At 40.4% G+C, this 143,488-nt stretch overlaps 8 protein-coding genes, 1 long non-coding RNA gene and 1 pseudogene across 12 annotated transcripts; 4 read left to right on the forward strand and 6 right to left on the reverse strand.

The window, feature by feature from the left end:
* Window positions 1–23,106: 23,106 nt before the first annotated feature.
* On the reverse strand, window positions 23,107–26,079 carry LOC145439282 (protein unc-93 homolog A-like). Its single transcript, XM_080316781.1, has one exon. The coding sequence runs from the start codon at window positions 25,854–25,856 to the stop codon at window positions 24,474–24,476; it is 1,383 nt and encodes a 460-aa protein (XP_080172907.1). The 5' UTR covers window positions 25,857–26,079; the 3' UTR covers window positions 23,107–24,473.
* A 3,307-nt stretch (window positions 26,080–29,386) lies between these two features.
* LOC145439808 (SPARC-like) lies at window positions 29,387–45,137 on the forward strand. The gene is made up of 9 exons (XM_080317450.1): window positions 29,387–29,540; window positions 29,616–29,681; window positions 29,845–29,944; window positions 33,646–33,760; window positions 33,831–33,964; window positions 38,258–38,391; window positions 43,910–44,064; window positions 44,238–44,386; window positions 45,000–45,137. The coding sequence occupies exons 1-9, from the start codon at window positions 29,487–29,489 to the stop codon at window positions 45,026–45,028; spliced, it is 936 nt and encodes a 311-aa protein (XP_080173576.1). The 5' UTR covers window positions 29,387–29,486; the 3' UTR covers window positions 45,029–45,137.
* Window positions 45,138–46,527: 1,390 nt separating this feature from the next.
* Window positions 46,528–54,036, reverse strand: LOC145439824 (uncharacterized). 2 transcript variants are annotated; one of them, XR_013915362.1, is made up of 5 exons: window positions 53,409–54,036; window positions 52,795–53,352; window positions 52,041–52,136; window positions 51,438–51,598; window positions 46,528–46,963 (listed from the first exon to the last, which is right to left on the reverse strand). It is a non-coding gene; the product is annotated as an uncharacterized LOC145439824 (long non-coding RNA). The 2 variants fall into 2 exon arrangements; XR_013915361.1 differs by having other exon boundaries at window positions 52,795–53,698.
* A 4,630-nt stretch (window positions 54,037–58,666) lies between these two features.
* LOC145439806 (uncharacterized) lies at window positions 58,667–62,816 on the reverse strand. Its single transcript, XM_080317447.1, has 11 exons — window positions 62,772–62,816; window positions 62,417–62,559; window positions 62,225–62,345; window positions 62,033–62,158; window positions 61,588–61,692; window positions 61,464–61,523; window positions 61,315–61,395; window positions 61,000–61,244; window positions 59,871–60,030; window positions 59,341–59,450; window positions 58,667–58,834 (listed from the first exon to the last, which is right to left on the reverse strand). Exons 2-11 carry the CDS (start codon window positions 62,501–62,503, stop codon window positions 58,757–58,759), a joined length of 1,173 nt encoding a protein of 390 aa, XP_080173573.1. The 5' UTR covers window positions 62,504–62,559; window positions 62,772–62,816; the 3' UTR covers window positions 58,667–58,756.
* Window positions 62,817–65,093: 2,277 nt separating this feature from the next.
* On the forward strand, window positions 65,094–68,068 carry LOC145439283 (puromycin-sensitive aminopeptidase pseudogene; annotated as a pseudogene). Its single transcript, XR_013915132.1, has 2 exons — window positions 65,094–65,201; window positions 65,329–68,068. The product of XR_013915132.1 is annotated as a puromycin-sensitive aminopeptidase pseudogene (transcript).
* A 3,591-nt stretch (window positions 68,069–71,659) lies between these two features.
* On the reverse strand, window positions 71,660–74,146 carry LOC145439284 (uncharacterized). Its single transcript, XM_080316782.1, has 4 exons — window positions 73,914–74,146; window positions 73,716–73,850; window positions 72,586–72,723; window positions 71,660–72,062 (listed from the first exon to the last, which is right to left on the reverse strand). The coding sequence occupies exons 1-4, from the start codon at window positions 74,053–74,055 to the stop codon at window positions 71,953–71,955; spliced, it is 525 nt and encodes a 174-aa protein (XP_080172908.1). The 5' UTR covers window positions 74,056–74,146; the 3' UTR covers window positions 71,660–71,952.
* Window positions 74,147–78,498: 4,352 nt separating this feature from the next.
* On the reverse strand, window positions 78,499–80,612 carry LOC145439286 (uncharacterized). The gene is made up of 2 exons (XM_080316785.1): window positions 79,003–80,612; window positions 78,499–78,686 (listed from the first exon to the last, which is right to left on the reverse strand). The coding sequence occupies exons 1-2, from the start codon at window positions 80,119–80,121 to the stop codon at window positions 78,636–78,638; spliced, it is 1,170 nt and encodes a 389-aa protein (XP_080172911.1). The 5' UTR covers window positions 80,122–80,612; the 3' UTR covers window positions 78,499–78,635.
* Window positions 80,613–81,330: 718 nt separating this feature from the next.
* On the forward strand, window positions 81,331–84,962 carry LOC145439287 (uncharacterized). Its single transcript, XM_080316786.1, has 2 exons — window positions 81,331–81,965; window positions 84,124–84,962. Exons 1-2 carry the CDS (start codon window positions 81,547–81,549, stop codon window positions 84,230–84,232), a joined length of 528 nt encoding a protein of 175 aa, XP_080172912.1. The 5' UTR covers window positions 81,331–81,546; the 3' UTR covers window positions 84,233–84,962.
* A 1,264-nt stretch (window positions 84,963–86,226) lies between these two features.
* On the forward strand, window positions 86,227–110,254 carry LOC145439285 (uncharacterized). Of its 2 annotated transcripts, none has more exons than XM_080316783.1 (17): window positions 86,227–86,458; window positions 92,025–92,111; window positions 93,079–93,180; window positions 93,706–93,785; window positions 94,094–94,195; window positions 95,185–95,246; window positions 97,352–97,538; window positions 97,609–97,635; window positions 97,930–98,048; window positions 98,450–98,675; window positions 100,221–100,334; window positions 100,832–100,957; window positions 103,757–103,888; window positions 104,396–104,530; window positions 105,570–105,670; window positions 109,462–109,558; window positions 110,073–110,254. In XM_080316783.1, the coding sequence occupies exons 1-17, from the start codon at window positions 86,329–86,331 to the stop codon at window positions 110,154–110,156; spliced, it is 1,911 nt and encodes a 636-aa protein (XP_080172909.1). In that variant the 5' UTR covers window positions 86,227–86,328; the 3' UTR covers window positions 110,157–110,254. The 2 variants fall into 2 exon arrangements, with proteins under 2 accessions (XP_080172909.1, XP_080172910.1); XM_080316784.1 differs by lacking the exon at window positions 86,227–86,458 and adding an exon at window positions 88,370–88,815.
* A 10,405-nt stretch (window positions 110,255–120,659) lies between these two features.
* LOC145439288 (retinol dehydrogenase 11-like) lies at window positions 120,660–128,225 on the reverse strand. The gene is made up of 6 exons (XM_080316787.1): window positions 127,964–128,225; window positions 126,584–126,716; window positions 124,956–125,065; window positions 124,421–124,598; window positions 123,425–123,644; window positions 120,660–122,063 (listed from the first exon to the last, which is right to left on the reverse strand). The coding sequence occupies exons 1-6, from the start codon at window positions 128,153–128,155 to the stop codon at window positions 121,811–121,813; spliced, it is 1,086 nt and encodes a 361-aa protein (XP_080172913.1). The 5' UTR covers window positions 128,156–128,225; the 3' UTR covers window positions 120,660–121,810.
* Between the last annotated feature and the right edge of the window lie 15,263 nt (window positions 128,226–143,488).

Genomic DNA, 143,488 nt, shown 5'->3' on the forward strand with positions numbered 1-143,488 from the left:
TCAGGAAACTTAGGGATATGGTGGTTACCGTCTGTCCTGCAATCGACAAGAATTTGCTACCACTGCTCGAGTCAGATATCATGAAGACCATAGCTGGAGCGTATATGAAGTACATAAAGCACAAGATAAAGGACATTCGGGGACTTCGAAGAAGGATTATAATTCTTGCGCGAGAGAAGGCTGCTAAACGTGGTGTAGGTGTCGAGACGTCCGCAGACATCTTGTCCGCGATCCCTTCGATCATGCCGATACTCATGACGGATTCGGACTTGATCATGCGCAGTGAGATGTACAGGATTGCATCCTACAATTCAAACTCCATGTACGTAGAGTTTGTCGAGAAGGATGCTAAGACTTTTCTCAAGCGATATGTTGAAGTTGAAGAAAGGGCAGGAGAGTTCTTCAGATTTTTAAACGCAACTGATCCTGAAGGACTTAGACTGTTGATGCATTCTGATTTTCCTCATCTTCAGTCGGCCGCAGTGGCTGAGCTTATATACAAGAAATCACAACGGGGCCACATTAGTTACTGGAAAGGAATGGATAGCAATGACATCCCTGATCCACTGAACTATACTACATTCCAACTTGCGTTTGGATTGGTTGAGAAGGAAGGTCACAAAGTTGTACCTGATAAAAGGTCCATTCGGACCGAGGAAAACAAAGTTTGTGAGTCGGGTGGAACATTGTTAAAATCGGAGAGGACAAATGACTATCGAAAGAAAATTACGTCAGGATTTGGAAGCATTTCAAGACGAACAGAAGAAACTGATACTCGAAAGGATGCTCCAGGGCCAAGTCAGAGTGCCTGGGAGAAAATAATACAGCAAGCAGAGCTATTACCGATTGTTAAATTGCCAGACCCCGGAGTAGACTTCCCATTTGCAACCACAATGCGTGAAGCTGTGATCATTCACAAGCTCTTTGGCTTACTTGGAACGTCAGTGAGAACTGCTCAACCTAGACTGCCCTCTTGTGAAGGGCGTGAGGCTGCGGTAATAAGAGAAATTGGAATTGAACCTCTACACACACAAGGAAGTATGTGGCTGTCGGCTGCCTTGTACTTGGCTGAAAGGATCATGGGGATTTATATAATAGAGGAGAAATCTGCGAAGTATTTAAACAAACTTAAAGCGCTAGTAGCAAAGTACGGTAAAGAGGAGCCCGAAGAAGAACCAAGCTTTGACTTTGCTAAACACTGGTCGCTGGTCTGCTCAGCCACTGCACTTCTAACACTGATATGCCACTACGAGAAATATGAGAAACACATGAACGACGCGATCGAAAAAATCAAGGATATGGTGGTCGCCGTTTACCCCGAAATCGACGAGAATCTGCTACCGCTGCTTAAACCGGAATCCATGAAGACGATAGGTGTAGCGTATCTGACCTACATACAGGGCAGTATAAAGGACATATGTGGACTTCGAAGAAGCATTATAATACTTGCACGAGAGGCTGGACAACGAACAGTCGTTGTAGAGACACCTGCAGATATCTTGGTGGCAATCCCGTCAGTGCTGGCGACGCTCATGACACGCTCAGATGTAATGCTCGGTGAGATGTACAAGATTGCCTTCGGAGCTTCGAAGTCAATGCTAATAGTGGAACTTTCGAGGGATGTGGACACTTTCCGCCAGCGATACGCTGAAGTTAAAGAACGAGCAGGAGAGTTGTTTCAATTTTTGAAAGCTGCGGATCCTAAAGAACTCGAACCGTTAAGGAAGCGCAACTTTCCCTGTCTTCGAACTGCAGCTCTGGCTGAGGCTAAATACTGGAAGTCACGAGGGACCCACAGAAGTGGTATTAAATACCCAATCCCGGATACATATGTGGTTCGCGAGCCCGACTGGCACGAATTGTACATATTCGATCATGCGTTTGAAAAAGCTGGATCGGAATGTGCCGCACCCATATTGCCTGAAAAACTCACTCGGATCGAGTTAGTGGAAGGTTGGAAGTCAGATGAAATATTACTCGAGACAAATGAGAGGATGAAGTTATTGAGTGAACTGAAAAAGATGATGAACGACTTTCCATTCCGGGGAATGGCGTCAGGATCGATGAGCACGACAACATGCCAAGATCATCGCCCTGAGAGGAAGAGAGGTTATCCGGACTTCTCCGATGACGAAGGGTAATCTTTCAGACGGACCCTCCAGTCCAGTGGTTCTCAACTGGGTGTCCGCGAAGCATTTCCAAGGGGGCAGCGAAGCCTCCAAATTTGCGAAATGGTTATTTACCTAATCTTTATTTTGTTTTAAATTAGAAAAATCACGGAGCGCCTCCGCTTCATAACTGCTAAAACTTCAGCACTCACATAAACAGAATGGCCGTCTGAGATTCCATTGTGTAAATTCATTTTAATTGATAAATTTTCAATAGCCTACCCATACTAACATATTGCTGTTTAGGTATGTTTTGTTGGGGTTACGGAAAAAAATGTTTACAGAGATCCATTTTCTCCTTTAGTATACATGATCGCTATTCCAGAATAACATCAAGATGAGCTGCTAGGTAGAAATGACTGCAGGCTGGACATTATATTGGTCCATGTACGTTGCGAGCAGAGTTGGAGTGATTGTAAGTTGTAATTAGGCTGAATGTAATAATTACATTTTTTCATGTAATTGTTATTGAAGCACTTTCATTTTGTGTAATTGTAATTTGATGAAAATTTTGCCCAATTACAATTTCAATTACTGTTTCCCATCAACATGTCAAAATTTATAAACGTTAAAATAAATGTTTTTCGCGTCGAGATTGATTTTGTGGGTGCGGGATATTAGGGTTTCGGGTGGGGGATATTTGGGCATCTACACATGTCACCTCCTTTCCATCGCTTGCTTTTATGTTATCTTCTGCTCGAAGAGGGCTCAAAACTATGAACTCTAATTATAGAGTTTTTTTTTTTAATTTATGCCGATTTAATGCTGCTAAGTGTATTGATTTTTGGGTACTCTTCCCCCAAGAAAAACTATGCATGATTTACGCATTCTATCATCGGCCATTATTGCGCCACGATGTGCCAAGACATGAAGCTTAGGCAAACATGGGACTCTGAGAAGTGTGCCAAAAATATCGGCAGCGGGTAAACCTTGGCCAGAAAGGACTGACCTAATGTTGACCGAAAACTTACCTTATGGAGGGGGCCAAGACCAACGTGTTTTGGGGGGCTGACGAAGTGTAGTTCCGACCCTGATGATGTATAACGTTAATCGCTTCGAAGAGATTAATAGTTTAGTAATTCGATGTTGCTCATCAGCTGCGTTGATCAGTTTTTCAGTGGCCCATTGTCGATTTCGGATTAGTTATGTCAGCAGTCATTCACTGAATATGATGATTACTAGGGCAAGTTTTTGATGCACTCAAATCACGAGAAATGCTTTTAATTCTAACATAAGTTGCAGTAAAAAGTTGCATTTATAATTTTTGTTGAATTATTAGGGTATGAGATACTCGAAAGGCTCCGTTGTCTAACCTAGTTCCTGCAGAGCGGTCAAATTTCACGGTCTGACGAAACCACCCAAAATTCCATTTTCTCCGGCACACAGCAACAAAATTAGGCAATGCGGGAATCATTTCCCTCCAATATTCCTAACAGCATAGCAACAACCCCTCTATCCCAACAACCCCCCCCTAAAAATTGGCTATGAAAAATGGAAAAAAGTTGCAAAAAGTTGCACTATAAAATCCCTCCAAACAGCTTAAAACACCATAGTACATTGATTTTGATTATCTACGAAGCTGTCGAAAGCTGTGAAAAAATTGAAAAAACTTGCCTCAATGATTACTTTATTAGCACTATTTCAATGTTCGGTGTTTTGCTTCTGTACAAATAGTCCTGGTCGTGAAATACCAGATTATTTCGCTGTGAAGCAGCTGGCATTATTTTCCATACAGTGAACAAATAAGGTACAAATTAAAACTTGAGAAGTCATTCATTAAGCTATGACATTATAACAACAGGTAGTACTCAAATCCAGAGTTTGACAATTGTTTGGGCTGAATGTAATAATTACATTTTTTCAGGTAATTGTAATTGTAATTTGATATTTTTAGCAAGGAGTAATTATAAAGTAATTGAAACATACAAGGAGGTAATTGTAATTGAGCTGAAATAATGTAATTGATCCAACTATGCATAGCCAAAGGTGTCGTCGGAAGCGTTACGCGAGTTATTATTGCATTCTCCGCCACCTATACTTGTGGAAATGGATTTTCACCACTCGCTCATATCAAATCGACGGCGCGGATTTTCAAGACACGATCTTGCCTTTCAAGAAATGCTGCTACAGAATTCGCTTTGAAATCATGAATACACAAATAGTATGATGTCATTTTAAAGAAAGGTCATTTTCTTGTTTTTTTTTTTTATCACAAGTCAATATTAGCACAAGACAGATGACGGTTGCATGATAATAGAGGTAAATTTGAACTAGGACTTGGGGATCCATGACGGTCCAAAGAGGGTCCGCGAAGACAAAAAAGGTTGAGAACCACTGCTCTAATGCTAACATGTCAAATAGAGCACGGCAGACGATTATACATGACCGCGATGCTGAATGAAGGTAATTTCGTTTCGATTGACCAATTGCCTACTGTAAATGTCGTTCAATAAAACGATGTTGCAAAGTGGTGATTCGGTCCTTAAGTTTTAGTATTGTAGACATTGTTTCCTCCAAATTTCACGAGTCCGCGCAAACACACCAATTCGCTGTGCGGTCCCTTGGACAACAGTGCGTGACACCAGACGTGCGTGTATCCATTCAAGCCACATGTTTTATTCATAGAATCAAATTTCAGTATTTACATTTCGTTTTATACCACGACACCAGATAATCACATTATGAGTGAAGAAGGGGAACTGATGGGGAACTGATGTGGTCTCAACTTGAAGTTACGCAATTAAAACCATTTTCTTCAAAAAGCCATCGTATTCGAACTGCAGCTAATAGCCTTTTTCAAAATATGCAGCATAACAGATGACGCACTATGGAGATCAACCTCGACATCACGGATATTGCACGTGTGCTATACGGTGCATATTTTGAAAATCCTTTCAGGCGCAGTTCGAATACGGTGGCATTCTGAAGAAAATGACTGCTGCCAAAAATGTATCACTTTGTTGAATGCTTTTATTACTTGACCTCCCATCAGGATTGTCGGTATAGTGGAAATATATTGGAATCGCTCAAACTTATCGGAAACAAATTTCTTTCGTGAGGAGCACACGATTACAACTTGATATTTCTATATGGCGCGAATCATTTTCATTTGCTGTTCGCATCTGTTGATGTTGTTGCGTTTCATATTCATGGTGTTTCGACCAGAGTTGGATCAATTTTAATTTGTAACTGAGCTGAATGTAATAATTATTATAATTGTAATTGTAATTGAAGCATTTTTATTTTATGTAATTGTAATTTGATAATTGTTTCCCGATTACAATTTCAATTACACTAGGCCTACAAGCACAACATAAAATAATTGGCGCTTCTTCGTTTTACGATCAACAACCAACTAGAATTCACCGTGACACCAATAACTGTTTCCCGTGAACATGTCAAAATTTATAAACGTTAAAATAAATTGTTTTCCGCGTTAGGGTTGTGGATGCGGAATATTAGGGTAGTAGGTGCGTTAGGGTATCCCAAGATTAGGGTTCGGGTATCCTAAGATTAGTGTTGCGAGTATCATATCCCTCACCCTAATCCTAATATCCGCCCCCTAACCCACCTTCAACCCTAATATCGCCTCACCCACAACCCTAATATCGCCTCACCCATAACCCTAATCGTGGGATACCCTACACCAGAGGTCTCAAACACGCGGCCCGCGGGCCGCATGCGGCCCGCCAGATCATTTTGTGCGGCCCGCGACGACATTTAGGATTTTCAATAATTTTACAATATGTATGTGCCACATATATCTTTTCAAGTTTTAAAGTGAAAATTCCCTCTTAAATTGCTCCGAAAGCCTGAAACTATTCATCAAACTTCACTATCCGCGCCCATGCAGAAGAAGATACACTATTTCGCCACATTCCCAATTCATGATGATAAACCCTGGCCCTTAGACGATAGTCGTTTACAGCACTATGCTTATAGACAATTCGTGACTGAAATTTGTGAGTAGACTTGGACGCGACCTTTATTAGAATTACTCGGACTAGGGCTGACTCGATGGCCAAATGAAAATGACCCGGTGGGACACGGAGTCATGGAAATAGTAATAGCTAGATCAGAAGGTCGCAGCGAGGTATTTCACTTACTAAGCAAGCAACCATTGGCAATCTATTAGTTACATCTTGGGTCGTTAAACCATGTTATTAAGGCCACTAAAATGTACTGAGTGCCGTAGCGGTACGCTCCAACGATACAACAACAATGGGTTGTTCGGCGTTCCGACATTTCTATAACTATGACACATTCATTAATATATTTATAATGTTATTTTTCCGCTCTAATATTCGAAGGTAATTGACCATGAGCTTAATAACCCACTTATCAGGAGTATACCCGAATCCTGGATCCTACACTGCTAAACCCCACATGCTGTGATATCAGATCAATCTCTATTTTCAATCTGTTTAATTCACAATATTCATTGTAGCTGCAAAATTGTAACGTGATAGCTTTTATGATAGCATTACATATTTTTCCGCTCACATGGCGCCTATATCTTATAATTAATATATATCAAGTACAACAACACGTCTATTCAAATAGTTATAAATGCGATGATTTTTTTCATGCCAGGTGTAAATCGATACAAGAGTAAATAAAATTTTTATGATGTGTGTTGAATGTCAGTCTGCTGTATCGGCACACTTTCAATAGGACAATTTCATCCCTTCAACTAAGGCCTACTTGGAAAGACATGGAATACCCTTATTGATGCTGCGGCCCGCGGCGTCGTAAAATCTGAAAAAATGGCCCGCGAGCACATTTGAGTTTGAGACCTCTGCCCTACACCAACCCTAATATCCTCCACTCCTAACTCTAATACACCTCAAACCCCAATATCCCCTCACTCACAACCCTAATTTTTCGGATACCCTAACCTTAACTGTAACCCTAACCCACCTCCAACCCAAATATCCCTAACTCTCAACCCTATCCCCCACCCACAACTCAAAACTTCCCACGCTGGCTACTTTACGCAAGGATTATTTGGTAGTAACAGCAACATCAGCTCCGTCAAAAAGAATATTTTCAATCGCGAGTAAGAAATTGACTGGGGCCAGAAAATTTTCGCACCCTGATGTTCATCAAATGCAATCCAACAGTTTTTGAGCAAGTGAAAATGTAAATGCGAACCAAAATTTTGAAGTTTGTAGTTATCATCAGGAGCTTCTTTCCTTTTGCATTTATTTTAATTTTACACACCTTATCGCAGTGACGTGCGGTCCAATGAGGCAGGTGAGGCAGTGCCTCACCTGTCGTCTGGGTGAGGAAGTGAAAATCGTGAAAACCCTCGATGAGTCGATGATTATTGATGTTTTACATCGATGTTCATAAATAACTAAATTTGAACATTTTTTCACCCAACATCATCAATTTGCATCATTATTATTCAAAAATACAGCGCGAAAGGAGAGGTGAGGCACAGGTGAGGCACGGGCGGGTCGTGCCTCACCTGCGGAAATGCAATTCATCATAAATAGCTCGGAATTTATAATAACTGGTATCAATCAAATGCTATCGTCACACTGATTCCGAAAATCCAAATATTAACAGTGTCAGTGCACCAGAACCCCCCCCCCCCCCCCAAAAAAAAAATCGGCAATGAAGGTGACATTCGGCTTTATTACAGACAATGCCCTCTCTGAGAAACAATGGCCAGGTGAGGCACAAGCGAATCGGACTCATGCACTATTCGCTAACAATTGGACAATCGAAGCGAAGTGAAGCACTCTATCGATTTCGGAATCCAACAGTCTTGTAGGAATTATATAGTAGCGACGGCCAATACGTAATGCGGAGCCGATACATTCCCCTACTTACGTAGCTGTTATGTATTTTCCATCCATAGCTACGTTAAATTGTGGTATGTGATAGCTACTTGCATAGGCTGCATTGTCATTGTTTGTGTCCTTTATGCTGGATTCAACTGCAATACCCATAACCCCTACTTGTGGTATTTGATACAGGCTTACTTACATAGCATGCGTTGACGTTGTTTGTGGTTAGTGGTGCCACTCCTAGTGTTTTTACACTAGATCTAGTGTATTTTGACTTGACCTAGTGGCAAATCTAGTGTTTTTTACTGAAAAAAATTGTAACTGAAGATGCTATTTTCATGTGCTTCGAATAATTTATACCGGTACTTGAAGAGAGTGATTATTATCCGTCTAAACTAGCCTATCTAGCACAATAGCGAATAGTCCTACATGTATTGTAGAATATGGAATTGCAACGGCTATCAGTGTGCAAAGAAAATGCTCTCTATACCCGCTGCCATTGTTACGTGCGTGTTTGTGTGTGTGTGTGTATGGGGGGGGGGCGTGCCTCACCAGCTATGAACCTCACCGCACGTCACTGCCTTATCGTTATCATCCTTATCGCTGACGCCTTACCAATGACATTTCATTTGCTTTACTTAGCTTTGTGTATTCGTTTGATTACATTTCATTGCCTCTCTTGCAGCCTATTCATTGTTAGTCGTTGCCAGTCGCTCACACTCTTGGTTATTAACAGTCACTCAAAAAATGTTCTGTGTTTGTATTTTTCAGTACTCATGACTAGGAATAGTGCGAAAACGTTGTAGTTTTTTTTTTAATTAAAGGGTATGCTACGTGTCATGGATGAAACATGAATAGCTCGTGATTGTTGCTAATTACGTCGCGACGGCTGTCAAAGTGTTTAACAGTAACAGTGTCTAGCCGTTTTGAAAAGCTTATTAAATCGGCTGTTCACCGTTGCTATTACAGCGTTAATACGCATGTAGTGTACACGACGAAACCCTTGTTACCCAACTCTCGAAAAGATGTACTTCCTGCCTTTGATGCAAGTAATGTTGTTTACCAATACAAGTGCCACTGTGATAGTAGGTATGTAGGACGTACATCTCAAAGATTGTTTGAGCGTATTAAGCAGCATATCCCAAAATTGATTCGGTGAAAAACTTGCGCAAATGATCGCACGGAGCTCGCACGTCAGTGCAAATTGGCTGCAAAAACAGACTGCTATGATGATTACCAAGCATATGCCTCGTCAATTGGTCAGCATCTGAGTGAAAACCTTGCCTGTGCACAGCACTATGATGACAATTTGTTCACTGTCATTGCGCGTGGTAGGTCTGTGTTTCATTTAAAAGTGTTGGAGTCTACTATTATTCAGTTGAGCAAACCTATTTTATGCAGGCAAAAAGATTTCCTCTATAACCTACAAATTTCTCATTAGAGCGTGTTGTTCCGTGCGTGTAATTATTTATTTACAAATTGTGCTGATACTATAGTACCGTATGTCCGTATACTTCGTAGTTTGTTATTGTTGCCATTCGTACAATGCGAATTTCATGGTTTGTGATTTTGATTGTTGCGTCATACTTTGCCTTTTTGGTTTTGCTTTTAAGTCTGTTTAAATCTCTTTAGTGTGCCGATAACTCTTGAAAAGAGGCACCCGAAAAGTCTTCGAGTTAATAAATATTATTCTACAATGGATATTGTATTGAAAGCTATATTCAAGTTCTGTACCACGAACCAGCTATTTAAGTAATTATAATTGTAATTTGATATTTTTAGCTTGGAGTAATTGTAATTGTAATTTAAGTGAAATAATGTAATTAATCCAACTCTAGTTTCGACTACATTGGTCAGTTTACACCAGGTCGACAATCTTAATTATCATTCCGTATTTACCGACTCGTAGCACTGCCACTTCTAGGCTTTTTAAGACACCACTTACGCGGACTAGATGGCGAGGAGGAGCCTAGATAGACCTCCAACACTTGAGTAGGAATTCTAAAGTCGACCTCGCTCGAACTCGAACCAGCAACCCATTCGTGATTCAGATGACTACATACGGGAAAGCGCGCATTCAATCACTAATTCCTCTCCATTATATTCACCACCATGGAGTTCGGGCATCAAATTGAAAATCTCGCATCGTGAAAATTGTTCGCGGAACATAACGCGTTTTGGGATGCGTTTCTCTATTCACGTTCGCAGATCCTTACAGCAATACACCATCATGCGCAGGATTAAAGTCCAATTCGTAGGCACGCACAATAACACACTGTTGAATTCAGAGTGTATACGACTATACGGCGTACGGTAGGGTTACCAAACGTCTTCCTTTAGGTGAGTTTGTACTCCTTTTTCGGGTTTTTTGAAAATGTCCTCCGAGGACGCCCAAATGTCCTCATTTTTGGCAATCCGTCCTCATTTATAGTTTTTACAGCTAAGATAATGGACAGATTCGAGTGAAAAAAGACATAAATGACTCTAAATAGCAAAGACGGACTTTCCAGCCGGAAATTCGTGGTTTGATCGAAGGTAACGACCTTTTTTTTTAGTCAACACCACTAAATTTCAGTAAAAAGTGTGTAAATCGGGAGTCGAACGAAAGTGATGACCTTTTTTTAGTCAACCCACCAAATTTTATAGCAAAACTAGCGAAATCAGCTGTTTTCAGTTAACTTGTCTGATTTGGTCAAAGTGTCCTCCTTTCCCAATTCCAAAATATGATAACCCTAGCGTACGTTATCTCTGTGCGCGCGCCTCCAAATCGACATGTGCAAGTGCAGCAAGGTCACGTTTATCCTCTGGCGTCGATTCGTCTAATTCAGTGTTTCTCAAACTTTTGCCCATCGCGTACCACTAATTTTTTTTTATTACTACACGGCGTACCGCTAACTTGTTTTTCACTACAGGTCACACCACCTGAATTACTTATTTTACTTGAATGTACCGGTATTTTATTGGTTATTCCTGCTAGTACTATACCGCAACCCCAACGGATAGCAATAAGGCACCATTTAATGAGATAATGTCATCTGTTTCCATGCAGAAGCTCGCCAATCTGAAGTACGACATTACTCGCAGCACTCTTCGCGTACCACCTAACAAGCTCTCGTGTACCACTGTGGTTCGCGTACCACGCTTTGAGAACGACTGACCTATTACTCATTACTTAATTTGATCACATAAGCACCAGTCATATTTTGTTAAATACATAGTTATCAATTGTTTTCGAACCACTCTATTGGCCATCAGCGTTATGCTGAAGACGAAATTGCTGGTATGACGAATAACCACGTCCCAGAATACAGTAATGCACGGCATATCTCGCATACGCAGGTTTAGCGCTTTATGTATGAACAATTTGAACATGCTTAGTTTTAAAACGCTGGCGCCAGCCAGGCAACTATTCTTAATTTTTTGAACGATTACCATAAAATTTTGTGAATTCAGTCAAATTTTATCAGCATATAGCATCTTATAAAATTGATCGGAGCCGGAGCTACTTTTCAAACAACCGGCTCCAGCTCCAGCTCCGGCTCCATCAGAATTTTATTTAGAGCTCTGGCTACAGCTCCAGCTCAGTTGAAAATACACGGCCCCGGGGCTTCGGCTCCTTGCTCCGGCTCGAAAGCCCTGGATACTAGTCATAGTGTTCACTGTTCACTATCGAGTTCAAGTCAGGCTCAACACACTGTTTTAAAACTCTTGGATTATATCAAAGACTTAACGGTGATAGGCGTCACTCTTTTTCATTTTCCAAATAAATAATAACAACACTGGTCAACAAAATGTTGGTTGACGTAAAACTGATTGAATTTATGCAATGTTATTTTAGTATCTAGGTATAAATACTTATATACATGACTGGAGTTTATTTATGTACAATTGTACATGATATCCGTGAAAGTCTATAACTATGATAAATACAATAACCCCGAACATAGTGCTGTTGATGTATGTTCAGTCTTCTGTACGTAAAAATACCAAATAGATTGAATTTCTAAACTTTATAGTACGACTGAGCCGATTTTCTATCTAACCATTACAGCGAAATTGGAGATTTTTGTCAAAATAGCCCCATGGGTTATTTCAAAAACAAGAGTCAATTCGAAAAAAAATCAAGGTCATATTCGGAATCAGTGCAGTTCAGAACCCCTATAACCACTCTTACTTTGTCTGCCTAAAAATATGAGTTGACCAGTGAAATTAATCAAGGCATCGTTTTCATAATATATTTATTATTTTCGCTCTCAAGATTTACAGGATGTGTCTGCAAGTTCAGTTTCTTTCTCCGCCATGCAGTCGATGTTGCATGCATTTTTAATGATCTCTGACTTTGACAGCATCTCACTATAGAATGTAAACGTGGAATGGCAACGACCGATTTTGCAGCTTCGTTCCACTTCGCTGAAGCTTTACTCAGACTTATTTTACGGCAGCTACTGTAGGATCTCTGGCAATCCAAAAGTTGTCTTCCAGAGCTCAGAATTTAATGAATCTGGTCTTGATCGAAAGCTACTGTCGCACTGATTCCGAAAATGTAAATGAAAATATGATCAGGCACTGAACCGCTTAGAATTCGCCCTCCAAGTCTGAATTCTCGGCATTGTCCGAACAATCGAAGAGCAGCACTGGGTCATCGTTATGGTCATTGTTTAGCGGTCATCCGATTGTTCTGAACAATGCAGATTTTAGATGTTGAGGGTGATTTTTCATCCAAGTACGGAGCCTGACCATATTTTGATTGATATTTTCGAAATCAGTGCGACAGTAGCTTTCGATCAAGACCGGATTCAGTAAATTCTGAGCTCTGGAAGACAACTTTTGGATTGCCAAAAATTCTACAGTAGCTGCCGTAAAATAAGTCTGAGTAAAGCTTCAGCGAAGCGTAACGAAGCTGCAAAATCGGTCGTTGCCATTCCACGTTTACATTCTATAATCTCACTCTCAGCTCCTGCAGAGATGTCAAAATTGGTACTCTCTAATTTTACGGATGGCTTTACAAGACCGTCGACATTTGCCTTTTTTGTCGGCACGGAGCAAGAAAATAACGCTATGCGGATATAATTTCCCGCCAAAGCCAAACAATAAAGCGATAATCCACCCCTTCCCTCCCCACAAACTGTTATGTTCTTGATCTTTGTTGAACAATAACTTAGACGACGAGGTTACAATATGATATCAGTATATTATACAGCAGAGTAACTTAAAGGCAGCGACGCGATCCAGAGTACAGGTAAACGAAAGACCAGTAGGCAACAGAACACAGGGTATAAATACAAAGCACGACACACGAAGAAATAATGATTGGCGGTAATTACTAATCCTATAGACAAATAGAAGACAAACGATACCAACGTAAAATGCACGAACATAACACAAACAAGTCAAATACCATATCCCAAACCCTCTTGGTCTGCAAACTTGATCGAAGGCATTAGCCTACAGCAAAACTCAGTGTTGGCGACTTAATAAAATCAATAGTCTGAAAAGGGTGAACCAGTGAAAATGTCTGCGGTCTCGCCTGGGCGTCCGTGAAATGGAAAATGACCTAAAATTTTAACGACAGTGAATTAATTGATTGATATATTTCGATATAGTGCCATATTTCCTCGCATTGTCTGGGGAAAAATGGCGGTTATGCATATAACCTGGGGTTACCATATTTTGAGATTCGAAAACGAAGACACTTTTTAAAAACTCTGAAAGCTGCAATACCGGAAAAGAAAATGGATAAATTTAAAAGTCTTCGATCAATAGTACTTGTGTTGCCTAAATAAATAAATAAAATGAAAAAGTCATCACTCTGACCTGCCTCCCGAATTACCAGCTCTTTTACGATACGTCTGTGGTGTTGACTAAAAAAAGGTCGTCACTTCGACTCGGCCTACGTTTTACCCGTTTTTTACGAAACTCTGACGCTGCGGCGAGGTCGAGATTTTGATGGCATTTTAATACTTTTTACAGAAAAAAAGGACAAATTCCTAAAAGAGAGGATATTTAGGCGTCCTCCGAGGACACTTTCAATTTATTTAAAAAGAGGACAAATCCTCTTAAAAGAGACCGCATGGCGAGCCCATTTCATAGACTTGGGCATTTGAGCAACGCTCTATTTTGTGTTCCTGGCACTTTGTAGGCCTATTTCATCAAGTTTAATATAACGTAGATAGATTTCTCTTAGGCTTCTAGGAAGACTTTCAGCCGACGACCAAAAGCCAAGGCATACTTCCACCTCTAATTTAGCTTGCAAGCCTACTGTTGCATTGCGTTGTTAAGCAAATCTGAGAGAACAGCACCACACTAAAAAATAGTTTTATTGCATGTTTACTAAATCACTCCTTTTCATTCTGTGAAATACTTGATAAAAGTTGTGCATGGTATCCCATGTCTCAGTATCTGTATTCTGTAACGACCTGTACAAAGATTATTATGTTCTTCATTCACAGTAAAACAGGTATTATAATGAAAAAGTGTCGCTTTCAACCGATGATGTTTTTTTAAGCCACGCTCCGAATAGTTGCAATGAAACGACGAGAAGAGGCAATATATATATATCTAGAGAATCAGTTCGCAGGAGAGAATAAATTTTATAACTGGGATAGTCAAACAATGGAGGGTTGATAGATTTCTAAAGAGAAAGCAACGTTTTCATTCACACAATGTTCCAACAAAAAAAGGCGATGATACTCAAATTTAGGGCGTATCATGAGTAAATGCGATACAGTGATCGAGACCCAACATGTGGAACGCAAAGGGGAGTCTATACAACCAATCTTGAATAGATGAGTGTTAAGACGGCAGTGACCTGATCGGAGACGAAATAATATGCGGTCATAATGACGGCTGTGCAAAGAATGGAAACGTACAATTAGTGAATGGCTGGTTGCTCTCATGAGTGTCACCGGCGTATCGCGAATAATCCGAATATAGATATGATACAGTGATTTAGTCGACACCATTTACTTATTGATGGCTCGAAATTGACACGTAAATTTTGCTTCGAGTCACGAGTCAATCCGCATTTTTGAAGCGTCGAGTCAAGTCAAGTCAAGTCATTTTTGCAAAGTGACTCGACTCGAGTCAAGTCAAGTCATACGAAAAAGTTGACTCGAGTCATCCCAACACTGCTACCACCTCGGGCAAATAGCGATTTTTCAGTAAATTCTCTAGCGATCAGACTTAGATGAATAATTTTCCCGATTATATGTCCCCTTTTTCGGATCCGTTAATATGGGGGGGGGGGCAGTCTCTAGTCGGTGCTCATCAAAATCTCAGAAGACCGGTTCGCGGCTGACTTCAGTAAACAAATATGTTGTGCTCCAAATCTTGTTAAAAATCTTTCATTATACTTAACAAAACATCGTTTGTGAGCGAGTATGTGGCCGTCAATCACGTGCACTGATTGCATTATTTTACGAATTAGGATTTATAACCGTAAGACGTGTTAGTTTAAAGCACAAGATAGCGTAATGGTTAAGCGTCCGGCTTGCTGATCGGTAGGTCGTGGGTTCGATTCCCGGCCGGGTCAGACCAAAGACCTGATTAGTAACACTGGTATCCATGGCTTCCCTGCTTGGTGTTCATGCATTATTGGGATAGCATGGAGGGGTGGTGCATGACTTAGAAAGCCATAAAAAAGGCTATATCTGCACTTCCTTGTCCGGCGGCATATGCACATCATGCACGCATGGTATGCATATGCGCAGATCGTGTGTATCTGTATCATGAGTCGGTGTATATGCCGCAAAAACATCAAGGACAAAAATAAACTACGTCCTTTCCTTTCCTTTAACAGGCCTGGCAACAAACAAGATTTGTACTTGAATGTGGAAACAGTGACTTGTAACTTTCATTGCCACGGTATACTTGCTATAGTGTTTTTCTTTTGAGCCTGGATTACTCATACGACGTACGTCGATTACGTAATACGGTGCAGATAAATCAGACTTCAGAGTTAACACATTTCCGGATCAGTTTTACACAGCCTATTGTTTTTCTCCACGCATGAACACGAATAAATAAATTTTACAGTCTAAATTCCAAGGAAATTTACCAGGGTCGCTCAGACCCTCGTCGCGGGACGCATTTGACCCGCGGGTCGCACAATGCCCAGTTCTGCCTTATATCGTGGTTTCTTAACCAGAGTTCCGTGGAGCCCTTGGGGGTACGAAGCACCAAATCAGGGTGTACGAGATCCATTGTAGAATTATTTTGTAAACCAACAAAAATCGGATAACTTCTGGGCAGATTAACTCAAATCAAAAATTTCCTGTACGATTTCATGTCAATGATGGTCTTTTTGATTTTAATATAGGCACGATCAGAAGTTGTGTTGAAAATAGAAAGGCGGTACGAGAAATTTTATTGAAATCACGAGGGTTACGAGTGCTATAAACGTCACGAAAGACTGCCTTATATCGATAGTGTAGCAATCATGGTGTGTTAAACTTATCTTAAATCTTCTGTAATGCTAATCTCAAATCTTATTTTATAACCATTCTACGTCTTTATCTTCAAGACATTGTCTTGCCGCGGTATTTCTAGAACGTCCTTTCGGGTTACAGGAAACATTGGTATCGTGGTAAAAACAACATTGGTTTTCACCGCACGATAACAGCGGTAGACTGCTGAAGTTAGCTGTTTCTCAAATCGATAAGAAACCGCGCCGATCTAAGGTAGATTGATGTATAATAGATACACATCACATCCGTATTTTCACGAGAAACTTCTTCGGAAGTTACTTTTGGTTTATTATCATTCCGATTCTTATTATTTATTGGCCGCTTGATAACATACTCTGGGTATCCATTGTTAATGAAAATTTTACGTATGTACCCAAGTTCATAATTCAATTTGTCCTCAGAGCAAATCGTCAACGCCCGGTGGACCAAGGTGCCGACTAAATTGATTTTACGACTTTTTGGGCTAACAGAGTTCCATCGGAAGGTATGACATGAGAATGTGGGCTTTCTATAAACCAAGGTTAGAAATTGAGCATCCCATTTTTTCACAAGAACGTCAAGAAATGCCAGGTGGTTGTTAATTTCCTTTTCCGACGTGAATTGCAATGCTGGATGCAATTTGTTTAAATTATTCAGGAAACTATCACATTCAGTATCATTATTGAAAATTAACCGCTCTTATACCATCGCTATGTCGATGACACGTTCGTGATTTTCAATAATGAATCTGAATGTGATAGTTTCCTGAATAATAATCGCGTGTCACGCGGCAGTGTTGAATTGAGTGAGGTGCGTTTTATTGTTACGTCAAAAATACACAGTAATTACACTAAATTTGCGGGAAAGAACGCAGCAAACTAATTCTTCCAGTGATGGCTTGCCGGAAAGCTGAGATCTGCTATTCGACAGTTGCCACAGCGAGAGTATCACTGAGTACCGACGCCGCCTAGCGGAATGATAGTAAAAACAAAAAAGTTGTTGTGCGTTCTCTTCTAATTGGTAACGGACGAGAAGCGAGACATCCTAACCCAGGCCTGGGCAAAGTGCGGCCCGCGGGCCAAATGTGGCCCGCGAAGCTATTTTGTGCGGCCCGCGAAAGGTTGCTTGAAATTGAAAATATAAAACTTAATTTTCAATGTTGCTGCGTGAACTAAAACCATACAACCATGGTATGTATAAACTGAACCGGAAATTCATTTACTATCAAGCCTGTTCAAGTGTTCATTGACATGCTGCGATTACGCGGTCTATACGTATACCTCACATGCCTAATGCAGATTCAAAGTAAAGTCAATGTAGCAAATTATGCCGTTACAATTGAAGTTACATGAAGTCACCGAACCTTCTTTGTTGCCATTTTCACATTACGTATTGCGCGGTCTGCGTTTCAAAAATTGTTAATTGCATTTCCACATTCATAAAACAAGCCAATTAGTGCCCGTGATTTCTATGGGCATATCACCACCCATAAAGGATGTAAAAAAAAAGAACGCCGAAATCTGAAATGCAAAGATGGTTCGGAGGACTAAATATGTGTTTACTACCCGTCTTTTTAGTAGTTAGTGCCGAGCACGTCGCCGTGTTTGAGGAGTATAAATTAAGTCGGTTCTATGACAAAAACACGAAGACTCGATCAAGGGACGGCGAATTTCGAAATAACTGCAAGCTTGTCTCAACGACAAGGCCATATCCGCAATCTTCGCACTTCTCTGAAACCAGGACCCCAGGACCGTAACTGCTGCACCTCAAACCCTCCAATGGGGGGAGGGGGAGAGGGGGGCGAACTCGAAGGGAACAAAAAATTATTTCGTGAATGTATTAAATTATAGTGTGTTTTTTTAAATTTATGCCACTTCTTTCAAATTTTTATCTAGCTCTAGTTGAGAAACTGGGTACTTGGGCCGGAAGAGGTTAAAAATAATAGCAATATATATGCAATTACCAATATTAATGAACGATAGAATCATGAATCATGGGAAAATTCCGCGCTTCGCGCTATTAGGGCATAAAACGTTGCCAATTAGTCAATACAATAATTCTTGATCAGAAGTAGTGGTAAAAACGCGCATCCCGATGGGGACTGGTCTGGGGGCGAATACCCTTACAGTTTGGTTTATAACTCTATGGGGGGCCGAAGACCAACGTTTGGGGGTTGAGGACGGGCTGTTTCGGAGATCCCTAATACATTCTAATGTATTGATAGAAAAACGTGGATATGGATTTAAAGAGAGTTCAAAATTGATCATGTTTAACATGTTTACAAATATGACCTCAAATAAATATTGCTTTTGGCAATTAACCGTCACTTTCTCATTCCCCAATATCCACACATACACTGAACACCATTTAGTGTAATTAACTGCTTTCAATTTAGAATACAGATAACATTTCTGACTCGGCCCGCCGACATATTTTCTGCTTCTCATTTGGCCCGCGGAGAAAAATAATTGCCCACCCCTGTCCTAACCGGACCAGTTGTTGCTCCATCCTAGGGGATAGGTAAGGTGTTAGGTTCGGATCCCATTCGGTACTCTTTTTCAGCTCTAACCTTTTCATTTTTTTTTCATTTTCTAGGCCGCCACAAGGACGCCAAACGTCTTCAGCCACAACTAAACAGAGAGTTATGCAACGTGATACCAAAAAATACCATTTTTAACCCACGGAAACCTAGAGAAAACTTGGTTTCGAAATATTTTTATACCCAAAATTCCATAATATCGCCAATATCTCGGCTTAGCCCAAATTACAACTAATAGCCTACGTGCGTTTCATGTAACTTTAGGATACAACGTGATACATGAAACGAATCATGTAATCCACGGGAACTTGGTTTCAGAAATGTTACACCCAACATGGCCAATATCTCTTGAGGATATACCAATTTTTGAGTATTGCATAATTGGTACAATTGGCGTTTTTATTATTGCCATCCATCAGACAATAAGATGTCAAGTGCGGTGTCTCAATGTGGTATCCACCTCGGTACGATGCTCTATTACTGTGTTATATCTTGATCCTTCTTTTTTTAATTCATTTACTTCTACATTAATTAGCAATGTCTTTATCCCATCTCTATCACACGCCCTTCTGGGAATGAGGAAATGAAGCGCCATCATAGGCCGTATTATTTTTGGCATTTTTTAGATTCTATTTTTGGCAGTTTTGGCATCGCCATGAATTCGTATATACTCGAATTAACCATGTAAAACTCTTAGTTTGGTCTTTCTTACGAAACGGAAGTCACAGAACATGCAGTATCCACACCATGGCTTTGGAGCCGGAAACGGAGCAAGGAGCCGGAGCTCTGCATAAAGTTCAAGAGAAGCCGGAGCCGGCGCTGGAGCCGGTTCTATGGAGAGTAGCACCGGCTATACGATGTATTTCATGGGGTGCTATACTTTTACTGATGGCTGAATTCACATAATATTACGATAATCGTTCAAAAAATAAAGAATTGTTGCCTCGTTGGCACAACCTTTTCTAACTAACCAGTGACCCAGTTTATCCATGGGCGCCAAACCAGGATAGGCTGGATTTGCCGCGCTTACTCCGTAATTAATTTAATATAGGTATACCCTCAAATTCGTAATCAGCACAACACCGATGGCCAATTGTGTGGTTCGAAAAATAATGAAAAACATGCATGTCACAAAACGGGATGATCAATATACCTAATTAGTAATGAGACGAATATATAGGCGACGCCATAGGATATAACCATGACCTTGCCGCACATGTTGATTTAGAGACGCGCATGCCGCACGCCGAGAAACATTGTGTCCTTTCTGGATTGGACGAGCAAATGCACGTTCTTCGTTGATAGTTTTTCATTCATTCATTGCATTCAAGCGCACGATCGTTTACTCCAGTATCGATTTGCGAACGTGAATAGGGAAATACATCGAATCAGCTCAGATCGCTCTTATAGTCCGCATAGCCTACAATTGCCGCGATGCGAGCTAGTCAATATGGTGTCCGAACTCCCATGGTGTTGAATATAAGAGGGCAATAAGTGATTGGATTCGCGCTTTCCAATTTCTGATCATCAATTTTGTGTATTCGTTCTTGTCTGCTTGATACACTCGTATTCTTGAATTGTTGGGGAATGACACTTGCGAGCTTGCAATATATTTAGTGGGGCCATTTTTATGTGACCTTCAAAATCATTAACATGACTTTATTATTTGTAAATCATGACTTTATATGACTTTATATGAAAATCTTGTATTTTTACTTGCGAAAAACGTCACTCACGAAACTAAAGAGTGAAACATACGCAACATAACAGTAATACACGTCCATTTTTATTTTAAACCATGATTGTAGTACGCTGATTTGGGTTGACAATTCTGCAGTTTTGCATGAAGCGCTGGTGAAACGTCATGTCTTTGTAGCTCCATAATTTGTTTCAGATCGTTTTTGTCCAATCGCTTCTCAATGTAATTTTTGAGCTCAAGTGGATCTTTTCCGAAATCGTACAACTTTCCATTTGAGTATTTAGTTTGAAATATTATTGTAGTGGAGGCATATTTCTGTTAACAGACTAGTCAACTTTGGATCGTTGATGTGTGACCTCATAAAATATAGGTCTTACAGTTTGCCTTCGTTCAATCAAAAATTGCCTTACTTTCTTAGTGCTTAATTGCGTAACCGCTTAAATTTGAACTTTTTATTTAAAGTATACAGCGATATGACTTTATAACTCAAAAATATGACTATATAACTTAAAAAGCTGATTTATGACCTCACTAGGAAAATATAACTTTTTATGACTTCATAACTTTCTTAATATACCTCGTACGGATGCGCTTTTTGCGTTAATATTGATTTCACGACCGACTGATGCATAGAAAAAAATATGACTTTAATGACTTTTAAATGGCCCTAATAATTGGTCACTGACTTGTACAGTGCACGACGTTGAATTAAGTTCTAAAATATTGATGCACCACCAGATTGTCAGTGGCACTAATTTTGAGTTTATTCGATTCGTTTGAAGGGGAACCTTCTATACTCCACTGATGTAAAAGTGGATTTCTGCTGATAAGGTCGCGACATGCGCTCATTTCTGCAACTACAGTAAAACAAATCGCACCATTTCAAGATTAAATTGGATTTTATGGCTTGATATTAACGAGCGCAGTACCGGTATGAAAACATCACGTCAATGTTTAATGCTGTATCATGTGTTCAGTACTGTGCATGCAATGGCATGGAGTAAATTGCATTCTCGTACGGATATGACGTCGTCGACAGACGACACGAAGTAATTATCACGTCACAGGTCTTTGCATACCGCCTCAAAAGGATGGTTCCTTGCGACAGCTACAACCGAACCATAGTGGCCGGAGCCGGAGCTGGAGCCGGAGCAGTGGTATCAATGAGCTCCGGAGCTTGGACCCGAAGCTAATTCATCATAGAAGAGATCTCCGGAGCCAGAGCTTGAGCAGTTTGAAATTTACGACTGCTCCAAGGCCCTGATCCACACAGTGCCATCAAACAGCAAAATTTAAATCCGAATTGAAAACGATGTGAGAGACGAAATTCATCCGATACAAAATTAAGTGCTTCTGCAATATCTATTTTTAGTAGTCGATTCACTATGCGTGCAATATTACCGCCATAGGTCACAACACTTATGATAACAATTTAAAAGGGTTTCTTACACGTTTGGATCACAGCCTTCACTACCCAGCCAATGGTTACAAATCATGAGGGACTTTAATAATCAATATAATATGAAAAATTGTCCACCCGGCAATGAAAAACTAGGAAATGACCCAATGTATATATGTGTGTGTGGTACGTATAGATCTGGAGGCAATTTGCGCTATGTCTGTTCATTGATAAAGCTATGTCCCTATCGGAAAACGTGGCACAACCTATCATAGTTATAAAACAATGAACATTGAACAATGCAGACAGTTTTCAATTGCAAGATAAAGGGGAATGGAATTTGGTATACGCACATTGAGCTAAATGCTGCATGGGACGCGCGTGGCGGCTGCATGATGTAACAAAATGCATGAGCATTAACAACAGGAAAATGCCTAGTAATCGCGCTAAATTTTAAAATTAGGGCCCGCCATCACAGATTTCGAAATATGCTAATTACTGCTTTGGCGTGCAGAGATCATCTACTTCCTGATCGCCATATAACATCTACTTCCTAATCGCTGGATATCATCTATATTTCCTAATCGCTGGATTGATCAATCCACAGATTGGTCGTAAATCTATTTTTATTCACTGGAATTTTGGCCTTTTCATTCACGTTTCATGGGCCCCGTGGATAGTAGTCTGCGGACCCCGAAGGATTCACGGACTCCAATTTAGGAATTCTGCTCTACACCCTTGTTTTTATCGTTTCATACAAACTCCTGCCAATTCTTGTTGGCATTTTTATTAAAATCTTTCATAAAAATCTATATTTTCAAAAAGCCTTATTTTTGGCATTTTAAAATTTTTAGTTTTGGCATTTGGTTCCCGAAATGACAAAAATAACACGGCCTGGTCATCACTCTCCCTTCAGGCATGCTTAGGACACGATATTTGGCCAATACGAAGTGACGAAATTTGCCACCGTAAACACTATTATTCATTAAATTAAATTGTTCTCAACCTTTTTGTCACCTCGTATCACCTCGACGTTTCCAACAAATTAACAAAAAACTGAACTTTTTTCGAAATGTATATACAATTGTTATCATAGGCAAAAATTTCGAAACATATTAGGCTCACGACTAATCAGCCCATGATTAATACTAACAAGAAAGAATTATTGATGATTGCAACTATTACTTCTCTGCGAGATGATCTGGGCAGGGTCCATTTAGTCGAATGATTCATAAAGTACTTAATAGCTATGCGTTCCACGAAGACATTTCTCGCAATAGAAAAAAAAAGGTTAACGATTTGTGAAATCTGTAATAATACAACAACGTTAAAGTCAAGTCCAGAATGTTCGCTGTTCTTTCCGCGAAATATGTTTGAATTTCGGAATATGTGTGAATTTTACACCACAAAGTCGCCCATCTTCACGAGTATTTTTTGAAGCAAGCAAATACACTTCTAAGGCAGGGTGGGGCACAATGTACAAACACATTTTTAGTCATAATTTTATTTCGAATTCAGAAATACCAATGAACTTTAGGACAACGATTGATGAACAAAAAACGCAGATTTCAAAGGAAGAATGACTTGAAAATACAAAGAAATAACCGAAGCACTGCCAGTTGAAAAACGTAACCTACTGGCGGTGGGGAAAATGGGACAGTATTAAAAACATAACACGGCATCAGCTCACATCACATTCACACAAGCTTGGAATCGCAAAATTAAACCCTTATAGAGATCGTTGCCGCGGCTCGCCGCGTTTCGTGATTATAATGGGCGGTAAAATAACATTACCGTCTTCCATTTATTGCGTGATACTTAAAGGGATGTTTTAAGTGAGTGATGGTAACGATCTTGCTTCTGCTGACTCTTCTGCTCAATTTTTATATATTTGTAACATCCTTTGGATATCAGTGGACCATTGTACCCCAGTCAAATTGTTTCATTGTGCCCACCCACTTCTTGAAGACAAGAAAAAAACTTTAAAATCGCAATCCTGCGCCTAAATTATAATTATGTACGATCAATAACTGCTTTGCTCTGCGTTCTAATTTCAAGCAGAACAAACGAGATATACCCACCTAAAACACGATTGAACGGTAGCGATGTAAATTTACGCAGGTTAGCAAAATTAAGAAACTTGCCATTGTCTCACAAAAACAGCGACGCCGGCGAAATCAAATGATTTTACGGCTGATATGACACTGCTAAATCACCCAACGGATGCATATTCTTGCTGTCGCGTTTTAAGAATATTCACGATGTACCATTGTGCCCCTGTATCCGATATGCCACACCTTCTCTACTTGAAATAGCTTTAGTTTGCTTTTAAAATCGCTACTTTTACTCGCATTCCAGTAGATTTTTGCGTTCCTCTTCTACTTCTACTTGGGTAACTCTATGACTACTGTAACCGCATCTGGTTTTTACTGCCAATAACGGAAGTGTGCAATTGTGGCAAATGTCGTCGATAGCAATGAAAGCGGCGCTAAAAAATAAATTTTCACATAAACGCATGTAGCACTGGCCATTGCGTATATAATCATATTGCCGAACGCGGCACACCCGGTTTGAACGATGTAAGAGGAATCCATGTCATCAAAATAAACGCTTGCTGTAACGTAAGACACTATTCGACGTGCAGCATGAGTCACTCCCATGATTCCAGCCAGCAGATAAGGTACGTACAGAGAAGTGACATCAGGTTCCCAAACGTATGCGACGATGTAGGTTGTAATCTCGAACCCAAGACCCATAAAATACAACATCGGCATAGACACGGAAGACGTGAGTCTGGAAAATGCGAAATTCACGATGAACGAAACCACGTACGTTATGAAAAGGCACACGCCAATATGGTCAACTCCAAGGCTGCAGGATATGTAGGCTCTCGTGAACTCGGACCATAAAAATGCACTGAACGCCCCGTATTGGATTTGAACCGGGATCGTGAGCATTCGTAGCTTTGAACGCATATGCAATAGTAATTTTGACAATGAGCCCCGCAATAGCGACTTTACATCCTGTTTTTTCTTCTCACTACTCCACAATGATTCATTTTCTGGTGCACGCGTACCGGGGCTGTCGCTAGGTATAGCAAAACAATGCACAATGATTCCGAAAGTCTGAAGACTTGCAAAAAAACACAAAAATACCACCAACGAGTCACGGGTAGGGATGAGTTGCTGGAACTTTTCCGAATTCTGTTGGAAGGCATACTCCATCGGGCAATCATTACTTCCACAGTCCGAGATTTCAAAGTCGCCACTACCCGCCCGCATCGATGAATTGCTATTATTCGATCGAACACCGACATCGTGAAGCATAATTCCGGGTACAATGCTCGTAACGGCCTGTCCACACGCCAAAACAGTCAGAAACACTGAAGTCGACTGTTTTCTGATAGTGCCATCAAATTCACCGTTATAAAATGCGTTGACGATCGCACACGAAGCTGGCATTATGATACTTTCCGCGACCCCCATCAAACCGGATGCGATTGTCATAGTCCAAATGTTCTGGTAGAGCAGCGCCAAGGTGTAAATGACGGACGGGACTTCTCCGATGATCAGACATTTCTTACGTCCAATCCACGCTACTAGTGGAACGTAAAGCAACAAGGACACGGTGCACAGCATGCAGTATACGAACACATTGGACGATCCGAGCGATTTTTTTATGCCGATGCTCGTTTGTAAACTTACTAGACTGTACTCTGGCGCTAGGACTAGACTAAAAGCAATCGATGTGATGTACAATCGCCACTTCGTTGCGGATATCTTCTCGCAAAATGAGCTTATACTGAGCATGGTGTCGTCGAAACCAACTTCGAGATTACTTTACGGTGAATTGATCGCAGCTTCGTATTTCCGAGAAGCTGGATGTGAAGGATATCCGGATTAGTGTTACACTGTATCTTCCCGAATCCTATTCCATGATTGATGCGAAATCAATGAAACTTTGATTTCCATTTGTACCTTTATGGCTTTGCGAACATTAAAGTGGGCCTATTTCTGCTTCAACTAAAATTAAAAGCGATAAACGAGAAAGACAGTGTGGAATTGACAACGAAATAAGAGTATGTTTGTCGACAAAGCAACGTCGTTTAGTCGTATTAATCTCACATGACCATCGTATTAATAAAACCTTTTAAAATTGCTTCTGAATCAACTTTCTTCAAGTGTGCGTCGAGCATTTTATAAGTTTTCGAGTGCGCCACGAGCCGAAAAAGTTTTGTAATCACAGTCCGGCGCAGGGGTGGGCAAATATATTTATCCGCGGGCCAAATGAGAAGCATAACGATACAATATGTTGGCGGGCCAAAAATTTTAACTGTATTCTGTGGCCGTGTTAATGTTATTTCTGCATTGAAAGCAGTGAATTACATTGTTAAAAATGCTGCTCAGTGGTTGTGTTGATATTAGATACTGAGACAGTGACGGTTAATTAACATAAAGTAATATTTATTTTCCGTCATAAGTCGAAACAATGTTAAAGATTATACATTTGAAATTCTCTTTAAACCGCTATGGTCCTATCCACATTTATTTGGCATACTGGGAAGTCTTGGTCGCTGCCTACTGAGCTGTGCGCACTGTGCAGCTTAGTGACATAAGATTGTGAGGGAAGATTGCTGTTCGTCCGCGATTCGCCCTCCCTTGGCCGAGTGTCTGTCTTCGTGTTTTTGTCATAAGACCGACTAACATATTATACTCCTTAAACACGGCGACCTGGTCGGCACAAACTAAAAGTACGGGTTCACCCCTGACTCCAGTAAACAAGTATATAATGCGCCAACCCTTCTTTGCATTTCAGCTTTCGGCTTTTTTTTTACATGTCCGTTTTAATGGGTGACGACGACGCATAGTAATCACGAGCACTGATTGACTTGTTTTACAAATTACGGATTTGGAAACGCATCACTAGAACCTACGTAGGCTAGTAATCTATAGTATCATCATCAGTTATGGCTTTTATGGTGGGCGAGGTGAGCGGTCGCCCGGGACCCCCTGGTCGAAGGGAACCCCTCTTTAGTCAATCATCAAATCTCTGCATTTGTTAGAAAAGTCCCATATCCCGATAATCATCAAGTCTCTGACACATGCAGTAGAGGATACTTATAGTTTTGTAGTGTGTAGTCTCCTTGCAACCATGCAATAATAGGTCTGACCCAATCCAGCGCCTGGCTCAAACCTTGACGTGATGTGCTGGATCATTAGTAATGGGCCATTCCTAATGTCAGCCGATAGCTTTCCGGATAAGTGTGGGTCTATTCGGCCTGCAGCAGTTGTATCGCTATTCTATTATTTCACGATACACGCTCCATACATCTTCAACGTGGAGTCATGAGCTATATAGTTAACTGGTTCACTTATTTTATAATTTGACAACGTATGATAAAAGACGGCTCAGGAGCTAGAGCAATTCAACATTCCGGGCTTCTTCAAAGCCGAGTTATAGTGCCATATAGCCTACACATCACGTAACCCCGCCTCATATGGCATACCAATATTAAGTTGGTAACAGCAGGTGCAAAAGGGGGTCTGGGGGCCGGAGCCCCCCAGAAGCTGCTATTACATACTTATAGCCCCCGGAAGTCTCACCCAGCCTCCCCAATCGTAGGGCCATCACGATGGCTTTAATATTCGGGCAAATGAATTATGCTCGTAGCATATTAGCGCAGCAATGGCGCGGTGAAACAATACATGACAGTAGTGATCGTGCGTCGCGCTCGCGATTGATCTAAACTCCATCGTTTTAAATGCCGCAGAATATTTTTATTATTTTCTCGGTAATGTCCATTCTCGGTAATAGCATTCTCGGTAGTGTCCATTTCGATAATGGCATTCTCGGTCGTTTTGTTCTTGGTCACATCAACTTTAATTTGAGACCAGCAGTGCCTATTCGGATAATGGTTGTTCAACAGGAAGAAGTGGCTTGATCGCGCGAATTCATACCCAATTTCACGTCCTCCATACTGGTTATGATCTCGACTTGTGGTCTTCTCGATTAGGTGAAATTGTGAAACAGATGCTACATACAGATGGGGTGTGCGACCTTTTTGACAGGCGGGAGAAGCACAACAACGCACTGTAACTACGGGTTACATAGATGGCTTCCAGTATGTGCAAGATTAACCATATCTTTGGGAATGTGGTGACGGAGATGCTTCCAACTGCTGATAATATTAATTCGTTATATTGATAACCGGAAGAAAATCGTAACAAACTTATAAATGTATGTGTGCTTCGCCATCTACGGAGCATATTGTATTTACTTGAGCGCTGACTTCCTATATCTCAGTCCAATTTCACGTGCATTTAACCAAAATTTTCAAAAAAGAGGACATTTAGGCGTCGTACGAGGACACTTTCGAAAAAGTCAAAACAGAAGACAAATGCTATGGTAACCCTATTAAATGGCCACTAGCTGGTAGCAAATGATCACCAAGCGTGTTGTAGCAAATTACAATGGCCTTGCTTGTCTATCAATTCATAACACCGTTTAGAGTTCGGACTCGACAGAAGATCTCTGAATGCTGTTGAGTGATAGAGTGTTGTATGTAGAATATGAATCGTCTATCGCGAAGCGCACTGTGTCAGGTTCAATGACATTTTCACGCTGCAGCGGAGATTATACATTACAAACGACAGGCAACTTTATTTAACTTACACCGTGGGGCTAGGCCTACGACCTTTTCGCTGGTCTATTGTATGAACGTCGAATGGATTCGTCGTTGATTCACAAGTCTATTGTTGTTCACAATTCTACGGGTAGTTGCTAGATGAAATAGAAGCAGGAAATCGGTAAATCATTTTTGTTGAAATAAAGCGTCCTGATTTAGCACAACTATAAAGATGCACAGGTAGACAGACAGTCGGTTTTGTGGTTTCTATTAATATCAGAGCAGGAACATTGACATGTCCAGTAACCGCATGTCTTTGTTCAATCTAATCTTCCCTTAGATTGAACTGCCTTACGGTTACGCTGCGGCGATAATTTTGTTCATTGGTCGTTGGGTGTTTCAAACGAGTTGCCCGCGTCCAGTTTGATATGTTGAAATATGATATATTTGCCCTCAAACATCGTCGGCTAAACAAAAGCATAATAAACTTGGCGCGCAAGCCTTCAGCAAATATCAATCTATCGTCGACAACCTCGCCTATCTGACTCGAGAATCATATAACAATTCTGCCGCCAGAGGTGGTGGATTATACTCCTACGACCGGGGTCGTGTAGGTATATGTTCATTGCACAACTGTCTGTAACCATATCTGCCGCGTTGAATGTTTTTTTGTGTCGACTAAAGCAATGAATCTTCAATAATTTTCCACAACGCTGTATTTCAATAGCTGTGTTTAGAAGTTAACCAGTGAACTTTGTACGGACTTGGGTGCATACATGCACTTCTGACTGTCTGGATTGTCGGAGCAGACGCAATGAAATTGTGGATTGCTGTCATTCTGGTGATCATATTCGTACAAGCAGATGCTGTAAGTGTAGAACCGTACTTTACAGATGCGCTACGTGTCGCCGCAGCCTCCTTATTTTCATAATTTCCTTCCCAGAGAAAGCGTCAGCGAGCGGCACATGACGACGTGAGAGAACGACACGTCTCATCTCATCCTAATCAGGTATAGGCAGAGGCACGATTCGATTATCTTGAAAGAATATATTAAAGATAATGTTTGAAATGTGTAACGAATTTGTATTTCTGATCCCATTATCAATTCTCACAGTCGTATCCATCTGAAAATAGACGATGATTGCCACATATCTCATTTCAAAATCGTATAGGTCCGAGTCGGCGCTAATTTCGAAGAAACCATGGTCGCCGAAAGACCACGCGGCAGAAAAACTTCTCCCGCTCGTGACGGAGCAACACCTGTTCCCCGCAGTAAGTACACGCACTCATAGCTATAAAATTGACGCGATATTCCCCGTTTTTACTGTGTGTATACGCCTGTTGGATGTATCTCGTGATAGCGAGATATTTTTCAATCAGCAACATCAAGCCACCGACATGCGTTGTTTGCATTTCGGGCCGCGTCGTCTCGGGTCTATTGTATCGTGATGGATAAATATAGACATTAGACATAGACACATTACTTACGCTCGATGACCTCGGATTATTGCACGTGTGTCTGAAGTTCTGCCGCATAGATATCTTGATATCGGGATGAATATTTTTCGTGACAGTGAACGCCAACGTGCTATTTTTATTGTCGGACGTTGGGAAGGGATACGGTAATCCCTGCACGTGCCGCAACGACATTCTTGTCCCCCAGGAACTGTAATTCTGTCACTGGATCATCGTAAACCCTAAGGCACTGCAATAAAAATCGGCTTTTGTCGTATTCGTGAAATTTAATCACCGTTCTCCTGACTGAGATGTATCAGTAGAAACCAGAACAACTCCGGTATAAACAGATGCTAGGATAAACTACACAAACCACGTCTAATATGGATAAACGATCGATGCTGCCAGACTCTCAATCTTCAAAAGAGTCGATGTCGTCTACATAATCCATTGCCACATATCGTATGTATATCTACAAGGCGAACAGCTTCTATTGAAAAGATTACGATCATGGTGGTCTGAATCCAGACAGCCTTATCCGTTGCTGGATTGATGTAATATTACTCGGTGCAGTGTACTGTACATTTACATCATTTTGAAATAGTTGTGGAGGCGTATTTTAGTAGTTGGTTTTTCGGTTAATAAGATAGCGGCAAAATTGGGAAGTGAGGCTAAATGGGAATAGTGTGAACTTCCTCGGACCTTTTTGTACCGAAGTGCAAATTAAATAATTACAAAACATCACTAGGCTTTGATATACCGTTGTGGATTGAAAATGTCTAAAAAATAATCGTCCTCGAAGCAACAATTAACGGCGAGACACGATTCGATCATGTGCTTGATTACAATCCCTGTCCGATGTGAAGCATCATCATTAGTGGGTTAGTTCTCGATCGATGCGCAAGTGTCTAATTTTATCTATTGCGTTCGATTCAAGAATTCTCACCCGCTGTCATCGTGCGTATGGCGACACTACGGTATATGATATGTTGGTTATAAGGGTTGCCTTGATTGCATCACAGACATGTTTTCGCAGTATGAATGTTTTGCATATGGAGTTTACTGAAGCCCAGACGGTGTGTGATAAGCCGATTTAAGTGAAGTATAAATATAATTACATGCTCCACGTGGCTATAATCTGCTTGGCATACCGTCCCAATCAAACGTAATGCCAGAGGTCTCAAACACGTGGCCCGCGGGCCGCATGCGGCCCGCAAGAGTATTTTGTGCGGCCCGCGACGGCATTTTGGAATTTCAAGTATTCGACAATATATTCCAGTGCCACATATCTTTTTAGGTATAAGAACTTGAAGTTCACCCTAAAACTGCTTTGAAAACATTGAAATCTCAACAAACTACATTATCACATCACTTTTAAAAGCTACCATGCGGTAGAAGATCAGCTATTACATCATATTTCTAGTTTATGATGATAAAACATGATCCGTTTATGATTCGTGACTGGAAATTGTGAATTGATTTTGTGCGATCTTTCGTAAAATTACTCGATTTTGGATTGACTGGGTGAATAAATAAAAATTACTCGAGATGAGTCGAATCAAGCGTTAAAATCGAAGACGGACTTGCGACTTGGAACGGTGACTTGGCAATTCTACGGATGCAACAATCTATGAAACTGTCATGGGGAATAGTAATCTGTCAAAAGGTCGTAGATTGCGTTGCGTAGGGTGTATATAGCTATCTAATCAGGACAGTATGGCAACCATCGGCATTATGTTACCCCCGCGACGCATAGTTGGTTACATGCTGGGTGTTGTCCGATCTCTTTATCCTTGTTATTATTGGTGGCGAGTAAGGTAGTAGTACGCTCCACAGCTGTAACACCAATGAATTCATCGGCGATTGGACATTTCTATTCCATGAGTTCTTAACCAGGGTCCGCAGACCCCTTCGGGGTACGGAGCACCACGTCATGGGGTACGAGATGCATTGTGGAATTAGGCCTATATGCTGTGGAATATTTTCTTGACCAATTTATACAACTGGAAAATTGTCTTCGCGCTGGGCGCGACTTTACGTTTATGGGCTTTCTAATGAAATTGTCTTGAAAATGTCCAGGTGCTACGATAAATGATATTGGAAGCACGAGGGGTACGATCGCCAAGGTTAAGAAACATTGCTATTACTATGGCTCAATAATGATTATATTCAAGTTGTTATTGATATGTTCCAATAATAATCGAAGGCAAAATATGACGCTGATTTAATTTGACTTCGGCAAAGACAAAGTAACAATAGCCTACTTATCACGACTATATCATAACCCGGATTAGGCTACACCGCTCAAATGCTCTGCTATCAGATCAATCTTCATTATAGATTTTAGAATATTCTACATATAATTGTGGCACGTCAAAGGTCCACTAGCTGCAATATTATAACCCGACAGTTTGACGATGTCATGATCATGATTCGTCATCTCGCATGATGTCTATAACTCAATATTTGAACAAATAATGCCCGGCATAAAAACAATTTTATTCAAATATTTGAAAATATGATTTTTTCCGTGTCAAGGGTGAATAACACAACAGTAAATTAAATTTTCATGAAGTTTGTGGAATGCCTGTCTTCAAGCTCCCGTCAAACAAGGCATACTTGGAAATTCTGCGTTGAATATCCCTATTATTGGTGGTGCGGCCCGCGGCATCATCAAAACTAAGAAATTGGCCCGCGAGCACATTTGAGTTTGAGACCTCTGCGTAATGCGTTGGCCTCCCTTACTGCAGAACGGTGGATCTCAACCTTTTGCGCTTGCTGTCCTGTAAGGTTTAAAATAAATTTTGCGGACTGGAGAACTTTCAAAATCCACCCAAAATGTAATTAAGATTAAATTACACAACTTAAAACAAGGAATTAGAACTTTAATTTAATGATAAGTTTCCGGCTGTCCTTTTCTTGCTACACCTTTTATGCGTCACTCTATCGAAGTTTCTATAAAGTAAAGTTCTGCTCAAATCACCGACTCGATTTTGACTGGTGGATTCTCTTGAAGGAAACATGACTGATGCGCTGTTTACTAGATTCTATTTTTCTGGTGTCGCTATAAATTGTACTGTCGAAAGTTTTGTTGTTTAAAAGAGAAGTATTCTTTGTTTTAACTTGTTACTGGACTTGAACACTTTCGTAGAACACTGGCAGTTACAGTACTGTGTGCGTCGAAAGTACAACATGAACTCTACATCACTTCAGAAAGCGTTTAACATTAAATTTCAAATTTCTAAATCAGTCCCAAATTTGGAATTTTGTTTCCCTATAAACAACCTCTTGAACTTTTCAATTGAGACTAAAATTGAAATACATTTAGCAAACGGGCCAAAAGGTTGACTCTGACATTTGATTGATAAGCACGGGTGTATATGCTTCGGTGCTGTGTATGATTGTAGTTCATGGATACGTGAAATATAATGTCTTTCTTCACTCGTAGTGATCCCAATGACGGGCGCGTATTTTTCGTACATCTGTAGATAGCCTTGAAGCATGTTTTCGTTCCGTAGATCCGTGCGATAAAGTCCGCTGCAAAGCCGGGTCAGAATGTTCGCTGGACGCGAACAACTTGCCTAACTGCGTCTGCATCCGCGAATGTCCGGACGGATTGTCCGTTGATGACGCGTAAGTAACAAGCATGCACTGCAGGAGTGGGTAATATCATTATTTGTTACGCGGTGCCGTTCTTCCGTAGGGTTTGTGGCAGCGATAACCGCACGTACGCCAGCGAGTGCGATTTGAAAAGGACAAAGTGCTTGGGAAAGGCGAAGAAAAGCCAAAGGAGGAAAATGAAATCGCTCAAGATACGCTATCTCGGCCCGTGTAAAAGTGAGAGTGGGCAATTACAGCTGGAGTCGATTTTACGTTTTGAGAGGACTCGAGTAGGCTTTGCCTACTTTCACTACATAATTGTTTACGTTTTAGACTACTTCCACTTTTACTTGGACAATTTTTACGCAAAACCACTTAATTTTCACACTTTGGATTTTGAAAAGTAGAAAGTGGTTTGGAGACTGTGTCGCATCACGTTTACGAGTGAAATTGTGTACAAAACGCGTGAAATAATTTCTTTCATGTCAGTGACGTCATATTTAGTGATACGGTCTGTTGAGTGTTGATCTACTAAGTCATTTTGAAATCTCTACTAGTTGCTGACGATTCCCCCTGGCGAGTGTCAGTCCAGCATTTCTTTTTTCAATAAGCTCATGTGTCATGATAATTAAATATATATATATATATATTAGAAGATTGCAAGTATTTGTAGTGTCGTTCGACATTTCGTTTTAGTCGCACCTTCAGTTCGGAAGTAACCACCTGCGACTTACCCCTAAAAGTATGCGTCCCCTTGACAACTTCTTGCAACTACTTGCTTGGGTGCTTTTCGAACCTTTGAAATTTTACTTTCACTTGACCTTTGTACATGTCTTGGAATTCGCTATTTCTACTTGTAAGTGAGTGGAAGTTTTTTGGGCATCAATTCTACTTCTACTGGAGTAGCATCGTGGAATACTTTGACCACCTCTGGTTAATTTATCGATATCGTAGATAATTTCCCCTGATATCGAAATCTACCCGCTAATAAAGGTGGTCAAAGTAGTCAAGAAAGCTACTCAAGTAGAAGTAGAAGTAGCGACGAAAAAATCTACTCAAGTACGAGTAGAAGTACTTCTTCCATAAGCACCCTAAAACTACTTGAAGTAGAAGTAGAATTGACTGACTTTAAAAGTACTCAAGTAAGTAAGTAGTTGTGAAAACGATCCTAATTCGTTCACATGGATTGTAAAAAGGCGCAAATTGAGCTATGCGAAAGGTGACGAGCTTGATTCATATTGATGTATACCAGCAGGTATCCAATTTTCGATAGCATAAGCATTCGTCCACATCATGGGAAGAAAATGATAGGATTGATATGGAAATGCGATACTTATCCTCTGTTTTCTCGAACAGCACGATTTAGAAAATAACATGGTATGGCGCCATCCCCCATATTATAAGGTCCGTAGTTTAGTCGAAGAGCAATACGGAGAATTTGTATAGGATACGGTGTAAAAATTTGCACGATTAGTAAACGTTAATAAAAAATATGGTGTACCGTAAAAATGAGATATTGTGTAGCTTTATTTCCGGAAATTAAAGGCATCACTACACTTTCTTTTATACTTCCACGTGTATGTTATCCAGACAAAGGGACTGAAATTAATTAGAACTCAAAGTATATGGTACTGGGAATTGAAAATGAAAAATGAAACATAAATACTACTTCTAAAAGCGGAACACGTTTTTCTTGCCTTTAGTCCAGAAAGTGTCAAAGGTGGTGTGCTAAAACAGCTCTAAAATTAACAAATATGTCAGAGTCCACTTTGCCAGGTTAGGACGCGCCATGGACATGCTAGATTACGATATGACAAGTAAATGCTAGATTGCAAAACATCATTTTCAAACGTTTTGATGATCCATATATACTGTGATGAATTATTTCATATGGCGAAGGGGGACAATGTGGTGTGAACGCAGGGATATCTAGATATCTAGTTCTAGATATCCCTGTGGGAACGGAACCACGCCAACCCGCTACCTAAATTATATTCATCGATGCTTCCGTGAAATCATACTGGTAACTCCGTATCCACTGCGCGCGAAGCGCGACTAAAATTCTGGGCTTTTCTCAATTTTTATGAAAATTAAATGTTGATACTCCGCGAAAACAGCCCCAAAATTCCTCAGGCTATCTTCCTGATTGAAAGATTGAACTCCTTCTACTTGACAAACTGAAAATAGCGAAAATTAAGTAAGTAGATCACACAATATTACGAAGTAGAAGTAGAAGTATCGAAAATCAGATCTACTTGAGTAAGTACCAGAAGTAGAGGATAACTACTTGAGTACTTCGAAAAAGTAGAAGTACTTCGTTACTGACCACCTCTGAAGTGAATATAACCAGAGGTCGAATCGTGCAGTGATCCATTTGGCTCGGATTATACTGTTCGTTCCTTGAGGGGTCACGCGGCACGATTTAATCCCGGAATATTTATAAAAGTAGAGGCCGAACCCGGCCCGTACCCTGTAACGAGCCTATAACGTTCAGGTTCAAAGTAGGCCATGAACTGTATATTGCGATACCATGCAGAATATAGTAGGGGCCAAACTTCTTAATACATTTAAAATTTCATGTTTATTTTCTTCAAGTTATTAGGCATTGGAGATGGGCCCAGATTCTTGAATTGTGCAATTGAGATATAGAATTGTTATGAATTTGGCGAACCGGCCAGAAAGTTAATGGCACGGACCGGTGATTACTGCAGTATTCGCTTTCTACGATTGTAACGTCAAAAGTGTTCGTAAAGTGTCACCGCGTTCAAAATATATTTTGCTCGCCTCCGCCAGTTTTTGCGCCCGAAGGCTCCGAGAGATCTTATGCGACAACCAATAGCAAGCGGTTGGGATTATGACGTCACGTATTTCGCCCAATTCCACGGCGTTTGGCTATGGATAACTAACCTACGGAGGTTAGTTATCTTTAGTTTGACCGTTGTCCAGATGTCACCACGCCGCAATGCGTTCTCTCGTAATGTTTCACTCTCCGCACTATCGCGTTTACGTATGATTAGATAACCGTAGGTTCAAAGGCGTACAATTGACCGATGAGATCAACCGCCCCGCGTTGTCCTACGAGTTAACAGAAACTAAGCAAACAGAGATTTCACGATAACTCACTGACGCTGCGTACGCAAAGGCCACTTTCCAAGGCTGTCGCATATAAGGCTATCGCATTTAAGGCAAAGTTCAGCCGTCTAATCACTGGAATGCCATCCCGTGCGATGAGATTTTTACTAATATTGAAAACCGCTCATATAGCAGAACCACTGGAAGCATAGCGAATACCGAACGCTACATTCGCTTCAGCGATGCAACGAGTGTCGACTATACCGTTCGTTGATTTAGGATTATTTCACAATTCAAAACACAACAAGATTGCGGTAGAATGAAAAGATAGGAATGTATTTAAACGACTCAGAGTAGTCTTTTAAATCAGACACCTACCTTTCCGTGGATCGTGTAAATAAGAGGCATATGCACTGAATGCATGTAACAGAAGATGCAATTGCTCTTACGATGCATTTCCGGTATGTTTAACGGCGCGATAATACGATAATAATCGGCGTAAACTTTAACCCGTATGAACTCTTGTTTCGGTGTAACAGTAATTGGAAGCTTATTCTTCTCACGGTGGTTTTATTGCTCATTTTCTATAATTAGTGGGATCTGTTTGCTGTACTCTTATACTCAGTCACCTTATTTAACTTTATGCATTGTCTGGCCAAGTAAACAAGAATTGCCGTATAGGTGGAAACTAACATCGCAACAGCGATCTAAACATAGGCCTCCTAAATCGATGATATTGGTTATGACAGGCATGTAGTGTAATCAGAATATTGGCTGCCATTGGCGGGCGAACAATCCCACGGGTGTAACCCAAACAAATATATTTCACAATAACTTGGCGGCCCAAATATGTCAAGGATCATTCTCAACACGACAGCCTCATGACGACGTGATACATTTGAGTGAGGTGTTAGGTGGGGTACCTATATTATGGACAGTGGCGTATAGCCAGGAATCGAAATCCCCAAATGGCATCCAGATTTTCGACCTGAGCAGTATTTTGGAACTATTGCCAAGACGCCGAAATGACAAAACGTATTGGTGTATAATCGAGGGCATTTTCATCAATCGAGTGATGTGAGAGCGTCATTTATGGACAAAAGTCCCTCATACGATACATGTGAAACATTTTGGGCATCACGAACGCACAGCACAGCGCTGGGAACGTTTCGTTGTAATCCTATGTCTTTTGCTAATAAGAACTAACCAAAAACGAAGTCGTTCAGAGTGTTAGTTACATATAAATTCAGTTATATGCCAGCATGTCAATTGGTCGTGACTTCGCGATGCTGAATGTTATTAAAATCTCACACGCCAGCGTACGGATCACTTGACATACATGTGAGATGGTACTTGAGACTTAATTGACGACCGCGTGATATGACTAATTCTTAGCGACCTGAACATTTTTCAGCGTTTTACGGCGTCGCGATATGACCAATTTTAATGTTATTTCAGCGTTCACACCCTGTCGCAAGAAGGAGCTTCGGGAATATCCTAATCGTATGCGGGTCTGGTTGAAAAACATCTTTTTGCAAATGTACGACACGCCGCTGTCTGAAGGTGGTCTTACGGATAAGCAGCGGCATTACGTAAGTACACGCTCATGTGAAGCCGCAGGTATTCCGACATTGTACTGATCAGAGAAGCCATTGGCAATTAGACTATAATTTGGCGACGTGGCCTATCCATCATGCATTAGTCCTAATTTGCCGCTATCCTTGAAAGATGACGTAGAACCGTGGTTAACGTAATCAGTTCCGACGGCTCTTTCCGAGCAATGTTATCGACAAAAATGCGAGACAACAATATTATCTACTACTGATTGATACAAATTGAGAATACACCTGTTCCGGCTCGTTGGTATTTCATTTGAGATGCAATACAGGCATATCTTTAGCGCGTCGTATGCGTGAGCAACGAGCATAGTCGTACACCGTAAATTACATAAAAGTTTGTGTATTTACTAGATTCCAAACATATACCGGAGGGTGCGAATAAAGTGATCGACACTTTCTGGTACAAATTGTGCCTTCACACACATACCAACGGGTGAAAACGAATCAAATACACGATTTCATGTTGAAATATATCCCAGGGATGTATAGGGTTTGACCTGAAACTTCATTGCGTGGTACCATCCACACACTGATGCTAGATTTTGACTGATGTCGAACGTTGCAATAATCAGAAGCTGCATCTCGATGAACTGTGATTGGTGAATGCATGCAGCTCTGTGATAAATTTCTGACATAGCTTATGGTCAGGTACGTTTGAGCTAAGTTCAAATTGGGGTAATAAAAGGGATTAGACACCAAAATCGCTAAAATATCCATGTGCGACGTACTGCCACTACAAATGATAATGTTTACAAAATATTCAACTGGCAATTCTTTCGCGCTCGGAGCGATTTACCTCCAGCTCATAATTATTACTCTTTGTACAATATGCATAATCCGAGTTCCATATTTCAGAAGTGTCTCAACCGCCATAACATCTTTCATGCCACCAAACAATGCGTTGGGATTGCAAACATCCTGGTTGCTCGTTTAAAAAAATTGATATCACGATAACGGCGATGCGAAATGTTTCGCTATCATCAAGGGGGGCGTGTCGAAAATAGTTTAAGAACCACTGATATACGCGATCACTAGGCAGTTTGTGACGTCATAGATTGTCAAAACTTTTTATTATGAGCTTTGAATCTTTCGTTTCTTGCGGTTACTCTTAGGTTGATCATGTACCGTGTAAATGCCTAACTGGTAGCAATTTCCTAACCAACCCGTGACAAAAACGTGTTGACAGTTGATGTTGCATTGAATTGTTCTTGTCGCATTATAAGTCCCTGGATGATTACAGTTGTCATTCCATTATTAACATCATATATCATTGTACTTTGCACTACCATATAATAGAAAGGATTATTAGTAGAAACCTCTAATGCGCTTAATGTGTTGCGGAGAATGAGAGGTTATATGCGTGGGTCACTAAGTATTTCTGGTATTATATGAGATGATGCATACTTGAAATTGAGCAAAGTAAAGAAATTTATACTACGACCGGAGAATTTGAAGGTCTTCGATATGCCATTAAGACATTATTTACTTATATCCAATTTTTCGTCTACCCCGTGGTAAAATGTAGAAGAATCAACTGCAGTGTGCAACTGCTTGTTTCAAATCTCTCAACACTTACTAACGTTATTAATATCAAGATGAAACCACCGCCTATAGACCCCTAAAGTAACCAATGTCAGGTTGAATCGACAGACAAGTGTTTGCCTTCGTAATGGGGATGTATTTACGGCCTCGTCTAATCCGCAACTATGTCAATGTGGCGAAAGGGCGGATTGCTTTTAAACCACTTTTCCGATACAATAGTTTCGCGGTATGAATAGAATTCCCACTGCCACAAAGACTTTTAACGTTCCGAAATTGCTATCTCTTTCTATGTGAAAATACTCCCCCGAATTTTGCTACACGAATTGATTTACAGACCGCGATTGACGTTACACGACTGAATTGTATTGACTTGTATTTGAGGTATTCTTGTATGCCAACCATGGAAATCCATACCTTTGTATGTACTTGAATTCGGGCACGTAACCAGGAAGCCATAGAAAATATTGCAGCGGGGAAATAAAATTATTTATTGTATCATAGTATCGTCACTTCCATTGTATAATCGCATGTTTACTCGTATAGCTAGGGGCCTCTTGCCCCCTTTGATCTTGACTTTCATGCATTGTGACGTCATTTCATGGTTACGAACGCTAATAATTTTCACTCTGGATGAAGCTCTGTGTACTTTATTGCCACCCTGCTAATGGAGAAGTCTAGCTGTGTCTAGCCATTTAACTGTCAGTATGTGTTAGTTGCACGGTCTTATCTGTGCGAATTTGTTACATACCACAAAATACACTAAAATCATCCATGAGTGTGCGTTCTACGGTAATTTGCAGTAGTGGTTCTCAATTACCTTCCGTCAACTGTCTGGTCCGCCAGATATATTTGAATTTTACTCACAATTGTAAAAAGGCAAGGGATAGAAGGCTTTTACATTAATTAGAGAAGTAAAAGCACTAATTTTAAATTCATTTAGACATTGAAAAAGTACACTTCAGAACGAATACTGACGCGATAACAAGTTCATGTTCTATACTTTCAACTTATCGTGCGTCACAATACTTCAAGTACTGTACCAACATTTTCAAAATTTGCCTACAACTCGTTAAATACCGGTAGTATATGAAAACTTAGAAGACACTTTGAAATCAAATTTGACGAAATTCGACAGTACAATTTAGCGATATTTGACAGTATGATAGACTCTAGCAAATAGCCAAGCCGCATTTATTTCAAAAGTATCCCACCAGCCAAATGAGTTGGTGGTTTTCACAGCACATCGCCTGGCAGAGATTTAGATAGAAACAAGCATAACAAAGTGTAATATCCAAAAGAGAGCACCTCATTTTTCATTGCATCAAAGTTCCAATTCTTTGTTTTGGGTTGCGTACTATTGTCGTAATTTCCTTCTCAGTTGATTTTTGCAAGTTCACCGGCTCGCAAAATTTGTTTTGAAATTCTGCCGATGCGTAAGCGGAAAATGTTGAGAGCCACTGATTTTCGGACACTTTATTGTATTATGTTGTTAAATTGGATTCGGAATCTAGATTGAAGTTTTACTTTCAGCTATAGTCAACGTGAAATTGATATTGATCGCTCATTTCAACCTTTGTGTTGGCCGGCTGTTTTCCCGTTGCTCGATACCGCGCGCGCACCAGCCCCCATTCATCCTAATATGCTTGAATAGGCGACATCATCCCCGTCTATTGTGCGCAAAAGGTCTTCCTCGTCTGTACCTGTATACCGCAACACCAAAGATGGCGATGCGGTAATTGTCGTGGTGATCTTGAAGCGATGTACTGTTGACGGGGCGCGCGTTGGCGAATTAGTACAGCTTCTCTTCCTTGTCAAAGACGTCTGGCTTCGAGTGTTTCCAGACAAAACCGCACAGTAGTGCGTGCTATTTTACCGCGAGAGCTTATGGTCGCACATCGGTGATGATATTTTTGTGATTGGATGGGTTTTCTACGAATATATCATACGAACATCACTGATAATGTCATCTTTGTGATTCTGCTATCATAAACACGGAATAGTTGAGCGATATGTAACGTCATGTGCTGGAATTCTGTTCATCATTACCGCGAACACAAATGCAGGGAGGTATTTAGATGTCACCATACCACCGTACCTAAACTATTGTTGAAGAATAACCAATTCATATCGGCTATTCTCAGTGACTTTATAAATGTTTGAGTAATTGCGTCTATGGTGGTCAACCTTTTCGGCCAGAGGGCAACATGCGATATACGAACCATTGCGCGGGCCGCTTGAATGTTGGTGACCTTTTTAGTCGTCCGATGGGAGTGAACCGGATTAGGTAACGGTGAAAACAAGACTTCTCTTACTACGCATCAAAATCGATAACTATTATTTCATGAAAACTCCTAGCTGCGCGAAGGGGAAAAATTTTCAAAGTTAGTGAATAAATCCGGTCAACAATATTGTTACTTGCATATATTGCGGGTCGCGTCTGTTAACCGCTACAGGCTCATTTGGCAAGAACAGGATTATTCTGAGCTTGGACATATCAATATCGAAGGTTTCGGCGAACATACGTCTATCATTTTTGCCAAGGTTTTATCGCCGACGAACTTTTCTGCCAGTGCAAACGCGATGTCGCATGTTGGACGACAGGTTCTCTCTTAACAGCGAATATATTTAGGCCCGATTCTGTATTCTGGGCGTATTTGGGTTACCCATACGAAAAGCAAGAAATCGAGTGAAAATACATCGCGCGAAGTGCTGAGGAAAATTTCAAGCCAAATAGATCTGCCTCGATATATTCTACTTTATGCTCATGCTCATATACGAAGATCTACGAAAATTGTGGCGTATGCGTCGTAACTGATATCTCAGTCATCAACATCCTAAATTTCACGATCAGGCTAATCATAGTTTTGGTTTGTCTTTGAAAGTTCATAATAAATTACTTGTGGATTTATTTTTTATAATATCACTAATTTCGTGAATTACCTCACGGACCACTCAAAACCTTCTCGCGGGCCACGGGTTGGCCACCCTAGTCTACCCCCTCCAAGTTTTCATCTTGTACACCGCGACGTCATATCTCCACACCACTAGGGATATGCACAATGATTCGACTATACTCGAATCCGAATCGAGTATTTACTGTAATGACTCAAGTCGAGTAGAGAGATACGATTTGGAATTCCGAGTACTGATATTAAACGCCCCCTTTCCACAATAGTTCTTACCAACGAGAATCCTAGTTTCGATAGATTTTTCCCAACGTGATCCTTTGAAACCGTGATTGGTCGCATCAAAGCGTCCAGAACACGTTGCAAAGCTACGCTCGTTCGTCAAAATATCAGACAGAGCATTGATGTATACCGCACTCAAAGCATTGTGCGAAAAATACCATGGAATTGAGTCGAAAAAGTCGAAAACATACAAAATTTTCTTCATGATCTGTAGAACTCACAGTATTTTTTTAGTGGTCGCATAAAGGTAGATATTTTAACTTTCCACGTGCCCATACTGGTATTATGTCATACTGAGTGATATTAGGATATTCAACTTGATGCCGAATCGAAATATTCGACCACTCCATTTTGCCCAGCTCTAATTACTACGTCATTCCATGAAATGTTGATAACATTCCATGCCTCATTTTCATCCTGGCTACATCTATGAGCAATGAGCATATATCGTGAATTTTTATGTATACCTTGCTCTGCTTCTATCAGACACAATTCGTGTCCGTTAGCAAACAATTTGTTTTACCGTGATCAATTACTAACACCGGTACTAACGTTTCCCATGTGTATTATGCATATATGCGCACTTGTGCATCTGTTAATCAAAGATTGAATACACGAATCTCCGCTTAAGTACACAATGTACTCTCTACGTGGTGCAAACACATAACGTCATTTGGTGATCACTGATCATCAATATTTTTCGCAAGTCTGTCATTCCAAAGTGTGCGAATCACCGAATAACGCGCGCGCCTTTCTCGCAGGGCCGGAAAGTGTACAGCGAACGCGAACGCCTTCAAGAGTTCGAACAGGGCGCCGACCATGAGCTGATGGAAAAAGAGTTTCGGAAGTTCTATCACATTTATAAATACCCTGTCCACTGGAAATTTGCTGATCTTGACAGAAGACCGAAAGACAAGTAAGTCGTGATGAGACTAACCTGCTCCATCAACTCTTGGTTTGACTGGCTGCGGCGTTGCCAGCTTAGCTTGCCAGTAGTCAGACGCTCCGACCGTGCCGGCGTATAATTATACACGGCGAAGGCGGCATCCATCATGCTTAACGGAGTTCGCTTACATTGTCTTTTTCAAGGAAATTGAGTAAGAAAGAGCTGGGACCTTTGCGAGCGCCGTTGATACCAATGGAGCATTGCACTAAGGTCTTTTTCAAGAGAGCGGACAAGAATAGGGACGGGAAGATATCTTTGGAAGAATGGGGAACTGCGCTAGGATTAGAAGCAGGTATGTAAGCCTACTTGCTGATAAATCGCACACCCTATAACTAATATTTCACATTGATACAAACGAAAAATACTACATGTATAATGGATGCCAAAACATGTCCATATGAAATAGGCTGAAGGTTTGCGAGTGGCACAAAATCTGAAAGACTTCTAACTTTAATCGCCTCCCTGGCAACCAGTCATTTCTAAAAGCATGCGCAGTTGCACACTATTAAATAACGAATTGATGAGATATAAATTTCTGCGCAACGCGCGTACATACCCAGAAGATAGCTGTCGGAACGATGGCATGTTCGTTCAAGGTTTATGGCCTAATAATGTAAAATATTTGCAAACATGCATATAAAAAGATACTGCTTAGAATTTGGAGACACGTTGTATAGCGTAAATCATATAAACGAGTATACATGAACTGCATTATGTGGACGTAGATTCACTAGAATCGAATGCGCTTTGGCCATGGTTGTAAATTCGCCTTCCTTCAGAGTACAGCAGTATCTATATTTAAATGGCACTTGATCTATTCCAGCTTACAGTCTGATAACAATCTGTGATAGCGGTTGCTTCGTCAAATTTCAGCCTCGTTATATCCTTTCTTTTTTCACTCCCAGGTGACATCGATGCGAGCCTGTTGGTGTAACTTCAGGTGCTGAAGCACTTTTCACTCAGCATACTTACTTATATATTTCCGAATGTGATGAACTGTACAAATGTATTACCTTTGCAAAATATACGAATTTTACATACAACTGATGGCAAACTTGTCTTAATTTATTCGGTGGGCGTGACTTCGAGACCACAGAAATATATTTATAGTGGAATATGACCACTAATGGAAAAATTTAACTGAGGTTTCAATGCGATGGTTTTCCGAGGAAAATGACCGCATCGAAAATGTGTTTCACGCCTTCAACGTTCGTTTGAGACTTCCACCATATTAAGAGCGAATACTCCCTTTAATTTTGCTCGTCAGCGTCATCTACCGAGAAAATGTTCCACCTGCTTCTATCACGATTGGAAAGACGCAACTTACTTTCTATTGTGTAGCAGAATCGAATAACTAGATAATTTTAGTTTCCTAAGAATGGAAAGTGAATCGACTCGCATGACTTCGCATGACTCGACCAAGTCATATGACTCGGGACTCGTGCTGTCAAGACAGGCATTTCCTAGTAACTTCGAGGAATAGCAATGTTGGGATCAAGTCACTACCTTCGAGTCACGAGTCATCTCGAGTCATTGCATATTTTGACTCGAGTCAAGTCAAGTCACTCATTTCTTGGAGGTGACTCAAGTCAAGTCGAGTTGAGTCACGAGTCAAGTCGCAATTCAAGTCAAATTGAATTTTCGAAGTATGAGTGATGATTCAAAGTCATTACATTTTGCTAGTTGTGTGAAAGACAGATTAATTAATCCTTTATCCTAATCAAATAACGAATGTCTAGTTGAATATAGGCCTACATGCAAAAATACGGTGTATCCCTCACGCACACGAAGAACGGCTAATAAAACACGTGAGTAACTGTACAGCTACATACTACAGTCAGTTCTTATCAGCCAAAATATAGGACCTAATACGAAGCTTCGAGAAGTTGAAAACAAATTGATATGGTCTAATGGCCTATACTACCCATCTACACATCAGTGAGAATATAAACGCACACAATATATTAGTTCGATTTAAATCATACAAGAGGATTGGTAAATGTGAGCACTGGGTAGATTAATTTTCTACTTTGCGGTCAATTTATTTGTGATCTAACAATGGAGGAACCTCGTAATGTACAATCAGTGCATGACTGGTTGTTCTCACAACCCAGCAAACACCCGATGTCCAGTTGACTTCCTGCGGAAAAGACGCAGGACGCCCAGTGTTACTTCCCTGGAGTGGATTTGTCGACTACTAGAAGCGTCCTAAACACTTCCTGAGTTGGTCTACTATGGACGTGAAGCGACTCCATATGGACTCATTGGATCTGCTGTGAACGTGACGTGACTCCCTATGGATGCGTCAGACCTACTGTGGACGCGACGTGACTCCCTATGGATATGTCATTTACCACCTGTTCTATTCCTCAGGATTACCATATCAGGACTACCCTCCTAACCTGGTGCAATTACATGGAATTCAACATCATATAAACTAACGAACTGTTTATATTGGGTTACTGTAAAACGACAATTGCAAAATACAAGTACAACATTAACTAATGAACTATTACTGGTAAACAAAGTTAAGGCTTACGTGAAAAATCGATCAGGAAATCACTACGAATAAATGTGTCAGTGGGATTTTGCATATAACAGCAAGTTCTAAGTCAATTTTATATTACCATTACAAACATTTCAATTGAAGTGCATCATGAAATTAGAAATAAACGTGTCACATGACTTTGAAAAAGTACAACTGCTAATACAACTAAAACAGGGAAAAGCATGGAGCAATCATAAGTAAAATTTACATTGCATATTATAAAACGATGCATCATTTGCACCGCATCATGTTAAGAGCGCGAGTGCGTATTCGCAATAAACTTGGTTGCAACAACAGTTTTCTTCTTGGTCTTTGTTTTGCCTGAAACATATACAACAATGTCAGCAAATCATTTGTAGAGTCACTCTGCTGACATAGCACATGAAATTTGCGTCAGAGCTGCTTCAATTTCTATTCCCTCATGCATTAATTGTGATCCGCTACTTCTACTTGTGCTGAGTGATAATTTATGACGATACTACAATGTCTACTCGAGTACGGCAGCTTCTGACGTTGTGATACAGAGTATGAAACCCGTCAATCAAATTATATTGTGGAAACACCTCAAGTACATACTTCAGTACTTTCCAGAACTTCTACTTTACCTAAAATAGTTTTGATAAGCCATGTATATTAGGGTGGAGTGAAAAATGGAAAATTTTGAATTTCAAAACGGACACTTGATATGTGGTGCCAAATTAAAAAAAAAATAATTTCTGTAATAATTTTGGACTCGTGCACCCTCTAGTGGTCGTGCAATTGCACCGAACGAGCCAAAAATAGCTAATTTCGCTATATATTGATGACCGCTTCCGCTAGAAAGCTGATTTTGGGCTTAAAAGATGCGGAAGCAACAAGTTTCTATCTCACTTCCACAGAACTTCGTCTTCAAAATAAACAGAAAAAAAGTTACGAGCAAATTTTTGATTTTTAGACCATTTTTCGGAAAAATTACGCACTGAAGCAGGCTACGAGGCCAAAAGCGTGTAGTGATTGATCTTATGACTGACAACTCTCTATTAAAAGCACATAAATTGCAAATCCATATTGAAAACACAAAAACATCAATTCTATATTGAAAAAAGATATATTTCGAATATTGTTTCACTACCAGAGTATTATTATGCACAAACTTTAAAATCTTGTTTCGTAATAAAGGATTTCATCTGTTTTTGAGACTTCAGTTTTTCTCTGATTAAGTCATCTCTACAGTTAAATCCCGACACATGGGCAGATGATTTGGTCACCACTTTAACGTCTCTTTCCACTGCCTGGTTGTGCCAGGGATGTTCGAGGAGATGACCTTAGATTTTCCATCTCGAGATATGGCGAGTTTTTGATTGCTCGTGGCTGTTCCATATCTTTTAGATTCAAGTTGACAATTTAGTGGTATGATTTGACCTTGATGTTTATAATTGGGATTTTAAACAATCTGATTCTAGTGTCAACGTTGTTTTTAGGTTTTGTTTCATTAACATATCCTCCTTCAAAGTCGCTAATTGGAATCTGGTATTCTGTTTGATCTGCTCATAGTTGTAATCTTGCAAGTCTTCCGAGGCCTTCATCATCATCACCGAGCATTCCCAAAAAACATTATCCGGAAGTGCAAAATATGCTTTTCGTTGTAGCAAAGGTAGTGCAAGGTTGCGAATTCGTGTATCAGAAAGCTTTGTAATATGGTTAACTATGTTGCACAAGCTTTAGCACCATAAACAATTGTGACTTTTTATTTCAGACCATGATGGAAAATAAAACTCCATGCAGAATAAAAAGGCACAATTATGGGTGATTCAGTCCCACATAGAACATGCCGAACATTGAGTTGCTATGTGCGACAGAGTCATCCATCAAGCAATCTGAACCATCTTGCTCAATTCTGCATTGAGGTTTATTGTCCGTCATAGTTTGAAATAAAAAGGCACGATTCCATTGTTGATGGTGCTAAAAACTTCTGCAACAAAGTTTCTCATGTTACAAAAGCTTTCTAATACACAATTCGTAACCTTGCACTATCTTTGCTACAACAAAAGGCATGTTTTGCACATCTGGGAATGCTCGGTGATGATGATGAAGGCCTCAGAAGACTTGCAAGACTACAACTATGAGCAGATCAAACAGAATATCAGATTCCAATTGACGACTTAGAAGGAGGATATGTTAATGAACCGAAACCTAAAAACAACGTTGATACTAGAATCAGATAGTTAAAAATCCCAATTATAAACATCAAGGCCAAATCATACCACTTAATTGTCAACTTGCATCTAAAAGATGCGGAACAGCCACCAGCAATCAAAAACTTTTCATATCTCGAGCCGGAAAATCCAAGGTCATCACCATTAAGGATCAATCATCCTTGGCACAACCAGGCAGTGGAAAGAGACGTTAAAGTGGTGACCGAAGCATATGCCGATTGCCCATGTGTCGGGATTTGAACGTAGAGATGGCCTCATCACACAGAAACTGAAATCTCGAAAGCAGATGAAATCCTTTATTACGAAACAAGATTTTAAAGTTTGTGCATAATAATACTCTGGTAGTGAAACCATATTCGAAATATTTTTTTTTCAATATAGAATTGATGTTTTTGTGTTTTCAATATGGATTTGCAATTTATGTGCTTAAATATAGAGTTATCAGTCATAAGATCAATCACTACACGCTTTTGGCCTCGTAGCCTGCTTCAGTGCGTAATTTTACCGAAAAATGGTCTAAAAATCAAAAATTTGCTCGTAACTTTTTTCTGTTTATTTTGAAGACGAAGTTCTGTGGAAGTAAGATAGAAACTTGTTGCTTCCGCATCTTTTAAGCCCAAAACCAGCTTTCTAGCATAAGCGGTAATCAATATATAGCAAAATTTGCTATTTTTGGCTCGTTCGTTGCAATTGCACGACCACTAGAGGGTGCACGAGCCCAAAATTATTATAGAAATTATTTTTTTTAAATTTGGCACCACATATCAAGTGTCCGTTTTGAAATTCAAAATTTTCCATTTTTCACTCCACCCTAATGTATATCGCTGCTTGAGTGCTTGAACCCGAGTAGAGATACATTGCGTTACTCTTACTTGTACTAGACTACTGACGCTACAAATATTTCTAATTGAGTGCTGAACATGATTGCTTTCCTTATCGCTGTTTAAAAGCATACAACTACGACATTCCTCAAGTCTCCATATTTTGACCATGTCGACACTTGGAAGTAGTTTGATGTCTTGTAAATCGCTATTTATACTATTTAGTACGGTACTAACGATGAATACTTTGACCACCTTTATTTGGAACTTATCACCTACTACAACTAGGGCTTGCCACGGATCTGAATAGAGTAACGATAAGTCGAAACAGATGATCTTTTAGGGTTCATAAATTGTACTCAACAAGATTTAGAATTCCGATTCTATGTACCACTGCGAGGCCTAAAAACATCGATTGGTCATATCGCAGAACACGGCACATGTAGGACGTAGCTACGTACGATCGTGTGAATGACAAATGCATTGTCTCAAAGTACAATAAAATAGGAATTATCTTAAATCTAAAAAACATTCTTCGATATGATGTAGAGCCGGTATTCATTTTCTTCGAATTCGCATACGAGATAGATATTTCAACTTTTCCTTGTTCATAATGTTGTCACATCATATAGAGCAGAGGCTTCAAATTCAAATGTGGTCGCAGGTCAATTTTCGGATTTTTGACGACGCAGCAAGATAGGGATATTCAATGTATAATTTCCATGTAGGCCTTATTTGACGGGAGCTTGCAGACAGGCATTCCATAAACATCTCGAGAATATAATTTACTATTGTATTATTCACGTTTGACACGAAAAAAATCACAGTTTTGAATATTTCAATAAAATTATTTTTGTGCTAGGCATAATTTGTTAAAATAATGAGTTATAGAGATGATGCAATAGGATGCATCATGACATCATCAAACTCTGGGTTATACTATTTCAGTTGGTGGACCTTTGACGTGTCACAGTTGTATTTTAAAATCTACTGAAATTTGATCTGGTATCAGAGCATTTGAGCGGTGTAGCCTAATCCGGGTTTTGATATAGTCGTGAAAAGTAGGCTGTTGCTACTGTCATTACCAAAGTCAAATTAATTCAGAATTAGATGTTGGCTTCGATTATTATTGGAACATATCAACAACTTTAGCCATAGTAATAGCATTGTTTCTTAGCCTTAGCGATCGCACACTTCATGCTACTCATAAGATTTCTAGCAGCCCAAAATTTATTTTCAACACAATTTCTGATGGTACCTATATTAAAATCAGATAGTCAATTCACATAAAATTGCGCATAGCACGAGAACCACAGCATATAGGTCTAATTCCACGATGCATATCGTACCACAAAAGGGTCTACGGGCCCTGTTCAAGAACCCCTGGGATAGAATAGAGCACAAAATCTTCTTTTAGAACTTTTTACTTCATTTTGAAGTGAATTTTACAAGCCTGGTAAATGGCTAATTGTACAGTAGAAATACAAGGCGTTGCAACTATTTAAACTCCGGTGCAAACAATATGTACTTTGACCACCAACTATGATTAAACGCTAAGAATGCCTACGCAACACCTCGACCAAATCTACTTTTTCAAACTTATTATTTGTATACTTTCCAGAAGTGCATTATCTACTTCCATTTCGAGTAGATCTAACGCAACTTTAAAGTTGTTACCTCTAGGTGTGTATAAATCCATAACATTACATCTACGTCAGTTCAAAAGATGATTACTTTCACAGCCTCTGGTTTCCATGAAGTGTATTCAATGTTTTATACCTTTTGACTTTTTCCTGAGGATGACGCAGCACCGATTTTACAGCAACGCTTGTTCCATGTGGCAGTAGTTCTTCCGAACGTTTTTGGTTCCAGTCATCAAGACATACTTTGTACAGTGTTCTTGACGTTGTTGAACACTATCAATTGAAGACATTGCCGATCTAAATAATCAAAGATATTATAATGTTTGTAGTGAAGCCATTTGTCAAGAAGCCAAGCCAGGAATCTAGAATATCCTGTAAAAAAAAGACAATGAAGTTAAAGCTGGACCATTCGCACATTCTACTCACTACAATGACTAATCAGTAGGGCTGAGCACATTGGTATGGTTACTCAAATCTCGAACGAGTATCAATTCTTATGATTCGAGCCAAGTATGTGACTATTTTCAAGACAGCCTACTGAAATTACACGCTCTGTACCACTATAACAATGCAGTTTATAATAAAATTATAGTTCCACCCAGCACGTTTTAGCAGCCCGATTGCGAACCACCGTCAATTGTATATTTCCGCATCATCGATGGCACTTTTTTCAGGGTAATAAATTGCTAATTAATGAAATATCATAAATCATCATATATAGTTCGTAACTTCAACTTACATAATTTAACATCTTGATCCATGAACAATGCACCACTGCGGCGCCTTCCTCTGAAGTTTAGAACTACATAACATTGCCTGTTCAATATCTAGTCTCCTGGTAGAAATGAAGTAACTTTGTATACACAATCACAGATATGTCCCATCCATATATAGTAAGAATCCATTGATAATAAGGTTGTGTTTTCTTATCGACGGCAAGATGACCATGAGCAATCAGCCTTCCTTGGGGCCCATCCATAGCCTACTTTTTTGATACTGCTGCAATGTAGGCAATGTTTCCGTGTATATATACTAATATCGAAAGTTATAATCAAGCAATAAAAGTATGCACGGAGGCCGTGCCAACATTGCCAACAACCCAACTGCACCAGGCCATGAACATGTTAAGTTTATAGAGTTTATAACTGGTTTAGTGTTTGAGTATCCTTTGATTAGAGCGAGGTTAAAGATGGGCTAACAAACTATTATAATGTTGTTCCTAAAATACCCTAAATATAAACCAATATTGCCAAAAATTCTTACATGTTTACTGAAAGCCTCAATTATTTTATTAAGTCTATTATAGATGGTTATATACTGCTGTGGACACAAAAATACGAAAATGGATGTTAATGTGATGCTACAATCTTCATGCATCCACAAATTCAGCAATCTCACATTCCATAAAGGAACATTCCACATTTCTGTAAGCCTATACATAACATTTCAAAATTCAGTATATACCGATATGTTATAAAATACCGGTACATTACTTTATGCGGCATCTGGTTTGCTGATTGGGTCCTGCAGTCCTAGGAAATCCTTGTAAAACTTTTCACAGGATGCACATGAAATGGCAAGTTATTGCTTGTGAGACATTATGGAACAGAGTGCAATAAATCAGACTTCTATGATCAATACATTATCATATAGTATCAAATGTAGCCTACTACAAGAATTATCGGCTTGCATGAGTTACCGATTAGCAGCGGGTCGATCAATTCCGTCTGCAGGTGATATTACAGCCGTGTCACTATAATCATATAATCGAATTCATTATATCGCATCAGCAGTTCATGATGATCGAGACTATTGCTGTTTATTAAATATAGCACTCAAATACCAAGCTCCCTGCCCTTCCGGTACTCATGATAGAGACATCTCACAGTCCACGCTGTTAACGTTTCCAATTATGAACTAAACCATTACTGTGATAATTCGTCCCTCCGCCATTGCTACATACGGTGATCAAATTGAATTACACGCGCGGCGCATGCGCGATGCTCGCCAAATAGAAGAAGGCAGGCTTCTGGTTTTATGGTTGGATGAATCTGAAGCAACAGGCGTGTTCGACTCCATTATCGAAATAGCCGAGAGGATTGCTTACTGCGTTGTTCCGTGATTGGAATAGTCATCACAATCCCATCATGACGATTATCAAGTTCTGATATCGGAATATTTCACATGCATTACGAGTATTTGCCCCTGATGTGGGCATTTTCGACCCAGTAATGTCACAATAAAATAAGCCACTGTGTCTCTGTATCGCACATTATATCGAGCCTCTTTAGCACTGTGCGACCGCAATGATCGACAGCCGGGCTTGTGAAGTTCCACGCGATGAGAAAGTCACACCATATCAACATTCACGGCTTCACTCCACTAGATTTCACATGTATCATGACTGTATTCAACACAACTTATTCAGCATTGACTGCAGAATAATGCACATTTGAGTTCATAGAAACGATTTCCCAGTAAGGACATCCAAATCAACTCCTGTGTTGGTGGCATCCAGGCATCACACTATTATGACATCCACTGGAATGGTCATTGGTGACTGGCATAGGAGCACTCTTAAAGTTACTTCCTCTGGGGGTCTCTTGGAGTTACATAATTGGACGTCAATTTGTGACCTACTGAGCAAGTCCTCAGTCACTAAAAGTGGGACGTGGGACGACTGGGCACAATTGTGGACGTACCCGTAAGTCCGTGGGAGATCGGGTGTTTGCTGGGAAGTGACACCGAACAATCCGAACATACACAAGATACCGTGATTTATTCGACACCGCTTATACTTAATGACTTGAAATTGACTCGTAAATTTTGCACCGAGTCACGAGTCAATGCACATTTTTGAAGCTTCGAGTCAAGTCAAGTCAAGTAATTTTTCCAAAGTGACTCGAGTCAAGTCAAGTCATACGAAAAAGTTGACTCGCGGGAACAGCGGGAAAATAGTGTAACCGCAGAAATTTTAGTCCTAATCTGGGTACACGACGTAGCACTGTCAGCTGTCTTCGCTCCAATTGAAACTTGAACACGCGTCTTCTTGGGTGAAGTACGGTTTTTAATGATCCAAATTCCCAGCGATTAACAACTGACCAAATAATTTATAACAATCCAAATTCTTAATACCAACAAATAATACGAATTAAATAACATCAAAGTCAAATAGAGCCCTAACTACAATAATACGACCCTAAACTAAACGATTCAAGCCAAACATAATATGCGACCAATATCATGCAGTACGCCACGTGAAGTGGTAGATTCGTGGCGCCAATACCATCATTCATGCGTCATAAAGAATCATTGGTCCATAGCGAAGGTGGTATTCTGCGCCAACAAATAGTACATTGCGAATGCGAGGCATTCGATATCACGTGAGCAGAGTTGTAGAAATTTGGGTTGAACATGACCTGAACTGGAAAATGAACAACGAACGTAACGACTAGGACTCGGACTTGAATCTCAACGTTATGACTCTGACTTGAACCAGTGTTGGGGTGACTCGAGAAAACTTTTTCGTATGACTTGACTTGACTCGGTCCCTCAAAATGTGGATTGACTCGCGACTCGAAGCAAAATTTACGAGTCAATTACAAGTCATCAAGTACACAGTGTCGATTAAATCATCGAATCCTAAGTACGTTAGGATTGTTCGCGATGCGCCGGTGTCACCATTGAGAGCAACCAGCAGCCATTCTCTGATTGTACTTATCACCGGACCTCCATTGTTACATCACAAATAAATTGACCGCGAACGAAATGATCGCATCTTACGTTATAGTAGTTGTAGCAGGTTAATCTAATCCTTCTTAGACGGCTCGCTGCTTACATTGCGTAGAGCTCCCTTTACCAACCCGCTTGTATAGTTTGAATTGAACGAATATAGTTTAATATTCTCGTGGATGTGTAGATGGGTAGTGTATTGTTCCACATCAATTTGTATCGACTTCTTGAGGCTTTGTATTCGATCCTCGATCTTGTTTGGCTGATAATACCAGTCAGTAGCATGCAGCTATACAGTTAGGCAGGTATTTTATTAGCAGTTCTAGGCTGCGTGAGTGATACATAACGCCTTTTTGCTTGTATATTCAACTTTATATTAGTTGTTTGTTCTAGATAAATGACCAATTAAATTTAATCACTTTGAATCATCATTAATAGGCTACTTCGAAAATCCAATTTGACTTGAATTGTGACTTGAATCGTGACTCGGACTTGACCCCAACACTGACTTGAACCACTGCTTCCCGACATGGACACGGACTTGACTGGGTGGTGAATTAAAAACGACTCGAATTGACTCGAATCAAAACCATAAAAGTGAGATTGACTTATTGTGACTCCCGGAACCTTGTGACATTGGCTACAACCCTGATATGGAGGGGTTCTGCACTCATGATATGTAGATCGTTTGTATGTGAAGGTATTACGAATCGATGATCGGCGCGGGCTATTGATCATGTCATTGTCAAAGTCAAATTAAATCAGCGTTGTCCCCTTTTCAGATTTTTCCAATATGGTAACCCTAATATATTCCTCACGGCAGTTCAATAGCGTTTGTTGCATCCATTGCTTTACGAACCCACGACATTCCAAGTCATAAAGTCATTCTCAGATTTTAACGTTTGAATCGACTCCACTGGAGTCAACTTGATTTTGTCACCCAGTCAGCCCGAATAGGCCAGAGGCGGGCAACTTCTCCAGTCGGCGGGCCGGATATAGGAAAATTAAGTACTTGGCGGGCCTGATTGCTGAATCGATACAAATTTACCAAGATCTCAATTTATTAGGGTTTACTAGGTGACAAGATAGCGTCGTTGTTCAACTATGTGGCCTAATTAATAACGATATTGAATTCATGCGGCCCGCGTCCTCCACGAGATTGGAAAAGTGACCCGTGAGTAGGGTTGCCATACGTCCGGAATTTCCCGGACATGTCCGGAATTTCACTGAAAAATCTGCGTCCGGGAGGAATTTCTAAAATATGCCTAAATGTCCGGAATTTTGAAGGCTCGAAGCAGGCTCAAAAGTTTTTCGTAAATCAACATAAACAATATTATTTTCAAGCAGATTTATGCTATTCAAAATTGTTCTTCGCGTCGCACCCGAGTTAATGCAACGTATAACGATATTAGTATGGGCACCAGGCACCACCCTCGCCAAACGATGCTATCAAAATAAATATAAATACCCATCATTTACTGAAAGAAGTGCGATCGCAGTCGCAATTATAAGCTAACGGTATATTCCTAGAGTTGGTTAAGGCCGATTCGATGCTTCAGTCACAGACGGTGGTTCCAAATCTTGGGGTCGGTCGCCTTTATTTGGGATCGCGATGATGTTGGACGTAATCAGCTTGCTAGGCCGTGAGTAAGTTTCGGCAAGCTGAATTATTTTAGTTATCAGCTTATCAAGTTTTTAGCTTTGCCACCTAACATTTTCAAGTCGGAAATGAGGTAGCGACCATAAAAGGTTGGAAATCACCGGATGTGCATATGCTGGTGTATTTAATAGTAGCCTAATATATGGAAGAATCAATATTATTGACAGAATTCATACATAAAATTTAACAGCCAAATGCATATAGTAAGTGCCCAACAACTTATATCGACTACCCTATATGGTGGCCCCAAGATCAGTGTTTTTTTGGGCGGAAGGGGGCAGAAAAAATGATATTTTGGACCTGATTAAAACACATAAATAGATAACCACACCACATGGCAGGCCAGACACGGCCCGCCAGATGATTTCATCCGGCCCGTGGAGTAATCTATTGCAGACCCAAGCAAGTAGCAATCTGCTGAGCTCACATTACAGATGGCCCAATTCATGACCTATATGTTCCACTCCATTCCTGCATAGTGTACACAGTCGATGGGCAATGCTTTGCTAGTGTGACGTCATATTGACTGTCAATGGGTTACACCTCATTTTAAAATCCGCTAGTGGGCGCTAAAGAGTGTCCGGAATTTACTTCAGAGAAATATGGTAACCCTACCCGTGACCCGTTTTGAGTTGGCGACCCCTGGTATAAGCGGTGTCTAACGAAAGCCTAGAAGTGTGCCGTGGTACAAGTCGGCGGTTACGGATTCAAAAATAAGATATCAGCCTGGTGTAAATGGTCATTGTAGTCAACAAACACCATTATTACCACAAACACGACATTAGGGTTGAAAACATTGTAAATGCCGATAATGGGAGTCTTCTCGCTACGACGAACTTATCCCGTAAGCTCCACTCTCGCACGCTGCGGATACACGTATATAATAACATACAGTCACTAAAATTTGACACAGTTAGCAAGTAGCGGGGAATCTCGGCAGACTGGGGCTGCAGGCCACATTTATCATGTAAGACGGAAAACTTTCCGCGGCCGGCCCATGGAGTAGGCCTAATTCTACGAAAGATCGCGCACCAGTCAAAGTCACACTTTTCAGTCACGAATCATCAACGGATCATCAATCATTATGGATTGGTAACGTGACGTAATAGCAGATCTTCCATCGCATATGGTAGGCCTAATGTTACGATATTACGGTTTGATGAGTAGTTTGAGGTTTTTGGAGCAGTTTCGGAGTGAATTTTAAGCTCCCTAATATAAAAAAGATATGTGACAGTTAACTATTGTCGAATATCTTGAAAATCGAAAATGCGTGCACGGGCCGCGTGTTTGATATCTCTGGCCTAGGCCAAGGCGGGTGTCTGATCACAAAGACTACTCTACGTCGACAAGCACCTTCCTGTCTTTTAATTGTATCGCAGTTTTTTTGGTGATATGATGAATACAATAATAATCTGATAGCGATACTGATAATCACTGTAATTGCGCAAGTCTTTGGTGATTCCTAAATTTTCACTTCGCTCACAAAAACAAAAGCCTGCAACAGATGTATTTATATAGAAATCTGATGCACAAAATGAGCTGCACTTTACGACGGTTGAGTTAACCCTGGGCTTCGTGAGAACCCCGGTTCAGAACCACTGGTTTAAAACGAATATCTGTGGCTTAATGGCTTACGCTCGGTGAGGGCACCTGATTCGACAGTTTATTTGCGAGAGAGAGTCCCAGCAAACAATTACAGACCAGAGATGAAGAAAAGCTGTTCTGATTTGGTAAATATGAGAGCTCGGCGAGTTGGTGATAAGGGCGATTTTGTGTCGACTCAATTCAACAGCTTTTCCACGTACTTTAATACTGGAAATTCAACGCAGATGCCACCGCTTTCAAACGGTGCGAGGGGTGTAGATCCTACGTTTAAAAGATCCTGATATAATAACCTGCCTTCTTCCACTAGGCATACCTGATCAGTGATCACGGCTGCGTACACACACATACCGAACATTATCTACTACATATTAACCACCTTTGCTGCAATTTAATTCAAAACGAATTGGCAAGTAAATAATGCCGAAACAACAGTGTTAAAGTAAAAATGAACGAAGTTATCAAGAATGAAGAGTAAGTAATTGGATGGTTTCATCTTCTGATGATGATAAGCTCTCTGTCTTCTCCTTTTCAACACCCTGCAGAAATAAAATTAAAATGACGATTATTAGCTAAGACATTTGTACTGTGAAACAGGCATAGGTGGTCAGCAACGAATGAGTCCTAATTTTCTGGAGTATCATGTAGGCGAAGCCTACTTACTAAAATGGTTAATTTTAGACTACTTCTACTGCTACTTCACAGTTTTCAGTTTTCTATGGGAATCTGTAGGACTAGAAACTGACTGACTTTTCACATCTTGAGAAATCGCCACTTCTACTTGATTATCAAGATTAACAATGACTACTTTGACGATCTTTGAAAACAGCCACTAATCCAAAAGGAATTTTTGAGTAAGATTTCTTCACATTCTGACAAAAGTGATCAATTCAACAACGCAAATGAATCAGTTATTTGACCGACAACTGATTGAGAGAAGATATTGATTGGGCATCTGAGTACCATTCATTGCTTTATCACTGAAATATAAGTGTTTATAATAGCAGTCGATTGATGATGTAAAGAGCATAAATTGAAATCTAACCTTCCATCGAGATCCCCCTTTCTGACTGGGAAAATGCCGCAGTGCTTCAGTAACTACACGAATGTAATCTTTCTCAGTAAAATTCCTGCCATGGATCCTTTTGCAAGCTCCTAAAAGGTGTTATCATTATCATTGTGTTTGGCGATCATTCAACTTCGTGAAATATTTTTGATAAATTCAAAAACAACAATCACATTCAAATTCAGTTAAAATCACCAGTACATCTAGCACAGTGTTTACGAGCCGTTTTTACTCATCAGGTTTCTCAGTGGCGTGTTTTAGACTGCATGATTCGCCCTCCATTCTATGGTAAAGACATAGCATGGAACAAGTTATTGCAAATGCTGCATATTTTTTCAGACTGCACCATTTAAAAGATTATCATGTTTGCACCGGCTAAAGCCGGATTTCCTCTTCACATAGTGGGGAATTCCGCCGGTTGGAAACCACTGATCTAGACTTATTATGGAGGTGTATAAGACGATTGTCGAATATTGACAGGTTCTTAGATTATCATAAATGCTCCTCACTATATATGATCTTGTACAAAGCCAAGTGGCTGAAAGCCTCCTTCCCAGTTTTCCCAATGCGGCTGTAACAACTCCAAACTCCTGCGGTAGCGACCTTTTTCATGATGAATCTAACGGTCTGCCCTATATTGTTGCCTCCAACTGAGCTGAATCCAAAAATCTGAAATCAAAATATGAAAACAGATTTAGTTAACTATCCTATACCATATAATCCTGGTAAGATCTTCACAATCTCCTTTAGTTAGGAAAAAGATATATACAAGTACTGCGTAAAATCCACATACATATGTCAATGAAAAATAATTAATGAATCACGATACGTCAGTAGTGCCAGTAGTTTACAGCCAATTGCCCATATTGGTTGTAATAAAACTTCCAATCGATTATACTCACCTGAACAAAAGAGGTCGTAACTGGATAATTATAGTTGTCTAATTAAAGCAAAATGCTTGCAATCTAATTCTAATCAAATTAGTCAAGTATTTCATCCCTCTATTTCTAATTATAATCTGATCTGTGAAATGTCTGCATCCTCTAATTCTAATTTGAATCTAATCTCTGGTCATCCTGATAATGCCACAGGATAATTATACGGTCTAGAACAGAATAAGCTTGGTGTACCGACATTTTTTATTCAAATGGTCATGACAATTAACTCTGATTTAATATGAACTGAACTCAATGTAATTTCAAAGTTTTCGCAAATTCAGTAATGTTAATTATAATCTGATTAGGAACTGATACCATATAATTCCAACATAATTTAGAAAAATACTGTAGCTGCGAATCTAATCGTAGTCTGATTTGGTATAAACTATAGGTATAATTCTAATTCCAATCTAATTCTGAAAAACAGAAAGTTTTAGGGTTGTTCAACTCTGGTGTGGATGCATGCTGACATCTGTTTGTTGACTTATTAATTCTTTTATCATTTTAAAAACACCGCAAGTTCAGTTGCCAGACCCCATGTTTATCCAAGCATGTTGTGAGAACTACACAAAAAAAAAATTTGTATGGGCAACTGATACTCAGTGAACAAAACTACACAATCATATTGGTACTCCAAGCAATACGATCAAGTACTTACACCTCCATAATATATTTAAAAAAATGAATAAACTCAACATACCGCATCACTTGCAAATTCTTTTTGTTCTTGTAGTTTCTTATCAAATGCTTTCAAATCCTCCTTAGTAGTCATGGTTACTGGGATAATATCTTCCATGATCAAGTCTGATTGCTTCTTGTCGTTTCTCCTGCTTTTCATATTCTGACTTATTTCCATTATGATAGGCTCCAGTTTTGACAAAGTGTCTTGGATTTGTCCAATGGCATCGCGAACATCAAATTCCAAGTTTCCTTCAACAATAGTACCTGCATACGCAGCAAAAATAATATCTTAATCAAGCTAGGGTATTTGATATCAAGCAGGGTTAGTACGTACCAATTGCACCGCATGAACAGCTACCACGCGAGAAGCTGACTTCATTTCTATCGAACATCGAGCTACTTGCACCTTCATCATCTTGATAGATTTTTGAAAGCCTCAGACTACATGGCATACTACAAATAGCTCTAGAATTCTTTACATACCAACTAATGGACCTGGATTGTTGGCAACATCATTTCTTGAAACATACACGCTTTGGTGATCTGTCGAAAAATTCATCTAGTGCATTCATTACAAAACATTCTGTGTTAAGCAATAAGCACCCACCAAGTTCGTCAACACCAGTGGTGCCAATCTCACTATCAGATTCTGTTGCATTCTTTTTGGTAGCTGGAGCAGCCGAAGAAGAGAGATCTTCTGAGACTTCATCGTCTGTTGCAAGATTGTTTTTGGTGATATATTGAGAAAATACAATGCTAACATTCACTTGACTTGGTTACCACTAATGAATTCTTCAAATTGTGAATAAATTCTGGAATAGGAAGTATTATTCTAGTGTTGGCTTTGTGTCGATTATATTTTAGCAAATATGGATATCACACAATAAGTGTACCTTGACCCATACAGCGATTACGAGGTTAAAATATTCACTTGTGATCTTGATAAAATGCAAACAGAACGCAAGAAAAATTAAGTATAGCTGAATACTATCCACAAATGGGAACAAGCTGTAGGCCTAATCATGGAATGGATATAACGAGGGAAAATTCACCCGAAGATTCGTGGAGCCTTTTCCGAGGTTGTCTTTTTCTTGAATTCTCAGTTTCCGGACTCGTGGAATCCAAATTAATTGTGTATTCAGATTTCGGAAGCCATTGTAATGCAACATTCCAATCATCTAAATTAAATAAGATTGGTAATCATAATCAAGATAAATCTTGACATTACATTCGAAAGTTCAAACCTGTTTCAGGTCCTAAAATCTTGATCGCATGCAAAGGCCAGTTACTGTTCAATTTTGGAGATAGACGTTTCTTGGCTTTCTCAGTTGCATTCGTTTTGGGGAAATAACAGTACAGCTTTTTCTAGAATTACAAGACATTTATTCAATGGTTCACGTGATGTTCGCTCAGGTAATCATTCAAACCCGACATACATCTATCATCACTTTCCAGCCAGTGTAGATTATCGCAGACGACGTGCTACCACTGAATTCAGCAATGGCATAGGCTGCACCAGTCATTGTAACTGTACTAAGATATTACAATATCACGTAGGTTGATAGACTTTGTAACAATGCTAGAAACAAGCATGAAGTCAATAGACTGCAAATACAAATAAATTGCTATCGGGGATATCTAAATATCTTTGCATGATTGCTATGAAGGGGCCAACTGCGGCCTGGGGGGCCAGTGGCCACCGCTTCTTCAAGAAATCAGTCACATCAATGAGGTAAATATCAGTGAAGTGAACCATACATTTTGCAATATCATTCCAATACAATTACATACAGTCATAAATTAACTACACACCAAGTACAACCCAAGACTGACTATTCACTACCCCTTTTCCGATATCAGCGTTCAGCAGTTCAGCACGCTATCAGCAGTTCAGCACGCTACACTTTTCGCATGACTGGTCTGTCTAGCCGAAGATTCCGGAGTCATTATGTTTCCGGAGTCCGGTGGTTGGACCACTGAGCTATCAGCACATCAACGTTCATCAGCTTTCCATGGTTTGTCTTATTCACTTAAAATGAATATGGGACGCTTGCGCGTGTGAATCGCTCGAGGAAGAGTGATATGAAATTCAATTCCCGATTCGCAATCCGAATTAGTCTGATCATTGATATATATCATTGGTCTGATCGACCTCTAAATCAAAGTACTCCGATGTCATAAAATACTTCAACGTACTGTAATGATGAATATAGTTCACGGATGGTTCGAAACAGACAGACAGACAGTCAGACAAAAGCTCATTTCCAAATGCAATAAGGTATTGAGAGAGAGAGAGAGAGAGAGAGAGAGAGTGATATGACTGCTGGTCACCTCATACATTATACAGACAGTCATATATGGGCCTATACGCAATACCCATTGTATATCTATATTTAATGATTTGGCACATATAAAACAGCCTTTATAAAATATATGCCCTAAAAATCAGAACCTAATAGGGATGATCCCTTATCTATAATGTACATGATATTCACTAGTTTATTTTCGAAATAAAACTAGGACCAATGCTCAGTGTACAGACATACAAGACAACGAATATATCTATAATTAAGGGCGTACATGAAAAAAAAACGGTTCGATAGACCAAGACGAGTTTTCACTGTTTACAGCCGTCTGCAATAATACCAAAGCATAGTGACGCTATCTAATGGATCCAGCGAACTTATCAAATGTGAACGGATATCACCGAAACGGAATTAATCCTGATTAAATGTCACTCAATACAATCGTTTGTAGTTTTTACGTATTTTAGACACACCCTTGAAAGATTAAAATCGGAACCTGATCGGCACGATCCCGGATGGTTCTTTTATGGTTGTGTGTTTGCTGGGGAGAGAGTCGGGGAGTTATTATTTCCATTCAGACGATAGAAATAATCGTTACGACTTAGGAGGTAAACTAGGTCTGACACACCCACTTCAAATAAGTACAGTATCTCCACATTATCTGCCTGAAACGAATGTTAGACAAAACAACAACAATATTATTCTTTAATCTGTTCCGATGAGTAACAGCATTATCAGAAGATTCCAAATATGCTTCCTACATAGTACATACCTAATTTGGCTGCTAGTGACTTTATCAGACCGTCGGTATCGTTCGTTAGATTCCTAGCTTGCGTTTTCCTATTTGATATTATCTCCGTTCGTGGCGTCAATCACGTCGCTCACAGAATGCCGCTGTGTCAGTCGCTACTTCAGACGCACCAACACATGATTTGCGCGGATGAGTGACCAACAGACCAAAACCGCAGTGCCCGAGCCCCAAGCTGGTGATTCAAGCTATAAAAGCATATGTTGAATTGGGGAGGCTCAGTGGGTGAAGACTGAAGATGCAGTTAGATCGCATTCATTTCATGCCTAGTAGCTTCGTAGTTGATATGCTGTGATGATGGGAACTTCTAGTGTTCCGCGTGGAATACTCAGAACGAAAGAGTTGAAGTGGTATCGGTCCGCGGTCCATAGCATATATATAGCCTATATAATATAGGGCACACCGGCACAGTATAAGAGTGATAGGGAATCGTAATAAATAGGGTTATAAGGTGAAAATACAGGGACTCAGCGGGGCAGCATATTGAATACTGTCAATTCGTCCTAAATGCTACATAATCCAGAGTGCATGGAATTGGTGGCAACGTCACGCAGAACTTTCTGTTTAATTACTTGATTATTCTATGCAGAAAAGGTCTCATCACGCAGCCGTATGGTACGTTTGCCTGTTTGGTATCGGTGTCCTGTGCTCACTACGTTTTATTTTTTTATATTGAATTACTTCAACTTGAAGAATCGTCGCTGCTCACCTGATATATCAGGCAAAACGTACCGAGATTCCAGTAGGGTACGTTTGAACCGGACTAAACGTAGCTTCCTTTTTCTTTCCGACCTTTATACTTTCATATCATGTCACTCATTGACAGAAGACAAAGTCGATGGGATAATGTGCTGTATATATATAATAGTGTATATCTAAACAGTCTGCCCAGTGTGCTTGTACCAGATTGTTTCCTGTATATAGTATGAACGTGGTGGTCAGTGCACCAGCATTATGTTGGCACCCTGGAGCTGAACTGTTACCATGTATCTAGTGTCATGTCATCCTATAGGTGTGGGTGGAATCTCTGTACATTTTCTGCAATTTATTGCAGGGAAACAGCAATGATTCTTTGAGTTACAAAGTAAAGTGCTTACAGGGAATTGGGTGAGCATGGTACACCGATTCCTTACGGGCATGTCATACTATAATTTGCTATCCGCATCGACCGCATGAGATCTGAGAAAAAGTTATTGACTCCATTGTCTCCATGATTATTTTATTGGTTTCGCAGCCATTTGATATAGAACGGTCCGTCGATTGACCTATAAAATGGGCGTAGCTCAAGAATTCACAAGGTTGCCAAGCACGGTCGTGCCCAAGAACTACAACATCTGGCTGAAACCATGCATGGAAACCTTCACGTTTCGCGGAAAAGTCGATGTCACCGTAAATATTCGAGACGCCGTAAACAGAATCGAACTGAATTGCGCTGAAATCGAGATTTCTTCGGCAACCTTCTGCCAGAAAGACTTCACAATATTCGAAGCCACTAGTATTGATTACGACGAGAGTAATGAAAGAGCTATTTTTAATTTTGAAGAATCAATAGTTGCCGGCGAAGGCGTGCTTAGCATCCTTTTCACCGGAAATCTCAATGACAAAATGAGAGGATTCTATCGAAACCGATATGTAGTCGATGGAGAGACTCGATTTGGCGCTGCTACGCAATTCGAAGCAACTGACGCACGCAGATGTTTTCCTTGCTGGGACGAGCCGGCTTTGAAAGCTACCTTCGACGTGACTTTGGTTGTACCCAAAGACATGGTCGCTTTGAGCAACACAAATGTAGTGTTCGAAGGCGAATACTTTGAAGATAGCCAATTTAAGTTGGTAAAATATAACACCACGCCTTTAATGTCCACTTATTTGATTGGTATTGCGGTCGGTGAATTTGACTTTGTCGCGTCCTCCACCAATAAGTCGCTACCAGTTCGTATTTACACCCCGAAAGGTAAAAGCAATCAAGGAAAGTTTGCTTTAAATGTGGCTGTTAAAGCGATTGAATATTATGAAGAATATTTTGACATTGCATATCCTTTACCCAAAATAGACCTGATTGCTTTAGCCAATTTTTCTATCGGAGCAATGGAAAATTGGGGCATTGTCACTTTCCGGGAAACAGCCCTTCTAATCGATGACAACAATTCCTCGTTGCGTGCGCAGTTGTACGTCGCCTTGGTGGTGTGTCACGAACTGTCTCATATGTGGTTCGGCAATCTCGTCACTATGGAATGGTGGACTCATTTGTGGTTGAAGGAAGGTTTCGCGAACTTCATGGAACACTTGGCCACCGATCACATTCACCCGCAGCTTGACGTATGGACGAATTTTGTTTGTAGCGATCACAAACGAGCCAAAGACTTGGACGCTCTCGAAAATAGCCACCCTATCGAAGTGCCTGTCCGTAACCCTAATGAAATCAGTGAAATATTCGACGCGATATCGTATTGCAAAGGTGCCACCATTATTCGGATGTTACACAATTGGATCGGCGATGAAAACTTTCGTAAAGGCACTCAGATATATTTGAAAAAACACAGTTACGCCAACGCGTGCACCGAAGATTTATGGGATGCATTGGGTGAAGCCACAGGTATGCCTGTGAGGGAAGTCATGAGAACGTGGACAGAGCAAATGGGATATCCCGTCATCAAAGTTTGTATGGCATCCAAATCTTCAGAAAGTGTCACGTTGCGGATGTCTCAGCAGAAGTTTTCCAGCTCGCGGGGCGGCAAAAAGGACCAGAGTTGGTCAGTTCCGCTGAATTTGTCTTACATCAAGTCTGGCGATGAATCAGAAGAGAGACACTTGTTGCAAACCGATCAAATGGAGGTTGTGTTAAAAGGCACGTCCGATGACTGCTGTATCAAACTTAATCATGACCTGTTTGGATTTTACCGTGTTCAGTACGACGAGGGCATGCTGGACGCTTTGTTGAAAGGAGTAAAGACTGGGGAATTGTCGAGCCATAACAGACTCGGAATACAAAACGATTTATTCGCTTTGTCGTGTTTTGGCGTGTCTAGCACTACAGACTTTTTGTCTTCCCTTCGATCCTACCGCAATGAAAAAGCGTACTCGGTTTGGAACGATTTAGATAGCAATGTCGCATCTTTGTCGTTTTTGCTGTGGGACAAGCCCGACATATTTTTGAAATACAAGCGTTACATTTTACACGTTTACGAAGAGGCTGTCAAGAGATTGGGGTGTCGCGAATTACCGGGCGAAAGTCTATCGGATTCATTATCAAGAAGCGTTCTCGTACGCCGTGCCGGTACATTTGGGTCGCAATCTGCCATTTCCGAAGCCCGCGCTCAGTTCGAAGACCACCTGTCCGGAGAAAAAGTGCTGACTGCTAATTTACGTATGGCAGTTTATTCGACGGTGCTGACGCATGCGCGTGATGGAGATTTAGAGAAAATGCTGCAGCTCCACGACAAAGCAGACATGCACGAAGAGAGAGTTCGTATTCAGCGTTGCTTGGGTTGTGTGACTGATGCGGCGCAAATGAAGCAAGTCCTCGATTTTGCGATGTCAGATAAGGTTCGGTCCAACGACAAGGTTTCGTTGATCGGATCGGTGGCTAGCGGCAGCTGTCTCGGGCGGGACACGGCGTGGGACTTTGTCAAGTCGAACTGGGCCACACTCAGCAACATGTACAACGGTTCCTCTTTCATGGCCAGACTGGTGAAATTTACGACGGAACATTTTAGCACAGAGGAAAGGGCTGCGGAAGTGCGCGAGTTTTTTGCGACGCATTCGGCTGACGCCGCGGAACGTACGCTGCGTCAATCTCTGGAGAGTATCGAGATGAAAATTGACTGGTGGAGCAGGGACGAGGATGCTTTGCGGGGTTGGTTTGCTAATCTCGAGCTGGAGGTTTAGCGATTGACGCTGCAGGGAAAATAAGGATTCTTTTGCTATCGTAACTGTATACTTTTTCGGTCGTATTAAACTGGAGGTCGAACCCACATAGGTTTGGTTATTTTTCTGTGTAGTAGTTGCGTTAGTCTAATTCCAATGGAAATACGGTAATGCAGGAAATGAAGGTGCTTCTGGTAGATGTCGGCTAGGGTTGCCTGACGTGAACGTGCGACACAATGAAAAAAGGCAGTTTAGCATGCGACGTATAATCTACAAATAAGTGCGACTGTTACCAAACTCTTCATGTAACCCAGTGGTTCTCAAAGTGGGCACCAGCACCCTCCACCCCTGGGCGATCGAGAGCGCGACGGGCGCTGGTCATGAAATTGACGATTGGGGGCAATCGGCTATGAAATTGAAATTGAACGGAGGAGTGGGAGGCACTGACAGCAAATGGGGGTCATGTAGGTTTAGAAGGCAACTGCTACGTAGTGTTGAAACGATTGATGAACAAAGCAGCTAAATACACACTAAAAATGCAAAATCGGTTCAGTCAGGGCAATTCAGGGCCGTCCGTCTATCTAATCAGCTGTACCAGAAAAGTCCATTGTTACTTGACAACGTTGATCCTGCCCGTGTCTGTCAATCAATTTATCAGTCGACTCAGCCAGACTGTTTAGAGTCAAGTGTACCTGTTTGATGCTGGTGTGATCAGACTAGATGACCCTCACGGTCTTATCGATCACTCCTATCTAATACCGAATACTGTGCATGCATATTTTCTGTACCACCACCACTGCCGAGTGTTATGTATTTTGGTTTGATGAAAAATAAAGACTCTCTCTCTCTCTCTCTCTCAATCCCTAGATAGCGTGGTTCGTTGTGTGCTCTGAGAACTATGAAGTATTTGAGCAGTTATTGCTCACTGCGAGGTGTGATGGCTTTTTAAGATTGACTGTCTTGCGTGATTTTTATCTCTTGTTTCAAACGATCGTGGATTTTCCACAGTGCTGCGACCGTGTCCTCCGACACGGCGTTCTTACCTCGAGAAACGATATCGCTTCTACTTGATTGACGAGCATATTCTCCAATATTTATTGGTAGAATATATCCGTTCTCAGTAATGATGAAACCTGACCAAGGTGAAAATGGCACAGTTTGCAGCTCGCATACCCGATTTTGATGGAGAAGCATAAATCAATCATCTCCGAAAATCGCACAAGAATATGATTTGGAAAAATTATCTAGGTTATGCGAACTGCTTGTCATCAGGAAATGACCTACATAATAATGCACGTTTGAGCCATCTCACGTACATTAGAGTTGGCTAGTCAGACATGCTAGCGACCGTTTCTGAGTCGACCGTTAGTCAACCCTTGGCATTGACCATCATGTGCATTGTAGCCTACGCCGGAGGTGTCATACATAGGGCCCGCAAGACGATTTCAACCGGCCCTCGAAGTCGAAGCAATTTTAAGGATATTGAAAATTACTTGTTTTATACAGCATATTGCGTACAAATTTGAAATTTTTAGTAAGAACACTGGGAATAAATGACCCCTCAGAACAGAAAATGTCGAGCAGGCCTATGTCCAGTTCATATGCCACTTAATATTTATAACCACCCGTCAGAAAAAGTTGCTGTGATTTTACTCTAGCCACCATTATAGAAACAAGTCGCTGAGATTGACACCCAATTTTGAGAAGGCAACATGTGCATGCAGTTTACAGTTTTATGGACATTGGACACACTAAAACGTATCAGTTCTGACTCAAGTATTCATAAGGTCTAGGACAGTGGTTCCCAACCTTTTTCGGCTCAGCGCCCCCTTTTCAAGCTAAACACCGATCATCGCCCACGAATTTTGTGAACCGAAAAATAGGCATCCAAAATGTAATCACCGGTGGGTTGACCTTTTTCTTAGTCAACCTTTCGGCTCGATGACGACTTTTACACTTTTGCAACTAAATTTTCATGGGTTGACTAAAAAAAGGTCATTTGTCCGACTTGAACTCCAATAGAGCCGTTTCAACGCGTCATCGCCCCCCTAGACTGCGATATCGCCCACGTTGGGAACCACTGGTCTAGGGCATGCAGTCTTTCTTCATCATCTATTCGTCCAAAGCAGCTAAGCTGCACTACAAATATTTTTAATTGTGTCAAGTGGGGAGCAGCGTTCGGGTATATTTACATTAATTTTACACTTGAAAAACCAGTCGATATATTTACTCTGTCACAGTATCATGATTTAATTCCAAAAATCACATCAAATTGGGACTGCATCGTGAAGATGCATATTACGATATTTTTACTTCATGCAACTGAGTTGTAATTTGCAAATAATGTCTAATTTTATCTATATCGTCGTTACTAATAACTAGGGCCATTTTTATATGACCTTAAAAATCAATATTATGACTTTATTTTTTTGGAAAATATGACTTTATATGACTCTATGTGAAAATCGTGTATTTTTACATGCGAACAACTTCACTCAGGGAATTAAAGAGTAAAACATATGCAACATAACAGTAATACACATCCATTTTTATTTTAAACCACTGTAGTAGGTTTTAGTTTCATGTAGTGTGGAATGTTAGAGTCTTCAAAGTTACGATTTGGACGTAAATTGACTTTAGTAGGGAAAATGAGCGCTCCACAGACGTTGATGTTGGTTGATACTTCTGCAGTTTTGCATAAAGCGCTGGTGAAATGTCTTGTCTTTGTAGCTCCATAATTTGTTTCACATCGTTTTTGTGCAATCGCTTCCTAATGTAATTTCTGAGCTCAAGCGGATCTTCTCCGAAATCAAGGGCCTTTATATCAAAATGGTCCTCTTTGATGGTGTAAGTAGCCTACAACTTTGCATTTTGAGTATTAAGTTGGAAATATTGTTACAGTGGAGGCATATGTTTCTATTACCTGACTAATCAACTTTGGATCGTTGACTGGATTTTTGACGCTCTTTACAATAACTCCTTCACCTTCCTATGCATTGAGTATTTCCTTAACTTGTGGAGGTCTTTTGGCATCGTATTGAGCCACATTCAACCAGCTCCGCCAGCGAGTAGCTGACTTGCTTTCTTAGTGTCTAATTGCTGCACCGCTTAAATTGGCATTTTTTATGAAAAGTATACAACGATATGACTTTATAACTCGAAAATATGACTATATAACTTCAAAAGCTGATTTATGACCTGACCAGGAAAATAGACCTTAACTTTCTTAATATACCTAATAGGGGTGCGGTTTTTGCGTTAAAATTGATTTCACGACTTACTGATGCATAGAAAAAAAATGCGACTTTAATGACATTAAATGGCCCTACTATAATAACAGCGATTGATGGTACATAAAAATCCCATTTTAGTTATTAGTAGTAATTCAGAGATACCTTTGAAAGCAATCGTTTTCATAATAACGAAGTCGGAGTCATTTTCACAAACTCCGACTCGAGTCAGTATTTTATCCACGAATCCAACTTCAGTCACCATAGTGCTCCAGTATAGTCGCTCCACGGCATGCTAAAATGAGGCCCAAACTCCGACTACTCCATTAGGCGAAAATTAGCCAAACTCCGACTTCACCGACTCCGACTCCACAGCCCTGGTAAAATCATACTTGTATTTGTACCTCGCTCACATAGGCTATCTGTCGCTTGTCTTCGCCAGAGATGACTTTAATTTGATGAGCGCTGTTTCACCATAGGCACTTATATTTATTTACGAAAGATAAAAGCGATAAAGAGAGATTAAAAAGTAAATACTAAAAAGGCTCCATTAGCTTCGAACAAAAGTCACATATGCACATTTCGCACACCGGTTCCCGTCCTTAAGCCGTCATCTTCGTCAGTATCAGGCATGACAAGGGTGGATCGTCTGAATGTCTCGTCTCTGGATACTAACTGTAGCCTACGTAGGCTACGCTAGTAAGCGCATCGTTTAGAAAGAGGATAAATGTAAAATTTCACGCGCGGAATGATGTGAAAAATTAGAGAAGTTCTTCGCATGCTCCGGTTTGTATTTCGGATGTTCCTTCGTGACAGGATTCTGTCGATGACGAGATGGCGTCTACGTGTTCTTCTGGTCGTTTAGTAGTATCTGTATAAACATTCACGAATATTTAATTACCCTCATTACGCAGCGATAATTGCACTGGGACGTGATTATTATGGTCACATACTTGAGATGTAATGTAAAACGAATTAAAATAGGCTTCAGGTTTATCGGGTTCTGATGAGAGTTCGCATACTAATCATAATTCGAAAATTGATATATCTTATAGAATGCATAGCCTATATTGATAATTTCTTGGTTATCGCATATAGGTCAGTGGTTCCCAACGTCTGCGAAAATACCTAAGGGGGCGATTGGGTTGCGATAAGGGGGAGGGCGAATATGTTAGAGAGTCTAGTGAAATATATTAAATTACCACGGCCAAAAATGCACGTGAAGACGGTTCTGTAGGTATAGGGGGCGAAAAGTCGTGTCGAGCTCTGCCACCAGTGTAGGTATTAGCTGGTGATAATCGACTATATAAGCCTAATATAGGTTTGATACTGTTAATGAATTCCGTAAGTCGCCTATCATGCTGTAAGTAAAATGCGTCATGCCCAATACGTACTTTTCTTTTGCGATCGGCGTCTCGCCGGTTTTGTTGCCTTCAGGATATCTTCTAAATTCGACGGAGGCGTCATCGACAATGGCGAATACCGAAAGCTTAAAAGCTCACTTCTGTCATACATGATTTTCTTGGACCCTCCTGTAGGTAGAAAAAGTTCAACATAATAGACTTTTGTCGGTCGTTTCAAAATAACAGACGGGAATATGATGCGGCTACAGCAAATTACTAATATCATAGCTAGAGTGATACAGTTCTGACTCGTGAATTATTTGTATTTAGCTTATGAATACGACAGCAACTACAATATGGATTTTATTGTCAGATTGTTTTTGTTATTTGATAATGATAAATTATTGTATTTTAACATGACATACCAATTGACAAGTTTGTGTTCGACCGTCATCCCAACGCGATTTTCATAGAGTAAGGGTTTTTATAATGCGGTGACGTCGAAGAATCATCAACTGGCAGAACAGGTAAACTGAGTCCGATTATATTATAATCTGGTCTACAATAGGATTACCGCATTTTGGAAATCGGAAAATGTTCAATTCTTCCCGATTTTGTGGTTGGTTGACTAAAAAAGGGTCATTTTTCCGAACATTAACACTTTTGTTGAATTCCCCGTTGGTTAGAGGCCGTATGGTATAACCCTAGGCTTACCATACGTCCCCTTTTAAGAGGATTTGTCCTCTTTTTTGACTTTTTTGAAAGTGTCCTCGGAGGACGCCCTTTTGTCCTCTTTTTTGAGATTTTGTCCTCTTTTTTGAAAATTTAGGTCAGATTTAGAGCAAATTGCGAGTGATATGCCGCAAATTAGCACAGAAGTGAAGCTCCGGCGGGTATTTCAGAGTGAAAAACGGTGAATTTAGCTCTGAGCGAAAAGACGACCTTTTTTTTTAGTCAACCGATCACAAAGTGGGAAAAATTTACCGGTTTTTGAGAATTCTTCTACGGTTTTGCATGTCTGAAATTTCTGAAAAAGTGTCCTCTTTTTAGATTTCCCAAATATGGTAAGCCTATATAACCCTAGTCTACAATCTACAACAGATCACATTATTCGCTATTTGAATCGTAACCATCGGGGCGGAGGCAAATTGTCGCGTAGAAATACACAGGGAATTCGTTACCTGGGCTGCTACTCAAAGTCTTGGAGATCGGTTCTTTTTTACAAGCTCTGCTTGGAACTTTAATCGGAGCAGACGCGGTGCGGCAAAGAGCCAGTTTCCGCATTGACACTCGGTGTTTCTGTACCACGCACCAATCTGGAAGCATAGCGCTATGTTTTGCATTGAAAAATGAGAAATCTCGAGAATCAAAATGCTTACCATTTCCAATGTTGTCTCGCACGTTATTGATGACCTTGCCATCAAAGATCTCTTGGTCAGATGAGACGTACCCCTCTTCATCAGATGTAACACGGTGTTCTACAGAGTGCACCCCGTGCAGTATGGTCTTGTCTCCTTTCATTTTACGGTAACGGATATAACTCCTTTCAGTTAAGTTGTAATATGTTACACTTATGCCAATCCACTGGATACAATGTTGGCAAATTGTGCGACTTATATGTTGCGATCTTGATGAATAAAAAAAAGGATGTGTTTTTGTTGTCTGTCATGCTTTGTATTAGGATGCGGGTAGCGCATGACTTTTATCAGTTCTAGGGTACTTCTCCTGTCAGCACAATAGTGACATCAGCCAACACGCTAGAACACAACAGTGCGCGATATATGTGAATACAACATCTGTGCAGTTGTTGTTATGGTCTCCTAAGGAGCTTAAAGGGGGCGTGTTGGGGGTGGTGTGTACTGCAAATGATATGTTGAATTTGTAAGGTTTGATTCAGTGCCACAAAGCACAAAAAATTAGTCACCACTACATTGCAATTGCGATTAGTGTATTGGCCTATGGCGATAGCAAGAATCGTTGTTATTTCTCTGATATCACACACTAATAAAAGTTTAGATACTTTCCATCCCTATTTGGTTATCTATATAGTCACATTGCAGCTGTCTGAAATTTGTGAACCTTTACTTACTTTCGTTAGTCATTTGGTAGAAAATCCCGTTTCGAATGTTTGAAAATGAAAAAAAGGTCAGAAAGTAGTTTGATTCTGCTTCGCATTAATTCGTAATATTCACTCGTTTCCTACAATTTATACATCATTTTCCACACTAGGCTGATCTTTCGAGATAGGTGCGCAATAGTTGTGATACCGATTTGTCAAAACATTGTGATACCTCTGGGATATTTTGTTGATGATAGGGGACCGAACCAGTAGAGGGTGAGACCCAGACCAAGAGCTTATCAGGGGAGGGTGGGGCTAAAATGACAGGGACGTATAAGTTATATTTTATTGAACTCTCTTGAATATATATCGAAGGTTTACATCTTTGTCAGATGATCTCTGTGCTTGTGCGTAACGTACCACGCGTTACGTGTTCATTAGAGGTATGCCTGAGAAGGTGACGTGTCATTACTGATGTTGACTATTTGTTTTAACTGCAATGACGCTATATCCAAGGGGAGAAGGTTACATCACATGTCTGAAAGTACTAGCACGAGTAGAGTGGATGGGTTAATAGTTGTCACTGTCGCGGCATTTGTAATGCTTCGAAATCCGTAAGGTTACGTCAGCAACTGCTATCCAAACATAAAGAAAAGACACATGATCCGATATGGTAATCCATTGGTCGATTGCGTTTTCACATTGAGGCGTAGAATGGCATATATTCATTGTGACTGGGGGTCAGCGACCAGAATAGATTCAAATACGGGATTTGTTAGTTTGGAATCACACCCGATTAATAAACCAAAGCTAAATAGTCCAAAGGTCAACTTTACTTTTTAATTTCCAACTCAGATCATGGCGTCATATGTTCAATACTGAATAAGGATATAAAAGAATAAAAAGAATAAAATGCTTGCAAATAAGTGTGTGGTATAGTGTTAGCCGACTTGTACTACTATATAGCCACATATTAATGCGTCTTGTGACGAAATAGCAATTTTCATCGTCAGGGCACAAGATGGCGCAATGAGTCAAGTCGCCATTGGTTCTTACTTCTTATCCTTGACTCCAGCCCTCCTCGTGGGAGCCTCGTAGTGCGGAGCACGCACCGGAGCCTGATTGTCGGATCTCGGCCCGGTCGGATTTTTTTCAATTTTGGCCGGACCGGATCGGAGCCGGATCAGTACTTGTTCTGATGTTCTGATCAGTACTTTTTGATACGGCCAGAATATTTATGGATAAGCATGACTTTTATAACTAAATAACTATATACCAACCAACCACACGCAAGTAACCGCCAGGCCAGTGCGAAAATAAACGAGCCATATTTATAAATTCACGAAACCACCGTACCTAGTAGGGCCGGATTTCCGGCCGGACTTTTTCACTTGGCCGGCGCCGGATCGGACCGGTCTCCCGAATGACCCGCTCGAACGTGGAACGTCCGTATTATCTACTTCACGTCATTTATGCCGATTTTAAGTTGACGATGTCCATTATCCTAGCTGTAAAAGTTGTAAAGGAGGACGAAGTGCCAAAAAGGATGACATTTTAGGCGTCATCGGAGGGCATTTTTAATTTTCAACAGCACATAAACAACTGTGGCACGTGACTATGTTGTTTACGTTACGCAGTAATCAGTTTTGGTTACTGCTTTACGCCATAGTTGCATAAACGATATACATGGCTATAGCTATAGCTATTTAGCCTATATCATTGGTTGTGTGGTTGCCGAACGCAAAAATAATTTCGGTGAACAGTAACTTGGGAATATTGCATGTGCCGCCAAACAAAACATACTACGTGAACATTGAGAGGCATTCGTACGGTGATCAGTATTGGAAAACTCGACTCTAAGATGAATGCTCGATTTGGGATATAATAAGTCGGGTATCCAAGTTTTCCCATTATTACCCAGCATGCATAGCCTACAATTTATTGCCATCACCATGAATTGCTACATACAGTTCATTCCAATATCACATTTGCAATCTGTTGAAATAATATTGTCCAATATGTTGTAACGCTCTTGCCACCGCAGTCCGCCGATCGCTTCATGATATTGCGATCGTATAGTTGCTCCAGAGTAGCACATAAGAAAGGGTCATATCGAGGTCACGACAGTTAAGGTCAACCCTCTTTGATCTACTTCATTATCTTTGCGATGTTTGCGTGGGATGGTCCAGCTGGGAGAAGCTGCATTCCTTGATAATGAATATCTCATATGTATTCGAATGTGGATTGCAACGCTCTCAACCTCACATGCTGGAGACGGTGTATCTGTAAGCAATCTAAGCATTGTTCGTTAGAATACTTGTAAGATTCCAAGATTGATGTGTGAAAATGTGAAGTAAAAGTATTGATATGGCGCAACTTATTGGTAATTCATTTTGTAACCTTCGCGAGTAGTTTATCCTGTGGCAATTTTGATATGCGACCATCATTCGTGGCAGTTTTACGATTATAAAGCGTGGGTCACTGGACCGGTATTTGTCAAACTTAATTTTGCAATGATACACCCTTTATACCGGTATCCTCAAAACTAGAACACCCGTCCTCGCACATGGCGAAGGAAAGTGTTAACATTTTTGGGACGTTTCATAGCTTTACTAAGAAATCTTATCGCATAGTTTGATATGTTTAGATCGTTTTTCACAGGGAACATTATGCTTAATTGAGCTGTTCATTTGTAAAATTACTGCACGACCCATATTATAGAATAGAATTGATCCTCTCCAAAGTTACTTCAAGCCAGTGTTGGGATCAAGTCACTACCTTCGAGTCACGAGTCATCTCGAGTCATTGCACATTTTGACTCGAGTCAAGTCAAGTCAATCGATTTTCAAAGGTGACTCGAGTCAAGTCAATTCACTCGTTTTTTGGAGGTGACTCGAGTCAAGTCGAGTCAAGTCAAGTCAAGTCACGAGTCAAGTCACAATTCAAGTCAAATTGAATTTTCGAAGTATGATAGATGATGCGAAGTCATTACATTTTACTAGTGATGATGCAAAGTCAATACAGTTTACTAACTGGATGAAGGACAGAATAATTGGCCATTTAGCTTGAATCAAATAATGAAATAAAAATGAATATACATGCAAAAAGGTGATGTATCGCTCACGCACACGAAGAACTGCTAATAAAATACGTGAGTAACTGTATAGCTACATGCTACAGTATGTTATTATCGGCCAACACAGAGGATCGAATACGAAGCCTCGGGAAGTTGAAAAAATTGATATGGTACAATTCACTACCCATCAACACATCCGTGAGAATATAAACGCATAACCTATATATACCTTCGGTTTATTAAATCATACAAGAGTGTTGGTGAATGTGAGCACTGAGCAGTGCGCAATGTAAGCACTGAGTCGTCTAAGAAACGAAGATACGTTTATATTTGATGAATCTATTGCTACTACGACAACGTCAGCTGTGATCGTTTCGTTTGCGGTCACTTTATTTGTGATGTAACAATGGAGGATCACTGAAACCTACAATCAATGAATGGCTGGTTTCTTTCACAAGTGACATCGGCGTATCGCAAACAACCCGAACATACATAAGATAGGGTGATTTAATCGACACCTTATACTTAATGACTTGAAATTGACTCGTAAATTTCGCTCCGAGTCACGAGTCAATCCACATTTCTGAAGCGCCGAGTCAAGTCAAGTCAAGTCATTTTTGCAAAGTGACTCGAGTCAAGTCAAGTCATACGAAAAAGTTGACTCGAGTCTGACTCGAGTCAAGTCATGACTCGAGTCATCCCAACACTGCTTCAAGCACAAATTATGTCTTCTAAATTCCACGATTTCTTAGCGATGAGAGATCGTGTTGCGTTTCGCCTTCAACCTGCAGCCCTTGACACATTTTCTGTTCGATTAAACACCACCCAATACTTGTCATCATGTTTTTTTTAATAACTTACTACAAATCAAGCATGATCAAATGTGTCGTGTAACAAAAAATGCCGATATAACTCAAAGACTTCTACATGAGATTTCCAAAAACGGTCAGTCTTCTGTTGAGATCATCACGTGATGCGTTGATGATACTTCGGGTAGAAAGGCTTCGTCTTTCTCGTCTGAGCAAAAGAAAAATGGAATGAGAGTTGCGGTATAATCTCTGGATTTCGACGCGTTCCACAGCGACCATCAATATTTCTGAGATGCCACCGTGGCGCGACCTCGCGTACAGTTCGGTCTCGTAATTAATAAAGTTCTGGGCTTCGCCATAGCTCTCTCGTAACTATTTATCTCCGAAAAACAAACCGGTGTTTCACTAGAGCGTGAAATCCGGACAACAGGGCGGTCGGAATGTCGAGAAAGGAGCAAATTTTCCTCACGCTTTCTCTCCCGAGCATCTGCGGATTTGGGCATCTGGGCGAGCGTTTTACTTACATTCTTATATTCTGGCTCGTATTCCCGCGAGCAGTGCCGAGTGAGCAACAAGTTTTCCTCTCGTCTGCGGTCCCATAACTCTCCTTTCGGAGGCGGAGAAGCGCTGGTGCTGGCATAATTTGGCTGATAATCCCTGGTCCACGATGGACGGTGCTCGTTAGAGTCTCGCCTCATGTGAAGCGGTTCCTTTTGTCTCATGCCTTGATGATTTTGCGGTACATATCTCTTGTCTGTTTTCGGATCTAGGTTACGAACTGTGGTAGGCGGGTATGACGGGTTCTGGTTGGAGTAAAATTGCTGTTTAGGTGCTGGATAGTGACTGTGTGCGATCGCTTTCCTCTGTGGATGGTTGTGGTATTGACGCGTATCCATGCGAATGGTTTCGTTATCGCTACGGTACTTCGGGTGCTGTTGATGATGCTGTCCATTGTGTCCATTGTACATATCGGGTCGGTTAGATACACTTCCGCCGTTGTATTTCTCCGGTCGTTTGGTGAAGAACTGTCGGTTTGGGTGTGGCGCCGGGGGAGGAAGGCTGTCACCGGCATAAGAAGGTGCGTAACTCTGTCGATGGTGGCTGGTAGGAGATGCTACTGGCGTTGGGTTATAGTGTTCGCTCGGTCTTGATTCTTCTGGTGGCTTTTTGGATACATTACCATTGAGATCTTTTGTAAGTGCTTTTAACTGATTTTCCAGGTACCGACAGCATATTGATATCGCCGCGTTCACTTGCAGTACTTTCGCTGCACTCAACACACTCTGGATATTCCCCGGGTCTAACCGAAGTCTCGAGGTGTACATAAAATCCAACAGAACGCTAAATCCGTCAACTCCCACTTGTTTCAGGTACATACCGTCGTTTTCATTCGATAATAACGAATGGAAATATGGGCTATTGGCTGCGAGCACACATTTATGTGCCGTAAATCGCTGGTGGTCTACCAACAATGAAACGTCACAATACTCCCCGTTTTGCCGTTGCTTGTTCAACACATCCAGCACGCTTTCGCTGTGGGATGGTATTCGAAAACTTTTTGGTTTCAGACAAGAGATGTCCGTCGTTTTAGAACTGATACTGCTTGAGTTTTCGTCCATCTTGGAACTCGTCGACTCGGCCATGGCTCACTACTGTTAACTGCTGCCCACTCAGATGAAATATGCGTAGCGAAATTAAGACCTACATCAGACGCTATAGAACTATTATTTATCGATCATATTTCAAGTGTACGTTTGTGATGCTTTTCATGCTGTTCTCTATTGTCATTATTTGTTGTTAATGAAGAGGTACTCGAAATGTTACAATTATACCAAAATGAAATACTGTCAACATACCCGTCGTCATTGGCTACATCACTTCAAAGCTTCCCTCCAAGTGTGAGGTTCTTATTCACTACACGCTTTATTACCGATGGAGAGTTCAGAGTTTGACCATCGGATATCTATTTTGCAATACACCAGACAGTCGAAAAACGCGTTCGTCTAAAGCAGTGGTTTCCAACCTTTTTCGACCCATCGCCCCCTTTTCAAGGTCAACACCGATCATCGCCCCCCAAATTTTGTGTACCGAAAATTGGGCATACAAATTGCAATCACCGGCGGATTGAACAAAAAAAAAAAAGGTCAAATTTTCGGCTCGAAGTCTGATTTGACACACTTTTGTAACTAAATTTCCGTGGGTACGCACCAAATCTTGCTGCTGCAGAAAACAGTCTGGATCATTGATCCCCCTGATCCTAGCATTCTTTTCCTGTGGCCTGCTCCAACCTGGAGCAGGGGTCATTCATCATTTTGAAGTCAGTAACCGTTGTTGCCACCAGATATGACAATGCATACGCAAACACAGTATGCAAATGCTTGAAATATGCTTGTAATGGGACGCGAATAAAGTTTGGGATACACCGTACTAACACGAAATCGTCGTTTCCACTTGGACTGACACCTGGACCTGGACTAACGCAATCACTTTAGTCCCGCAGTCACATGAATTAATGAATTGTATGAAGAATTGTGACCGTTGCTATTACAAAACGACACCCGCTTGGTTAATTGCATTTCGATGCACACCTCAATCTTGTATTAGCTGGTACCATCCGCAGCGAATACTGGGTGTTGGTGGTATTGCGGTTTGTTGGTTTGTGGTAGGCCTATTCATGGTGTTTTTCGACATGGTCATTTACACCAGGCCAATATTCTTAATATTTATTCCGTAACTGCCGACTTATAGCACAGTAATTGCGCGCGAGCGTTTATTGAGAACTAGCTGAGTGAGGATGCGCCATCGATTGCTTCCAATCGTGCATCCCTTTACTTTACAGTTTACACTAACGGTGTTACGGGCCCCACCTAGAACATTTGAGTGAAAACTGAGACCATATTCAGTGTGTCTAATAATCTACAAAGAGAGTCAAACAAGTCGCGAAATGACGCGCTTGAATTTCACGGACAGCATGTAGAGATCGATAGTTGAAGTGCTTGCGCAAAGATTTGGTGGTAACGCTCATATTCAAGTGTTCACGTAGATGCTCAACTGTATACGAGGTCAGGATGAATACGAATAACGCCAGAAAGGCTGCGCTACATGCTATCAGCAGAGGTGGTCGTGCCGCTTATCAGAGAAATAGGAATCCACAGCCTCGATTTTCGGTAGCGAAATTTCTACGTGATCTCACAGGATGGATTGCCAACGGTGTGGGAGGCACCATTCAAGCGTCCCTTGAACCCTATCAATATAAAATCCTTTCGACCGTACTTGTGGCCTGTTTGATACTGGTTTGCGTTAAAATTGTGTACGAAGTTTATCATTGGAAGTATGCACCAGAGCAATATGCTGCCCGCCGCCCCGCGGAACACCACTCTTCTTTAGTTGACGACACAGATCATTGCTCCTGCACGGCTTGTTTACGAAGATTGCATCGACAGATTCTGGAGAATGAATACGGATCGCAAGCGAAACCAGAGAAAATGTAAGCTTGCTTAAGCGCTTAGCGTATCGCTAAATATTACCCATTTTGCATCAATAACCGTTGATAATAAACACGGGATACGAAGTCTACACTGCAATTTATTCATTTTAGAAATAGGAAAAATCTCCGTTACGGATATGGTTTTGGTATTGAAAGTGACGCGACATCAGTCTAATCAGGTGTTATTGCCCTTATTAAAAGGTATCCACACTTCCCATTTGCTTATAGATATGCTACTGTAAACTGACACACGTTGCATCACGTGTATTCCTCTTTTTCCGAGAAGACTGAAACACTTTTCGGTTATAGGAATAAATTCTGCCATAGTGTAGGCGTAAATCACATGGAGTGGAGGGGAAGCGAGTGGCGCAGTTGGTTAAACAAAAACACTGTAGTCACGACATCGATGGTTGATGGTTCGAGTCTCGGCTCTGCCATGTTTCTATGTGTCGGAGGTTTATCTGGGCTCCTCGTCGCCGAACAGCCCAGACAAAGAGAGAGCCGAACTCGTGAAAGGAGGCAGCAAATGAGCCGAAAAAAAAGACTGAAGTTCATGAAGACATGCGTTTATGAAATTTACTGTGTGGACGCAAATAACCACGAGTTGCAAGCGCCAATTATATGAGTTAATAATAAGAACAACAACAACATGGCATTGCATTGAGGTAAAAGTCTAAATGACTTCAAGTTGCTAAAATGGAAATTCAACTGAAATAGTGAAACGTAAATAATCTGCGTTATGTACAATAACTATATAACCTATATGCTTTCGGCATATCTTGTTCTATCAATTTATGATAAGGTTGTTTTTTACAGTCATCTCCAATAATGGTATCCTTGATTTAGATCAGAGGTCTCAAACTCAAATGCACTGACGCCGCGGGCCACAGCATTTATAGGGGTATTCTATGTCTTTCCAAGTAGGCCTTATTTGGCGGGGATGAATTATCCTATTGAAAGTGAGCCGATCCAGCACTGCACTGTAAACACACATCGTCAAAATATGATTCACTCTTGTATCAATTTAGGCCTGGCACGAAAAGAATCATCACATTGATAACTATTTGAATAGAATTGTTGTTGTACTTGATATATATTAACTATAAGATATAGACACCATATGGGCGGACAAATGTATGATGCCATCATAAAGGCTATCGGGTTATAATTCTCAGCTACTATGAATATTTTGAATCCAACAGATTGATAATCGAGACTGATCTGATATCAAAACATTTGCAAGTTGAGCATTGTAATTCCAACCCAGGATTCGGGTATACTTCTGATAAGTCGGCTATTATAGCCAAATGTCTTCAAATATAGGAGCAAAAAAATATAAATATAATATAAAGATATTAATGAATGTGTCCTAGCGATTGAAATGTCGGAACGCCGAACGGCCCATTGCTGTTACATCGTTGGATCGTACCACTACGGTACTCCGTACCTTTAGGTGGCCTTAATAACATGATTAACAGATTGCCAATGGTTGCCATAACTACTTGCGTAGTTAGCGAGATACCAAGCTGCGACCTTCTGATCTATTACTATTCCCCTGATACGCGATTAGTTTGTTGCGTCCATGGTTCTAACAAATTTACGGCATTCCGAGTCACTCCAAGTCCACTCGAGTCATTTTCATTTTGCCATCGAGTTAGCCCGAGTCTGAGTAATTCTAAGAAAGGTCGCGTCCAAGTCCAACTGACAAATTTCAGTACCGAATCGTCTAAGGGTCACGTTTTGTCATCATGAATTGGAAATGTCGCGAAATAGTGAATCTTCAGCTGTATGATAGCGTTTGCAATTGATGTGATAGTGAAGTTTGATGAATAGTTTAAAGCTTTCGGAGCAATTCAAGAGGGAATTTTCACTTTATAACCTGAAAAGATATATGTGACACTCATATATTGTCAAATTGATAAAAACCTAAAATGTCGTCGCGGGCCGCCCAAAATGCTCTGGCGGGCCGCGTGTTTGAGACCTCTGATTTAGATGGTAATAATAGCAACCATGCAGTGTCTCTTCCGCGGCATCATATTTAATTCAGTTCAATTCAATCCGGATGATCACTTATTTGGAACATGACGCTATAAATAGACCTCAGTACCGAAATCGATTACAAAACACTACTAAGACATTTGTTTGCTTTTTAATTCAGCTTGACCAAGGACTTGAAGAGGCCGGACTTATTTCTTCAAAATGGCTCTGGCGGTGAACGCAACAAAGATGAAGAAAAGAAATGCTCTCGAACGAAAAAGACAGAATAACTTGCTATGACTATATATTTACTTCGAACGTTGAAATTCATGTACGCTACTATGTCGTAACATATATTCAAGCTATACAATGCAAACAAAATTGGATAAACGACACTTTCTCGTCCGAAATGTTGCTTTTACATCGATTCCAATGGCCGAAAACGAGTCAAATACAACAATTATTATGGAGATATATCCCCGGGGTTCAGTGAAATCTGCTGTCGTGCACAGCCTCAAGAATTTGCAAAAACAGCGATACTCGAAAACATAGGCTACCTCACTCCACCCCTGCGTGATATCTCCACATTTATTTGCCAGCACACGATTATTTACAATGTATAGCACGGATACAAAACTCTGGAAGTGCTTGTAGAATATAGATGTACAATACATACACATCGTTTGCATCTTCCATCCGTAGCAAAGAACTATAAGTCCGGCAGTTAAAAAGTGGAATGAGGTCATTCACCAACCGCAGTTGAGCTTCCCCGGTAATGAATAGCGACAAACTGGATGCCGTTGCACTAGATTGCACGCTACTGCGAAGTACCTCGAAATATTTCACCTCTGAGACCATTGCACCGTGTAATACCCAAATGGAATTGCTCATTGAATTGTCAGCGAATCGATTCCGAGTGGCCATATAAATATATACACATTGGGAAAATCACCAGACAATACCCTGTCAGTCTTGTGGAAGGCATAAGCGTAGCAGTTATGTGATAAATGTAAGAAGAAATCCCCATTCCAGGCACTGGATTGGACAGTACTTCGGAATAGATCACAAAAGATTTAAAAAAAAGATTACTGAGTCGATTCTGGTTATCTTCTCCGTTCCCACCGCTTCATCACTATTTCAGAACCTGTTCCAGCGTACGAATTGTCATGTTTGGTATGCACATATACATATTAAGAATATCCACACAATTGTCGACCATTGGGAGTTTTGCCGGACACCTGACCTTCGTATGTCCTAAACATAACGAAGACGTATAGTTGCAGCCAACTTACGTTACAGAAGCACAGCATACTGGGAACTGTATTCCAGTCTCCGAACGATAATAAACGTTGGCTATATCAGGACTAAACGCGGCACTATACTCCTGTTTTGAATAATAGCCTATTTTACATGAATAGAGGAGATGTGGGGCCGATGGATAAAAGAGCAAAATTCTGTCTGACGCCGATGTCTTCAACCGAGAACAGCAGAACTTTTGGTCACTCAGCACTTTGGTTCAAGCGGTACCTACTCTGAACATATTCAGGAATATTCTTTGTCTAAAAATTATTTATGAATGTTTACAAATTGTCACTTATAAACGAATCATCGGGCTGCGGACTAATGAAACGTACATCGAAAAACAAAATTGTTCTAAAATTTATTGCTGCCATTTACCACCGAAGCGGCCGCTGGGCCCCTCTACCCAAAAAAGCGAATGTTTAGTAGCTATAATGACATTTCGATTCGAAGTCAAATTCACAAAATTTGAGGATACGTCCGTACATATCGTCAATAAATCGACCGACGTCTTCATTTGATTGCAATTAGAGACTGAAAACATGCTTTTGTGTCTCGATCGTTCTCGTATCTAGCATAAAATCACGACAATCACCTTGAATCCTTCGCATATATTAAAGACAGGTGTACCAATATGAAAAGAATCCAATTTTCACGGAATTCCACTTATAAAGCCGTGAAATTCCGCCACGGTCGGGAATCAGTGGTTTACACAGAAAAAAATATACGTGTGCGAAGTATTTCACTCAGCATTGGTAGATTTGAATTTGTTGACGTTTGCAGCGAGACGTAGGCATACTGGAAGAAATTCCTTTTTTTTAGTAAACAATAATATGTTGTGGAAGTGTGGTATTACGTGTTGTCGTGTTTATCACAAGATCTGTCATCCAATCACTGAGCTGTTAAGAATCCATATTGCTTCCGAGTATGGTATTCGAGATTGGCAAAAGGTTCCGAGAAATGTCCACGATCAACTAATCTGTCGCCATTGACGAAAACCAATTGCGAAGATTACCCGATACCATAACCTTATTCCTCATATAGGGTGAGAGCCGTCTTACGTTTATGCAGACGTGAAATTTCAGGCATGGGGAATCGACAAGATAAAGCCAAAGCCACAACGCCAGTGGAAGTGATTTCGATGGAATCATTTTCGGACTTGCACGGTAATGTAGACTTCCTCGGGATGGAATCGAAGAGACTTTACAATCACATACGTGAGTATGCATATGAACATTGAACATGTGTCTGTAATACTGTGTTATCATAGCGCGTTAACTGTTCATTACTCCGAAAAATATGTTTCAAACATCCGTCATAAAATTACATATTGTATTAATAGACATTCACACCCAATTGACAAAGCATTCGTTCGTATGTTTCGGGGTTGTTACTGGTGGATATAAATGCCATGTGGATGCTCTGGGCCTCGTGCCATCCACCGTTACAGATACAGGCGACATGCGTAGTTGCTAGTTGCTACTGTAGCATACGTTCTTCGGTACGGAATATGAATCGGTTCAAAAAGTTAAAAAAGTGCAGATACATTTAACCTTACTTCACCCTAAGAGTCCGCATGTGCGATTCTGACGCAGGAATTTGCCTTGTGACTTCATTTTTGTGTAAAGGGTGGTTATGAGCTTTGAAGTTGCATTTTCCCCATGAGTCTATATATTTCCTACTAAATATCCCCTTGCAAGGCTATATATTAGCATAGCGGAGGTGAACTATTCAAGTAATAACGGCCTGACGCAGAAGTAGAAGTAATACAGTAAGATTTTAGTGAAGAATGAGATTACAACTTGACGTACCACGACTGTAATGCTGTATTGGTAAACGTAAACAATTATGTCACTCCAGCTATTGTGAGAGTCAGGCTTCCGTGTATAAATTACCTAAGTTAAAGTCCTATAATAATGCAAAATAAAAAATCTGGGATCATTTTTGAATTGCCCCGTAATAATTGCTCAATACTCAAAAGAAACAATAACCAGGTGAAGCGCAGATTAATCTGCATCAACGACTGTTTGGCTAACGATTCAAGCAATGCGCTATCCACTTCGCAAACCTACGGTGTATGAATGGTTAATGGCTAACATACAGTGCAGAGCAAATACATTCCATTACTGATGAAGCTGTTATACATTTTCCTTCCACACCTATTACCTTCAATCAATTGCGGATATGTATTATGTATAGTAACTTATTGCAACGTAGCCTTCGTGTGAAGAGTGCAAACTGCAAATGTGATAAGAAACAAGTCGACAACTGAGTCTGCTACTCTTTGGGACTTATATATATGTAAATCGGACTCTTACGGGGTCAGTGCCTTAACAACCATAAATCTCACCGCACGTCACTGAGTATGTAAATCAATTACTCTAGATACGTCAGCGGTATGGAATCCATTAATAAATGTTGGCCTTTAGGATATAGTCAACATCAACCCTACAATTTGTAGATAAAAGCCAAGCTGTGTTTTCGTCTCGCTTACTCGTTTGGATCAATGAAACCTTGCAGTAATAGAATGCGTCATAAAGCAGTCGCGATTCAATCTGCAGTGCAGGGAAAAAGTCATTCTGACAAAGCGTTCATGGGCGAGATTTACAGATTCGCTCCATCGCCAAGAAAGGAATAGGAATAGGGCGTGGTATATTTTTGTCCTTGGCGTTTTTGCGGCATATACACCGACTCATGATATATATGCACACGATCTGTACGTATCTACACCATGATGTGCATGTGCAATGTGCATATGCCACTAGCTGCAGATATAGCCTTGTAAGGCTTTCGAAGTCTTGTATCACCCCTACATGCTATACCAATAATGCTGAGGGCCAAGCGGGGCGAAACCATGAATACCAGTTGTACTAATCAGGTCTTTGGTTTGACCCGGCCGGGGATTGAACTCACGACCTATACCGAACGTAAAGCCGGAAGCCTCACCATTACGCTATCTTTTAGATATCTCCTGTGTTTTATGGACATGTTTTATGCCAAAGTTGTCATGTTTGCGCTGTGATTTCCTTACAACAATTGCGAATAGACCAATGTCAGTGATTGCTACATACACTTCATTTGATCACCTTCTTTCTGTGTCTTCGAGCCATTGTTATATCGATGGCAATATACATGCACAAGTACATGTACAACTAAACGGAGCACTGGAAGGACGTACTGGACCATTTCTTTATTCCAACTCTGAATATTGCAGTTCCAGCGCAAATTCGCTGTTCTTCGACGTAATCGACCAGCGGCCTTCCGGAATCTACCTCATGATATTATAAGGGATGTCGTAATTATTTCCTCCTACGCACCGGGCAATCGATGACAGTAAACTACCGAAGAAAGGTTTTACGAACTTCCTCCGGGCAGGAACCTATGAATCGAGCACTGATCGAATGTGTTTCCAGCGAAATCTCATCAACTTTCAGTTGTTAACAAGCTTGCCTTTCAGCTGAAAGCTTATACATTATTGGGAGCCCTTTCTTTTGAAAGTGGTATCTGTAATTATAGTTGATCACATTTATCGTATTTAGAGTGTCTGTGGGCGATTGGAATATGGCGACTGCAGGTAAAATATGATGGATATGGATAGGCAAACGTAAAGTCATTGAAGGATATAAGTCAGGCTGGTGCAGGAATTATTGAGGCGTAACCTTAATTCCCTCAATATGGCAGAACTGATAAGTATAGAAACAGACGAAAAATGATCGAAACAAATATAATGACAAATTCATCTGTGAGTTTGTCTCGCTTGTACCAAATAGTCAGCACCATTTGTAAAGCTCTAATATATACTGCATATGCATGTCATTGAAATCACCCACTGTTACCCAAGATCACACTGCTGCAATTAGTGGTGGTCAATTCGCAGGGTTGTAAAGACTCGAGTCACGATTTTCTGATGACTCGACTTGACTCGAGTCATTTTCTCAAAATACGGAAATGGCTCGACTCGACGCGACTCAATCTGTGTATTGACTCGACAGGGACTCAAGTCATTGCGCATGACTCGAACCAAGTGATATGACTCGATACTCAGACAGCCATGTCCGACATTTCATTGTAATTCCGAAGAATAATAAAGTAACCACCCTATTGGTATTCTGTCTATTGGTACTGGTACTTAAAAACGAGACCTGAAACTGCTAAAAGTGGGGAAAATTAGTATATTATAAATGCGAACCATTCGAAATCACGAAAGAGAGTTATAAAAAGTGGGTTTAACAATACTTTAACCGGAAACTGAGCAGTCAACACAATGACTTGAACTCCGACCCGAGTCATAATACCATGACTCGGACTCGAACCTCTGCTCGATGACTTGGACTCGGACTTGACTCGATGGTGAATTGAAAATGACTAGACTTGACCAGAGTCAAAACTATAGAAGCGAGATTGACTTGTGACTCAGAGCCTTGTGACTTGGTTACAACCCCGGAACTAGGTTCTGCAACGGAACATTTCGAGTAACTCATACCCTACTAATTCAACCAAAATTATATAAATGCAACCTTTTACTGTCACTTTTGTCCAAATTAAGAATGAAAAAGGGGAAAGATGACTTGATTCGAGTCAAAACTATAAAAGTGAGATTGACGTGTGACTCGTAGCCTTGTTACGTGGTTACAACCCTCTCAATTCGTCATATCTATTCGAGCAATCTAATTAAAATCAACTATTATATTGATGATTCCAGTCGAGAAGTGAGAGACTAACAGAGATTATATCAACGAAAATCATTGTTTCGACATTTCGCCTCTACGCCCCAGCCTTGAATCCGCGATTTCCTCATATCATTCAGTAGGAACATATACCTGTAGAACAGGGGTGCCAAACTCAAACTGTGTCGCGGGCCTGATTCAAACCTTCAATTCACTCGCGGGCCGCACTAGTCATCTGATTCCAGATTGATGCCCTATCTTTTCACTTGAGTACTTTATTATCAAGCATATACAGATAACAGTATATGACAATAACCAACGGATCACGGGGTTTTTATTCTTGTAAGTAGCAACACATTTACTCGCGAATAATGGCGATTCGGGTTTGTCTGGAGGCGGGGCAACGTTTGAGTAAGAAGTGGCGGATATTTGCATTTTCTTTTTTTATAACCACTATATTCTACATGTAAATTGCTTATAACGGCTCTTTCGCTTCTGCGAATAACCAAGTTTTTTGTTTCATTTTACCTTAAAACTCTAAACTTAGTGTGGACCCAATACCTTTTCGAAATTGGTTGATAACGTCAACGACTTTTTTCCAGTTGTAGCTAGAACGAAACTACAACACAACAGACGAGTGGTAATAATGTGGCCTGTGGACATTCGACAGTGAACATGCTCTACATTTTCTGTCTTAAGGAATTATTTATTGGAAGAAATTCCTATGAAATATCTCAACATTTGTTTCATATCTGGTGGATAATATAAATATATATCAGTCAACTAAGAATTGGTCCGCGGGCCGGATCAAATGGCTTGGCGGCGGACCGGATGCGGCCAGCGGGCCGTTTGTCTGACACCCCTGCTGTAGCACGTGACAATACACGAACGTGAATTACAAATCAGCGAAGTATTGATCGACTTGTGATACTGTCACAGTTCTTTATGCGTTAAAGATACCATAATTTTGATTTTTGAGTTTGATACCTGACAATATTTACTTAATCGGGACCTTGTAAATGTTACACATTTTAATTCGTGAAGTCGTTCTAAATTTTGTGACGACACTGTCCGTAGTATTCGATTACTCTACACGACTCGTAGCTTAATACTAGACTCGAAAATTGTCCGTATGGTTTACAATATCAATATCAATATAATATAACCTGCGCCATTGTAGGAATAAGATTATGCAAACAGACGGAGAGCGGGAGAGAGAGAGAGAGAGAGAGACCTCGTCTCGTCCTGTGCTTAGATAATGATAAAATGCAATATGGCAAAATTTGTCAATGTCAATAAGAAGACAGCTCAGTCTGCTATGTAGGCAGAGTTGCGGAGTGTAGCCACTACATGTCAGACACCATTTGATTGTAATTTTGTGCGTCGATTTGCCCGATAGGCGCCATAGAGTCATCGGATGTTGTGCTTGCTGAACTGCTGACAATACTACGGCGTTATCTTGTCATTTAAATTTGTTATCATCAGAAACACGAGTGATTCAGCCACGTCATGAATGACGAATACAACTTGGAAATTGAGCCTGTATTGCTGCTCTACAAACCAAAAGCGTCCCGTAGATGTTACCATACTACAGTTAAAATTATGTCACGGCAATCTCAGACTTTTTAATCGAAAAGATTTTCATATCTTTATAACTACGATGCTATTTGTTGCAAACAGATGCCTTAGTAATTACATATTGTAGAAATTGGACACGTTATCGAATTGATTGAAAATGTTTGCAAGCATATTTGCGGTCACCAGACAACTAGGTAATACGACACATTTACAACATAATGTATATGTACAGGGGTATAGAGTCATGAACAATTCATAACCATGCGTCATGGCTCCGTTGCGAGGTCACAACTGTAATACTACTCACATTTTATTGATAGCTTAGTACACGCCGGAGACCGATATATCACCATGAATCGCTTGTAATAGATATCTCATCATACGGTGTCCGTCAAAAATAAGATTGTATAAAATAAAATCGGATAGTGAACCCTTTGTGACTCATTCACTCACTCCACATTTATCTCACGACCGTGCATTCGTCGTAATCGTAATATGCTGTGGCATGACCCGCTAACCACGGCGGTTTGTTTTTCAGACCAAAAGCTCAAAGTCGTCCAAACATGGATCTTCATTCAAGGAATTCTTATGGTACTTCTGATCGCGTATGCAGTCCTGATAGGAGGTAAGGTACCAACACTTCTTCCTAAAACAGTGGTTCCCAACCTTCTTATCCTAATTCCCCATTTCCGATTTATTCCGAGCCTTCCTTCCCCACCTAAAATCTCTATATCCATATTTACCCTTTAAAGTGCTACCTCCAATAAAATTGTCAAGACTCTGCTTAGTACGTGCTATTGGTGATTGTTACGATCCCCGGAATTGATCAGCTATCAAACAATAAAATTAACGCAGCGATGAACTGGTAACCGTAAACGGACCTCCGTAAATATATGTAACTACCCCGACGCGCAGCGAACAAAAAAATAGAAGGGGTTTGAAAATTTTCCAAATGTTGCGGGGTAGCAAACATACGTAAATGCCGAACAATACATGGGTCAGATAAACCTCCTGATGTTGACGAACTTATGCGTGCGATGTATATATAAGCCGCCGTCAACTACACTTTCGCACAATACTAAAAGAACTTGAAATAACATAAATATGTAATTTCCTTTGTAACGAGTCCGGATGTGCTATCAATTAGCGAGACCACGATCTCCCTTGAATACATGTTCAGCAATATGAGCTCTTACTACAACGAATCAGAATTTTTCTATCACTACGTTTCGTGACCGATGATGGCGTACAAATGAATAAAAACATTCCTGGAGATCGCGTGTCGCTATCCAGTCGATTCTCGCTAATTGGAGGCACTGATAATATAAATAGCTGAATTGCAAATGAGCTATGAAGTATACGGTCGGCATTTCAAAACGACATTTAATAAAGGAGAATATTATTGTAAAGATTTTTTTTAAAGTGCGTCTATTCCCCACCAGAAATCCCGAAATTCCCCACCAGTGGGGAATTCCCCACCGTTTGGGAACCACTGTCCTAAAACATCTGGGTTGAAATCCATCTGAAGATGCGTCGCCGGACAATCTCTCCCTCCGATCAGACGATGTCAGATTCAATCAATTCTGTTACAGTATGGCTCGAGCCATTTTTCCCAATGAATTATGAAGACACAGCAGAAGATGGGTCCTCAATAACGCTGGCTGGACTACAAAGGGATATGAATCATCTTGAAAGTGAGTTCAAGTCTCATTTGCAATGTATAGCAGAGTTTCGACTAAAGAGATATGCCCCTACGATCCACAATGCGTCATAGAGTCATTGTGCTTCCGGTATCACAGCGACGGATGTCTGAACACCAAGATAGAAAGACATGTGTTCTCATACTATCTTATGTAACGATCTTTGCTAATGCCACAGTATTTCGCGATATAGCCTACACCACACAGAAATGTATCACATGTGAAGGAGGAATAAATTCGAGTCGTGGTTGTAAATATGTCGGACTATATGAGTAAATAATTTGATATCCTGTTTCCTACGGTCTTTAGTTCTTGTTCAACATACAGCATTGGCAAATCTACGCGAAGAAACAGATAAGCGGTAAAGCGTGGATTATTTCTACGTAATTGACAATGCAATATGTATAATGAAGTGGTTCTTGAAACCGGGTTACTTATGTAAGTTGCTGAGAATGCAATATTATATATATTATAGCCTACTATTCTGCTCATCCGTTATTAATTCGTCTGTTAATACAGGTAATATGGGAGAATCAAACGAGAGTGTGGACTACCTACATGGCTGGCGTAAAGATCACGAGGAATCTCACGTATCACTGGTAATTATGAAAGTCCCGTATCCCTGAACTGTCAACTGCGTATAAGCGAGAGCAAGCCACCGGCCAACAATGCCGCAACTGATAATAATTCGGCTTGATCGCAACAAAGAGACACATAAAACCGATCAACTAAAAAGGAATGGACTTATCTTTGGAAAAAAGGTTTTAAACCTTTATTTCTCCTACGCCAATATTTTTCCAGGAAGGCATTCATTCCACCGATTCTGTAGGCCCCATTGTAGGCTACACTACACTATAATAAAATCGTGACATCATCTTTACATTGCAATTATCCACCCCTGTCACAGAATCAAGTTTTAGCGGACGCGTTGAAACAAATCAACCGAAACAGTCGAATGGCGGATACGGTGAAGAGCCTTTCAGGAGATGTGTCCGATTTGACCAAACAGGTAAATGCACTATAGCACACTGAGTAAAATGGATTTTATCATGCCACATACCGCCACGTCACATAATATTCCTACGAAACTTGAATATAGCTCAACATGAGGTCATGTAGTAGTGGTACTCAACCTTATCGTTTTCGCGGACCCCCTTTGTACCACAGCGGACCTCCACGGACCCCCTCTCAGGTTTAGTTCAAATCTTGCTTCATTTTCGTGCAACCGTCATATCCCTTTCCACAAATATAGGTGCTGGTGGCGAACGTAATAATAACGCGTAACGCTTTCGGCGACACTTTTGAGTATGATCGCAATCTATATGGCAGCAAAATGGAGAAAAGATCTTTAACCCACATATCACGCCCAGCCTAGTCATTTCTATCTAGGAGTTCATCTTGAGGGTGTTCCGGAATAGCGGCTATGTATATCACATGAAAAATGGATATTGGCAAATATTTGTTTCCAAAACCCCGACAAAACATCTCTAAACAGCAATATGTTTGTATTTGTATCAGTACGCCATTGGTAATTAACATGAGTTTTCACAGCATAATATTTCATCTCAGACGATAAGTTTGTATATTTCAGTTCCGAAGTTTTAGCAGTAATTAAGCGAAACTGTCACGTGGTAAAAAAACACAAATCACGTCCTCAACTATTTTGAAAATTTGGAGGTTTCGTGCTCCCCCTGAAAATGCTTCGCCGACCCCGGTTGAGAACCACTGTCCTATGGTATATTTTAATTGATAACCGCGTTCTGTAGAGCATTACCGTGTTGACGAATGCATGATCCGCGAACGAAGACTTGGTTGCCATTACTATTACAGCCCGATCAGGCACAAGATTCGAGTGCCCTTGTATCATTTGCAATTGTATAAATTTCATTTCTCATGCCGATGCGCGTAATTCAATCACAAGAATTGACTTTACGCTCTCTGAACATTGTTGATTTATTGCATTTAATTATATTGATACGCGACTGCAACTCTTCCCAGAATGAAGAGCAGAGGAAACAGATCGAAGATCTTCAGAAGCTTGTGCATAATATGGAGGCAAGGTACGTTAACTGATCGGATAAAAACGAACGTTTGATGCATTCAAATAATATGCCTTCGATATTTGCGTTTTGTGTATCGTACATCGTGCATCGTGAAGTGGTTGATTGAATTTGACGGACTCTGAGATCCAGTAATGACTATAGTCTGCAATCATTCATTCGCAATACAGGTCCAGGTTCGAAATGTCTTTGATGTTATAATTGGAATTTTCAGAAGTGGATAAGTAGTCTGCGTTAGTATCTGAGTATCAGCGAAAGTAACACCACAATATTCTGCACAAATACAAGTATTAGGGATTTTCAATACAATTCAAAACTACAACAAGTGGAATTTAGGGTTGATAGTATTCAATAAGTTTTTGCAGATGGTAGATTTAGTTTAGCAGTTATTATTAACATTGTTATAAGTATTGTAAAAAGTATTAGTGGCGCCGTAAGGGACAGGTGCGCCATGGTCGGTAATTACCTTCTGGTATAAGTTACCTGGTAACATAAAATTTAGCTTTTACTATACGGTTTAGCAGTCATTCGAAGGTTACTGTTTTCGAAATTTTATCTTCGTGACTTGCGCAAAAAAAATAATGAAACTACAAATACTTGGGATATTCGAAAGTGTATTCAGTTAGCGTGATATAGGGGTTATTTCCCCTAATTGGTATGACAATTTCACTCATAAAGATTACGCAAACACACACCGAAACTACATTCTACTTTACAAAGTTGAAAGCGCAACGAGTAAGTAGTTTTTGCTTCAAAACTGTTAACTTAAAGTGGAAATAATTGGAAAAGAGAACCACTTGAGTAGGCAATGCATGTAGGGCAAACTTACTTGAGTACTATGAAAAAAAGTAGGAGTACTTCGTTACTATAAACAACTCCTTTCATTGATAATAATCAAGTAGAGGTAATGTAGCTAATGTAGTGAACTTCTACCCATTTTAAAGCTTTTTAAGTTGCGATTTTCAAGCAAGGACAGAACTTCATCAAGTAAAACTACAGCACGGAAGATCTGAAAATGAATCTAGTGAGAAGTTTAGGGACGTAAATTAGAACCAGACGAGCAAATCTAAATGTCAAAACCTTGGTACCTAAAGTAAGGTGCCTCATTGCCCGGTTGGTTTTACAATTTCACCAATGAGGGTGGCAAGGACTGCAGCATACGAATGGAAAACGCATCCTTTCCTCTTCAGAACCCTACCCGCACCCACAACTCCAATCCCAACGCGAAATACAATTTATTTTGACGTTTATAAATTTTGACATGTTCATATGAAGCATTTATTGGTGTCATTGTGAGCACTTGTTTGATCTCGGGGGTATATCGAAGAAGCGCCGACGTCGAAATGGTCTAAAACAGAACCACTGAATAGGTGACGGAAGTTGACAATACCTATTTAGGGAGATTAGCAACTGTAAAACATGAAAATATGTGAAAATTGCAAAATTTCTTCATTACTGGGCATACAGTTGGTATTTACTTTTACTGCAAAAATGTTCAATAGCGTTTTTCTCCGTCGTAAAATATCGTTATATCGCTTCACCACAAACCTAAAATGTGTACGAAGTTTTTGTCGTGAATTGATCATTCATCGCTATTTGAAAAGCCGAAATCCAGATTTATATTTTGCTAATTTTCTTTGGTCTGGGTATGCCATAGTCCGAGTTACAAAACTTCACGGCAAACGTTTGAAAAAAAATTGAATTTGGAAAGTTCAAAACGAAATTTCTCCAATATAAGCTGCACATGATCCTTTAAATTTCAGAAACATGCAAAAATGTCCTATTACTTACTAAAACAGACGTTAGATCGAAAATTAAGCGTCACAATTCTGAGGCACGGTGTTTCACACGTTAGAGCTCTATTTCTCTTGTCAAATCCAAATTCTGTGAGCGAGAACTACAATTTGTGACATTTTGTTTACAGCATAGCGACATTTAGCAGTAGTGAAAATTTCATGGCTAGCTCTTCGCGAGATAGCGCTGTTGAGTTGCTAGTCCCAACTGCTCCGAAAACGTTACGGACTACTCAGTATTTTGCTAACCGAACAAACCGTCAGTCGCTGTGCTGCTGTATTCCTAAACTGGCTGATACGTCATATATTTAGTTTGCGTCAGGCGCGTGCGCAACACAGTCAAAAACTGGACGACCACGGTGGCAGGATACTGAAGCTCGAATGTACTACTGGTAACATTTCCTCAACCGTCGATGATCTCATCAATTCAACAAACAGTGAATTCTGTGATCTCACAAAGGAATTAGGAACCACTGTAGGCCGAGTCGCGAGAATCGAAGTAAGATCACTATACGGAAATGTGCTGTCGTGCAGTCTCGTCACTAATTTTTCTCTGGGGCTTTTTTCAGACGCAGATATCCGAAGAGATTACCGAAGTAAGCATACGTAACTAACCACATTTTTAATTGTGACAGGGGCCGGAATAGAACTATTCATAATTTTACAAGGGGTAAAGGTCGAGGTCGAGTCGTAGTTAGAAAAGGCCCCCTCACTCACTCTATGGCTTAAAATGACTGAATCTACTACGAGTTTTCGCCATGGTTCACCGACTTCAATTTTCTATTCTCTTTTCTCGGAGGCCCAGCAGAGCGATGTCATGCTGTATAAATTCTAGCGAATACAAATGCATGCGTCCCGCTACTCTAAAATTAAATTAAGAACGCTCGCAGGACATCCAAGGTTTGCAAGGTGACGTCAGAATCCTGAAGAATAACTTGTCGAACACGCAGGCGGCTCTGCAAGACACCATTGACAGACAACTCGCAAACGAAAAGTGGGCGCACGACAAGTGAGTTTGCCTCGTGTTTAGCAATCTTCAATGTATTGAAGATCTTATGATATCCAAAGTTAAGCGCAAATTCTAGTGCAATAACGAATGATTTATGTGCACTGTGCAGTAATCCGTACAAATAAGTCGTTTGCGAAGAAATTTTGTATTCGATTCTATATAAGTCCTGGAACATAGGAGATTAAGTTTTCGCAATTGCGTGCTTTTGTAATTTATTTTATATGATGAGCAGTCACCTTACAAATATAGTGAAAATCGTCTTTGCGCGTGTTTTCTCGCAACTGTTACAAATCAAATTTATGATGGTCATTGGTCATCAATGTGATTGGGATTTCGTCTCGCTGGAACTAAGCCAAAACAAAATAGTTCTGAAACCTAAACAAATCGCACTTTAATTTTAGATTAATAGAACAAGATGAATTAAGAGGCTCTGCGCTAGAGAAACAGCGCGTCTTCGTTCACACGCAAACGGGCGAATTGAAGTGCAAATTGAAAAGCTTGAACGACACGTTACACGGACGCATGGATTATATCGCTTTGAATGTGACGCCATCCGTTCGGGATTGCTTCGATCAAAAGATCCAAGCTACTCAGCTCTATCTGGAGGAATCGATCCATACATTAAAGGTAATTGAAGTGGAAATCTGCATGTGCAATGTTCGCTTGCTCTGATTACAACCGGATTTGAAGCCGAACCCATATCCGTCTCAAGTCGAGGTGCGCTTCCGCGCATACACTGGGGTTTGTTTCGTAACTATGTAACAGTGTTGGGATGACTCGAGTCATGACTTGACTCGAGTCAGACTCGAGTCACCTTTTTCGTATGACTTGACTTGACTCGAGTCACTTTGCTAAAATGACTTGACTTGACTTGACTCGGCGTATCAGAAACGTGGATTGACTCGTGACTCGGAGCAAAATTCACGAGTCAATTTCAAGTCAACAATTGTTAAGTCATCGGTGTCGATATAAATCATTGTATCTTGCATCTGTTCGGATTGTTCGCGAAACGCTGGTGGTACCCGTGATAGCGACCAATCATTCAATGATTGTGCGTTTTACTGAGCCTCCATTGTTCTGTCACAAATATATTGACCGCAAACGAAGTGATCGAAGCTTACGTTGTCGTAAATTAGTAGTGACGTAATTTAATAGCAAGATGTCTATTTCTGTTCTTACCTTAACGAAACCTCTTATTTTATTGAAATTGAGTATAATATAGTTTATATAGTCCATCCTCAACCATTGGCGCCGGCTCGAATCGTATCATATCAATTTATAAGTTGGTAATGTATTGCATCTTATCAATTCGTATTATCTATTTTCGATTTTGGCTAGTAACTATGAACTGAGGCTGTGCAATTACTCACGTAGTTCAACAGTTCCACGTATATGTGAGCGATACAGCGCCTTATTGCGTGTATATTTAACTGTATATTCGTTCGTCGGTTCGGAATCAATGACCACTCAATCTGTATTTCAGACAGCTAGCGAAATGCAATGACGTAATCATGCCCCACACTTCGAAACGGTAACTTGACTTGAATTGTGACTTGACTTGACTTGACTCGAGTCACCTCCAAAAATCGAGTGACTTGACTTGACTCGAGTCACCTTCGAAAATCGATTGACTTGACTTGACTCGAGTCAAAATGTGCAATGACTCGAAATGACTCGTGACTCGAAGGTAGTGACTTGATCCCAACACTGCTATGTAAATAGGAACATCACAAGCTTGGTCTGGAGAGCCGTTGCAAACCTACGCACACGGACGTTATCCACCTCAGTCGTGGTCATTGAGCATTATTTACGGCATTAGAGACACATACTGACGTCACAGTGCTATAATCTAAATGAGGAGACAGTGCGATTACCACGTGTGGCGACATCCGGATTACATAGCCAGCGAAGCGAACATGATTTATAGGCCGGTGAGATTTTAGAATCGACGATCACATCATTCAGTCTGCGCTAGGTATGCTATTCCTGGTTATTGCATGCTTCGCATATAGTACAAGTAACTATGGCTTTTAATCCACAGAGAATCACTCTGTATGGGCGCATATAATTGCCCGTGGTTGTTACTAGTATTCATTTTGGATATTACAATTACTACCACGCGACGCGAGCGGATGCATATCTGTTTGAATTGAGATATGTTTTGCTGTCCAGGACAATTTGGAGGGAGAACTGGAAGAGTTGGAGAACGACTTGAAGGGGGAAGTACAAACGCTTAAGGATGGGCTTCAAACAGAAAAGACAACACGAACTGCGCAGTTTTATCACGTTAGTATAAATGAAATCCGCCTCTTATTGGCAAGGGTTAAATAACTAGATCTCAGAGACTGTATATCATCACCCGAACTTGAGAACTTGCAAACCCTTATCCGAATATATTCGTTTTAGTTCTCATAACTATATTCAATGCGATTTAGTCATAATAAAAGTAACTGCATGACCCCCTCTCATCGTCCATTATGGTGAAAAAGCTATCGCATCATATCGCTTAACATATTAAGCATGCCTGATATAAAGCTACTATTATTATTTTATACATAAAGTCGTTGCAGGCATGCATAGTAGATTGATAGCCACCAAACAAGAATATTGCTCACAGCACACATGTATGCAAATGATAGTATACAGAAATTGAGTGATATGTTAGCGGGTTTTATGATCGAGTGTATAAATATGGATAATTTTGAGTTGAGTCCAAGTATCCACCAAGCTCATTTCTTCTTTTCGTTTGTGTTTATTCCGTAATCAACTTTAACTATATTCAGATGTGCGATATGGTAGAGGGCGTTAACGATAATGCGACAACCATGTTCCAAGAAGCAAAATGGGACATTCTCGGCAATGACAGGGACATCAATCAACTGACAGACGCAGTTACGTCGTTGCAAAAAGTGAGCTTGTCATAGTTCTATAGAGTAGTCTGACCGTTGTGATTACAATTGGCTTTAAATCAGTGTAAATGTCCAGTCGCAATGTAAGTAGCGTATTATAGTACCATTCTACGTGGGCGTGTCGTAATTATTTGCCTATAATTTATTTAAGCTCACTAACCCACCTGACTCATTAGTTTAGCAATTGTTCATCAATTCGAAAATCCCCCATATTACGACAACGTTGAATGGGAGGATCGGTATTCGTTATATATATTATCACTAGGGCGATTTTTTGACATGTCAAAACAAGTCAAAATTGTAGCGTCACGTCAGAAAAATTGTTCACAAAGTTGAAACTTTTTTGCAATCTGCAATTTCGTTTGTATCGTAGATTTTGCACTGTCGGTGAACTTATCATTTGACATTTTACAGCTTGTAGCCTACTTTATAGGCCTACCGTTGTAGACGGCCCATTGTCTGCTCATCGTGAATCATAAACATTCAAATTAAACAAATAGGTTGACCTGGTGTTATGCTCAACGTACCGAAATATTCCAACTGAAGCAAGACTGTGTGGGCATTGCATGTTTCTTATATCACGAAGCGCTCGATGAAAAATTGTGATGATGTAGACACCATTGCCAGAATGAAGCAACACGGTTTATCACCAGCAGTGTACGCACAACTATAGTGTTGTCAGCCAACAGATGCTGCTGTGGAACGTTCTTTCTCCATTCTTGACAAGCTTCTTAGTAAGGACAGACACTTTCTACCAGGGCTGTGGAGTCGGTAAATTTTACCACCGACTCCGGCTCCGACTCCGACTCCACACATTTTCAATATACCGACTCCGACTCCGACTCCGACTCCTGAGTCTTTAAACGTACCGACTCCGACTCCGACTCCGACTCCTGGGTCTTTAAACGTACCGACTCCGACTCCCGACTCCGACTCCAGCATTATTACCAATTTACTTCGAAAATTATATGCTACATTGTCGGTTGAATGACTATCATACAACCATTAAATATATGCAAACATATGATTAACGGTGGCATGCTAAATTGTTTCATTGTGGCACAGCTCGAATGCAATTAATATGAAAGAAAGATTTGCTGAATATCCTTCCTTTTTCAAGTTTTTATAGCATGGACTCTCTAATATCCTGAAATGTATTAATCATTCAAATATGGCAGATATCCCATCCCGTATAATAAAAATGTAGATAAAAAATTCAAGTGTAGCTCTTGTGTATGAGTCAGGGGTGTATGATTTCCCCCCCTGTGCAACTGAGTTGTAATTTGCAAGTAATGTCTAATTTTATCTATATCAGGGGTGGGCAACTTTTTCGACCAGGGGGACACATGAGATTTACGAACCATTGCGCGGGCAACTGGAATGTTATTAACCTTTTTTTAGTCGTCCGATAGGAGTGGACCGAATTAGGTAACATTGCAAACAAGACTTATAATAATACTCTCTAAAATCGATAACAATATGTCATGCAACAGTGCAGTGCGCAATCAGGCCCTGGTCGCGCGAAGCGCGAAATTTTTTTGCAAGATAATGACTGAATTATATCAATAAATATGTTGCTAACATACATTGGGGTCGCATCCGTATACCACTGGGCTCATTTGGCAAGGACATGATTATTCGACGTTTAGACATAGCAAAATTGACGGTATCAGTGAACATCCCTCTATCATTTTGTGCAAATGTTTTGTTGACGATCTCGCTGCGAGTGCACAAGCGAAGCCGCATGTTGGACGACACGTTATCTCATAATTGCGATATAGTTAGACTCAATTCTGTGAATGATATAATTTTCAGAAGGGGGCTCAAATACTGAACGCAAGAAATCTAGTAACAATGAATCATGCGAAGTACCGAGAAAAATTTCAAGTCAAATAAATCTGTTATGAAATATTCTACTTTATGGTCATATACGAAGATCTGGGATACATGTGGCTGGCCCCTGGATACGTCAATGCGTCAGAACTGTTGTTTTAGTCATCATTAAATTTCGCGGTCATGCTAATCAAATTTTGGTTGGCCTTGCAATTGTACCTGATGTCATAAATAATTTCGAGAATCACCTCGCAGGTCACACCTAACCTTCTCGTGTGCCGAATTTGGCCTGCGTGCCACGGGCTGGCCGCACCTGATCTGTATGGTTATTAATAGCAGTGATCGGTGGTACATAAAAATTCTATTGAAAATTCTTTGAAAGCAAATGTTTTCATGATAGAGAAGTTGGAGTCGGAGTCGAAGTCAGGGTCATTTTCACAAACTCCGACTCCGACTCCAGTCAGTATTTTCCCCACGACTCCGACTCCAGCTATTATAGTTTTCACGAGTCCGACTCCGACTCCATCAATCGAAAATTACCCAGACTCCGACTCCGACTCCACCGACTCCGACTCCACAGCCCTGCTTTCTGCCCTAGAATGTAGGAAAGTATCTTTCGTTGTACTACAATTTTTTCAAATTATTTCTTCCATAATGCGTAATATAACTACTGAAATTCTTCATTGGGCCGGATTTCGTTAAAATAAAGTTTTTTCATGAAAAAATTTGTCATTTTTTTAGGCAAAAAAAGTTTTTTTTCGGGCCAAACCACTTCGTAAGGACAGACGGTTCAAACCAGAAATGAAGATAAGAAGTAAAATTCTAATATTATGTGGGAAAACACCTAATTTGTATACGTTAGGTCAAATTTGGTCCAAATTAAGATTTTTAAGGTCAAAATCTTCTGTTTTTTACGTAAAAAAATCGCTCTAATTATCACCAACCTTCTTGATACCTTCTCCGCAGACAAGCACGGATAACCATAACGATATTGAGAACCTCAACACTACGCAACGAAGCCAGAAGTTATCTTTCCTCCAATTCAAAGAGGAGACCGTGAATACCGAGTTGGACCTTAGTGACAGGATTTGCACCATGGTACGTAATGAGAACATGAAAATAAGCGTTACAATGCTACTGCTCACTATATTGGGTCTGGTATATTGTCAAGCGACGTGGTGATAACGAAGTTAAATTTACTTTATTTGAGAGCACTGGGTTCATTCCCACCTGTTTTTTGTCTATAAAATTGGAATTCGAAGCGTTGTTTCTCCTGTGAATCATATCCTCGGTCAGAAAATCTAGGCGCGACGCTCATCTTCATGACAATAAATAGTTGTTGGAGTGACCAAGCTTTTTACAAGGTGAATAGATGGAAAAAATGCAAAATGATCATATCAGTGGCAATAACGTGCCAATAATGCCACAATCGTCGCTGCATTCAGTAGAGATGGTGCTTGAAACTATACCAGTTTCGTTTTTAAAATGTATTTTGACGCAGAGGGGAAAGTTATAAGTCGTCACCACGAGATTAACACGACACATTTCGTACTGCTGTATAAATGTTAAATACCTTACAACTACGCTGACAGCATTCTTTTCCAGGAAGCCTCCGTGGCGGAGGAAATGCTCCGTGTTCAGGACGTGGAAACAAGGTTAGGGTCAACTGAGTCGGCCGTGAGTGATATGCCATTGACAGTCGATAAAAAAGTAACGACCGGCACGGCCAAGCAGCTAGACGTAAGATGAAATTGACTATGCAGCATTCACGTGAAAGATACTGTATACTGCCGATTATTGATTTGGCACATAATCGCAAGCCTGTAGTAGTTTCTCTTAAAACCTTCATATTGTGTTAAGCGCGGAGCACCCATTAACAACGTTTAATTTTAATTTCAATTGGAATTTTAGAAATGTAGACGGTTGTGTAAAGGTACTTATTATTTTCTGTTAAGAAACGCCTATATCAATAACAAATGCACATTGCCCATACACTCTACCAACAAGAACGTAAGTCGATGTACAGCTAGCAACATCCAGAACCACACATAATATATATACCACGACACGAGCTTGCCGAAGTGACATCAACCTATTTATGCCAGGCGGTCGACGGTACAAAGTTTAGGATGCATAACGCCCCACCTCCAATATTGCGGCAAGCGATGCATTATGGGACATATTTGATATCGAACGCGGTCTTTGTGGCTCGACGTGTTCGGTCTTGACCCTTGACTACATCCTACAATTATTTGCTGAACAGCCCTGAAATTATTACCTTTTTCTGAGATGGCCATTGGTCAGTAATGATGTCTAATTATTGACTAGAGCTGCATATTCATTTGGTTGGGATTTTAGACTTTGCCTCCTTTTCTACGTCAGCACCTATTTTCAGTTAAAATTCATTCTTTCTTTTCACAATTGAAAATTTGTCAGGTAGGAAGTGCCCTTTGGATTGATACACATTTCACCTCGATGCGTAACATTTCATCCTGGTATCAGAAAAAAGCAACTTGGGAATTTGCAACTGTTTGTGACACCATTAATCGCAACGAAGTATCTTGACAATTTTAAAAGCTGTCACCTAGTGCAAGCTACAACTTTTTACAACAACTTTTCAAACTACTTGAGTACTTTCAGTTGAGGCTGTTGTCAAGCTCATGCCCTGAGATCACTTCTTTTGCGGTTGTAATTCAGTAAAATGTTACGATATTACTTCCGTTTATACTTAGAAGTATCATCAATGACCAGCAGCTAATTCTCACTATGGTGGTTTCAGAGCCTGGCAGCTCTAGAGGCTCAGAATATAGAATTGCAATCGAATGTGGATCAACTGACCAACCTCGTACATCAGTTTATGAAGACGTTGGGAGCAGACAGGTAAGGGCCATGTTATATTTCATATCTTCCTGGCATGGTTGAACACAAACGAACATTATTACTAACTACAGCAATCGTAACGAACTCGTGAGAAGTGACATTGACGCAATCTGTTTAATTGCGAGCATATGACTGTAAAATATGAATAAGGAGTCCCAGAGTATCCATTATTGTAACAGAGTAGGTAACGGTTAATGATCTAAGATATGAACTAATAGGCCATGGCTGATTGTAGTGAGAGCAGCGGTTCCCAAACTATTTTTGTTGGCGGCGCCCTTCGAAAATCTGTTACCACCCTTGAAGCCCTAGTAAAAAAAAGTATTTCAAAATACAAGATTGGCACACGTTAAAAATGACATTATACAAGATCCAGTTGGCGCAAAATACACAATACTGAAGTGTGAAATGTGCTTATTGATTTTGCACGCCTATAAAACCGCCGAATAGTGTTTGATAGTACAGTCCGCATAAAAACACTGACATCTTCACAGCCTGCAGGGGAAAATGTGCTTCAAAGTAAGATCCAAAGATCGACCAGGAAGGGGTGTGGGTTGATTTAACCTTATTAATTTTGTAAAAATACAGCATCGATAACCTAACGTGTCTAGAAAACATATAGGTTACAACTGAATGTGTTTTTCTTTACGTGCATGTGCATCAGAGTTGGATCAATTGTAATTTGTAATTGAGCTGAATGTAATTAATTACATTTTGCAATGTAATTGTAATGTAATTGTAATTGAAGCATTTTTAGTTTGTGTAATTGTAATTGTAATTGTAATTTGACAAAAATTTTGCTCAATTACAATTTCAATTACATTAAATTGCTATTGAGACCTGACAAGCACAACATAAAATAATTCACTTTATAATGCATTCTCTTTAAATGTCGACAAGGAATTTGGTGGATCCATTCGCGGAAGCCCTTGACTGTGCCCTTGCGGGCGAAGTTTTTTATTTTTACCGCTATGCTGGCCTCGGCTGCCATTGTATACAATTATTAGATTACTAACCAACGGATGGATTCGCAACACGTGACTCACGATTGAATACGCCGAGAAGCGGACTGCTGAGCCGGCTAAAAGCAGCAGAATTGATAGTCCCATAGATGGCGATCGAAGCGTCGAAATTTGATATGTATGGTCCTAATCGAAAGCTAGTGTCGCACTGATTCCGCAATAAAAGTATATTTTCAGGCAATGGTACCATCCCAAAGTAGTCGTGAAAGTCTGGGAATCGGTATTGTTCTGAACGATCGCTGGGCGTAATTGGTCATTGTTGTGGTCATGCTGCTGCGGCGCTCTCACTTTTCCGAACAGTCGGCCTTAAACGGCTATTGTGGAGCAGTTACATTGCCCTGACGAGATTTTAATTTGTATTTTCGGAATTAGTGCATCAGTAGCTTACGATAAAGAACAGATTCATCAAATTTGGACGCTTGGATCGCCAGCTCCAGGACTACAAAGTTTGCTGCTTTTAGCCGGCTCTGCAGTACGTTTGTCGGTGCATTCATCCGTGACTCATATCTTGCGAATCTATCCGTGGGTTGGCAATCTACAATACGATTTCAGATCACGATGCTGCATCGTTACTTCGTCTGGCTAAAGGCTGTATCAGACGAGGCGATGCCGGCGATGTCGGCCGATAATTTCTCTACCATCATGTGAGAGATCGTTGCACTTGATTAGTTTCAGAAGGCGTTGACCCGTTGCATTTAAACCTGCTCGGGGATGATTGATATCTGCGAATCGGTTTTTTGTTGTTGTTTAGGTCAGGTATACTGAACTGAACAACGTACATACTACCGTATTATGATCAGTGATGGGCGGATAGTGATTTCTGAGAATCCGAATCCATTCGACAGCTCAAAGCTCTGATGAGCAATCCTTCCGAATACGAACAATCTCATCCAAATACCCATGCAAATCCGAAAAATCTTGTCCATAATCCAGAAAATCCGAACAGGATAAATATTCCGAAGAATCCCAATTGTGCAGCGGAGCTAGATACAATTAGGGCCTAGAGTTGACTGGTTTATATTTGCTTGGACCTTTGACAAAACAACTTTAGAGTGCTACCAGTCCTATAACAAGGTGTACATTGTCCGTTTTGGTTGTCGAGCTGACGATTTTTTTCTTTCGACTTGAAGTCAAAAGTCACGTCTGGTCAAAATTATCCAGAAACAAAGTTACAACTAGCCGAAAATATTCGAAACTAATTCTGCAATATGGTTCGTTATGATGTCTGTCCAATGTGTTCATGCTGCAATGTCTTGTCGAATGAAACCTTCTCTGAACCATGGTAGTATGGTATTTGTAAGGGTAGGTCAAAAAAGTTGAAGGTAGCACGAGTTTTGACTGCCATGATAGCTGTAGAAGAATATGCGCGTGCTGATGCTACTCGAAGGTGGTGGGTGCATCCGATTTTGCAACGCCGGCTTATACTGGATAAGTGGAGCGGCTCAATAATTTAGTACTACATCGCAGTAATTCGTTTCGCAATGCCTCGCCAGAAGGTCCGTCCGCCAAACGGCTTGAGCAAAAGTGACGCTATTCAAGTCTCGACACTGGTTTATATATGGATACGCATGAGCGCATCTCCCACTTCTCTCATCGCCGGCGATGTCGCCGAGTTAATTGACACTGTCAATTAAAATCGGCGACGATTCGGCCGATGGCAGCGATGATAAAACAAACACTAACGCTCCGCCGACATCGCCTCGTCTGATACAGCCTTAACTAACCATACCACTGGATATTATATAACGTCTTATCTGACAAAGCACGGTTTTGTTTTTACTCCTCATCCTAATTCCTACGTCCCTCGATAAAAATAATATTATTTCTTTAATTATATACTATATACGCAAATCCAACACGTGCATATATTATAATACTTTTTTCAACGACATACTGCATACTGGAATAGTTCGAAAACGTTTTTTCTTTTTAATAATAAACGGGTATTTGCGTATCATGAATGAAACATGAATACTTGAATTGTTGTTTATTACGACGCTACGGTTGACAAGGAGCACGGTTGAATTTATGATTATTCAATTACATGTTCAACAGCAGCAATTGTAATTGTAATTGTAATTTGATATTTTTAGCATGGAGTAATTGCAATTGTAATGTAATTGAAACATGCATGAAAGTAATTGTAATTGTAATTGTAATTGAACTGAAATAATGTAATTGAACCAACTCTGATGTGCATTGTGCAATTGTGTAATTCATCCGAGTCAAGCGGTCATTTTAGCGTTCCATTACTCTATCTATGCCAGTGGTGTCCACTGTGGGCGATTTTGAGAAACAAAGGAGCAAAAATCCCAAAGAGGGCGACTGGGGGGCGAAAATGTTCGAACATCCAGTGGGATATATTTAATTGACACGTTCAAAATATGCACGCAAAGACGGTTTGTTCTGCATATGACGGAAGAAAGGCCAACTTAATGGAAAGTAGGCGCGGGAACAGGTTCTACAGCACCTGCCTTCTCGAAAAAACGGCCCTTTTTGCAGTAAATTCAGACTTGGTGAATAATTTTCCCGATTATGTGTGTCCTCTTTTTCGGATCCCTAAATATGGGGGGGGGGCGAAAATTTGTGTCGAGGTTGATAAGGGGGCGATTACTCGAAAAAGGTCGGGAACCACTAAACGAAGAAAATCCACTACATGACCACCCCTTGGATGCGACGCAGAGAACGTGGTTTCGCATTGGTTCAATAACCGTTTCCCAGCATGATACTTTGTCAAGCGTATATGTTTTCTGATAACTAACATATTTTCAGCTTCACTGAAATGCAGTCGGAATTACTGTCAGTTTCTTCAAACAGTCCGGCTGTTGCTACTGTAGAAGTTAGTCCACCTGTTGCCGCGCAAGAAACGGTAAGAGAAATTTTCTCTGTTCAGACCTCATTGACAGCAAAAAGTTGGGCACTTCTTTGTTTACCTCCGGAGCATACGCAGCATCAATCAGATAGCAGAATACTTATCTATTTTCCGATTCCTATATTTTCCGCTAAAATTTAGGATTCATGAAGTACTTTTTAAGTTAAATAATGTAAAAATTAGGTAGTAGAAAAACCAGAAGCCCATGCTCCAATCACCTCTGAGAGCGACTTTAAAATAAGGATTCGCATAGTGCTTCAATATACACTTAGTTTGGATCCGAAAGTGCCATGTTGACTGGTTCGTAATTAAACGCATAAAGCCGTGTGTATTTGCGATTTCCATTTCTCTTTGCGCAACAAGATTATTGGTTACCGATTTTGCAACTTGGATCGAGCCCGTATCATTTGTGTCATGAGTTTGTTCCATAATATCAACATCGGATTTCGCAGAAAAAAAGTTATCGTGGCGTTTCGCAATGTATTAACAACACATGTTTATCAATATATAGGTTGCAGTAGCTATGCAAGACGAGCCAACGCCACCAGATGTACCGTATGGAGACTACGGCGAAGACTACGAGGAACAGCCTTGACATCGGGAGAGTCGCCGATGCATTTTATACTTTCTAGTTTGCTAATGTGATATTTTGTTTATCTCAAGAACTTCGCGCAGTGTTTGCGGCTTAACCGACAGTTCATTGTACCTGAGTGGCTGATAGGTTGTCAGCGAATATTATATACAGCCGTGGAAGGTCCTACAGCAGGTCGCCAATTGGTCTGTAACTTCGAATATGCCGATCGTTCCTCTAATGAACTAGATCACAGCTGTCAGCCACGGAAACGCCAATCTGTGAATAACAGATGATCTTTACTCCCAGTACGTAATTGGGTACGTCTTACGTGCGAGTATTTCGCGATCTGGCATAATATACACGAAGCAAAATCAGCCTATATTCACGCACGCAATATATTGAATATTTTGAATGCATATACATTTATTTATTGAACTCGCTTTTCAATGTAAAATTTGCAAAAAAATACGCGAACACTGTCCTTGGCATATATAGTGACTAGTGAGCAATCGCAAGTTCATTGTTCAGAGTATATTCTACAGCCCATCACGTCCTTTAATGGTTACAATCATCGTCGCATTAAAAATTTAGATCAGACACAGACAACTAGATAGTTCTATATTGTCTAATTTCACTAAATTACCAAAGAGAAATATATTGTTAACACAGGCTTGATCACTTTCATGCCCTCTACTACACCAATAAAAATATATAATGATTGCTTCAGATCTAACCAATGAAAATAGATTAGAGGATGAAGTGGAAAATATTTCGCAGCGGAGGTTGAGAGTAGGGGTGGTGTGAACGTGAGGTTCACGTTCGCGTTTTGTGTGTGAACCTCAGAGATTTAGAGGTTCACGTTCACAAACGAGCCTTGGTAGGTTCTCCACTGTGAACCTTTTTATATATTACAATTTTTCACTTCATTATAACATCTTTGGTTGAAATTTATTGTATTTCAACTGCGGGCCACTCTTTGCATGGCGCTGGCAGCATAAAAAAAATCAACACTAAACGAGCACGCACCTTGACAATCTCAAAAATTTTACTTGCTTCGTTTCAAAAGTTTGGTCGAAATATCCAGCATTTCCGTAGGCTATGTGAGCATTTAGTGACTCTCTGCTGTGAGCTTGACCCGTAATCACACAACATCAAAGCGAAATACACTGCATGTAGGTGGTCACCGAGTGATGTATATTCAACCAACCAATCAATTAAATTGATATCGTTGTCCGATGTAAAAAATCTAGCAGGCGCACGGGGTCAATCTTGACTTCTTATGTTTATTGCATCATAAACCCAAATCCGTGCGATTGGGGTGTTGGCTACTGCTATATAACTTGTTAATTGGATAATATCGGCAGCTAGTATAGAAACCCGTTTTACACTTTGCTCAATATCAACGTAGCAATACTCAGACCCTGAATACATTGCAGTGGCGGCTCGTCCTATAGAGCAACTGGGGCATTGCCCCACCTAAAATTCTGTTCAATAACAATTTAACCATTTATAGACGCACAGCAATCAATATATACCGAGATCACAGCGAAACCCGCGTTCTTCTTGTGCTTTCGCTTGCAAATGCCCATACATAGCGAAGTCTCTGCGAAAATCGAATTCTCTCCTGTGTCTTCGCTTTGTGAATGCCTAGCCGGAGCTTGCCCCGGTAGCGCTCATAACAAGCTTTCACTATCTATTCTCTCAAAGCCGCGCACAATAAAGAAACGGTGATTTACTCTCTCCTATTCGTAAAATGGCCGAGCAAGCGGGGCAAATATGCCTGGTTGCCCCTAAGGTGTGATGTAACAATCGTATCTATATCTGAACTCGGTTACCGTAATATGCGTTGAGTCGACATTTGCTGGTATAGGTCGATTTTGACGGGGTTTCGCAACATGATAATTCTTGAAACTTGGTATGATATGTCGTGAAGGTAGTATTTAACACTGCTCCAAGTTTCAGGCTTGCTACTTAAAAATAACGGTAGTAATTTCGTTTCCGAAGTTCAGTGTGTGCTGATCTATCATTGTACAGCAAACAGATTTTACTCAAAAGCCGGTATTGGTCTCCATTAATTTTGACGATGTTCCATACCGAGATCGGTCATGACATTTGGCACGGTAAGTCTTAATGTTAGTATCGACCGCTGTAACAAGTTTTAAGTTTGTCACTGAACTATGTGGGTGGTAATTTCGTTTCCAAAGTCGAGTGAGCACAGACTCTTCATTTATCGCTAACAGATTTACGCAAAAGCCGTTATTGGTCTCTATTGATTTTAACGATGTTCCATACCTAGATCTGTTATGAGCTTTTGCACGGTATGTCTTGATTTTAGTATCGAACGCGGTGCCAAGTCTTAAAGTTGACACTCAATGATTGAGGCAGTTATTTCGTTTTCTAGGTCGAGTATGGTAGAGATGCGCGCCGATCTGATACTTATAGCCTACCTATATCATTGCGGATCTCACGCAAAAGCCGGTGTCGGTCTGTGCTAATCTAGTCTGTGTTCCATAACGAGATCAGTGATGATATTTCCAATGGTATATCTCGATGATTGCATGAAACAGCTAACTAAGATTCTCGGTTTGCATTCAAATATTCACATAATTTTAGGTTCGCCAATCGCCAATGTCCATTTCACTGTGAAATTGTGGCCTTCAAACCATTTGCTTACAATCCCCTGTCAAATGCGATATCTATTTCATTTTCGATGTCGGCTAACAGCTGATCATTCATTCGATCAGCCTATTCCTCGATCTATTTTACTCAAAGTTCGGTGTTCGTCTGTTTGTATTGATTTTGACAGTGTACCATGCCGGAATGGGTTATGAGATTGCGTATGCTACTTCTCGATGATTTCTAGTAACAGTATACTAAGTTTACGGCTTTCATTAATGTATTTATTGATTAATATATTTTCCAACGAACGAAGTTCTGAGGCTGCTGTCCTTAGTTCTTCAAAGACCATTCAAATTGATGTTCAGGATTCAATATGACAGGCCCAATCTATGAGATAACAATTGCGTATGTGTCCGAACTCGTTGACCTTTCCAGTTAGGCTTACGCAATCTCTCGAGTTCTAGTCATTGGAATTAGTCAGGTCAAGTCAAGTGCGAACATGAATCGTATTGAATCTTTGCTCCGTACGTAGTTTACGCAGTTGCCTTTAGAGCGAAAATTAGAGGTCTAGAAGTTGTCCAGTCCATTGATCCAATCGTACGCCGGGTGCCTCCGCTTTGGTTGCCTATCACCTGGTCGTAACCTCAGTGGTCGTAACACATCAAGGATCGTGTACGAAACACTTTCGGACGGGCTTAGAAAAATTAGGGCCTATCGGTTTGCGTAATCTCTAACTCTACCATGAAATCATAACGCATGCTACTAAGGATGACCTGATAATTGATTCGTGACATAGGGACGATTCTTAGTTCACGTACATTTTGTAAAATAATCCTTTGATTAAAAAAAAATGAATAAAACATTTGTTACCACACTTCAAGTCACGGCTCACCGGCAAACCTCTCGCGGCACCTACGTTAAAATCACTGTTGTCGGGAAATTCATGTGACCATCATAAAGTTACTTTTTACGTTGGAAAACGCCATTGTGACGTCATGTTGATAAAAGTCGCTCGCAGCCCTTGCCCCACCACCCGATATTGTCACGAGCCGCCACTGATACATTGTCTGTTCTGGCCTAGATCGTTAAGGCGCAAGCTTATATTCCCTTGGAAGTACTCGATGGAAGATAGCGATTTTCTGGGATTATTATATCATTTGATTGCCGCATTTCGGACATTTGGCGACGTTTAAAACGTCAATATGTACTTCACCATTGTGGCATTATGTGACCCGAGTGGTTGCTAGGTATCGTGTACAATAATATACGCTATCACAGGGGTGGGTAAACTACTGCCCGCGACACTGTTTTGTGCGGCCCGCGAAAGTTCTCTGTATTTTTTAAATTCATAGCATATTTGAAGCTAACATTGTATATGACGCTGTCAGTCTTGTTTGTCCTGGAGTTGAACCAAAAGTAGAATCAGCAAATCTATAAACAGATCACTGCTCACAGAGTCAAATCACCATCCTGCTCTAAGAATCGGGACAACCGACTTTCATCCCTAGTTTTGAAAATTGGTTATATTGAGGTTGACCAGCAGCTTTTGAAATCTCGCCAATGTTTCTGACGATTGTACCATATCCTCGAATCAATGGTTGGTTTGTTTTGAATAATATATATATATAAATTTCACATCCTCACTATATAATCAAATACCAATATTGCGTTTTGGTTTATAATCCCAATTTTATATAGTGCGGCAGGCGAATGGATTTTGATGTCGAATGCTCGATCCACGAGTGATTTTATTCACAAACTGGTTACTGATGAGGACGATCCACTTATATATTATCTCCATATTTCTTCGGTCACTATATGACAGTGGTTCTCAAACTGGGGGCGTGGAATCATCTGAAAGGAGGCGTGAAGCAGCAGAAAACTGAAAAATTTATCATAAAGGGAGGAGTGTCTAATAAAGTTCCCCACCCCTGCGCTATCACTTCACTGAAATGTAAGACTGGAATTATCAAAATGACGTCATGCGCTTCACGTTCGCATTCACACAGAACCTTTCCAAAAGATTCGCGTTCACACGAACCTGAACTTTTCAGAGGTTCACGCCATTCCTAGTTGAGAGCACGGACTGTGATGTTTTGAGCTACTGGAAAAGAGAAAATTGTTTTCCTCATCTCAAGGCTGCTGCTCGAAGCTCGAGAACTCGTAGGGATGACTGCAACATCAACTCCACCGGAAAGAATTTTCAACCATACAGGAGAAAGTGCAGGGCCCGCCAACTCAAAACGGTTGCGGGTCACTTTTTAAGCTTCGTAGAGGCTGCGGGTCATAAGAATGCAATATCGAGAAAAAATAGGCCACACAGTTGAGCAATTGAGCATTTACGTTTTTAAAACTTAACATTAGGACAACGTCGTGCTCACTAACATGGGAGATGGTCACGGTTACTACAAGAGAAATAATATTTCATATTTAGTACAAATACAACAAGAAATATCATGATAATAACTTCATCTTATGTCGCAAACAATGAGCTGCGCAACGCTTTTCAGTGACTAATGAATCGATATTGGAGCCAGGGCCAGCCAGACATGTTACTAGCTGAAAGACTATCTCATCCCAAAGATTGATCTCGTGGGGACGCCCCATCATGCCGTTTTCTAAGCGTCTCGGTTTCGGTCTTGGCAGTGTCTGGGCAATTGTAATTCAAGGCAATATGCTTGTTCATATCAGCTGACTCTCGATCGATGGAATGCTGTTGTCATCGCCGAGGCCGTTTCTGCTAGTGAAGAATAATGTTGTTGGGCACAGGCGAATAACACATTCTAAAACAATAACAAGAATGATTTAAACTGAAATCAATTCTAGCATTTTGCTGTATTAGCCTAATTTCTCATCCTCAATTTCATTCAATTTCTAATTTTTTGCGTATTCAGTAGTTCTAATTCTGATCCAATTCGGAGAAAACTGTGTAGCTCTAATTCTAATCTACTTTTGAAAAAGCTGTGTCGCTCTAATTCTAATTCTATTCCGATTCGCAAAAGCTGAAGATTTCCTAGTTGCCGAAGTCTGATATGGATGTGCACACTTTTACAGTATGTTGTTGAATGGCAGTGGGTCTTCCTCCAATGATAGCCCACTATAGGTATGGGAGTGTTTGTCACATTTCACCTACAGGATCACAAAGGTGCACCATTCAACGAGTTCTGTGAACTCTACTGACACAACATTCAGACGTAGGATTCTATGACCGTTATTAGCTCTACTTCACTTAAATTTGAAACTGATCATAAACAACCCCTAAAATTTTAAGCAGGACCAAATAATGACCGTAGTGAAGTGACCTAGGCCGTGTTAGTTTTGGAATTTCGGGAACCAAATGCCAAAAATATAAAATTTACAAATGCCCAAAATAAGGCATTTGAAAATATAGATTTTTATGAAAGTTTTAGATAACAGTGTCAACAAGTATTGAAATGAATCCGCATGAAGCGACAAAACAAGTGTGTAACCAGAGTGTACTCAAAGGTGGTGTGGACACAGAAAGAAATTCTCTCGTTCACGCTTCACTTGGGTAGTCAAGATTGTTATTTTCGATCCGTTTTCAGTACTGACTCAGTGCAAAAGTCGGTATTGGTATATATCGATTTTGACGATGTTTCATATTGATATGGGTGACAAGTTTTCGTATGGTATATCTGGATGATGTGATCTAATACTGTAACAAGTTTCAAGGTCTTCACTTCATGATTAGGGCAGTAATTGCGTTACCGAAGTCAAGTATGCTATTGTCGATCCGTCTGAAACAGTGATTTGACGCAAAAGCAAGGTATCGGTATGTGTTGATTTTGACGATGTTTTATACCGAGATGGATCACAAGATTTGGTATGGTATATCTTGACGATATCATGGAACACTGTACCAAGTTTCAAGTTTCTCACTGATGATTAGGGTGGTAATTGGCTTATTCAAATCGACTAAGTATAAGTGTGCGCGGCCTACGCATTGCCGATTTTGCGCAAAACTGGCTATTGATATGTTTTGGTTTTGAAGGTATTCTATACGTAGTTGGCAGACAAGATTTCGTATGGTATATCTTTATATTATATCAGCTAATAATGTACCAAGATTAAAGTCTTTCACTCATTGATTAGGGTAGTAATTGCCTTACCGAATTCGACAATGCCTAGATGAGAGTCAGACTGAAACTAGGCTACCGCATAACAGATTTTACGCTATTGATATGTGTTAATTTTGACGGTGTTCTATACGTATTTGGGAGACAAGATTTCGTATGGTTTACCTTCATTATGTCAGCTAACGATGTACCAAGTTTCAAGGCTATCACGCATTAGGGTATAGGGTAGTAATTGTCTTATCCGAATCGACTATGTATAAAGGCGTGCGCTAAACTAAAACTAGGCTACCACATAGCAGATTTTACGCAAAAGTCGCTATTGATGTGTGTTGATTTTGACAGTGTTCTATACGGAGTTGGGAAACAAGATTTCGCGTGGTATATCTTGATTATATCAGCTAACGTGTCAATTTTCAAGGCTGCCATTCAATGATTAGGGCAGTAATTTCGTTAGCGATGAGTACACCCCAATCCTTGAGTAACAACCCTAAAACTTGAATCAGTGTTGGATGACATCATGAAGATATACCATGCGGACAAATGGACACCGGCCAGTGCCGGCTTTTGCGTAAATTCTGTTATGCGGTAGGCTAGATTCGAGAGGCCAGACGCTGCAGCTGCAGTTCTCTCTACATAAACGGTCGACTTCGATAACGAAATTACAGCCCTAATCATGAAGTGAGGACCTTGAAACTTGGTACAGTATTAGATCACATCATCCAGATATACCATACGAAAACTTGTCACCCATATCAATATGAAACATCGTCAAAATCGACATATACCAATACCGACTTTTGCACCGAGTCAGTACTGAAAACGGATCGAAAATAACAATCTTGACTACCCAAGTGAAGCGTGAACGAGAGAATTTCTTTCTGTGTTCCTTTGAGTACACTCTGGTGTAACGCTAAATCGGTAAATTGAGGTCCGTCAACCCGGGAGATAGCGGGAGAGATAGCGTAGTGGTAACGATAAGCGCCCTCCAATATGATGGACCGGGTTCGATTCCCGTCGGAGGTTTATCTGGGCTCCTCTTCCCCCGCCGTTGCCGCTCTTACGGCGACAAAAAAAACCAAAAAAAAAGACCCGACGAATGAAAGCACTCACAAGAAATGGAAAAAGCTAGTAGAAAGGGCCACGGCTTCTAAAAAAAAAAACATGGAAAGGACTGTGACATTTGGGCACTCTAGGCCGAGGTGGATGTTAGAAGAGTAAAGAATCGCTACTGACGCGTGTCATTCGACATCCTCCTATCTGCTCATGACATCGCATTGCATCTTATCGCATTGTACATTTTGTGTGACTTGTGTAGATGAAAAATATACCCCAACGATTTAAACCCTTTGGAAGGCCGCGGTCTACCGTCCAAGGGATCTATGTAGAATGTGGTGCGAATGAAAAACTCGAATACTGAAATTGGGATTTATAAGACATACTGTTGATTGATCAGCGTTGGTGGTAAATGATATTCAGCAATTATGGATGTAGCTCAATGACTACGCATCAGTTTATAAATATTTTCATGATTTTAAAACACCATAAAATTGCGACACAATGAAAAGATAGGAAGGGGTCACCTGAGTATGCAAATATGAAATCCTGTCGATGCCAAAACTGCGCGAAATATATATTCTGAATAATGCCAAAAATGTCACTGCCTGTGCAAAGGGCCTCCAGATATTTACCTACCATACATTAGGCTTACCATACGTCCTCTTTTAAGAGGATTTGTCCTCTTTTTTGACTTTTTTGAAAGTGTCCTCGGAGGACGCCCTTTTGTCCTCTTTTTTGAGATTTTGTCCTCTTTTTTGAAAATTTAGGTCATATTTAGAGGAAATCGCGAGTGATATGCCGCAAATTAGCGCAGAAGTGAAGCTCCGGCGGGTATTTCGGAGGGAAAAGGGGTGATTTCAGCTCTGAGCGAAAAAAAGACTTTTTTTTTTTTTTTTTTTTTTTTTTAGTCATCCACCTGGCAATGTGGAGTGAAAAACGTGTTTTTGAGCTCTGAGCGGAAGTGATGACCTTTTTTTTTTTTTTTTTTTTTTTTTTAGTCATCCACCTGGCAATGTGGAGTGAGAAACGTGTTTTTGAGCTCTGAGCGGAAGTGATGACCTTTTTTTTTTTTTTTTTTTTTTAGTCATCCGATCATGAAGCGGGTGAAATTTACCTGTTTTTGAGAATTCTTCTCCAGTTTTGCTTGTCTGAAATTTCTGAAAAAGTGTCCTCTTTTTTCATTTCCGAAATATGGTAAGCCTACCATACATACATATATAAATATATACATATGCAGTCCTTTCCTTGTTGCGCGCATTGCTGGATAGATAATTTTTCATATTTTAGTTGATTATTAAAGTCACTCATGATTTCTAACCATTTGGTTGGGTAGCGAGGGCTGCTATCCAATCGCATCAGAAACCCTTTTAAATTGTTATCGTAAGTATTGTGACCTGTGCGAATGCCGGTAATGTTGCACGCACTACGCATAGTGAATCGACTATTGAGAATAGATATTGCAGAAGCGCTCGGTTTTGTATCGGGTAAATTTGGTCACCAACATCGTTTTCAATTCGGATTGAAATCTTGCTGCTTGATGGCGGAGTGTCGATACTGCATGTTTTGTGCCTTATTCACTTTCGTAAGAAATGCCAAACTGAAGCGATTTACACAGCTAATTCAAGTCTATAAATATGAATTCATATGCCAAAAATAACACAGCCTGCCATGTAAGGCCTTCTGTTCGATGAAATAGCTCGTTGTCACTGCGAAATCATTGGATGTTGACGGAAGGTCACATCCGCGGGTCTTCGCAAAATCTTCAACTGCTTGCTCACTGCCTTCCAATGGCTGGCCTAAGGAAACTGATCTTGAGGAAAAATTGCCGGCCAGATCGTCCGATATATGCTTACGAATCTAACTAGCATTTGTAGGAAACGCATTTGTCTCTACTCGATATTTAAGTGGATCGGAGTCGGATCAGGTTGTTTGAAAGATAGCTGCGGTTCCAAAGTATTTCGCAAGATCTTGCTAATTTAGGCTGAATTATCATAACTTAGGAGTAACCGTTCATTAGTATCAGTTTATTAACAATTTCATCATTTCAAGACTGCGATACAATGAAAAGGCGTCGTAACGACTTGGAGTAGTCTTTTAAATCAGACACCCACACGGGCGCAGGCGATGTAGAGGCATACAGACTGAATGAAAATTATAAGAAGCTAATATAAAAGGACGAGCGACAAATTGAGGTAGCATGTGACGGAAGGCGACATCGATATGTCAGGTCGTGGTCAGGTAAACTTGATGAGAGTTCACGAGTACTCATCCGCACAATGAGAAATTGTTGCTGTAACTGATGGTAATGACTAGAGCTGGTCACAGTAGTCCGCGTTGCTACGAAAGTAGAAATTTCCCATACCTACCTAAACTATTTCAAGTAAAATATTAAATGTCTGAAAACTGCTCTACATATAGTCGGGGTGAGCACTTTTCCAAATTAACTAGAGGTGGCTACTTTTAAAATAGCAACATTTGTGTAGATGACTAGCGTACAATGACCGACGATTCGATATAAGAGAATTCCGGATCAGCAGTAGTTTGATACAATTTCCGCCGATTTGTGAATATAAGGGCATTTGGATTCATAACAACAGGATTTATGATATCTTCGTATGCAACATGCAAGCTCCGCCATCCACTAGAAACATTGGTATGGCCCATCACTATGGTCTGGGTCGTAGCCTATAGACTGAAAACCCCCACACGCTGCAGTAGAACCATTTACAAAGCGCTATCACCAAAAAGAATTCAACGTTATTCTTTTATTATTGGCAGTTAAAATTATGCCTACATCGATTAACACAATCGCGAATTACGGGAAGAGTTAGGCAGTAACTGTAAGTAGCTGGCAACATCACCATGGCGGTGAGACTACAACAGAAACATATTTGTTGACAGTTCGGGTTGAACCCGCTGCGTGATGACAGCACCAAATAATAGTACACATCCTTGAACAATAACACGTTCAACAATATCTGTAAAAGTGAACATGGAATTTACAGTAACTAACAAATGATCATAAGCAATCGCACCGTAGTACAAGGTGGCAAAAAGGTGTTTCTCGCCAACCTGGTTTGAATGGCGCGTTTTCGTATTGACTTCACTTTAATAAGTTTCTCTGCAAATCGCCGACAGCAATGATAGAAAGTCGACGCGGTTTTAGTTACCAGTTTTAAATTAATGTTGCCGTCAATTGCACTGGTTAGTAAGTTTCATCGTCACACGTTACATACGAAGATGGTTTGAAGAAAATCTTGGAGTTACGGAATAATATATTCATTTTTCATAATCAAACATATCCGAATGTTTTTGGCTGACACTCGCCAGAGGAAACCACCAGCAACTAGTAGAGAATCGGCAAGAACATGGGATATCACATATCACCAAATAGGACGTCACCGGCATGAAAATTCAAATTTAGAAATTCAATCCCACATGAATATTAGGGTTGTTCAAAAATAAAATTGTTTTCAATATTACTCTATGAAATTGTTAGGTTAGCTCAAAAAACGCAGCAAACAAATTTGACTCAATTGCAACCTGTAGTAACGTAGCTATAAGAGTAGCAAAGTATACGTTTATTACAAAAAATGACAAAAAACTAGATTTTACTGGTTACCCCATCAAATTGTTCGTTTTTCTAAAAAACGACGCAGAAAAAATCTGGCTCAATTTCAACCCGTAGAAGCGAAGCTATTGGATTTGGAAATTTGGATGAGAATAAAACAGTGTTCTATACTATATGATAATGATGGAATTTCCCACCGTAAATACAATTTTATAAAGTGGCCAGTTGAATTTGAATCGTGAGTTATTTTTGAACAGCCCAAATGAATACATTATTCAATTGCATACCAAGAGGGTTGCTCATCAACGCAAGCCAACAAAGTACAGTCTCAATTAACTGTCGCTGTCTTTGCTGGGCGTTTCCACTGCGGACTTCTCCGGTTCCTCGGTGATTTCTTGAGCATCTTCTTTGGGTTTCTCGGATGTTTCCTTGCTTTCCGCTTGTTGAGCGTCGCCGGCGCCTGTTTTTCCAGGCTCGGATTCGGAATTTTTCTTCGAGGCCACGTATTCTTCGCTTAAATCCCACAACCGTTTTGCGAAATCGTCGTTTTTCGCGTCATTTGATTCGTTGCCTAGTTTCACGTCCCTGAAAGAACGATGCAGGTGAGGGGTACGCACGTGTGTTAATATTAACGTTAGATTCCTGTACCGGTGAGAATTCGTTATGAGCAAGCGAATTCGTGTGTAAGCCTTCCGCTCTAGTGTAGGACTAGGTGGTGAGGACTCCTGAGGAGATAGTGGGAAAACAGAGTACTTGGTTGATTCGATTATTGAGTGTTAGGCTCTGGAGTTATGAGATGAGTATTCGCCTATCACTCGATATCACGTCATCAACGCATTAATGAGCTACAAAGTCCAAAAAGGTACCTTTTACGGGATCACAAAGAAAATAATGCCAGATATTTATGATTATTTTATTATACCTATTGTGGTGTGTGTGTGTGGGGAGGGGTCGTTTGCCTCTTTTTTCTGGAGGTTGCAACAGTTTTAGTAATCAGCCGCCGATTGGCTGTGAGCAGATCTACGCATTGGTGTTGGCATTTTATTTATTTGTATTTGTAATCAGCTTCGCAGGTCTGGAACGGGTCTACCAGATTTAAAGGTGGGTTCCGGAACATTTTCAAATCAGAAATTGGGTAGAAAGCATAAAAGGTTGGGAGCCGCTGTGATGGACCAGTGGTCAGCAACCCATCTAATCTCAGCACCACAAAAGTCATTTCGTTTTTAGTCTTTCGGTTAGCGTTCTGCCTTTTGTATTGCGTTAGAACTTTTCCAATGAGAGAGTTGCTCTTTCATGAATTTAATGAGTTGGATTTTCGTATTCGATCAACACTGTAGCCTTATATCAAGTTGCTTAGTCACTGCTACCTTCTCTGGGATTTAGCTACGCACTGACGCCAAATAAAGTCAGCGACGGCTTGTTTACACCTACTTCCAAATGCAAATGCTTTAGTAGCCTACTGTTCAAAGTTCTATGCTATGCAAAAGCAGTTTTGGCATCATTTACTTGTAGCTCTGCAGGCCAAATGTGGCCCGCGGAAGGTTTTGAGTTACCCACGAGGTAATTCTCGTAATTAGTTATCATATCAAAAAAAATGAACTACTTAGGAAAGTTATTGTGCGCTTGCAAGGCCAACCAAAAATTCGTTTCTCCTGACGTCACCAGCATGGAATTTCAAATACGAGAGCGTTCAATGTACTATTTTTAGATGGTACACAAACACTTTCTGTTGACACAGCATTGACGTGGGTATTTTGATAGAAGTCGACTCCCAGGGCACACAAATGAGAGTGTTACTCTGTGACTTCTCTACAGCGATAACAACTTAACAGACATTAGCATGAATTTGAACTCGGATTTGAAATAAAAAATCATTCACATCAGATATACAATTAGCATTTGTTTATGCGATTTTTTTTTGTACAATTCACCAGATCAATACTTACTTGTAAAATCTACCGGTCTCTTTCTCAAGTTCTGGTGCAACAGCGCAGTATATTTGCGTCTGCGCCCCCACTTCAGGCGTCCGCCAAAACCGTCTCGTCAGCCATGTCACTCCGGAGAACATTCTGTCCATGAAGGTCGGATTTTCGGCCTTTCCGACATGCCGTTGAAGGTCGGTTTTGACTGCGCCAGGATCGACAGAATAAGTGGTCACACCGGTGCCTGAAAAGAGTGGGCAACTTTTGATTTATAACTGCCAGGTAATTAGACGAGACTTGGTTATAACAATTACTGTTGGTACTTGAGTAGTGGTAAATTATAACAGAAGTTCCAATTTCTATGACAGGTCAAAACTACTTCTAGTGGAAGAAAATGAAAATGTGGAAACCGGGTCAATCAGGTGCTTTCAGTAGATTTGGCCGAGACCCGGCACAGTTTAAGCCAGGGGCAGGCCTGATATGGGAAATCGAAATACGTGGAGGGCCGGATTCATGAATCGACACATTAATCGCGTATTCATCCACACCACACATAATATGAATATTCGTATTTTATGTGAACTTCAAGTATAGAGACCAGAACAGTATTCAATGAATTTATTAAATTACTATAGGTGTTCAAGTCTATGAGACATCTGTGGTCGATCGAAGTTGTCAACAAGTTTTTCAAACTATGGCTGCATGTCGGACACACACACAAAAAAGAACTAAGGCATAACCAACAATCACTATATTATTTGTGTCTGTTCCACCTTTAATTATTACAGTAATCATTTGAAACAGATCACTCACGGAGGTAATACAGTACATATATTTTCAATAGACTTTTAATTTTGTCATCCTGCAATAACAGTAGATGCATGAAATAGAAAACATGAGTCTTGTTCTATATTGGACAGGATTGTAGGACGCATTCATGAAAATATCTACTTCAACGACACGCCCCCTTTATAAACAGCTATGTCGGTATTGCAAGAATAAATTGGGATACATACGTACCTTCCAGACGTTTACTGAGCTGCCTGGAGAACAACACATTCATCAGTTTGCTTTGAGCGTAGGCTTTCGAGGGAGTGTAACTCTTCTCTAAGTTTATGTCGTCCCAATGGATGGCGGCCCCCAAGAATTTCTGGTGCATCCCAGATGATAGCGTCACAACTCGGCTCGGCGCGCTTTTCTATTAAATGAAAAATATAAGATATAGTAGGCCTACGAATCTTTTCCAGACAATGTTCTGTAACTATGGATCGGCTAGATTGAATCGCACTTTATTATCCACGCCTGCAACGAAACGCATTCACATCACTGATAGTAAGTAGTAAGTAACACAGGAATTTCAGAGAAACTATTGAATGAAGACGTTCTTGCTCAACTTACTGAAGTATAGTTTTTGAAATCACACTAAACCTATTTGATGTCTAGATAAAATGCAGGCATCGAATTAAATAATTTCTAACTTAATTAAAATATCAATCTGTGCAAAATTTCTGTCAAATGCTGGGTCTGTTACGGTCATGTGGGCAGCATTGCCTACCTTGAGCAAGTCCAAGAGCAGGTTTGTCAACAGAAAATGTCCCAAGTGATTAACTCCGAATTGCATTTCAAAGCCCTCTTTTGTTTTCGACTGGTTACACATCATGACCCCTGTAATGTATCATATTATGGTCGCTACATGGTGATGGTGCTAACAGTGAAGCAGAATCTTGAGAGTAAAAAAAAGTTACCGATACTCACAACATTGAAACTAATAGAGAATCCTATACAAGGAAACAATATCAATTCCTATAGGCCTACATCAAGTCCAAGTTTGCGAATCTCAACATTTCGGAATCAAACTAGTCGAAAGTCGATAGGCCCTACTTAATTTTGCATCAATTTCATATATTACCATAGTCGTTCGCATGTTCGGTAAATATTAGTCACAGTTAACACCTTTTGCGCTAGTGAGAAAATTCAACTTTTCAGACACCACGATACAAGAACCAGAGAGACTGATATCATATTTACTAACCAGAATGCAAGATGACATGTCAAATCGACTGCGGTCTGTGACGGGGTCAGTAACAAAGTACAGTATCACAACCCAACATTTTCTCAATGTATTTATGAGTTAGTCTCCCAATGTAACTTACAGCAGTGCAGCTTCTCAAATGCACTTGAAATTCAAGTTTACGTCAAAAGGTTTTGAATTCAAATGGCCAGTGCTGAAATGCCAGTACCTAGTAGTTCCGCATCAGAAGCACAGCACTACACCCTTGGACTAAAGGATTCCAACGGGCTCAAGCAATTATATTATATATTAATAATAAGCCGATATCTCATAATTGTGAATACAGCTGGACTCATTTCTGTAGGCCTAAAAGATGCATATTTTTTATTTCTTTTTCTATAATTATTATTACTTTTCGCGAGGGGATACCCAAATAAAAATCCAGAACTCAAGTGACACTAAATTGAGAGAAGTACGAAGAATAATTTCTAGAGGAATAAATCGGCCCCGAATATCTACTTCATGTCGATCCGCGGGATTATTTTTGCCCCCCCTTCGAGCTTGGGGTGTGGCAGCCGTTACGGCCCTGGATAGCACGATAACATTACCAGTACCAGTAATGTAGAACATTGCAAAATAAGTCAAAATTTTGTCAACACTGTAGCATTAGGTTAAAAATTTAAAAGTCAAAAATGTTTTGCAGCCTGCATTTCGTTTGTATCGTAGCTATGGTAGGAATGTAGGAAAGTATGTTTTGTTGTGCTAAACCATTTTAATTATTTCTACCATAATGCGTGATGTAACTACTGGAATTCTTCATAGGTCCAGATTTCGTTAAAATAACGTGTTTTTTTTTATATAAAATTGTGTTAAAATTGTGTCAGTTTTCAAGTCAAGAAGTTTTTTCAGGTCAAACTACGAAGACAGACAGTTCCAACCAGAAGTGAAGATAAGTAGTACCATGGTAAAATTATGTGCGAAAACGACTAATTTACACACATGAGGGCAAAATTTTGCCATAATTGAGTTTTTTAACATAAAAAAAAATGTCAAAAGTTTTTATTTTTTAGTTGAAAAATTCTGTTTTTTAGGTAAAAATATCGTCCTAGTAATGGTAGTTCACAGTATTCGATACCATCACTCGGTACACGTAGGTCAGTGCAGAATCTTACCAGCATTATTTATCAGAACATCTAAACGACTTTCGGTACTGTTGATATCTTGCGCCAGTGCTCGAATCGATTCCATAGATGATAAATCGAGCTGCTTCACCACAACAGATTCTGATCCAGACTCCTTTACGACCTATGACATGAGTTGTATAGAAGAAGCAAGCAGTGGTGAGTTCAAAAGATGGGGAAAAAGATCAACCAAATGCACATAAAAGTCAATATTTTTTCATTCATCTGTCCCAATTTTAGCAGAACAAAGTTACTGCCAACCAGCTTACACACAACACAAACTTTTTTGCTGTTGCTAGTTCATTGAATTTCTACTGTCTGTAAACATTAGGCTTTTTCAAATGAATTGCGAGTGTTAGGCTAAAGTGATATATATAAAGGCAAAGGATTATGGATCTGAGAACATGTATAACTACACACCGGAGATGCTTTTTTCATTCTGTCCGGCAAATTGATTCAAATCATAGAGGTAGGCTACTAAAACCCTGCTTTTCCATTCAGTGACCACATTTTAGGCAACATAACGTCCACTCAAAACACACTGAAATTTATCAGATAAGAGCATATTATAACATATTGGTTTGAACTGGATTGGATAGGCATACAGCTACCAAACATAATTATATCAATATTAGACATACTGCAATGCAGAATCCAATCTGGATTCATGATTCACAGTAATACATATGCCCTTGACCTTGGTAACACTAGGGCAGTAAACAGTGCAGCCTGAGCGTCGAATATCTTAGTGGGAACGAATCTTCCACCAAAGATTTTTAATTGCAACATTGCAGTTCAACTTGAATTAGTGATTTCACACGCTCAAATACGATCAAACAGAAAGCAAGAAATTAGTCATTTGATAACGTGAGATGAATTTCATCATTATTAATCATCTGCCACCAACATATTCATATGACAATACATGTATCTTAAAGCAAACATTGCCCAATGTATGTTGATCCGAAGTTCAAACTTTCGATGAGTCGAGTTATATTTGATTGTGTTAGAAATAGTATGGTCAGGTACCCTTCATCTAGCAAACCTACCCATTTTTCGTGCTTGGGACAAGCGGGCGGATATTGCTTGTTAATGGGTGAGTTTGACATTGACATAAAATAATTTAGGAATACAACAGTACTTGGCTGTTGATGTTACGAACAACACAGGATGAAAGATAATGAAAATTTGAAATTTACTCTTGGGCTATTTTCCTGCAAAGTTCCATTCTAATATTTGAATTGTGCCATTTGCAAAACAACGAATCATTTGCACTGCTTCTACCTCCTTAATTAACAGAAAAATGATTCATAGATAAGATCATATTGGGCATTGAAAAGAGCGTAAAGTGAAGGAAACGAAGAATCTTACTGTTTCTTTTGCTTCGTTACCCTTTTCCATGCTACGACTTGTCATGAGTACTTTGGCACCACGCCTAGCCATATCGATTGCTGTGGCCAGGCCCATTCCCGTATTTGCCCCCGTAATAAGGACAGTCTTATTTTCCATCTTGATGTCTTCATTCACCATACCGCCAACGACAGTCTTTATTTTCATTGCCATTTTAGTAATAGGTAGCCTAAAGCCTTACTGCAGAGCTCAACAAGAAGATCTTAATAGAAAATAAAGATACTTGTATTTTACATTACTAATTATACCGCTACACGAAATGTACTTAGGACTGACAATGAGAAGCAGTATTTTTATGATTTTTATGCTGTAGCCTACCATACTACTTTACCTGCTAAAGCTCACGTAGTTTTCGGTCAAACCATTAGTATTGTTTTGTCTGTAGATGGACAGGCCTAGTTGAATCGATTGCTTCATTTACTATCTATGGTTGGCCACATGCCTCTGGTAATATTGGAAAATGAAATGGAATATTGAAAATCTTTCCATAAACCGTGATTGCTATGAACTGAACAGTGAACGAACACTCTGTAGATCTGGAAATGCCCCTTGTCACGAAAATTGCGGCGCGCACATAACACTTCTTCTCAATAGCAGCTATATTGATTAACGGGAAATATTCTCTTCGCCAGACATTTCTGAAATTCCAGAGCAAAATAGAGCAACCAGGAGCATAGAAAAAGCACCTGTTATTTCATCACGCTGTGTCATGGCGGCAATCTTCTCGGCTCAATGACAAAGCAATTTTGCAAGTCACGCGCTTGCTATTTGTGATCAATTACTTCGTTTCCATGCTCGGCCGACGGTCGGCCGAAAGGCCATGACGCATGCGTTGTACATGTCGGCCGTGTTTCCATTAGCAGACGTAACCCAACCGTGACTTGGCCGAACTAGGTGGGCGAAGCGATTGCGATGACGTTTTTGGCTTACTTACTCAGTAACAATTTCATAATAATCAGAAGATTGCGATAAATGACTCGGTAGGAATGAGCCGAAAAGACTTGTAGCGGTCATTCAATCAAATAACACGCTTTGACCTTGAACACGAAATGCATCCAACATGTAAAATGGTCGCGATGAACCAATTGCTTAAAACTAACAGAAGATAAAATAAGATGGATAAAAGATGAAAATTGGTGGCATATCTTAGTATGTGGGGGATATAGATATGGGATATCGTGGTCCAATAATTTCGAGCACAGAATAGTAACTTCTCCAGTAGTCTACCGGTACTACTGTTTCGTCGTCATGATTCAGACATGAACGTCCAGTGTCCTGTCGATGATTTGCTTACCAGGGGAATGTGAATAAGTTCACCTAGTTTGTGGTCAAGCGGTATAGTTTGTATTGTATCCATGCACCATAGAACGCAAACCTTCGAATTGTGGCAGCAGCGTATGTGATCAGATCGCGAAGATTTCGGTAGCCTACGGGTAATTCGTAGCAGTACCGGTACTACTAAATTCCGTTGCGATCATAATTCTTGGTTTCTCAAGGCGTCCAAGATCCGTCCGGAGTGCAGCCATGGTTAATTTGATACGAAAAGTGTATTGTAAGTAGCGAATACCAATTAGCTAATCGAAGACACAGCGCAAGCATGGCCGAAGGGCTAAGCCGATGGATTTACTAGATGGCCGACGAGTCGGCCGACGTGGGTGTGCATCACTGTAAATGCGCAACAAAATTCTCTCGTTCGTCGGCCGAGTCTCTCGAAAATGGGCCCATCGGCCGAGCATGGAAACGAAGTAATAGTGTCCTATATGGTGTCGACACAAGCAAATCTCACGGCTCAGTGAAATTGTATAACGTCACAATTTCCATTTGGCTACAGGAAATTCGACGGTCATTTTTGACCAGCTTGCCGGGCATTAAATTTGGCAAAACGGGTATTAATCGAAAGCTGACTCTGCACTGATTACGAAAATATAAATTGTATTCCGATCGCGGCCCTGAAACTCCCACAATCAGCCTCGAATTTTTCATCGTTAGGGAGATTGGCATTGGGACGCAACAATGCTGTCCGCTCTTTCTCTCTTGAGCTACTCTCTCGTTTCGCCAGACAGCATTGTTGCGTCCCAATGCCAATCTCCATAACAATGAAAAATTCGAGGCTGATTGTGGGGGTTCCAGTGCCGCGAGCGGTTATTCACCTCGTTCGAGGAGTCAACCAAGATCGAAAGAGGCCGTACACCAAGTTTTGACAAACTCATTTTTGAGCATATGGAGCGAAAACTTCAGTAACAATGCTCGTAGTCTCGGTCCTGTCCTAAGAAACCATATTTGCAATATTGGATTCGGGGAATATTGCTTTGAACAATTGCGATGTGCAATCGTTGGTGAGGGATGATTGCTTGGTGTTTGACAGTATGGAATGCCCAGGTATACCTCTGCAGCAGCTGCCGTGTAGTCTCGTGGTCGTTGGTGCTGATCGACTTGTGGAAAAATTATTCATCGACTGGCTCAAATTAATCATCATGACACACTTCTTGTGTTTTGGGTTATCAATGTGAGTTGAAAGAGCGGTCTTTCCTATGGCCTCCAGGTTAATGTCAAAATTGCAGATATTGCTATGTGCGAAACACTCGATCTTCAAGCTTCGTTAGATACCTTTGAATTCTCGCTCATAATCGTCACGAAAAACGTTTTTACTCCTGTTCATTAAAACTAATCTGATTTAGCCTTATTTGTAGCTAAAACTATAAGCACAAGTGCAATATAATTCGGAAAAATTTATCAATGATTTATAGCTTTACTATAGTAAAGTATACTTTTTAATCAATGTGTCGACTGCACTGCGCCTACGCAATAAATGCTGCCTTCCCCACAGCTTGATCTTATTCTGCTGTAGACCAAACAGCAGGAACCTGGTAATGCTGTTTACTGCTAAAATGACGTCCGCTGCGGTAGCTTGGTACCAATGATATATATACAATGATTGGAAACTGCCACGCCCCCTAACGCTGTGAGGTTTACTCCCGCCGAAATCATCGTGTGCGCGGATAAGGTTGACTGCATACACTTCATTGAGTAATGTTGACTGAGGTGGAGTTCTGCTATCACCTTTGCTGGCAGATATTTCACTGTTTTCTCGTTTTTTGGTTGATTGTAAACAAGTTTTGCGAGCATAGTGAGACAGTACTACATACTAAGGTCTAATCAAACTTCCGCCAATGCGCAATGTTCAGGTAGGCCCTACTGACTAGCAGTGTTGGGATCAAGTCACTACCTTCGAGTCACGAGTCATCTCGAGTCATTGCACATTTTGACTCGAGTCAAGTCAAGTCAATCGATTTTCGAAGGTGACTCGAGTCAAGTCAAGTCACTCGTTTTTTGGAGGTGACTCGAGTCAAGTCAAGTCAAGTCAAGTCGAGTCACGAGTCAAGTCATTTTTCAAGTCAAATTGAATTTTCGAAGTATCAGTGACGATTCAAAGTCATAACATGTTGCTATCTGTGTGAAAGACAGAATAATTGGCCATTTATCTTGAATCAAATAACTAATATAAAGTTAAATATGCCTGCAAGAAGGCGCTGCATCGCTCACGCACACGTGGAACTGCAAATAAAATACTCGAGTTACTATGTATAGCAACATGCAACAGTCTGTTATTAGCAGCCAATCGGCTCGAAGCCTCGAGAAGTTTAACAAATTCATATGGTACAATACACTATACCCGTCCGTGAAAAAATAAACGCGCAAACTATATTCGTTGGATTTAAGTCATATAGGAGGGTCGGTAAAGGCGATCACCGTGGAATTTAAGCACTGGGCCGTCTAAGAAACAGAGATACGTTGTTATGAGGTTAATCTATTGCTACTACTACTAACAACGTAAGCTGTGATCATTACGTTTGTTGTAGTATATTAGTGATGTAACAATAGAGGATCAGTGAAACGTACAAGCAGTGAATGATTGGTTGCTCTCGCAAGTTACACAACAGGCGTATCGCGCATAATACTAACATTCACAAAATTCAGTGATTTAATCGATACTGTTTACTTGATGACTCGAAATTGACTCGTAAATTTTGCTCCGAGTCACGAGTCAATTCGCATTTTTGAAGCGCCGAGTCAAGTCAAGTCAAGTCATTTTTGGAAAGTGACTCGAGTCAAGTCAAGTCATACGAAAAAGTTGACTCGAGTCTGACTCGAGTCAAGTCATGACTCGAGTCATCCCAACACTGCTGACTAGCTGTTTATGTTTTTGCATTTGTATATGAGCGGAAAAAGCTTGAAAAATTATGACTGATTCAGATACTTATATGAGTGATCTTATTGCTGGTGGGTGGCCATCTGGCCAACCTTAGAAGTCGATGAGACCCATTCTAATAGAAAGCAACCAGGCTACTTCATAAATTTTTTCCGGGTCAGGGGAATGGAACCTTTTCGCTTCTCTTAAATCATCATTGAAAAGGAAAATTGGCATTTCGAAGAACAAAGTGCATGAGTGAAATAATGCAGCAATAATACCGGTGTCCGGCAGTCAGCATGATGTTCCGTTTGATGTAACTTATTTTTCAAGCAATATAACACCCCTCTGTAAAAATCTTACACTGGAATATATTTGCACAGATTTTACATGTACATGTTCAAAATTCGGAAAATGTTTGGAATACTGCGTATCCATGACTTCTTGTGTGTAGATTATTGTTAAAAAACGATATTGGGTGTGAAAGAAGATCGCAGGAAAGCCGGCAAGATTTATCTAAATGTGTACATTGTACACACACGTGTTAGTTGAGAAGCTACTTGTTACCATATTGACTATTTATTTTGATCCAATGGTATGGTTGACTGGCAAAACTGACAAAACGAGGTTCGTATCTAATGTCTTATAATGTATTTGTTGACAGGGTGTATATTGAAAAATTCCAACCTTGAATTTACCAGAAAAGAGTGCTCGTATGAAACACGTTGACACCACCTCCAACTGGGAGCAAGTAAGAACGGGCTGCATACTACAAGAAGTTGAAGGATATTGAAAAATGTGCAATTCGTTCCCAGTCTGGAACTGCCATCGGATCGATTGATGCGGGGAAACCACTATAGCTGGAATAACCTGTGTTTGCCAGGGAATCACATCTGTGACAATTATACCTAGGCTCCTCCTCCTCGCCACATCATCCGCGTCAGCGGTGTCTTACAAAAGCCTAGAGGTGGGCCGTGCTATAAGTCGGCAGTTACGGAAAATAAAAAGAATATCGGCCTGGTGTAAATGACCATAGTAGTCGACAAACACCATGAATACCACAAACCAACCAACCATGCTGGTATTATCACGCACTAAAGGAATGTCATATGTAGGCTCAGGGGAAATGCCTACAGTTCCTCTCCAAACGTGTGCGGACATACTGACATTTATTGAAGGTTTTAGTATTCAATTCATCGTTATCTCCTCCTGGCTCTTTTAACCTTGACATCATATACAGTTACAGAAAATGTTCCCCTTCCTACCAATGATTCGGGCAAGAGCAAGCTAACATCTAAACAAGGCAGGATATTTCATCACGAGTAGATAAAGCATCATTCAGGTCGTAATTGGCCACTTTTGAGCTAACGAAAGCGAGTGTACTATTGCATTTTTGAAGGAAATTTTCCCAAGTTGAAGACGACAAAAATTTATATCTAGCACTGTTATTGCTTAAAAGATCACACATAAACTGTTTTTGTTGTCGACATTGTTACTTTTGCATCGATCTATTTCTGTACCGTTGCATATTAATGTTTGTTTTTCAAATGCATGCATCATTTCGTTTATATACGCATGAATTAGGGATTTGAAAATTCAAAACTGCATTCGTAAATGTTACATCTGTGAAGTATATGTATCTTGTTTTATCATTCCTCATTACTTTGCATAACATGATGGGATCCTGAAAAGTCGACCTTGATTTTGTGGAATGATCATGGATAGGCGACGTTTTGTCAGAGAAGATTGATGTATACAGCGTTGCTACTGAAGTAGTGCTGCAATGATTTACTCAGGTCCAAATAGAAGTAGCGAAAATAGAAATCTGTGACGTACGCAGTTAGTTGGAAATAGTCACTTTTGACATTGGAGGGTGAAGCTTTCATGACTACCACAAAATGACCATCCAATGAATATGTGGGTGCTATTTTCAAATACATTCAAAACCCAGGGATATCTAGATAACCCTGGCAAAAACCAAGTTGTGATGCTGTTGTTTGGTAAGTGGTATGGAAGCACAGCAATTACCCGAGGAAGTAGGCAAATCTACCCGAGTACTCAGAAAATCTAGAATTACTTCTCTAAAAACTACCTCCACTTGATATTTATTTATATATGATGTTATTGATGTACCAATATGATGGAAAAGTGACACCTCAATTTGGAATGAAGGTTGTGTCACTTGCAACAGTGGTTGAACGTCCGCGCCTGTGTGAATGTACGCCGCGTTGGCCGTCACAGGGCTACTGCGTTGTGATTGCGTATAACCGTGAGTCGTCAATGTGTGAATTGGATTTGCAATACGTGCATGACGCGCGAAATTCAACCCAACTTGACCGCGTTTATATGGCAGTAGTCCGCTAGCTTAATCAGAAAAAAATCCCAGCCGCAAGTAAGAAATGCGTTTCTAAAACTATTCAACACGTTAACGTTGTATTTCACTGATAAATATACCCAATGTATCATATATCATTGCTAGTTCCATAAAGAAGTATTGCTGAGGAAGCTTTTGTTTACAGCACAACTGTGTATGCGATGAAGCGTGACCTGGTACACGCTGAAACGCAGAGCTCACGGTAGTTTCCAATCATTGTATATATATCATTGCTTGGTACAGACGAAACTGCTATACCACCACTCACAGCTCTATGGCTATCTCACCACGTTGAAGTTAAATCTCAGGGATATCTGAGATATCTGGATATCCCTGTTAAATCTTGTAGTGTGTACGTCACGAGAGTTCCTTTCATTTATGATGTCATAAAATCTCGACGAAAAAGCATTATTTTAGAATATTATGCAACACAGATACCAGCGGAAAACGATCGAAGCTCTGTAGCGGTTGAAAATAAGACAAAATAAGGACGCAAGTCGAAAATAAGGACATTTCTTAGAAATAAGGACAGTTGAGTTTTCTAAGACGCGGCCCTTCAAAATAAGGACAAATATTAGCAATAAGGACGGTATGGCAACCCTGTATATATCATTGCTTTCGCTTTATTATGTTTTCCTGTTACTCTTTTGATGTTCCAACATACCACTGTTGGGCCTGCTTTCATTTTTTTTTCAAATTTATTTTGCAGGTAACACGACCACGTCGTACCCATGTGGTATTTAGGTGGATAGATGAGTTGGCAAAATTGATGGGTCTCATAGCATGGGTCCCATATGGAACCCAAGTGGAATTTCAAGCCAAGGAGTAGCTGGTACATACCATACTAATCCCACCTAGATCCCATTACCTTGCTCACTTATTTGTATCTACTATTTTTAACTGAGGATTAATTTTACTCGTATAATTTCTGTGATCAAATCATTTGAACTTGTGGTTTTCGTCAATGAAGACGTGTCGATCTCCGATACGGTTCCCACATGTGACCCAGTAGTTTTTTCCATTCGATGCTTATTTTATATTTTCCTACAGCAAGGTTTGTCCATATGTATAGTAAAGTCATATTATTATCGGTTTCCGATTTATTCCTTTGCGTTGATGATCGCTGGGACATTTGAAACTTGAATTTCATCACCACAATTATAATTATTCCTTACTCCATACGAATTGAATTCGAGCAATCTCATTGTCACTTTTCACTTACACCGGTGGTTCCCAAACTTTTTTAACACGCCCTATTTGTGATAGTGAAGAATTTCGGCGCCCCTTATCGCCATATCGCAAAATTCAACCAGAATGCTAGCAATCCCAACGTATAGCTTGATGGCATGGGAGGTTATGACTGTTGCTGAGAGAATTGTCAAATATGAAATTCGGACTATACACAAAGCAATAACTATGAATGGGAGGTAAATCGCGCGAAGCGCGAATAAAATACTCAGTTGACTGTAGCTTTGTCGCGTCCCCTTCGGATGCATTCATGCCCCCAAGCCCCCCCCCCCACCAGTTTAAGAACCACTGACTTACACAATAATGGCGGCACCACTCATCCACCGTAAAGGTTATTATATACTGAAAATCTCGTATAAATTAATTTAAGGAGTTAGCGTACGCGTTACGTACTGTACATTGTACTGTACAGCGTACAAAGGTAACATTACATGTAGAGTTAAGTAGCAACGCCTCATCACATGCCTACTAAGGTTCTCGATAGTTACCAGTCTTGCCTACCCCTGACATTGAACACATGCACTGCTACAAGGACCGGGTCGTAATATTATGTTCCCTATCCCCACCTTCGTGGGATACCCTATTATATATTACCCTATATTATACAGGGACCCTAAATAAACCCAACGTATTTAGCCGCCAAATCCACGTGGAACCAGTTGGGTCCCCCACAGGTACCATGTGAGTCCGAAGTAGTCGTGTTACCTAGGTTATGACGAGAGGCTCGAATTGAAAATGCCTAATTAGTGCAGTGCAGCTGATTGGATGATTCGCGGAAATTCCTAAGGATCGTATCGCTGCGACATGTATTATATTAGTATTGTAATTTTGTTCAATAAAACCGTATGTCTGTCAATGCCCAAATATATTAGCGATGTCGCTGCAAAAATCGAATTATCTTCTGTTTTCGCTTTGTAAATGCCTAGCCGGGGCATGTCCCTGCAGCGCTTATAACATGCGTTCACCGTCTGCAATTATATATGTTTATATATTTTATATATTATATGTTAAGCATCGTGCAGCAACTACCAATTGAAAATGTCCGGCCTCTCGCTGTGGTTTCCTCATGAATCATCATAGATAGACATAGTAAGCTTCTAGACATCGCAGGCCGTTTGTGTTGTTTCGCTGTGTCCAGTTTCAAGGCCAAAATTTATGTTGTTCCGAGACCGAAATTCCGAGGCTGCTTTCGTCTCAGTTCTTCAAAGACCATTCAAAATGATGTGTTGGATTCAAAATGACAGGCGCGATCTATGAGATAACAATGGCGTATGGGTGTGAACTCGTTGACCTTTCCAGTTAGGCTATGCCAGTGGTTCTCAACCGGTGTGCCGCGGCACACTAGTGTGCCAATTGGACTGCTCAGGAGTGCCGCGAGCAAAATGTGGTAAACTATGTCGAAGTATAACAAAAATCTAAATTTTGAGTGTGTCATTGTTGGTTTTTCTATTGAATTTACCCGATCAAGACACGCGATGGACAATCCGATGCAGTGAACAGATATAAGGTTGTCAAGGCGACCGTAGTTACGGTATCTCAATCCAGTATCTCAATCTGGCATCCCCATTAGGTAGGGCTACCATAAGACTTGTACAAACTACTGAATTTTCAAAAAGCGCAACTAGAACTAGAACTAGAACTACTCAATTTTTAAGACTCGCAACTAGAACTAGAACTAGAACTACCCAATTTTCAAATTCTACAACTAGAACTAGAACTACTCAATTTTCAAAACTCGCAACTAGAACTAGAACTAGAACTAACGAAATTTAAATATCGGCAACTAACTAACTAACTAAAACACAACTAACTAAATTAAATTCTCAATCAATTCATTCATTTTCATTCTATTCGAATTCGGGGTTCCAGCCTTCCACATGAACGTCGGTACAACGAAATTACTGAAAAATCAGACAGACAGAACTATTCTGTAGTCGGTACAGGACAAACTAAACCGTTTTCTGCAGCTGTTGCTGATTGCAGCGAATCAACATGAGTCGCGAAAATGTTTTTTCGTTGAGTTTTGCCCTCTTTGAGGAATACAAAATCCCAGCATGCGGGAAAGCCCTTTCACTAGGCGCAGATGTCGCAGTCATCCCAAGAAAATCTTTCGCCAAGTTTCTGACAAGTCGGTCATATTCCGTCATACAGTTTAGCACATTGGCTTGGCACTATTGGCTCTATCGCGCTGTTCAGATTCTGAGTTCCAGCCTTTTGTATGGATTTCAACATTTTCAACGTTGAATTCCACCGAGTGTCGTTTCTTTGGCAGAGATATATGTTCTTACTATGCAAGAAGGCAGCTGAATAAATGCTTTTTCTCAGAGCCGCGGTTAACTTCGACAATTTTAGCACCATATCATGAGCTGCTGAATCCGTATCCTTCGCATTTTTTATAGCATGGGTTATTCACAGTTGCATGCTGTGCGCAAAACAGGAAACACGTTCCGGTAACATTGATAACAATTTGTCGTTCTCCAGCTCTATTACATCATCTTGCAGAGGGTCTGAAGTGTGGGATGCAGTGCCTTCGTCGCTTTCACGATCGCGAGCACTTCCAGCAGTGCTCTCATCATTATCGTACTAAGCGGCCTGCTCCCGGCGTAACTCTAACAATGATTCCCTGAAAGCCTTCAACATGGCACGGTCATTGTCGGATACAACTTTCTTCACCTTTATTTCGATACTGTACAATTGAACGATCCGTTCGTAGGCTGCTGCGATATATTCGGCTGTGTGACGTCCTGAAAACTTGTCGCAACCTAGCATCCGCTTTTGCAGAGCAAATTCGTCATTTATGTAGTGGACAGTCAAGGCAAAAAACATGTACAGCCTGTTTAGTGTTGAAGTTGATTGGTCTAATGCAGTGGTCGGGAACCTATGGCTCGCGAGCCATATATGGCTCTTTTGGGTATAAGATATGGCTCTTTGCCAAATTTTCATTTTTGTACTGAATTGATCAATATTGCTGTCACTTGTTAGTAAATTTTCATCACGTCTAGCAGAATAATTATCTTGTGGTAGTAAAAGCATGTCTTTGAGAGGTAAAGACGATGTCGTATTCAGGGTTAGGGGTTCGTACTCTCCCTTTCAAAATCCTCCTATTTGATTGCTATCACTCGCTAATTCGTTGTACCCGACTCTAGGATTGCACGACACGTTGATTGATCAAAGAGAATAGCAGACATATGATGACGCCTATATGAAAATGCAGATTTTAAATACACATTGTCTTCCTATGATCTACGGTGAGAAATGAACTGCCGTAGAAGTGGCATTCACAATTGCAAATTCAAATTACTAACAACGCCATGACTAGCCACGTTCTTGATTGATAACTATAGCTTCGTAGTATCGACGATAAAATGTAGGCGTGTAGCGCAACGTTGTGTTACCGTCGAATACTTCGAGAATTGAGAAGTCGATCAATATTTAGATTTTCGGAATCCACTGCGACAGTTACATTCGATTAATATCAGTTATTATAAATTTTAGGCTATTTGCGATGAATTGCCAAATCAATGGCGAGGCTTGGCCCAGCCGTGCCTTAAACCTCTCGTCTCGCGCATTATTTTCGAACAATAAATACCTAAATTGCGTGACTTTGGGTGTAAGAATGTTCAAAATCTAGTCATTGATGAACATCGATGGAAAATACCAATAGTAATTTAAGGTTTCACAATTTTTGTTCACTCATCCTGACGACAGGTGAGGCACTGCGTCACTGGCCACCCCTGATACCCCAGGTCCCTGATGTATCACACCCTACAGTGGGTATATATTGCTGTGATGGCATCACGACGAACATATGTTCTCGTATAACTGACGAAAGTCTCAAATTTGTATGAAACTTAGAACCTCACCATTATCAGCCAAGGCTATACAAATGTATCAGTAATACCATGTGAACTGTAAAAAACGTGTGAATATAGTAGATTCACTTTTTGCTGTTATCTACGTCCGTTGGAAATGTTAATTTTCTTAAGCTTCGAAATGAGAAAATGCGGCGTAGACGACGAATCCCATGTAGATATAGTTCAAATCAGTGATACCATGACGTCACGAATTTTCAATTGTGACGTAACAATTGATTTACATGTATGGCTCTTTGGAAGTTAAAATGGAAAAAATAGGGCTAATATCAGTAATATGGCTCTTCGGGCGAAAAAGGTTCCCGACCACTGGTCTAATGTGATCGAAAAACGCGCATTATTCCGTTTCATTGCCATAAGCTCTCCTTCCACACACTTGCGGATATTTTGGCTGTTCCCGATGACCCAGTCCCGAACCCATTTGCGGCATCTTGGCAAGTCATAGCCGTCATCCTTGAAGGTCCGACGAATTCACTCAGTTTGGGCAATTTGATTAAATGTTAGTCAGTCCACAGCAGTTAACTGGCAAAAAAGTTTATCGAGGCGAGGCTTATGCGATTTATAAAAGGAATCGATCTTCCTCATCTTCATTTTGGCTAATCTTACTTTGGCGTTTAAGATTTAGTCATGTATGATTTAATTACTATCATGTGTACGGACCTTTGTCCCTTTGTGCTAGACCCTGAAGCTTTCAAAACGTCTTGACACAAATTGCATTTGGCATTTTCTGTAGATTTACGAAACAAAATTTTTGCCACACATCTGATTTTCTCTTCGCACTGAAATCTTCGAAATTAGCTGTTATCCCGGCCCGTATTTCACCTCCACAGCACCGTATTTGTAACGTTCCTATACTCAGTTACACTGCTACGATCCGTAGACTACAACGGAAGTGATTGTGTAGTTCATTGTTATGCCATAGTTCGCTTTAATATCACATAATTGTGAATTGTTTTCGACAACAAGCCGAGTTTGTGACACAGCTTTATTACCTTTATTACCAAAATACGAGATATGGCACTACGTAGCCATTGGTAGATGCTGTTTACAAATCCCGGGATTTCATCGGGGACAACCCCGGGATCGGGATTGCTTCAAATCTCGGGATCCCGGGATCGGGATTTCCCGGGGTCCCAACGCTAGTTGTAAGTTCTCAAATAAAAAAAAAATTGGAGTTAAATATTGTCGAATACTTCGAAATCCAAAATGCCGTCGCGGGCCGCACAAAATGGTCTCGTGGGCCGCGTGTCTGAGACCTCTGAATTAGAGGGATCATTGGTGGTAACAGAGGTAATAGCTGATAATTCAAAACCTCACACGGAAGCGGAGAAGGTTCTTCTTCCGGCCTGCAATAAAATTATAAAGAAATGTTTGGGAAGAATCGAAAACGATTCCCATGTCAAATGATACTACTCGTAGATGTATTTTAGAGATGTCCGCAGAGATAAAAGAAAACTCAAGCAGAGAAAAACCTACTTGAGTGATCCAAAACGGTAGAAGTACTTCGTCAGTGACCATGACCAACTCTGTAAGACTGTATGGCTGCTGCTATACGCATTCTGGTAGTTTGCATGTGCCGTAAGCCAAAAGAGTTCAGAACCACTGTGCTAGTGTGCCGCGAAATATGTTTCATTTTCAAATGTGACGCGAAGTCAAAAACGTTGAGAACCACTGGGATATGCTATAGCTATACACAATATCTCGAGTTATAGTCATATCTGCAGATTGTTAGTTAGGTCAAGTGCGAACATGAATTGTGTTGAATTTTTGCTCATTACGCCGTTCATGCAATTTCCCTTGGTTAGAGCAATAATTAGAGATAAAGAGACTCGGTTCTTATCAGCCTAGAAATTGTCCATTGATCTAATCGTACGCGGCAGGAAAGCGCACTTTTGACTTTTTCCCAACGTATTTCGATAAAAATGAACAGCTGACGTACAAGCGAGGATAAACACGTCTTGTTATACACTTTTACACTGCTGTTGCCAGAGGCACGAAATTGGTCTACTGCAACCGGTGACTCGATATTACCCGATGGTCGACATTTCTCGGCTCGAGTTGACTTGTATATATTCCAATACATCTTTTTCCGAAGTAGTGACCACCATGGTTGCTCACTGAGCAGTGCTCAGGTGACAGATCGTATCAACGAGTCGAGAACATGAAATTAGTCTACACTGCACACATGTATAACAGGTACGGAACAGCGACTTAGTCGAAACCGATTGCTTGATGACTTGAAATTGACTCAAAAATTTTGCTTCGAGACACAAGTCCATCTAAATCTTAAAGACGCTGAGTCAAGTCATTTTCGGGTAGTTACTCGAGTTAAGCCAAGTTATCTGAAAAAGTCGTGAGTCGAGCCGTCCGAACGCTCGGGGCTTTGGAGCCGAAGCCGAAGCAGGGATCCGGAGCAAGGAGCCGGAGCAAGGAGCAGCGCATTTTCGGCGGAGCTGGAGCCGGAGCTCTAACTAAAATATAAGTGGAGCCGGAGACGGACCTGAAGTCGGTTGTTTGGAAAGTAGCTCCGGCTCCGATGTGTTTCATAAGATGCTATGCATCTAGTAATGGCTGATGAATTAAAATACTTTTACGGTACTCGTTCACAAAATTATGAATTGTTGTCTCGTTGGCGCCACTTTTCAACTAACCATGTTCAATGATCATACATAAACGCTAAACCTGGGTAGGCTGGATATGTGGCGTCCTACCCGCAATTTCGTTATCAGCACGAATCCGATGGCCAATTATGTGGTTCGAAAAGTCCCCATGATCCACATGTATATATCACAAAACGCGATCGATGCTTATGTGAGCTGAGCAATTTAACTAATTAGTAATGAGACGGATATATAAGCGGCACCAGAGGATAAAACGTGACTTTGCTGCACATGTCGATTTGGAGGCGCGCATGCCGCACGCCGAGAAATACCGTCTCCTTTCTGAATTCGATGAGCAAATGCACGTTCTTTGTTGATGTTTTTTTTCTATCGTAGCGCGACATTGGACAGTGTGCTACTGCGTATGCCTACGAATTGAAATTCATTCCAACTCATGATCGTTTACTCCAGTAACGATTCGCAAACGTAAATAGGGAAACGCATCGAAGCAGCCCAGAACGCCATTATAGTCCGCATATATACTATTGTCGCGACGCGAGCTAGTCAATGTGATGTCCGAACTAGGGTTAGTTCGGATATCAATAATTTCCACTATCCGGATAATGGATATATCCGTATATTTCTAATTTATCTAACCGGTTAACCGGATAATAACTGCTAAGTGAGACAAATGATTTCACGAGGTCTGCATGAAAAATGGATCGCAAAATCATTACGCAGTGTTATTGCAGATACGTACGAGCGAATACGAGAAAAAATCACGCAAATTTAATGTTCACTGTCTCTGCAACGTCATCCGTATAAAGCACAATGCATCAATTGTGGTATCCTGTAGCCGGGACCGGAGTTGTGTAACAAAGAGTCCACATGCGTTAAATGCTCTTTCTGCTTCCACAGAAGTGGGCTGAATAGCAAGTAGTGCTTCGTAGAGAGTCTGAAGGTTGGCAGGTCGTTTCCCGGGAGCTCTAATTCATCCGTGAAAAATTCACGTGATCAGGCGCGTAGCCAGCCAAAAAATTAGGAGAGGGGGTGTTTGAAATAAAATGAGGGGGTTCTGATTTTTTTCGAATTTAGTATCAGTGGAAATTAATTACGCTTGCACGCGCGAGCATGTTTGCGCATGTTTGCGAACATTCGATGTCATTCAGTTACGCGATGTCACTCTTTAATCACAATCGCTAA

This window comes from Botryllus schlosseri, chromosome 5 (genome assembly GCF_051294905.1).
Source record: "Botryllus schlosseri isolate E-star chromosome 5, Bs_hap1, whole genome shotgun sequence".
Lineage (NCBI taxonomy): Eukaryota > Metazoa > Chordata > Ascidiacea > Stolidobranchia > Styelidae > Botryllus > Botryllus schlosseri.

Excerpts from the sequence above, each read along its gene's own strand:
- LOC145439285 (XM_080316783.1), top strand. The coding sequence starts at position 86,329 with ATGGGGAATCGACAAGATAAAGCCAAAGCCACAACGCCAGTGGAAGTG. Across the intron at positions 95,247-97,351 it reads GTGCATAATATGGAGGCAAG|TTTGCGTCAGGCGCGTGCGC; the intron begins GTACGTTAACTG and ends TCATATATTTAG. Across the intron at positions 100,958-103,756 it reads CAGTTACGTCGTTGCAAAAA|ACAAGCACGGATAACCATAA; the intron begins GTGAGCTTGTCA and ends CCTTCTCCGCAG.
- LOC145439282 (XM_080316781.1), bottom strand. The coding sequence starts at position 25,856 with ATGCTCAGTATAAGCTCATTTTGCGAGAAGATATCCGCAACGAAGTGG.
- LOC145439808 (XM_080317450.1), top strand. The coding sequence starts at position 29,487 with ATGAAATTGTGGATTGCTGTCATTCTGGTGATCATATTCGTACAAGCA. Across the intron at positions 29,541-29,615 it reads TATTCGTACAAGCAGATGCT|AGAAAGCGTCAGCGAGCGGC; the intron begins GTAAGTGTAGAA and ends TTTCCTTCCCAG. Across the intron at positions 33,965-38,257 it reads CTATCTCGGCCCGTGTAAAA|CGTTCACACCCTGTCGCAAG; the intron begins GTGAGAGTGGGC and ends ATGTTATTTCAG.
- LOC145439287 (XM_080316786.1), top strand. The coding sequence starts at position 81,547 with ATGAATACGAATAACGCCAGAAAGGCTGCGCTACATGCTATCAGCAGA. Across the intron at positions 81,966-84,123 it reads CAAGCGAAACCAGAGAAAAT|CTTGACCAAGGACTTGAAGA; the intron begins GTAAGCTTGCTT and ends TTTTTAATTCAG.
- LOC145439284 (XM_080316782.1), bottom strand. The coding sequence starts at position 74,055 with ATGAAAGGAGACAAGACCATACTGCACGGGGTGCACTCTGTAGAACAC. Across the intron at positions 73,851-73,913 it reads GCGAGACAACATTGGAAATG|ATTGGTGCGTGGTACAGAAA; the intron begins GTAAGCATTTTG and ends CTATGCTTCCAG. Across the intron at positions 72,724-73,715 it reads GACTTTGAGTAGCAGCCCAG|GAGGGTCCAAGAAAATCATG; the intron begins GTAACGAATTCC and ends TTCTACCTACAG.
- LOC145439288 (XM_080316787.1), bottom strand. The coding sequence starts at position 128,155 with ATGGCAATGAAAATAAAGACTGTCGTTGGCGGTATGGTGAATGAAGAC. Across the intron at positions 124,599-124,955 it reads TGCTCTTGGACTTGCTCAAG|AAAAGCGCGCCGAGCCGAGT; the intron begins GTAGGCAATGCT and ends TTCATTTAATAG. Across the intron at positions 123,645-124,420 it reads GCTCAGTAAACGTCTGGAAG|GCACCGGTGTGACCACTTAT; the intron begins GTACGTATGTAT and ends CACTCTTTTCAG.
- LOC145439286 (XM_080316785.1), bottom strand. The coding sequence starts at position 80,121 with ATGGCCGAGTCGACGAGTTCCAAGATGGACGAAAACTCAAGCAGTATC. Across the intron at positions 78,687-79,002 it reads ACGAGCCAGAATATAAGAAT|ACGAGAAAGACGAAGCCTTT; the intron begins GTAAGTAAAACG and ends TCTTTTGCTCAG.
- LOC145439806 (XM_080317447.1), bottom strand. The coding sequence starts at position 62,503 with ATGACTGGTGCAGCCTATGCCATTGCTGAATTCAGTGGTAGCACGTCG. Across the intron at positions 61,396-61,463 it reads CAATCCAGGTCCATTAGTTG|ATGATGAAGGTGCAAGTAGC; the intron begins GTATGTAAAGAA and ends AAATCTATCAAG. Across the intron at positions 61,245-61,314 it reads CTGTTCATGCGGTGCAATTG|GTACTATTGTTGAAGGAAAC; the intron begins GTACGTACTAAC and ends CTGCGTATGCAG.